The sequence below is a fragment of the Nelumbo nucifera genome, chromosome 1, assembly GCF_055504915.1.
Source record: "Nelumbo nucifera cultivar China Antique chromosome 1, China Antique-T2T, whole genome shotgun sequence".
Lineage (NCBI taxonomy): Eukaryota > Viridiplantae > Streptophyta > Magnoliopsida > Proteales > Nelumbonaceae > Nelumbo > Nelumbo nucifera.
The window spans coordinates 164,506,377-164,645,931 of NC_142649.1; the positions used below are offsets into that span (position 1 = coordinate 164,506,377).

Below are 139,555 nucleotides of genomic sequence, written 5' to 3' on the forward strand. Positions count from 1 at the left end.
AGGCGTTGTCTTGTGGTGTCTGGACCCCTCGGAGGTCGTCGTCAGTGAAGGTAATAGATGTGCCACGCCTCTTCCCGTGACCTCGATCGTCGATCTTGTATAGCCGAGCATATCTTTTCCATCCCAAGCTGCTTTCTCCTCCGGAGGTGGTTCCTCTCGATATCACATGGATGACACTGATTGAAGGGCCTCGGGGCAGAGGCTGTTGAGCTTCATCTGCTCTTCTTTTCTCTTGGGCTGACTTCTCCGTTCTATCTACGAAACCGCTAAGATAACCGCACCTAATTAGATCTTCGATATGGTTGCGCATGTCGAAATAGTTCTCCGTATCGTGGTCATGGTCCTTGTGGAACTCGCAATATTTGTCTCGGTTTCTCTTGTTACTTTGCGTCTTCATCTTCTTGGGCCACCTGACATAGTTGCGGCTGCGGATTTGCATTAGAACTTCAGACTGCGGAACATTAAGTGGCCTGAAATTCCAATAGGTCGGCAGAGGGGTGCGAGGTCTATGGTCGGTTCGGCGATCTTGCCTCTTGTGGTCTTTGTCCGACCTCTCGGGCTTTCGTTTGTCGTTCTCTCTCCTTTTTCTGTCGGGCTTCTCATCTTCATTTCTGAACTGCGCCTTGGCCTCTTTAGCATTGATATGCTTATGCGCGTGGCTCATTAGCGCGGCCAACGTTTGAGGAGGATTCTTGGAGATGGAGAAGTTGAACAGGGAAGGGTGGAGACCGTGTTGTATGGCCATCACCGCGACTGATTGATTTAAGTCCCTGACTTGAAGTGCTTCTTTGTTGAACCTCGTCAGGTCGTCTCTAAGGGACTTTGCCTTTCTCTGTCGAACCTGCATAAGGCTGGCTGAGGTTTTCCAATGCTTCTGGCTAGTTGTGGACTGTGCCAGGAACTGGGTCTCCATTTGGGCCGATGACGCTATAGACCTCGGCGGCAGGGAGGAGTACCATGCCAAGGCTGGGCCTTGCAACATGGTTACAAGGGCTTTGCACATCAGCCCCTCCAACGCACCATGTAGCATCATCTAGGCTTTGAGCGTCGCGACATGGTCGAAAGGGTCAGAGTTCCCATCATACTTGTCGAATTGGGGGGCTCGCCATCCGATAGGAGGTACCTCATCCACTATGTCCTGGATGAAGGGTGGCTCCTTGGTGATATGCGTGGTGACTTGCACAAGTTGGTTTATGGTGGGAATTGCACTCTTATGGGTGGAAGTGCGCTCTAACTCTTCCAGACGTTGCCGGAGCTCTTTAATTTCGGCATCTCTGTTGTCTGGGGCTGCAGTGTGTATGGCATCACTTTTGGGTCGTGTGGGGTGATCCTTGACTGAGCTTGACTCGGCGACTAAGACTACGAAGGGCGGCGTCCTTTTGTCGAGCCTTTCTTTGGCGGGGATGCGCGCTGACTGGTATGTCTGGTTATGGTAGTCCCATCCTCGAGAACGGGCGGTGGCGGCGGGCCTTCGGGTCGTGTCTTGCCTCATATGCTTGGACCGCTCTCCCCTTGCGTCTGACCGGCGCGCTTTGGGTTCCTCGGTCCGAGGATCGTCCTTCGTGCACGTCGGGGCATGAGGGGGGTCAGCCCGGTTGGGTGGCGCGGCAAACCCTAGTGTTTGCATGAATTCGAATATCTTATCAACCTTTTCCTGCATGGCTCGGAATTGCACTGGATCTACTGCGGCCAAAGGTTGCGGGACTTCTTGGTTCTCCTGAGATGGGGAATGGTCAGTTGCTCGTTCAAACTGGTTTTTAGGCATCTTAGTCGCTTCCTTAATTGCGCGGCGGAGAATGAGATTTTCGAGAAAGGCTTTCTGTGTCGTTCCCATAGACGGTTCCAATCTGATGTTACTCAATCCGAGGTGGTGCACGAACTGAGGAGAGCAACCAGATAGTCCTTGTTGGCAAGGCGGGGCCGAGCTACAAGGACGAGGCCGCGCTTCAAGACCTGTGATCAAGGAAACATAAGTTAGAGGCCCGAGGAGTTATCCCCAGGTAAGAACTCCGACGCTCAAGTCAGTGGGAGGTGGTAGGATGGTCGGGCTGAGCTATAAGGATGTCGGTCCGAGCTAAGTAGCGGTCTAGGTCTCAAAAGTTGGATCCCTTACCTCGAGCATGGAGTACCTTTTTATAGCCGATGATTCGCGTCCTGGTCAGATTGGGCTTCCGGGGTTGTCGGGATGAAGTTAACTGCCGAGGTATTCGGAATAGAGTCCCATTACCCTGCGGAGTCGTCTTCCTTATCCCTCTTTATCCGTAGTTGTTCTCATCCATATGATGTGTAGTTGACATGGCTGAAAGGATAAGATGGGGTGCCACAGTAATAGCGTAGCTTGGCCGAGCTAGCCCGTCGTGGCCGAGTTAGGATGACATGAAAGGGCAATAGTTGGGCGGCCATGTGCCTCGCAAGGTCAGCTCAGCCATGACCCAAACATATATATATCAATAAAACAAGGAAGTGAATAATTTCTCTTCTTTTTTGAAATTTTTAATTTTTTAATCCACATTTTTTTTGGTATCTAACCAATCAAACTTCTCACGTCCAAACTCAATAGTGAATCAAACTTTTATATTTCTCTTTGTTGGCTACGTCTGATGGCCTTTCGAGTCATGCTAAACTAGCTATATCGCATTGGATGCCTACATTCTATGAACTCTTCTAAATTTTTCACGTCCAAACCCAATAGCGAATCAAATTTTTATGTTTCTCTTAGTTGGCCACATCTGATGCCTTTCCTAAATTTCTCACGTCCAAACCCAATAGCGAAACCAGGTTGACTTACTTTCTTTTCATTTCCAACTCTTCTTTTTCATTGCTTTGGACCAAAAGTAGAAGCAATTCACTTGTGATGAAAACATAGGTGGAACTGTTTTGTTTTGGACAGAAAAAAGGGACAAACTACTCTATTTTATCGCCCAGAAAGGTAAAATCGCCTTCTTGTCTTCTATCTTTCTCTATTACCAATCCACATTAAATATCTTTGATTTTTGACTAAAAACAGAGGTAGAAACACACAGTTTTGGCTGAAGAGCATCAGGCGTGAATAATCACTCTTTTTCTTGAATCTGGGTATTTTTCTCCATCTTATTGAATTTAATGTACAGTTTGAACACTATATGTGTGTATATGAATAAAACAAAAAAAAAAGGGAAAAATCGCTGTTAAAATTAACTGTCGGGTAAAGAAGATGAATAAAAACGGGTTGGCATCGACCCATTTTCATTTTTTGGCAGGTTATATGTTGGGTTTTGTACCCAGTTCATTATATACATCGTTGTACACATTATATACATCTACAACGTTATTACACGTTATAATTTTGAACAATCACTATTTCTCTTGAATCCAGGTATTTTTCTCTATCTTATTGAATTTAATGTACAGTTCGAACACTATATGTGTGTTTAGGAATAAAACAAAAAAAAAACAAAAGGGAAAATCGTTGTTAAAATTAGCAGTCGAGTAAAGAAGATGAATAAAAACGGGTTGGCATCGACCCATTTTCATTTTTTCTTGGCGGGTTACACACTGGGTTTTGTACCCAGTTCATAATATACACCGTTGTACACATTATATACATATACAAGGTTATTAGACGTTATAATTTTATTATTTTAATAATAATAAACAATGATAATTATTATCGGATCTTTTTCCAATGAAGAATTATTATTGGGTTACACGCCGGGTTTTGTACCTGCTTCAATATATACACCATGTTATACACGTATAATTCTACCAATAAAAATGTTATATGCTATAACATTTTGCAAGGTTATTACACGTGTATTACACTTACAAGGTTATTACATGTGTATAACAGTTTGCAAGGTTATTATTTTATTTCATGTTTAGATTTATAAATTAAATATAAATTTCAATTTTATATTTTAAGTTTATAAATTACATATTTAAAATTATAAATATAAACATTTATATTTCAACTATATTTTAACTTCCTCTAAATGGAATTAAATATAATAAACTTAAAATGCATTTCACGTTTATATTTATATTTTATGTTCGTATAAATAAAATTTATATTATATTTGATACTGTAACTAATATAACCAAATTTTATACTATGATTAATAGTGGCCTATATTTAAATTAAGTTTTCAATTTGAATCATATATTTAAATATAATTTAAGCTATTAATAACAGAAATTTACATTTAAGACAAAATTATCCAAAAAATAAATTACCATTATTTCGAATAAATATGGTAGATTACCGAAATTCAACATAAATAACCATTAATTTTTGAATTATTGTTAAATTATTCTATACTTGTTTTAACAATTAAATTTTATTTAATTGTAATTATATTTAAACTATAATTAGCATTAACTATACTGATAAATATATTTAAATATAATTGAAGTTATAAATAAATTAATGGTTATCAACGATAAGAAGAAAAAGTAACAAAAATTGTCACAATTAGTTGAAAAATTAACAAAAACTAACAAAATGTCACAATTAGTAGAAAAATTAACAAAAACTAACAAAATGTCACAATTGTCACATTTAGCAGTAACATATTAACAAAAATTGTCACAATTAGTATTCAAATTACATTTAATTACCAAAAATATATTACCAATATTTCTGAAAATATGACAATTTTTATAAATTAATGGAAATACCATAAAATTACAAATAATTAACAAATTTGTCACAATTACTGAAAATTATCCAAAAATGTTTCCAAAAACTATGATTAAGAGTAATTATATTTAAATTAGAAAATTACATTTTAAATACCAAAAAATGTCATAAATTATTAAAAATTACCAAAAATATCATAGATTAGTAGAAAATTACATTTAATTACCAAAAGTATATTATCGATATTTTTGAAAATATGACAATTTTTTATAAATTAATGGAAATACCATAAATTGTATGGACAATGTATCATTGAAGCATATTATTTTTGTATAATAATATGTTTACTATTATTTATTTTTATTATTTTGCTTTTCTTAACAAATCCTGTGTATCGCATGGGTCCCTGCTAGTTATACCTTAAGGGTGATCTAATTCAATCTGTTTAAGATACCACTACAGTATAAAAGATGTACTTGATTTATGTGCAACTATAAAACTAAAATCATCCTTATCACATCATATATTTTGATCTCTACATCCCTTTATCTCTACATGCAAGTGTCGAGTCAATAATTCTTTTCAAGACCGCTCAAAAGCTAATGAACAAGGATTAATTGGGGAGGGGGCAAATGCTTATAAACATGGATAGGGGGTTACAATATAAGTAGGATTTACATGGGGATTGTGGGAATTTTAAGGCATAGGGGGCCATGGCTCCTCTTTGCCACCCTTGGCTCCACCCTTGTCTACATGCACAAGTACCTAGCACTTGCCCTTAATTATTATTGTTTGATTAAATATATAAATACCCCTATTTTATCCCATATTTTCCAATTTAATTCCGTTTAATGGCTTGTTCTTTTTTTCCAAGTTAGAGAGGGGGAAGATTAGTCAATGAGATTTTAGTTCTTATTAACAAAGATACCCATGCTTTGTTTTTCATATTTATGTGGGGTCCATGGGAAATTTATTTCCCCTTCCCACCTGGGGGAAGTTGCCAACACTTCGGTGAGACAAAATTACCCCTTTTAATAATAGATTTTTATGGCTAAAATAGTCATTATCATATTTGTTTGGAAAATAAAATAACATGAATAAATGCACTTACCAAAGTAAGCATTCCCTAGGAAACATTTACCCATGTAAGTAACTTGCTACAAACATGGATACCAACAAGACGGGTTTGGCATGAATTTGCTTCTAGTCTTCTACCATAACTTGACCCTCCAATGCTTCTACTTGTATTTGATTAAAAAAAATCCACAACTTCATCCCACCCTATAGCTTGACCTACAAATCACTGATTACTACTTTTTTTTAACATGTGTGTGATTGTTCTTTCTTTTCATTATCAATTACTAATTAGTCTTTAATTACACCTTTTTTTATAATACATTTTGAAAAGGGAAAATTTCTTAAAGTACTCTTATGGTTTAGGAAATTGACTAACTCTACCCTTATTGTTGACATGTCTTAAAGTACCCTTAAGTTTTTTGACAATTGTCTAAAACTTCCCCTATTGTTAAATGTCCATCACACTCTGTTTATATGCGACATCACGTGACTGATATATTTTTTTAATTCCTAAAATACCCTTTATGGGTATAACACAACAACATTAGGTCTCTACAAATCCCGGTGGGAGAAAATTGACAGGTTCCAGCAAGGATTTGGTGGACACCCAAATCCAAATGACATCTAAGCATTCCAAGCCATTTCTCTAATCTTGGTATGGAGGAGGGGATTTGAGAGCGACCTCCATGGTGTATCTATCTTTTCGCTTATAGGGCTTTGAGAGAAATGCTTGAGATGGAATAACTATAATTTTTTTCCAACTTTCTCCTCTAAATTGTTATTCTTTGTGGTCGAATTTAAATTCCCAAGTGTTTATTTCTTTCGGTTTTTGTGTCTTTTTCTTTGGGTGCGAGCATTTTTGGCGATCACATTTGTGTTTGTAATAGTGGTGGATTTGTCTTTCTTGTAGTCTTTTTTTTCCCAAGTGCTAGAGTTTATACAAATGTGAATTTCCTACGTGGTCTTAAAAGCTTTTGTTTTCTCTACTTGGGAGATAAATCCTTTTTTCTATGACTTTTTATTGTTTTAAGGAGACTGAAGTTTAGTTTCCAAAATGGAGCTCAGTTAGCTTTGACTCTTGCATTTGGTCATATTATCTTATACCTTCAAAACGAGTGAAAAATTTGACCTTTAGTTCATAATTCAGATTCTTAAGAGTTTTCTTTTATTTGGTCCCAAGTGGCGTTCTAGGTGCCTTTTAAGAATTAGTTCAGATTCTTAAGAGCTTCCTTTTCATTTGGTCCCAAATGGCATTATAGGTGCCTTCTGGGAATTAATAAATTATTGGGGACATTTGGCAAGTCTTTTTGTGAAGATCTTTTGGTAGCTCTAACAGTTAAAAGACATGTTGAGCTTTTGCATGAAGATCTGAAACAGCCCAAAGCTAGTTTGGATACCACACATCTTTCCGCATGAGAATAAAGTGAGAAAGATACAAAAAGCTCAATTTGGAGCTTCCCGAAATCAGCCCAAAATGGGCTTCTCGTGTCTTTTCGGTGCACCGACTTTTGGCGACTAGATCTGTTGCGAATCAAATGGAAAAGACTGCAACATAGTCTACACGACTTGTAAATAGCCAAAAGACTGTGCGGAAAGATGCTCCAAACGGGGCCTTTATTAATAAATTATGTCTCATTTGTTCTTTGCCTCTTTGGCGGGGCATAACTATAATTCGAGTCTCCGCCATTTTTCCATTAGGGTTTGAATTAAAACTCGACGGAGAGTTCACAACAGTAGAAGTAGATGCCCTCGAAATCCACTCTTGGCGAATAGTATGAGCATGAATTTGCAAAAATTGCAGAACTCTATTGCGGTTACTTGTTATTCTTGTTTCAAGAAATTACAGATTTGAAGAAATCCCAGTACAGATTTTATAGATTTTAAGAAATTACAATATTTATTAATAATAAAAACAAGAATAACCTCATTCCTTTTCATCCTTCCGATGGTCCCATACCATCTTACGATTCTTGAAAATTTTCATTAGTTTGGTTTTACTTTGAAAATTCGAGGAACAATAAAGGGCAAAATTTGGCATTTTATTCTTTTCTATTAGTACTTAACGAAGATTTCAGTTATCATAAAACTTAGGAGTATTTTAAGACAATATGTAAATAATACGGGTATAGTTTATCAATTTCCTAAACCAAAGAAGTACTTTAAGAAATTTGCCTTTTTGAAAACTAATAACAAAAACATCCGATAGTGATTGTCAATGACCAATGTCTATCTAAAGGAAACACTCTACCTAAAAGCTTATAGGTGAGGTCCTTCAATAGGTTTTTATTATCTAATATGCTCCCTCACACAAAAATCCCTTTAAGATTAATTGTGGAAAAATACAAGCACCTATGCCTTATGGTGAAATTTAATTAATTATAATATGGGTGATGAAAATCAAATAATAAACCTATTGATAAGAAGGGCTCTTACACCATTTTATTAAAAGCTCAAACTATTAAATAAGGTCCCTGTTTTTCATTCACCAAGAATTCAATTATGTGTGAAAAAAAGTAATAAAAATGTTAATTTTGGATTATTGAAATTAAATTAAAAAGATTTTTTTGGAGGGTTGGTGAATGAAGTTGGTGTTTGTAATTGTGAGGGCATGATAGCATCATGTTCATGGCCCGGTGGTCGAGATGGTGATTCACGAAACTCGAATTCGTGCCTCATTGAAGCATTGAAACCCTAACCCGATTTCACCCAAACAAACCTACCAAGACTTAAAATTTATAATATAATGTATCTAAAGTTTGAAAAATGTATTTTTAATAAATCATCACAAGTTCAAGTTTCATATAATTTGTATTTTTAATATTTTCTGGGCTTCAAAAAAGTATTTTTTTTTTCACTATTCGGTTGCAGTCCGAATTCGATTCGAATGCAATATAAATCCCGTGGACAAAGATCCGATTCGAATACAACGAATCAAATTTGAACTCGATCCTACTTATTTTGCAAGTTCCAACCCTACCTTTTTTTGTATTTTCTTTCGGACATCTGCGCGCTTTTTTACGTCGGTCTCCAGAGGATTCTAATTACAAATTAGGCTGCGTTTGTTTATGATACAAACACCGAATCTGAATATTTATTGAGTCATTGGAGCATAAGATAGTTAGAGCAGTTAATAATGACTCCACACCTTTGCACCGATTTCAAACCAAATACGATGAATGCAAAAACGGTTTAAAACGTGAACCGTATTTGCATTCGTGAATCGAAAAATGGGTCAATATATAATGTACATATTTGCGTTGCATTGCAAACAAACGCAGCTTACGAACAGAGCGGGGAGAGACAAAGACGAACCGTAGTCTGTAGCGGTGTAGCCTAGCATCTGCGATCGTGTTCGAGTGTTTCTAGGGTTCCATCATTTTTGTTATATTATCTGGGAGTTGAACAATGGCGCCTGATGCTTCTGCAGCTCTCGCAGGTTCAACTTAAACGAAAAGGAAAATAAATTCGGAAGTTTCAGTTCCGTCACTTACTTTCTATATCGCTTCCACACATTGGAACTGATTCGATTTTTTTTGTTTTCTTTTGTTTTGTCTTATTGATCTTAGAGAGGCAGAAGGTTCAGCAGTTCCTTAATGCTGCCCGCACTGGCAACCTCGACCTCTTCAAGAGTAAGTTGCATTTTTTTTTATTGAGCTCGATTTTCACGATATATTTACTTCTATGTATGTGTTTCTTTGTATTGTTTGAAGTTCACTTTTCGTTTTTGATTTTTTCCGCTTTACTTTATCAGAACTGGCGGCGCAGCTTGACAAAGGGCATGGATTAGCGAAAACTGTAGCAAGTGTCAAGGACGCGAATAAACGAGGAGCTATTCACTTTGCTGCGAGAGAGGGGAAGACTGAGATCTGCAAGTACTTGTTGGAAGAATTGAAGCTCGATGTTGATACAAAAGATGAAGATGGTATGCATTCAATTTTTCCTTTTTTCCCTTTGCAGCTACTCCCTTTCTTTCGTGAACTTTTGGTTTTTTATTATCGGAGATGAAATAGTTTATCTTGGTACCGCACACGCAGATACACAGGCATACGCAATAAGAAAAGGGAAGAATTCTTTTTATTTACAACGACTGACATTTGCCTTCACTGAAACATAAAATGCTGGTTTTGGATATACTTGAATTGGGTCATATTCTGCCGAAGGAAGTTTGTTAAACTGAATTTCAACCTTGTTCACTAAATTGCACTTTCGTGATAGAAGAGGCTTTTGTTTGGTATTTGAATTGTTTATATGAAGTTTTATTGCTGAGGTGGTCTTAATTGTCAAAAATCAAAATTTTCCCCAAGAGAATGGTTCGTACGTCAAATGGAGAATAAGTGCTCACTGTGAAGTGTACCTAAAATTTTCAATTGTATGGGAATTAATATTTACTGCATTCAAGCTTAGTTTGATCCTCTATCCCAGAGGTCCCTGTGTTTCCATTTTCCAAAGGAAATTATGTCTTCTGTTGAAGTTTTAATTTGATTCCCTCACTCTTCGATGGAACCCATTGAGCTAGAATTGTAGTTCTCATTGTTGAAGAAGCTACCGCTATTCTCCATTATCTAATAATGTCATCCCTTGAGCTCATTTTTCCAACAGTAGTTGTAGTCCCGTAGTTTTAGGGTAGGAAGCATGAAATAGAAATGTTTTATTTTTCTTATCCTTATATCCCTGTAACTTAGGAACATGGAACACGGAAACTGGACTGCTAGTACTTCTCCAAAAAGTGAAGCGCAGGGGTTCCCTGTCGGGATCCCGAGTGGGATGACATAAGGCTGCTCAACCATGTTGGAAATACCAGGAAAAATACAGGCATTAGTTTTTACTGTAACTGGGAACTCGGGAATGGAATCATGGCTAAGTCCCCGTAGGCCCACTTAGTGACTCATATTGTCTTTCAGCTCTTCCAGCCATCTTCTAGCAGCGACCAAAACCTTCTCTGGGTCTGCCTTAGGCAGTCTGGCCTTTTTTGCTAATTGGCCTGCTTCTTTATTGAGCTTTTGTAGGACTCCTATCTCTAAAGGGGGCCCAATCTATTTCGGTTCCTTTTTGGGAAAAATCATCCACTGAAAATGCATTAAATACACTTAGGATCTTGACCCAGTGTACCACTTTACAGTTACACTTTGTTTTATATTTTTCTTACCCTGACTTTGCTATTTGTTCTTTACCATTTTTAGTTTCCTGTAAAGCATTATCTTGGAGCTGTTTTCCTTTTTATTTTATTTTTTCTTTCTTGGTCACTCTTACTTTTTTCATAATAAGTTATTTGAATGAGTTGTCCCATTAAGGATTTTATAATTAACAATGTAAGGTTCATTATCCCTTTTCAGGTGAGACTCCTCTTCTTCATGCTGCTCGTCAAGGGCATACTGCCATTGCCAAGTATCTTGTTGAGCATGGTGCTGATCCCTCCATTTCAAGTGATCTAGGAGCCACTGCTTTGCATCAGGCTGCTGGAACAGGTTTTTTTTTTTTTTTTTTTCTTTTTCTAATGAGATATGCCAACTGAACGAGTTTGGATTGATTTGTAGCAAATAACAGTCCAAGTATATTTGTGTGTTGCAGTCTTGTAGTACCGATTTCATGGTCAATATCTTTGCTACAACATTGCCATAATTTGTAGTGGAAAAATATTATAACCACTACTGATCTATAAAATATTATATAACTGCATGCAGGACGTAGTATATTGTATGGTTTCTTATTTTTTGTTTGCAGAAATTTGTGCCACTTGAAGAATGACATTAAATGTGTTGAATGTTTCTTGGGTCTTAAAACAAACTTGGGAAGATCAGTTTAGTTGTCATAAATCTTGGAGATGGGGAGATAAAGTCTTTGCCAGTACCTTCATACAAGAGCTTTCAGTGGCAACTGAAGTATTGTCACCACCCCCTTTGAAGTAACACTTGGCCCTTGGAATTTTGGAATTCTTGGTGGGTGTCACTTGAAGAATGACATTAGATATGTTGAATGTTTCTTGGGTCTTAAAACAAACTTGGGAAGATCAGTTTAGCTGTCATAAACCTTGGAGTTGGGGAGATAAAGTCTTTGCCAGTACCTTGGGGTACAAAAGCTTTGAATGGCCACTGAACTACTGTCACCACCCCCTTTGAGGCAACGCTAGGTCCTTGGAATTTTGGAATCCTTGGTAGGGGACGATAAGATGAAATACATGGTCTTTTGAAAATAGATGAGTTGCGCTGATTGTGGGGGGAAGAGTGGGGTGTTGAGATCTGAATAGATGGAAGGGAAAGGATATTGGTATTTTTAGAGAAGGTTTCAGATCTCAAACAAAGACACAGTGTCTTTTTTTTTGCATAGTTAATTAGGGAGAAGAAAATATCAGAGAGCTAGAAAAGAAATAAAACAAGTCTAAAGAATTCCCTAGCAGCATTCACATTTCTCTCCCCATGGATCCATTTATATATAAACCTCATTATCAAAGTTAAACAATCCAATACTTGCTGCTAAATAGACTCTTGTTATGAATTACAAAAGGTCTACAACTCTATATAACCGAAACCAGTGTTACATGGACTTTTCTCAGTGGATGAAGAATCTCATGGTACACGGAGACGAGGTTTTTGAATGACAGATCCACATATCTTTTTCTTTCCCCGTTGTACTCTTGTTTGACATAATTGACATCTAGGTACCATTCAGAAAATGATAATTGACATGTAGGGTATATTCTGATTTCCATGATTCCATCTTTTTGTAAAAAATATCATAGATGGTAAAGATGCAAACTTCTATTTGTCTTTTTCTATAGATTTATGAATTTTGAAATCCATAAAGATCTTCTATTGTTGACAGAATACTTTTTCCCTCCTGAATCCCTGACTCCATGTTCCTTCATAGCTTCAGCTTACTTAAGTCAGATTCCATGTACTTGTTGGATTTCAACTCCTGTCTTTATTTCCATGCAATGCCAACAAAAATCTTTACCAAATATAAGCAGATTTTTACTAGTTATAAAAGTCAAAACATTTAAAAAATTAAAGATGTTTCTTGTCCACAACTAAGTTTGTGAAACTGCATATACATGTTGGCATGATAGACCTTAGCCATTACTTAGTTACAACACAAAATGGATCATATCAAAGAGCTTATATTACATTGATTATTGTAATATAAAATAATGCTCATGGATGCATTACATCTACACCATTGTTTTAATTATATAGATCTTTGTCTTGGTTAATAGCACTAGAAGTTTTCATTGGGGAAACTTGGACTCTAGGGCTCTTCCAAGATTGACCTCTAACCATTGGCCTATAGTGAATGCAAGGAGGAAAGGAGGAATGGTGGACCTGCCCCCTTTAGGTTTGAGAATATGTGGTTGCTCCATCCTGGATTCACTAAAAGAGTAAGGGAGTGGTGGTATGAATGTAACCCAATGGTGGAGTGGGAAGGAATGAGGTTCCATAGGAAGCTACAATTCTTGAAAGCAAAGATCAAGGAGTGGAACCAAGTGGAGTTTGGAAGGATTGAAAAAAGGAAGAGAACTTTGATGGATAAGATCGAGAGCCTCGACTTGAAAGAAGAAAGGGGGGACTTTGGAGAGGTAGACAAGGAACAAAGAGGAGGATTGAGAAGTCAGCTTGAGGACTGCCTACATAAGGAGGAAATCAGCTGGAGGCAAAAATTTAGGTGTAAATGGCTACAAGAGGGAGATAGAAATACCAGATTCTTTCATGCTCTGGCAAATGGGAGGAGAAGGAGAAACTCTATCTCCAAACTGGAGATAGATGGAGTTGAGATAACACAACATGATGAGATTGCAAGAGCCTTTGTGGGACACTTCAAATCAATTCTAAGGAGGCTTGTAAGTAGGCGGGTATGGTTAGAAGGATTGGATTGGCCAGATATAGATGATAACAAGAGAATGTTGGAGAGAAGGTTTGATTTGGAAGAGATTAAGGAGGCTGTTTTCTCTATGGATAGAACAAAAGCTCCAAGACCGGATGGTTTCATAATGGCCTTCTACCAAGACTGTTGGGATACGGTGAAAGATGACCTTTTGTTAGATTTTGAGGAATTTCATAGGAGAGGAGTGGTTAACCCGGGTGTGAATTCCACCTTTCTAGCCTTGATCCCAAAAAAGAAAGACACATTGCACCCAAAGGATTTCAGGCCAATCAATTTGGTGAACAACTTGTATAAGTTCCTTGCAAAGGTGTTGTCTCTAAGGTTGAAGGAAGTGTTGCCAACTATTATCTCACCAAATCAAGGAGTGTTTGTGAGTGGAAGACAAATAATAGATCAAATCCTAATTGCTAATGAGAGTGTGGAGCATTTCAGGAAAATAGGAAGAAAGGAGTGGTTTGTAAGTTGGATTTGGAAAAAGCCTATGACTTGGTCGAATGGGAATTCTTGAGGAAAATTATGACCAAAATTGGATTTGGGGCTAGATGGTGCAAATGGATCATGGGGTGTGTTCATAATTGTCACTACTTGGTACTAGTGAATGGGATAGTGGTTGACTTCTTCCCGACCATTAGGGGTGTAAGACAAGGAGACCCTCTATCTCCCTTCCTGTTCACATTGATTGCTGATGTTCTGGGGAAACTAATTTACAGAGCAGATTCTAGGGGTCTTATTATAGGCTGGAGAGTTGGAAGGGAGGATACCCCCTCGCCCACTTACAGTTTGCAGATGACACGATTCTGTTCTGTGAAGGGGGAAATATGAGGTATATAAGGAGTTTGAAATTGCTGATACAACTCTTTGAACAAATGTCAAATTTGAAGGTGAAATTCGAGAAAAGTTGTGTAGTAGGTGTGAATATAGAGGAAGGTGAAATCAGGGAGACTGCAGAAGTGCGTGGGTGCGAAGTCTCAAAGTGGCCTTTGAAGTATTTGGGGTTACCATTGGGTGATAACCCAAAGAGAGAGCTTCTGGAATTTGGTGGTGGAGAGTTTTGAAAAGAAACTTGACTCTTGGAAAAGGAATTACCTTTCTATGGGTGGGAAGATAACACTGATTTAGGCTACTCTAGCAAATTTACCTATTTATTTCCTTTCAGTGTTCAAGATCCTGGCAAAGGTTGCCAATAGATTGGAAAAGATGATGAGAGACTTTTTTTGGGAGCTGAGAGAGGAGAAAAGGGATCATAGAGTAGCTTGGAAGGTGGTGACTAGGAGTAAAATTTGTGGTGGTTTGGGGCTCGGGAACATTAGAAATAGGAATTTGGCCCTTTTGGGGAAATGGTTGTGGAGATTCCCACTAGAGAAGAAGTTATGGGTCAAGATAGTGGTCAGCATACATGGGCTGGAGCTAAATGGATGGGATGCTGGAATCCGAGTTAGGACTACATGTGTTTCACCTTGGAAAGCCATTCATGAATTGTTACCAGTTTTCTCCCCTCTTATCAGGTATGACTTGAATTCAGGAAATGCTATAAAATGCTGGGAACAAACTTGGGTGGGGGATGCTCCTCTAAAGGACCAGTTTCCCTCTTTGTATGCACTCTCTAACCTTAAAAACGAGCCAGTTTCATCCTTCATATCCCCCTCCTCTTTCACTTCTGGGTTTGGGTGGAATTTGGGCTTGAGAAGGGCTGTGAGAGACTCAGACCTTGATAGCATCTCAAGTCTTCTTCAACTTCTTGACAATGTTTTCTTAGACCCTGCTAAGGTGACTCTAGAATTTGGACTCCTACCACCAATGATTCTTTCTCCTGTGCCTCTTTCTTCAAAGTTTTAAGCCAGGCCACCAGTCATGTAGCCCTCCCTTTTCCTGTTCATGAGGTTTGGTGCAGATCAATCCCTCCTAGGGTTGGTAGTTTTTGCTGGGAAGCCTTTCTGGAAAGATTCAACATTGGTGATCTGCTCCAGAAGAAGAGACCCAATACTTGTTTGTCCCCCCACTGATGTGTTCTTTGTAAAGCTCTGATGGGGAGACATGTTTTCACCTACTGGTGTCTTGCCAATATGCAAAGCCTATTTGGGAGTGGGCTCTTTCCCTATTCGGGTGTAGTTGGAACCCTCCATCAAACATGCAATTTCTGTTTTCTCCTTCTTTTTTTAGGTGGGACATGAAAAGGGGTAGGATTATGTGGAGGGGTCTGAGGGTTGCGGTTTGTTGGTCCTTATGGGAAGAAAGAAATGCTAGGATTTTCTCGGAAGTTGAGAAAAGCGTTGATCCTTATAAGGGTGGTATAGTGGATGAAATCATTAGAGCTATTCACAGATTATACAATGGATGACATGTTGAGGAATTGGGGTGCGATTGCTAGTAGTACCCAGACCAAAACAGTGATGAATGTGTCGTGGACTCCTCCCCCTGTGGGTTTCATAAAACTAAACTTTGATGGGAGCTGCAGAGGAAATCCTGGACAATCAGGGGTTGGGGGTGTCTTCAGGGATGAGAATGGGGTTGTTTCTGCCATGTTCTCAGGCCCAATTGGAGTGGGTGACTCTCTCCGAGCCGAGATCCATGCGGTTATGGAAGGAATCCAGAAAACCAAGGAGATGAATATCAGAAAACTTGTAATTGAAGGGGACTCGGAGGTGGTAGTTGGGTGGTTAAGTAAAGACCATAGCGGCTTATCGAATTACAACAATATGAGGAGGAAATTTAGATGGTTGGCTCGAGGAATGGAGGTTAAAATTAGCTGGATTAAAAGATCAGCTAATTCTTTTGTTGATGGGTTAGCTAAACAAGGGGTGGAGAGGGAGTCAATGTTTTGGGCACAACTGTAATTATTTTTTTTGTTTCTTCTTATCTTTCTTTTTTCCTTCTTTTGGGGCTAAAGGTATAGCTGGAGGATAAGAAAGTTTGTCTTCCTCTTTGTAATTATCATTGAAAAGTTTTAATGAAATTAATGAAGTGTGTTATTGATCAAACAAAAAAAAATTGTCTTGGTTAATAGCACTCTGCTGCACTTTTATATTGATTACTTCTAAGTATGTTGGGTTGTCAGTTTCTTGCATTACTCTTCATGTTGTAGCACATTAGTTGTTTACTTAGAATACGGGCCAATGTCTTAAAAACTATCCTGGGCTTTGACCTGCTCAGCTGACTGGGTCAACTGGTTCAACAGGACAATTCACCTATTCTAACGATCAAAACCATCAAAAACCCAGAACCTGTTCAGCTGCCTGGCTAATTGGTTCAATCATTTGGGTCAATGACATTTTGAAAACATTGGCACAAGCCCCCCTTTGAGTTCAGGAACTCCATGTATTCTAAATTATGCATGTGTTGGCTAAACTATTCTAAGTGCAGTGTATTCCTTGTAGTCATATGAAGAGTTGCTGGTACTCTACTCCAGGAAATTGAAACTCATTTAGTGACATAATGTAATTAGCATTTTCAATTTATTTTCTTCTCATCATTTTCATTATTTTTTAGGAAATATTGAGCTGCTGAGGCTTTTACTCTCTAAGGGGGTTGATATAAATTCACAAAGTGATGCTGGTACCCCATTGATTTGGGCTGCTGGGCATGGTCAACAAGATTCTGTGAAGGTTTTATTAGAACACCATGCTGATGTAAGCTAGAAACCCTCGTTACTTAACACTGTCTCTTTATTCCTGGATACTCTGTAGTGTCTTACAAATTCAATTGGCACAGTAAACTTAAGTCTGACACTGTGGTATACAACATGAAAAAACATTTACTGTTGTACAATTTCTTCTGTTAATTGTGAACCTTGGTTTCTCTTCTTGTAATAATCACCAATGTTTTCTTATTCTGGTTCCTTTCTCCCTTTTGTTTTCTTTTTACTGCCTTGCAGCCTAATGCTGAAACTGATGATGGCATTACCCCATTACTGTCATCTGTAGCAGCTGGGTCACTATCATGCTTGGAACTGTTGATTCAGGTGAGCTCAACTCTTGGTCTTCCAATACTTATGGTTAACTATTCTGGTTAATTTAGGTTAGCATGTAGTAAAGTTGTCTGGTTTCCTGTTACTATTGATCTATGATGCCCTAACTAAATGTATGAAATCCTGTTATTATTGATCTATGATGCCCTAAATGTCTTTTCAGATTCTGATAGATGATTATACGCTTATTTGTTAAATCCTTGGTTTTATTTATTTTATTTATTGCTAGTACAATCTGTCCCTCTTCTTTTTCCTCCTTATCTTGCTACATCTGTCTCTTGGCCTTTTACATTGTTTCCTTTTCATTTTTAACTACCCTTATGGTTTAGCTAATTGACTAACTCTACCCTTACTGTTTACCTATTATCTTAAAGTACCCCTACTATTTCTGACAATTGACATTGTCAGTAAGTGCTAACGAAAAGAAATGAAATGTCGAATTTGCCCTCCACTATTTTTCAAATTTTCAAAATAAAACCCAACCGATAAAAATTTGCCCCCCCCCTCTTCTTGGTGAATGTGTTTACTGATGTACAGTTAGCAATGATGAGGATGCAGAGAACAACTGAAATAGAGATCATGAACAACAATTAGCGACGATCCGGTTAACATTTGCATAAGGGTAAATTTCTTAAATTACCCCTACTGTTTAGCTAATTGACAAACTGTACCCTTATTGTTTAACTATTGTCTTAAACCATCGTTACTGTTCCTGACAATTGACTAGCTCTACCCCTGTCGTTAGCATCCGTTAATGTTCTGTCAAAACCCATACACATGTGAAACCACATGATGTATCATTTTTTTTTAAATCCAATTTTACCCTTCGTTCCTCTCCCTTTCCTTCTCCTCCTCCTCCTTCACTGTTTTCTTTCAGTAGCGGCAAACTGAACTCTTCACACATTGTCAAAGGTTTGACAGGATAAATCTTGCATCTACAATAGGTTTGGCTGTTGGGACGAATACTGGCAATTGGCAAAGGGGATCCTGACTGAGTTGGAGATAGCGAGCCCGAATCCGACCTAAATTTGGACGATTGTATTAAGTGGAATCGAAGCCAGAAAACTGAACACCTGGCACATGGTGTAGATTCAAATGGGTGCCTTTCAACTGGCAAGGGGGAGAACGGAAGCAGGGAGAGAACGAGAGAGGCGTAACATTCGGAGGTCGTGAGCCTTCTCATTACCCTCACCACTCAAGATAGCAGCCTGGACAGTAGCACCATAAGTAGCGGCTCATCAAGGTTGATACTCTTGCAGAGCTCCTTCCCGTTAAAAAAGTCTTGCAAGGCTGCAATAGTTGCTGGACCTTGGGATCTTGGCTTGACGCTAAGAGCCGTTGAAGTAGACGGGGATGAAAATCTGGAGAAGCCCTAGATATGGCAGGAGGATCCATGTGAAATCAAAGGTATTATAAACCGGTATAAGGGTCTCAGTGAAGGAGACAACCAGGGCGGAAAACAGGAATAAAAAATTCCATAGACTATCAGATGGATGGGTTTTCGTTGGAGATAACTGGTGAAGTGGCAACACGGAGCTGTCATTGGGTTTAACTAGGAGTGATGACTGATCCGAGATTGGTAGCGACAAAGATACCCCAACCGTTTCACGGAAAATACAAGAACTCAACGTTGTTGTGTTCTGGTTTGATTGGGAGTGGTCACATGAAGCTCCAATTGTGTATGCAGTCTATACTGAAGGATTTGAATGAAAGGAAATGGAAGAAATGACTTCATCCGAAGGAAACAGAGTTGAAGACTGAATTTATCTCTAAAGCATAGCAACAAAACTGCTTGTTGATCCATTGAAGCTAATCGCAAACTGTAGCCACCAATCGTCTTTGACGTTCTTGCTGATTCAGAGAAAGCAGAGCATATGGTCTCGCTCCTGGTCTCAGTGATAAAAGGGTATTTTAGAAGGATTAGTGAATCTCCTACTGATCAGACGCTTTGCATCGAAAACAGTGTTGGTCGGGTTCATAGCAACATGAACCACTGAATCTCCGATCAACTGCTCGGTGTCTGTAAAGGCAATGTAGGATGGAGTGGTCCTGTTTTCTTGATCATTAGCTATAATCTCAACACGATCGTGTTGCCATTGCCAGACCTTCACCCTTAGCAGCCATTCTTCTCGTAAGAACTGATTAAGGAACGGAAAAACACAAATTATAGACTACACAGAAAGGAAAAACTAAAGATTGCACTAGGGTTGGATGATTCCGTTCAGTGGCAGTGATTCGTTTACATTCAGGGTCGTGATTCCGTTCTTTGCTCGATGAATGTAGCCAGAGGTAGCTGCAGCAATGACTCCGTCGGTTGATGTTGTCTAACCACAGGTTGTTTGAATAGATTGACAATGTTTCATTTTGAAAATTTAAAGGAGAATAATGGGTAAAGTAGCCTTTTTCATCTTTCTGTTAACGGTCGTTAATGACAAGGAGGTTTTAGTCATGTCAGAAAACATAAGGGTACTCTAAGACAATATATAAACAGTAAGGGTAGAGTTAGTCAATTAGTTAAACAGTAAGGGTAGTTTAAGAAATTTATCCTTTGCATAAACTCTAGCACTTGGAAAAAAAAAGACTAAAAGAAAGACAAATCCGCTACTGTTACAAATACAAAGAAAAACATTAAAAGGCTGTTGCTGGCACAATAAAGAAAAACATGTGGTGTAACGTTAAACAAAATAACGGCTGTGGCTGTTACAGCAAATTTTGCCGGATTCGGTGAACCAATGTCTGAGAACTAGTGTGATTTCTCCTCTATAGATGGCAGAATTTTGAAACTCGGTGTCTGAGAAAACTGGAGGTTCCACCGTCGTCGGTGCCGCACCGGTTCTGGGAAATATGGAGGATTAGCCAACATCGGAGAAATGCTAAAATCTGACCAGCCGCCCACAAATTGGTCGGATTCCAAGTTCATATGGGGAAAAGTGATAGTAAAGAAACCATCTCTTGTTGGTATTGGATGTGATATACCGAAGATCACTCCCGAACTATTGCTGTAAATCTCTGCATTGTTGACCTTAATGCTGTTAAAGGAGCGAACTACAATCTCCTTTCCTGGAACCAGAGTCTTGATCTTTGACCCATTCGGTAGACTCTTAAGATTGGACAAATGGAGAAGCTGAGGTACTGCAATGGAAATCGTAACAAAAACCGATAGTGAGGGTGAAAAGACTCTCGTCACTAGGTGCAAAGACGGTGACACCCGTTAGATTCATTAGATCTTACTGTTGCATAGCCATTGACATTGCTACTATGCTGTAATCTCTACTTCTCAAAACCTTAACTGCATCATCAAGAAACGAATCATCATCAACCTTCGAGTACAGAGAGGAGGCAACACCTGTCAAATGAGCATCTAGAAATGTATGACACTTGGACCCAAAGGAGTATAGCATCAACCCCATGAATTGTGAAATTCTCTTGGACGTTGAGATTAGGCTATCGGATTAAAGAAGATGTTAATTCCTTTGGCTTTTCTAGGGAATAGAAGCAAAGGTGGTGCGGTGGCTGGGATGGCGGAGGGTATAAAGGGTGCGCCATCCCTAGTGTTATACAATGGAAAAGTGGGAGGGAGAAGAGTTCTTCTGGAATTTCTATCATTTCCGGGAACAGTGGAAACAGAAATAGTGTGTCATCTCTAGGACGGGCAAACAATGGAAAAGCGGAAATAGTCGGTGAATTTCAACCGTTTCGGGATACGAACTATGATGTCTTCTAGAATTTCCACCCAGTTGGCCATGGAACAGGGAGGGAGAAGGTAGAGCTCTAGGTTAAAGACGATGAATAGGTTACAGGATGGGTGTTTTAGGAATTTTAACCATTTAACATTTTTATTATTTAATTCATTTTATTGAATAATTAATTAGATTAATAATAAAATCCTTATTTATTTATTCATTAATTACTTAGTTAATTAATTATTAAGTACTTATTGTTAATTATTAATTAGTTAATACTGGTTTTTATTATTTAGTATTTTATTTACAATTATATATTAATTATTTAAAATTCATAATTAGTTAATTATTTTAATTAATCAATGTTTTACATGGTTTTCAAAATCGGATCGGAAAAACCGGGAACTGGTCAGGTGACCGGTTCCGTTTTCCCTAAAAACCGGATTCCCCCCCAAAATCGTTGATTTTGGTCAGCGAACCATTGAACCGGGCGGTTAATCGTTCGAACGGTTTTGACCGTTTTTTATTTTCTTTTATTTTTTTTGATTTTTTTGATTTTTCTGTCAGAACGGGCCGAGCGTTTGGTTCGAATGGTCGGACCGTTCGACCCGGTATCTGAACCCCTGACCGGTTCGGTCACCGGGTCGGTTTTAAAACATTAATATTATTAGTTTATAAGTTATTGTTACTACTATATGTTATTAATACCCATGACTTAATTAATAATTTTACTATTCCAATATTCGTTATTCATAAATTATTAAATTATTTCTTTGAATTTATTTTAATGAAATTGTTGATTAGAAAATAATTATTTAATGATTAATTAATTTATTAATTATTAATAAATTAATAATATTTTTATGATTTATTATTTTATTGTGAAATATTAATTAGTTAATTAATTATTAACATTAATTAATATTTTGATTTTATTAGTTTATATTTTATTTTATTAATACTTATGACTTGATTAATAATTTTAATATTTTATTTAAAAATATAATTAATTAATTTATTAATATTCTTATTAATTATTTATTTTATGTAATTGATTGATTTTTAAGTAAATTATTTTATTAATATGTTATTAAGTAATTGATAATTTATTTATGGGTCATGGATATAATATTAACTTTTAGAAATACTACAAGGAAGGTGCTTTTTTAGGTTAAATTAGTTTTCCCCCTACATTCCCTCTTGTTTCCCACCAAAATGGTGGGACTCCACATCCCAAGAATTGGGATCTATAATCCCACCTTTTCCCCATCTGATCCCATGACATCCCATAATCGAAGCATGGGAAGAGAGGAATATTCTAGAATATTCCATATTTTCCCTTCCCGTCCCATAAACCAAATGGAGCCTTAGGGATATACTTTATTAATGAGTTGGGTTATTTTTGACATTTGTTAATAAGTTGGCTATGTGTGAAGATTGAAAAAGAAAAATTTCCTGTACACACAAGAACTCCATTACTAGTTAGTTATGACTACATGTCCAGTCTTTGAGGGTTGATAATAAAAATCTATACATATCAAATGGTCTAGCCTGTCTTTTGCAAATTGCAAGTGACGCATTGATCCTCCTCCTCAAAGGTTCAATTTTTGGTTCCACTGGTTCAATCAGCTGCACCTGGATGTTTAAGTCTTAGTTTCTATTCTGGAGTTGAACCAGGTCATGCCAAATGAAATGTTTCATATTCTATCAGGCTACCATGCATTCTTTTATCAGTAACAAGACCAAGAAGTTTTATTAATGGATATTTAGACATAATTGGTTACAATTCCTAACCCAAAAGAAAAGGGGATGGATGCTCTTAGTAACACGCAAAACTAATCATATGTAAATCATGCAATGCGATAATACAGGTTTCTCCATGATGGTGGTTCCCTAATACAAAATACTCTTCCTTATCCTTTGGTGTAACTATTTCTTTTTGGATTAGTAACAGTGTGCTGGTAGGTTATCAACTAGTATGGGTGTAATGTCTGCTGAATTTTGATCTTTTGTGAACTGATTTATCATGCAAAAATGTTTATATTGTATAAATAAGATCGAAGGGAAGAGAATTGACAGGCTGGAGGAACAAGTTCTATAGGAAACCTAAACAGCAGCCATATATGAAAAAATGATGATTTTATTATAGAGAATTTGGAGAGAAAAGGAGAAGAAAGTGCATAGGGATATGTGGAGAAGTGTTGAGAGAGAGAGAGAGAGATGTGGCAAGATGAAAGAGCACAGACTCATGGACATCCCTAGAATCAGCATTTACTGTTAAAAGTATCTTTATATTGTAAGGTCTATCATAATATACTTGAAGATGAAAGTAATTCTAAAATCTTATCTTTATTACCTTGAAACATTGTATATGAAAGGATGGACTCCATTAATCATTTATGGCAAATAAGAAAACTCCTTAAACCTAGAAACCCATGTGCCCAAAATTGTCCCAATTAGAATAACCTTTCAGCCTCAGAGCAATGTCTCCCACTTTAATCACCCCTTCTATTTTTTTGATAATTAAGGTAAAATTTTATTTACAAATAGAGACAGGCAGGAAGCTCATGTACAAAAAGGCAGAGATGAGATTTTGCACATTTACACAATCTACAACTCTCCACTCTAAAGAATCAATGATGATAGCATCCCACCTGTTTCGAAAATGTGAAAATTGATAGCCATCAAATTCCCCCAAAATGGAAACCCAACTACCCAAGAACAAATGTTTCTTTCAATGATTCCAATCACTCTCTCAGGCTCATGCCTCTTCCCCTAAAACATCATTTAATTCCTTTCTTTCCGTATCCACTAGCTGATTCCTTTTGTGGCATTTGCTGATGTTTCAGCCAACTTCATAGTTGTTTCTATTTTTCTCTTCACATTACAATTTTCTTTACTACTTAATCCCTAGACTCTGTATTAACTTATAAAACCTAAGCCAGCTGATAAAATCCATAGTTCCCAATTACAAAAAGTTCCCAATTGCATTACTAGTAAAAAAGCTCCAAGTTGCATTTTTGAACAGTTTCAACTTTAATACATTCTCCTTGCTAATTGAACCCTAATTTACCCAAATTTCTTAGCTTTTTCTTACTGTTCCACACCAATTTATATTATCTTTTCTTATCTTTGTATTGTCTTCATTATATCTTTGATCATTAATAATATTCTATTCGCTGATTTCTACTGGTTATCAATTATATGAACCTTCATTGTAAGTTTTGATGTGTTCTATATTTTTTTTTTTCTGATTTCTACTAGTTAGCTATAATATTCTCGCCATTCCATTCTTATCTTAGCCTTTTTTATGCTGTTTTCTAATATGATCATATCCAACTCTGGTTGATGTGTTGATATGAAAACGAACATGTTTAATGGTAGAGTTTGTGTAATTTCTTGTTCATTTGTCTTCTGGTATTCATGGACATCACTATATGTGGTTGTAGCACTAACTTTGCATTTTCTTCTATATAGGGAGGGGCTAATGCAAATATTAGTGCAGGTGGGGCAACTCCTATGCACATAGCTGCTGATAATGGGAGCCCATATATTATCAATTGTTTGTTAAAGGCTGGAGCTGATCCTAATGTCACTGATGAGGTGAGATTTGAGACTATGATTTCTTGTGATCTATTTTTGCTATGTATATCCTTTTATTCACACATTATGCAAGTATGTCTTAGCTAAGTGTGCTATTGGTTTTGGTATATGACTTGTTTTCCAGCTTACTCTGGTAAATATGTTCTTCCTTTGCTCTTCTATTTCTTAGACATTTGTTTGGTATCTCAGTTTTATCTGTTCATATAGCATGCATATTCATTATGATCCAAGTAATCATGAGAGCTTAAAATGATTCAGCTACTTGTAAAACAAGTAATTATGAGGCCGATTCTAACTTTATCACAATTGAAGATCTACTAGGATTTAGGAAATGGTTACTTTCATCGAAGATAATTAAAACACAAACACAAAACATAAGAGATTAGAGAAATGGAGTTCGTGCAGGCAGGTCAGTGGAGGAGATCCTTGAAGATAGAAGCAAAAAATTTCCTGTTTGAAGATGTGAGAATCAAGGGGACGGTAAGCCTGAAGGTAAGGGAAGTGAAAAAGGGTACAATATTGCTGGAAGGATTAGAAGTGTGATCGAGTGGCTAAGAGAGTTCATAGCTGGAGCCTGTTCAAAAGGTAAGCAGATAAACTGGCAGGATTTTAGTACATTAGAAGGGAGAAGATATGTAATGTAAGAGGAATAGAAAGGGCTTCTTCATAGCTTTGGCCGAGTTTTTTGGTAAGGGACGAAGGCAACTGGTGTGTCTACCAGCAGGAAAATAGAGCCAAGGATGGGGGGAAGTTGACTGGTTGCTCAAAGAGTTTTTAGCTCAAAGAGTAGCAAATGATAAAAAAGCCTCCATAAGGGAGGAGAAGGCATATCTCAGCAACAGCAGGGTAGAACAAGGGCCAGTGGTCATGGCAAAAACAAAAGGCCAATGCAGAATGGTGGGAGGTCTAGAGAGAGAAGAGTGGGATAGTAAGTTTGTGATACAAGCCAAGGAAAAGGTTAATGATTGGAGGAGGGTAGCTGACTTACTGGCAACCAGGTTGAAGCTGAAGAGTGTCTTCATAGTAACCCCCTTCGATAACTGTAAAGCCCTCCTAGATCCAGTAGAGAATGAATTGGAAATATCAGCTATCAATGTTCAGGCTGATTTCGGATCATTCACAGTCTTTAAATGGAATCCAACATCCAACTCCAAGGATTTATTTGCCGAAGATGGTGTAGTGGTGCGTGTAATAGGCTTGCCATTTCATCTGTGGAAACAAGAAGTAGCAGAGTCTATAGCAGTATTGTGTGGAGGAATCTTGACAGGAGCTTTCTGGGGTGATCTTTATTCAATAGCATTCCTGCCAAGTGGTGTGAAGCCAGAAGACATTCCACGAAAGGTAGAGGTACGAACAGAGGGGAGTTTTGTCTCTGTGTGGCTAGCATCCTCCATTGAAGCAGGGCTGTGGAAGGAGGCTCGTATGGTAGGAGGGGAGGAGGAAGAAGAAGCATTACGTGGACTTGTGAGATTGGTTAATTCAAATGGGAAGGAATGTTTCACTAAAAAGGGCCAACAAATTCTGGGAAGCCAAAAAGCTTTGGGGCAGATGGAAGGTCAAACCTGTAGAAAGCAAGAAAAGGCTATGACAAATGGCAGATCTTTTGCGCAGGTGGTGTCAGGGGAAATAGACAAAAATATACCAGTGTCTAAAGGGAGAGGGCTGAACCAACAACCTCAGACAGGGAGGGTTGCTGGTTCGACCATTAAAACAGGGGGCGTGATTTGTTAAAAGGTCACGTGGGAGGAAAAGACCTAGAAAATGGGCCCAATCGAGTGGATCCCTTTTCTGGTGGGCCAGAGAAGGCAACTCAGGTAAAGGCTTTAAAGCTGGGTTCTTATATTACAAGTTTTGAGCCCAAGGCCCATTACATGACAGATGGGCCAAGGGACCCTTTAAGTAAGCATGTGACTGGGAGGAGGGATGAGCTGATAGACGAGATTAAGCGTCTATCTTCTTCTACCTCGAATCCCTCCTTTAGGTCGAACATTTCAGGCACAAAATCTCAAGACTCTCAGTCTCGAGGCTCTCTACACTGGGTCCCATCCAACCTGGCGAACCGTCTCTCACCAGATAGGCGCAACCCGAGATACCTGAAGCCTAGTGATTTGAACAGAACAGGGTTTGAAGATTGGTTGAGTGAACAAAACAACAGTGACGATTTTGGTAGAGACGAAACTTTAAGTTTGGTAAGTCTGTTTCCAAAAGGCAACAATGATTTACTTGAAATAGAAAGTTTGCATACAAAGGTGTTGTTTTTAGAGGAAGAGATTGAAGAGGCAGGTGGCGGGAAGACTAGAAATGGTGAAGAAAATGGTCCTAAAGCTGTGAAAACTCTTCTTCCCTTCGTCGAGGGAGCTGACCCTGAGTCTAATGAATTACAGGATGTTGGTGGAGAGGGACAAGAATCGGTCGTGAGGATGGATGTGGGTATTCCAGTGTCGGAAACACAGAGAAAGGATTTCCAAGTGGGTAGGTCGTCAGGAAGTGATTCTTTCACTATGTCTACTTCACAACTTTGTCCAAAAAGGGGAAAGGCCTTAAAACCATTTGTCGCCTGTCAACAACTCAATTCCAGTGATTCTAGTCCTACCCTCGTCCTACCAAGTATGAGTGTCAATTCTTTTTTAGGTACTGACTTGTCTGCTATGCCTGTAACAAATATTCTAGCTTCCCATCTAGGAGGTTCTGATGCAAGAGAGAGGGTGATAGTGGAAGGAGGAGAGAGGGTGATGGAAGGAAGTAGTAAGGGGGAGGCGGACAAAATTTGGGAGTTGATCTATACAATGATGGAGGAACTAAAAGAAGGGAAGGATTCTTAGAGAGATACTGTAGCCAAAATAAGTGTGAGCAGGGTAAAATTCTTCCTCAGACATTGGTTGGAAAGGATGGAGAAAAGAAAGAGGATGATTGTTGTATTAGGAAGGGGGGGAAGGAACAAAGAAGAAAAAAGATCTGAAGTGGAAAGGCTAATCTTAGACATTGAGGGAGATTTAGAATTTAGTGGTAGAGGGGATAGGAGGAAGGGCCTAAAATGAGGAGATTATGGCCTTTTCATGGGTTTTTTGCTATTTTGTCTCGATGAAAATTATTAGCTGGAATGTAAGAGGGTTAGGGAGTGCAAGAAAGAGAAGGGTGATCAAAGACCTACTCCGAAGGGAAAAACCTGATATTGTGCTGTTACAAGAATCCAAAATGATGGAATTAGATGGGAGATGGGTGAGGAGTTTTTGGAGGTCTAGAGGTTTAGGTTGGAGCTCATCTCCTTCATGGGGAGCCTCGGGGGGGGGGGGGATCGTAACACTGTGGAGGGAGGATGTGGTGGAAGTATTGGAAGAATTGATAGGCAGATTCTCAGTTTGTGGCCCTAATTTCTATAGAGAGAGGAATGAGATGTGGGAGGAACTATATGCAATCAAGGGGCTATGGGATGGCCCTTGGTGCCTGGGCGGGGATTTTAATGTCATTAGATTCTCTGATGAAACCAGTAATCCCCAACAGGTAATTACAACAAGCATGAGGAAATTTAATGGTTTTATTGAAGAATGTGAATTGAAGGAAATACCTCTGCTCCAAGCCAGTTACACTTGGTCCAACCTTCAGGAAACCCCTTTGTGTTCGAAGTTGGACAGGTTCTTATTTAACCTTGCCTGGGAGAATAGTTTGGAATACTTGGTTGCTAGAGCATTACCCAGGGTCACCTCCGATCACTGTCCTATCTAGATAGGTACTGAGTTTTTTCCTACAGGATCCAAACCTTTTAGATTCGAAAATATGTGGCTTACCCATCTATATTTTGTGAAAAAAGTGAAGGAATGGTGAGGTGAGGAGGAGAGGGGGGTAAGATGGAAGGGGATAAAGTTTCATAAGAAATTAAAAAGGTTGAGAGCCAAAATAAAAGAGTGGAATAGAGATCATTTTGGTAGAATTGAGGAGCAAAAATTGTGCCTAATCTCTCGAATAGGCAACTTGGATGTAAAGGAATCTCAAAATGGGTTGACCGAGGAGGACAGAGTGTTAAGGAGACAATTGAAAAAGGATTTTGAAGAGGTGTTACTAAGGGAAGAAATCAGTTGGAGACAAAAATCTAGACACAAGTGGATTAAGGAAGGCGATGGGAACACTAGATTTTTCCATGATTTGGCAAATGGGAGACGAAGAAAGAATCTTGTGACCAAGCTAGAGATAGGAGAGGAGGTGATTACCAACCAGGATGACATAGCCAGAAAATTTGTGGACCACTTCAAATCGATTATTAGAAGACCTTTGAGGGAGAGAGCAGTCGTGGAAGGGGTGGAATGGCCAAGCATTGATGACGGAGTGGCAAGGGGTTTGGGACTTGGGAGGGTAACTAGAAAAAATCAAGCTCTGTTAGGGGAATGGTTGTGGAGATGGCCATTGGAAAGAGAGAGATTGTGGCATGAGGTGGTGGGAAGCATTCATGGGAGGTCAGAGAATGGATGGGATGCTGGTGTATCAAGGCAAGCTAACCTAGCAGCACCTTGGAAGGCCATTCACAACACCCTTCCTCAATTCCTCAATTTTATCAGGTATGAAGTTTGTTCTAGCAACTCTATCCTTTTTTGGGAGGATATTTGGGTAGGAGACTCACCGTTAAAGGATTTGTTCCCTTCGCTTTTTTCTATTTCTTTGTACAAAAAAGAGGTGGTCTCAAAATTTGTCTCACCTTTGGGAACACCCTTAGATCCTACTTGGGATTTTGGGTTTCGTAGAGGACTTAGGGATGCTGAAATTGAGTCTTTCTTTTTTGCTTGGTTGTCTTAATCAGGTTTGTTTGGATCCCTCCAAGCCAGATAAGAGGGTATGGACTCCTAGACCCAATGGAACCTTCACTTGTGCTTCTTTCTTCAAGTCCATCTCTCAACTTTCTACTCACCAACCTTTTCTGTCAAAAGAAATTTGGTGTAGGCCAGTTCCCCAAAAAATTATGGCATTTTGTTGGGAAGTATTCCGTGGGAAAGTAAACACTCTAGATAACCTACAAAAGAGAAGACCTTTCCTCTGTATTTCTCCTAATTGGTGTATCCTTTGTAGAGCTCACGGTGAGGATTGTTACCACCTATTAATATCTTGTCCCTTTTCTGTAGACCTTTGGGCTTGGCTACTTTCGTTGTTTGGGAGTAGTTGGAGTCTACTAGCGGAAGTTCACATGCTCTTCAACCATTCTACCTTTTATTGGCCTACAAAAATAGGGATAATTATGTGGAGATGTGCTCGTGCTGCCTTGATTTGGATTCTTTGGGAAGAAAGGAATATTAGAATTTTTCAAGAAAAGGAAAGGAGCAGTCAGGAATTGAAAGACTGTGTGTTAAATAGGGCAATACCTTGGCTGAAAACCTTGGAAATCTTTCATCAATTCTCCTTTAATGACCTTTGGAGAAATTGGTCAGCAGTAGCGTGGTGTTCATCCCTAAAGTACAAATCAATTACAAGCTGGTTTCCTCCAGCCGAAGGCTCACTGAAGTTGAACTTTGATGGAAGTAGCATGGGTAATCCAGGATTATCCGGAATGGGGGGTGCTTTGAGAAATGAGAAGGGAGAGATTTTGTTGCTCTACTCAGGTCCCTTGGGAATTAGGGACTCCATCAGGGCAGAACTTTTAGTTGCTGTACAAGGGGTGCAATTTGCAAATCAGCTGGGGGTACAACACCTAACAATCGAGGGGGATTCCAAAGTGGTGGTGGGTTGGTTGAAAAATCCTGAAGAGGCTATGTGGCGTTACAAGAATGAAATGAAGAAATTTAGTTGGTTGACAAGGAATATGTTGGTCACTGTACAGTGGGTGGGGAGATCAGTGAATACTTTGTCAGATGTGTTAGCTAAGCAAGGGGTAAATAGGGAAGAATTGTTTTGGGCTCAGTTGTGATTCTTGCTTTTCTTTCCTAGTTTACTTGTAAGATTCAAGGAGGGACTGCAGCTCGCGCCTCTCCCTGGGATGTTGTATGAACTCATTCTAAATCTGCTTCTGAATTAATAAATTTATTATCATTCATAAAAAGAAAACAATTGTGAGAGCTTACAGATGTAATACAGTTGCTTCAAGCAGGGAGGGAGGCCAGAAGATGAAAAATACAAGCTCATAGCTCTGATGCTGGTTGTAGATTTATGAAATAAAACTTGAAAGCCATGTTATAATAATTTGGATGTCAAGATTTAATAGGTTTTTCATTTTAAATCTAGTGGTTGCAAACCTGTAAATTTGCTACCGTGGTCTGTAATCACTTGAAGCCTTTGTTTAGAAACTTTAACAACCTCCAGTTGATATCAGATCTTCACTAGGGAAGTACTTTATTTTTGTCACCTATTTTGTGGGGTTATGTAGAGACGAATGTAAGCAATGATTTAAGTGGAAAAGTAATCATGACTTCTTGCTAGCTATTCAAGACATTTGAGACATATTGGTAATCCTTTTACTATAGAGTAGCATATTTGATTACAACAAGGAATGAACTTAGAGATTTTCTAATTGATTTTGGTGATCAGTGGGTAGGGATTTCTCTGTAGACTTGGTGATTATAAGGGAGTAATCCATTTGTTAGTCACCAATGGGCAGCCAATTTACAACATTACACCCCCATCAACAGAGAATATCTCAATCCAAATTCTTGAATTGTGTCTCAGAATTTCTTCATTTCCCGCAATGAGACTATTTCTTTTAAAATTTAAGTTTTGCATTTTTAAGTAATATCATTTGCGATTTTTTACTTTATTATTATTATTATTATTATTTAAATTTGTGCCTTGCTTCAGAAAGGCACTCGCCTTAACTTGTGCCTTGGGTGCAAAAAACCCCTCATGCTTTTCTTGCACCTTGCACTTTTAAAACACTGGTTGAAATATATTCTAGTAACACTTCATGTTGGAACCTATGGAAACGGAAATACTCATTGATGAATTAGTGAATATGTTGATATTTTAAATCATGTATTTGAGCCCCCAAAGGTCCCTGGACCAATCTTTGATAAAGGTGCATCTAAAGGGTTGAAAGTGTACGAGTCTAAAAAGACGAAACAGAGGCAATCTCATTACAAGGCCCACACCCAATCCTAACCTCAATTCTGTATCCAGGTTCATACCAGAGCCTAAGCCTGTAATGAAGCCCATGCCAAAATCAGGTTCTCATCCAGGCCAACGCTCAAGCAGACATCCAAATCTATACCCATGTGCAAAACTAGATTCATGGCCCATACCCAAACTTTGATTCATTACCCATTTGCCAACCAATTAACTTTGAAATAATGAATAGAGAAGTGAATGCACCTTATTGTTGGTGTATTGATATTTGCAGCTTAGAGAATATGTATCTTTTGGAATTAAATAGAGAAATGGAAAGTGATAGTATTACTGTGTTAATCCTTGGAGATTGTGTAGTGGGATTTTTCTTATGAATTGCTTTGTAACTAAAAAATGTATGAAAAGTTAGAGTTCTAGTCTTCTAGGTAGATTCTCTAGGAAGTAGTAATTGAGCTTGAATCTTCTTTTTAGTCGAGCTTCAATGCTGGTTCCTTTTCTAGCAAAAGGTATGATTATATTATATATGTTGGCCTATTAGTTTGTTCAGTAAGAGTCAATTGAATGGATTGAACTTGTTTCTTTAGTACTTATGCCTAGACAGTGTAACACCATCAACTATATCAGAATTGAGATGTCTCTGAACTATTGGTGTGACTCCTCTTTTGAAGTAAAGTTCTTAGGCGAGATGCTAAAGACTCTAGTATAAAGCTCTGGCGCAGTCTATTACCCCTTTATTCCCTATATCCTTTTCCATATCCTGCCATTTTTAGATACTGCCCTGAGCTTGTAATTGTGCATATTAGCTGGATTTCATTCATCCTATCAATGATATAATAATCTCTCTTGACGATAAACCCCTCAGACCATATTAGCTGGATTTTGTGAAAGGGACAAAATCTTAGTTTTCATGGAACAACCATTTTTGTGAATTCGTTTGTTCTCTTAGTTGTTCAGTTACCCTAGTATTTGTTGTTGTTTGTGGTTACTTTCAAGAAGTCCTATTAATGGTGCAGTATATTGATAGACATTATATTGTGATTATTGTCTTGACTTAATTATGTTTTCTTATAACAGGATGGCCTGAAGCCAATACAAGTTGCTGCTGCAAGAGGTAATCGGGGAGCTGTTGAGATTCTTTTCCCCTTCACTTCTCCTATCCAAACTATTCCAGATTGGAATGTTGATAGAATAATTGAATATATGCAGTCTGAAGGAAACAAAGAACAGGTAGGCCATTCATGTTTCTTTCTTGTTTATTTGATCAACATTCTTGTCAAGTTGTTTCAATAGTGAATGGTCCAGTAAATCTGGTTTGTATTTTGAAAGATGTGCTCAATATTCCCATAGAAGTGGACCTATATCCCAACTGTTATAGATCATGTGTCAACCAAAGATGATTTGATAAATAATCACATTTTTATGTTGTCTAATTGCCAAAGTTGAAGCTGCTATTCATTAATTTTGAGAAGCAAAATTTGCAGGGAGAAGCAGGAAGTTCAAGGAAAGTTGATGTGCCAAATGATCCCAACTTACAGAAGAAAGTTATACCTGAGGTAGTGCCATTACCTTCTTTTTATAATTTGTAATTGATAATGAAAAGCTAAAAATGAGAGAGAGGTTCCTTGAATGAATTAAAAAGATGAGATATTAGCCTATTACAGCAGCAATGCATCAAGGAAGCATTAGCATGTAGCCCTCCATTAGAATACAAGCATCCAAGCCACTGTTAGCTGTGTTATATACCTTTTTTTCTGTTAATTCAGCCGTCTCTTTGCTCAAAGGGACTTTATAGCCCAGTGTACAGTCCCTTAATGTACTTGGGTGGATGTATTCTTGCATAGCTCAAATAAATACAATACAATATAATTCCTCACTTTTTTTACTCTCTTTGCTCTCAAAGTATTTAGTATGACCCACAGTTTCCAAAAATATTATGCACTTGTATAAAAAAAAAAGAAATATGCTTATCCACTATTGGAATGAATGTCATACCATAAACTAGAATGATCTTTCCTTGATGAGCAAATGTTAAAAGCATATTGTAACTCTACATTCATGATAAAGCCCAAATAAGAAAAGAAATATTAATCCTTTTCGTGGTGTCCTTTGACCTTTCTGTTATAATCCTGTAAACTTTTCTTTGCTTTATTGCACATAAGTGAGGGATATATTAGCAACCTTTGTCGTGGTGTCCTTTGACCTTTCTGTTATAATCCTGTAAACTTTTTCTTTGCTTTATTGCACATAAGTAAGGGATATATTAGCAACCTTTGATAATATCTTGATGGTATTTCAATAATTTCCCGTTCTATAAAAAAAAAGATGGTATTTCAATGAAATGTGTTGCATCTGCTATAGAAGAATACTTGTTAGAGAAGGTAGACGATAGGTAGACATTCAGTTGCTTTAAATTGTAATGTGAATTTATACTAATTGTCAACAACTATAAATGTAGAATTTCTGCAAACCACTATAAAAAGAGGCACTGAAGAAAATGCATTTACTATGTTACTATGGTCTCCCTATACGAGGATAACACATAAGATATACATATACCTTGTCCTGGTGAAAAGGTTCCAGCTGAGGGGCACTCAACTTAACTCAACTCAACTTATCCCAACTATTTGGGGTTGACTACATGAATCCTTTCCAGGGCTGTAAATGGATCAGATCAAATTGTTTATCTCATTTTCAACTGTGGTCCTTTGTAGTATTTGATTCAAATCTTATCTACCAGATTAGAATGGATTTGGAAGGTAGACGATAAGTATTACAAGAAATCAGTCACCCCAGAGATTGAGATGGCAAAATTGGATTGAACTTGGACATCAAATTACATTTAATAAGTTAAACTAAAATCAATTAGAACATTATATACTAATCTTAATTCAAGAAAACGAAATGGAGACTGCGCATAATCTTAATTTAGGAAACCAAAATGGAGAGCATGGATTGTTCTGTAGTTCACAGCATTTGGGGCCAAGACTCCTTCAATTGGTGCTACAAGCCAGCCACAGGCACCACCAGAGGTGTGTTTATGGCCTAGGGCAACCAAAAAATTAGAAGCATTAACTACTGGACTCTCTCTCTCTCTCTCTATATATATATATATCTATTCTGGGATGCAGCTCAAAGGCTACTTCCATTGCCTCATATCATGTTTATATTGGCTCAAATGACATTGTTGGCCAGAAGGTTCATCTGGGGAAAGTTTGGTGACATCAGGGCTAGATACCCTCTCCCTTGGTGTGTTGAAGTCTTCAGCACTATCAGATTTACCTTTGAAAGTTAAGGAGACTCAAGAATCACCGCAATGTTATGATTGGTGTTGCCAACTTTGTGAACAAGCATGAGCTGATTGATCTCCCCTTCTCTGGAGCTGAATTCACCTACAAGCAACCAAGAGGACCCAAATTGTAAAGTTGGATCGCTCCCTCATATTAGCTGATTGGGTGGAGCACTTCCCGATAACCCATCAAAAAGCCCTCCCAAGACCCCTAGCTGACCATGTGTCGCTTCTTGTGGGAGGAAATTTCTTCCAAAACCTGAGACCTTTCTGCTTTGAAAACAACTGGCTCGAAGATGATGGTTTCAAAGACAAAATGAGGGAGTGCTGGAATCTTTTGATGTTGTCGGAATTGGTACTCACATCATTGCAAAGAAGCTTCAGCACCCCAAGTATCAAATTACAAGCCGGAAAAGCAATCCAGCACATTCTCAGTCAAGCCTTTCTTGAATTACTTGAACACCCCACTCTCTGTTGACTTCCATCATTGCCTCATCTGGTCCCACCACATCCCATCAAAAGTTGCCTTTCCTATCCTGGACTGTTGCTCTTGGCAAATGCTAACCCGAGATAAGCTCTCCACCAGAGGCACAAATCTTGCCTCTAGTAGTTGTCTTCTGCAATTGTGATCTTGAAATGGCCTACCACCTTTTTTGTTCATTGCCCTTGACAAAAGAATTTTTATATCCTTCCCCTTTTTTATATCAATGAAAGCAACCTTTTCCTAAAAAAAAAGAATTTTTGTCAATTCAATGACAAACTGCAATTGTAACAAATTCTATATCAAAGATCATTTTCTGGGGGTTGATTCACAAGAGTTTTCAGAATGTTTACTTTTATTTTAGACCGCTGATTCCTTTTTGAATTTTTGATCTTTATGTAAGTATTTCAAGGTAGATGTGGGACAGGGTAATAAAGTACAGTTTTGGGAAGACCTTTGAGTAGGGGAAACCCCACTTAAAGACCAATTTCCTGATCTTTGCTCTTTCAAACCTCAAGGGGAAACTTTATCTAATTAGGGAACACCTTATCCAAATGGTGTGAATTGGAACTTGGGTTTTAGAAGGGGATTAAGGGAAAATGAGTGTGAGTCTTTAATTCGATTGCTAGACCTACTACGACAAGTCCACTTGGACCCATCTTTGGAAGACTCTAGAATTTGGGTAGGCTCTACAGATGGTCTCTTCACTTGCTCTTCTTTCTTTAGAGTACTTGCATCCCCCAACCCCCTAATTGGGGATTTCCTTGTGAAAGATATCCGCTGTAAGCCTATTCCCCCAAAAATTCAAGCTCTCTGTTGGGAAATATTCCTTGGCAAGGTAAATACTTGTGATATGCTGCAGAGAAGAAGGCCTTATGCTTGCCTCTCTCTTCATGTGTGCTCTTTGTAAAGGAAAGTGGTGATACCCTATCTCATTTATTAATATCTTGTTCTTTTGTGCATCGAATTTGGGAATTCTTTTGTATTCTATTTGGCTGCAGGTGGGTCCCCCCTCAAGATGTGATAGGACTTTTTAACCGTGACTTCTTAAGACAACCAAAGAAAAGAGGGATGGTAATGTAGAAAGCTAGGAAGGTAGCAATATGCTGGGTGGTGTGGGAAGAAAGGAATAACAGGATATTCTTAGAGAAAAGCAGAACAGTAGAGGAAGTGATAGACACTATCAAGGTGAAAGTAGCTCATTGGCTAAAATCCTTGGACAGCTTTCAAGTCTTCTCAGTCACGGACATTCTAAGAACCTGGACTGAAGTAGCACAGTCCTCGAGAGTGAGACAAAGTAAGGATGGAGTGGAAACCACAGAAGGCAATAAAATCAAACTGAATTTTGATGGGAGCTCCCTTGGAAATCCGGGAATCTCAGGTATAGGAGTAATCAGAAATTCTGAAAGGAGGATATTGGCTGTCTTCTCAGGAACGATTGGCATGGGGAATTTACTAAAGGCTGAACTTTTAGCATTACTACAAGGTTTGGAGTTAGCTAAACAGCTGGGATACAGGCATATTGAGGTGGAAGGGGACCCAAAAGTGGTCATTTCTTGGGCTGCAAACAACGTCGCCCCTTGGACTTTTAAAAATGTGATTAGGGAAGTGGAAAAGATTGCAAAGGAGGTTGAGGCTGAATTGAAATGGGTCCAAGGAGTGCAAATGGGCTAGCTGATTCTCTAGCCAAACAAGGGGCAATGAGACAACAATTGTTTTGGGCTGCACCGTAATGAGGGACAGAAAAGTGTGCTTAAATGGGATCAACATTCCCACCACCAAGTTGTATAAACTGTTTCCAATCCGGACTTTATATAAAATACATGTTTACTGATTTGACAAAAGGTATCTCAAGGTAGTTTTCTCATTTCTTCTGTACAGAATCTCTGTATAGGGGTGAAATTTCCACCCAAGGTTCAAAGTTTTGATATGATATGCCTGCATATCGTATTGTATCTTTTACTGATTGAAAATGCCTATTTTAAGGTATTTTAAGAAAATCTTTCATTTAATAATTAAATAACATAACATTTGGCCTCCCTCTCAAACTTTTGAAAATAAAAACTAAAAAAATGAAAAGTGCAACGTTCAAAGTATTGATACACCCCTTCTGGCGTGTCAGGGCGTATCAATATTTTGAACCTTGTTTCCACCCTCTTCTTTTGTGTCAGTTGCTTTATTATATACTTTACCTTTTTCTCAAAAAAATCAGAACATTATATACTGTTAATAAAACAAACTAAAATAAACTTTGATAGTGTATATCATGAATAAAATCACTTAAAGATAACTCCTATGAGATTTGAATCCTTGACTCTTTAGCAAATATAGAACATTAAACCAACTTTTCTAATAGGTCCATGCTAATTTTGTGTAGAAAAAGTGTGTATATATATATATATATATATATTATTGGATTGGATTGTAATGGATGAGGTTGCGGTGAACCCATATTTGATCCATTTATAAACAGATAAATTCAAGCCACATTCATGCTGAATTCAGATTCAAATTTGGACAAGAAGAGTCTATTTGTGGCCCTAATCCTATTCCACCATGTTCTCTATCAAGGGCTATTGGGGTTGCTCCTCTATACTCCTGATCTGTTCAATGAACTGGTGAAAGAATTAGCACATCCATGAATGTAGACGAACAAGGAGTTCAATGTTGAACTTGGAAGAACCAATAAAAAATGTTGAACTTAGAAGACATCGGCTTACTTAATCTGATTGCTTAACGTCTAATTGGTGCTCAATATGTCCCACATCCAATGCGTCACGTTATATATCTGCAAAGTTATCTTGTTATTTTCATTTATTCTGTTTCAATTTTGATATGTTTTCAGTAATGTACTCAGGTAAGCCATGAAGCAAAGAAGAAAGCTTTGGAGGCAAAATCAAGAGGGGATGATGCGTTCAAAAGAAAGGATTACCTTATGGCTGTAGATGCTTATACACAGGTATCTTTTCCACCCAATCTGCCCTTAACTTCTGCCTTGAATTGTCTAATAAGTTTTTGGTTCTAATTCCCGCAAACTCTTTTTTGGTGGAGGCTCAGTGGATTATGGAGCAAGGTTATTGTTATTGTTGTTCTTATTTTTATTATTGTGATGGTGATTGTGAAATGTGCAGCATGAGGGAGATGGGACTTCCCCTCTGAGGAGATAATGAAAAAAATCGAATTACCATCAATCCACAAAAGATATAATGCTCAAGTCTTTCTGAATCCTAAAACTCAAGGTCCTTAATTTCCTTAAGCAAACTAGATTGATAAACTAACATATGGTCCAGATCCATCCACGATCTCCTGATCAGTGTTTTAAAAGGTGTACGCTTGGAGGCGTGCCTCCAGGTGGGGCGCCCCCAAAATGCCCTGAGGTGTATGCTAGAGGCGCTGACACCTTTGAGACATACGCCTCATACGCTTTTTTCATGAGGCGTGCTAGAGGCGTATGCCTCATGCGCCTCATGCACACCTCGTGTAAAAAGATAGAAAAGACAAAGAAAAAAGAAAAAAAAAAGGAAAGAAAAGAAAAGGAAGGGAAAGAAAAAGAAAGAAAAGAAAAGGGAAGGGAAAAAAAGATAAGGGGAAAGAAAGTGGGCTGGGGACTAAGTAAGCTTAAAACATTGCTCTTAAGTAGGCTTACGCCTCTTTGTGTTTGGGAGGCTTGCACCTCTTACATTCTGAACTACGCCTCACGCTTCTAGGTTGTGGAACACCTCCCGTCACGCCTCCGCGTTTTAAAACATTGCTCCTGATGAAAGTTTCCAAAGCTTGGAAAGTTCTCTAAGTTTCAACTAGTCATCATCAGAATTAATGTTGTCAAAGTTCCAAACTAGTCATCAATTAGTCAGTTGGATAGTGAGTTGAGGGCTGCACCAACTGCATCACTAATTAGTTGGTTGATACATGTTCAAGTTGACTGGGACAACTATGAGTTGACTGGGTTGACTACAAAAGTTGTAATGCTTAAGTCTTTTTTTTTGTGCTAATTTCTAAGTATTTAAAACATTCTATTACAAATATTTGTGATGGAACAAGGTTGATTGGTGGTATATAGTATATGCACTAGAAACAAGGGATAACCTAAAAGAAGACAATGGAGTTATTTTTTCTTCCAATCATTTGAGTGCTGGTACAGAATTGCTACAAACAAGAAGCTTTACACAGGGGCTATACATTAGCTGCCCTTGCAGCACTATACCCTCATACCCTGCTTTGCAAAAGATCGTCTTGTACTAAAAAGGAGTTGTAGGATGTGTTTTTAAACAATTTGTGTGCCTAACCAAGAAAACATTTTTCCCAAAACCATCTTGAACAATGAATATGCTAAACTGCTCTTATTTTTGAAAGTTCTTGCGTTTCCTTCCTGCCAAATCACCAATAAACTACCGCTGAAGCCACAGTCTAGACCAGTTTCCCTTCATTTCTTAAACCTTCTACCCTCTAGCCCTTCACCAATTGCATCAATGAACCTGCACAGCAGCTCTTCACTTCAAACAAAATCCAAACTTTGTAAGAAAACTTAGTGTAGCAATAGATGCTCAATTGATTCAGAGTTCCCTTCACACAAAATAGTCTGCTGAATCCAACAGGACCAACACCATACCTTTACGCAAATGGTTGTCTCTTGTAAGGATTCTGTTTAGGTATGCAGTTCATTGAGAACATTCTAGCACCCAAAAATGTTGACAGGGACTGATTGTTCATCTGAACTGGTGAAGGTGTCCTAAAATAATTTCAGTGACATTTCCTGCTCTCTCCCACTGCCATATTCTTCTATGTGGGCTTCCAGCCTCCACTTGAGTGCTTATGACAAATGTAGCGTTTCCACCATAGCCTCCACCTCTCATTCATTTAGGTTTCTTTGGAACTGGGGGAACCACACCACATTCTTGTCATTTTACTGCAAATAATCCACTACTCTAGCCTCTTTATCCATTGCCAACTTGAAAACAGCAGGAAAAACTTCAAACAGGGGCCTTTCCTGCACCAAACATCCTTCCAAAACTTCACATGCATCCCATTTACAATCTTATACTTCACTCCCTTTGCAAAATCATTATATGCTCTTTCAATTCTTTTCCAAACTGAGCACCCATAAGACTGATTGGAAACACTTGGATTCCAATCATTATATGTGCAATCTGTATTAACTTGTTAATATTGCTTCAATATCCTAAATTCAGAACATATTTTATTTGGTTTGACTAGTCAAAACCTAGGCACTGACCAGTCATTTCAGTCAGATACCAAAAAGCCCTCTTCTACAAAGCATTTTTACTGCCATTTGGGCTAAGTAAAGAAAAAAATGAGGGGAAAAGTTCCTGATAAAGCAGAAGTGGGCCTTATACATGTTTCTTGCTAGGTTCAGGTTACAAAAGAAACTACCATGAAACCTATGTTGTTACATAGACCCTTCAATTGGAGATCATCTAAACATAAGCTATTTCATTAAAAGCTTCATATGGTATAGAGAACAAGTATGTGGAATAATTTCTCCAAGGAAATTTCTTTTACCATGGCTTTTGCAATTCTCATTATCAACTTACTATCATGGTTGATAATTGGTTGAAAGATAATCAAATAGTTATTTTGTGATGTAAACTGCAGGCAATTGACCTGGATCCTACAGATGCTACTTTACTATCTAATAGGAGTCTTTGTTGGATTCGTTTGGGACAAGCAGACCATGCTTTAGTGGATGCAAAGGCTTGCAGAGGGTTGAGACCAGATTGGCCGAAAGCCTGCTATAGGGAAGGTGCAGCTTTACGTTTGCTGCAGGTAAGGACACCCATTGCCTTTTACCCTTCACCTCAATTCATTATTTTAGGGTGTTTAAGGTAAATTGTTATTTTTTCTGCTTTTGTTGCAGAGGTTTGATGAAGCTGCCAATGCTTTTTATGAGGGTGTAAAGCTTGATCCTGAAAACAAGGAGCTTGTAAATGCTTTCAGGTAATGATAAACAACAATGCCACCCCACTCCCTCTCTATTCTCTAGGGGTGTCAATGGACCGGTTTTGGGTTGGACTTCGTCCAAATCAAAATCAATTTGGACGGATTGGACGGACCAATAAGACATTGAATTTGGACAGACTGGACAGACCAATATGACATATTGGATTGGACCTGGTCCATCCATAATGAATTTATATTGGATTAAACCAATATCTGGTCCATTGATAGAAGAGATTGGACCAAATCCAGTCCAATTGACACCCCTACTATTCTCCCTTCTTGTGTTCTCCTTTTCTTTCTTTATGTACTAGAGAACCAGATAAGTTAAACTTGTAAAGTTTCTTAAAATTTTTAGTCCTACTCCTACCCATGACCTTAGATTATGTTAACTCATCTTACAAGAGAAAATGCCTGGGAAAATTATCATGGTGGATAGCCATAGTTAGCTAATAGTCCTGAAGTGATGTCTTAGTTTGTGGTGAATACTTTGTTTTTGCTCGGTCTTAATAAATTTTCTGGATTGTGCCCCATCCCCCTCCTCGACACGGATGCAAAAAGAAAAAGAGAGAAAAAAGAAAAAAACCTAAAAAACTATCCTGTCATCCTTGCAATAACTTTTTTGTGTTATGAGGGATGCATTTTGATACTTTTATTTTGTCTCAAGGATGGGGCTGGAAACTTGCATACAAAGATCTTCCAATGGACATCTCTCTCCTTTGATTAATGCATCTTTTGTTATTTTCTTTCAAAATATGTTCCTAGCAACCCCAAGTTGCTTGCTTGTACTTAGAATTATTATTTAAATTAAATTGTCATGGTTGAAGGTTCTAGAGGGCTCTCTGTGCTGATAAACTTTGGGGACAATCACCTAATAGTGTGAAGGGGTTCTTTGAATCTCTCTTTAATACTGATAAGCACAATTGGTAGCACGGAAGCTGATTAGTCACAGGTTATGACATTGTATGACATTTATCAGTCAAACCATAAGAATAATCATTTTTGTTTTTTGGAAACCTACTATTTAGGTTATTAAATTTGTGTATGAACAAGTTTGCAAGTTGTTGCTATTATTGTTGTTGCTGTTGTTATCATCATCATCCTCATCTGGTTGAACCCAACTGATCTTTTTTTTGCCTGTTTGTAATTAGAGAAAATCACCCAACTATTGCTCTCACCAAAATAGACTGGCTTGGTTTCACTGCATTCTTAATTATGAGTGGCTGAATCTTGTATTTGCTGCTATCATTTTGGTTTGGAAGTTTGCTTCAATTGTCTGTTGTCATTCTCATGAAAACTGTCTTAAGCTAATGTGTTTAACATCCAACAAATTACTGGAAGTAGGAAGTTGTCAAGCATAATTCCAGAGGATTTACTTAGGGTTTCTTGCAATTGAGAAGTTAACAAGGTTTGTTTATACAAGTAATGCTGCTTTGAGTCAGTTGTTGCATACAATGTGCTCACTGTACATGCAATAAGTTGGTGAATAATGCAAGCACTCCTGGTTATCAAATTTTCAGTTTTCACAAATATATTCTCATGTGTGTGTGTGAAAACGGGTTTAATATCCTGTTTATTCGAAATTCTACTACACATGTCCTTAGGGTGACACCTTAGGTGTTGAAAAATTTTGAAGAACTTGAAGTGCTGAGACTGATGTAGAGGGAAAATTTCCACTGGAAAGAGATCTGGTTGTCCCATTTCCCTACCAAAGTTAGTTTTCTGGTGTGGTCTGCTGTGAATGGGAAACGTCTTGCTAAAGTGGATCATTTGGGATTGCAATCTTTGGTGTGCTCAATGTGTGGGCAGGCAGAAGAGTCAGTGGATCATTTGTTCCTGCATTGTGGAGTTGCAGGTCTGCTTTACAGCCACTTCTGTAAGCTTCTTAATGTTAGTTGGTGTCCTCCAAGGAATATCTTCAACCTGCTGAAGGCTTTGTAGCTGTGGGGGCTGCATAAGAGGGGAACTGAAGGGTATTTGAGTCCTAAGGAGTTCTGAATATCATGTGCTGCGTTGGGCTATAGCAACTTTTCATTCTTCTGTCAGCCTTAATGCAGTTCAGGCCTTCAGGGGTCTCCCACATCATCAATTTTTTGAGCCTAGTATTTTACTTGGTTAATTTGTATTCTCTCTCTGGAGTATACTCCCGAGTTTTGTTTTGTGTTGTTTTGGGGGGCCTGGGTTAGCCGACCCTGGAGATGTATTGTTTCTAGCTGTACTTGTTTCTGACAAGGTTTTATACATGTAATTTTGGCTTTGGATAATGGAAGATCAATTCAGTACTTACCTTCAACGGGGCTGGGATCATATTCCCTGACCTCCCGATTTAGAGATAAATCCCAAAAATTGTCCTCCATCCCCAATCCCCCATGGAGGCGCGTACCCGAACCCCCGAAATTTTTTAATTAACAGAATTTCTTGAAAATGAATTTACTTAAAATAAAAGAAAATTTTAAAATATAAATAATGTTTTAAATATATACTTTGACCCTCCATCTCGATGCGTGTATCTTCTTAGTACCCATGCTTTTGTTGAATTATATTAACAGGGAAGCTGTTGAAGCTGGAAGGAAATATCATGGCACAGACAAGCAAAGCTGAAGGGGAATAGGATGAGATGTGCGAAGTAGAGGAACTGGACCAATCTTGCTTGCCAAACTTCAGGTTGATCAATTTTGTTCTTTATCTGGTGTAGTAGAACTAGTTTTTCTTGTCTTAATGAGATGAATACAAAAATTCGTCAGATGGTTGTAAATAGAAATTAAATTCAAGTTATATACAACGGGTATAACGTTTTTCTGATGTTCAACTGATTATAATTGATGTTAGCTTTTCTGGAGGTGATTTGAAAATTTCAATATTGAATCATTACATACTCATTATTTCTTTATTTTTATTTTGTTCATTAATATTCTGCGCAGCTAAGTGCAATATGGAAATTCTTAATTGTTATGGGAACCTGTGGTTTAGGGTCCCAATTGAGGCTTTAACACAGGATTTGGCTAGGTTGATCTCAACCTTGGCCGACGTGGCCTGGTGGCCATAGTTGTACCGCTAACCATAATCTATCATCTATTCTTATGTCTTTTTTTCTCCAGTCTGCAACAAGTGAATGGCTAGTTCCTGCTCAATTCAAAATTTGTGATTCATACTTGGGAGCAAGGTTCAAAGTATCGTTACGTATCGGCTGATATATATTGTTCCGGGACCCTTCTGATATGCCCTTACAGTGGGTGTATCGGGGTCTGACCGGTTTAGGGGATGGAGGGGTCCTAGACTGACTCTCCTGAATCAGTTTTGAAAAAAAAAAGATAAAAAAAAAGTAAAAAAACAAGTATCAAAACGCCCGATATGCCCCTACCGGCATATTGGGCGTATCCATATTTTGAACCTTGCTTAGGAGGCTGGTTGGTCAATCTAGTTGCCAAAGTTCAGATCAACATTCTTTATGCTTTCAAAACTAACAAATGCCTCAACCAAGTGCTGGCCGTTAGCATAAATTTATTATGTGGAGATCCTAGAAACAGGCAAAGATGCTATTAGGCCCATTTATTGAACCCAAGCTGAAACAACCCCCCCTCCCCCCCCAAAAAATAAACAACAACAACAATTGGGTTAGGTTAGGTTTCAACCTCAGGTTCAGGACTGGTTCAATTCAAGGTCGACCATGACTTCACAAACTCAGGCAGTCAGGCCCAACCCCTTCTTGGGCTTAGATCCATCTTTAATCAGGCTTCGAAGCCCAGGTTAAGAGTAAAATAAGTATTATTTATTTAATGCATATATACTAAGAAAATGATAATTTTATTTATATTATATTACATAGATACTTGCCTTGGTTTTGATGCAGTTTTACCCTTTATTTACACAGTTCATGCTTTCATGGTACATGTCCTTGCACTAGTATAAATAAAATGCACGATATGTGTTTGAATGTATATGCCTTAGTTTTCGTGTAAGTTATAAAGGATCCAAATACCAGGTTAATTCTTATTTGCATACTTACATATCAAAGAATGTGCTCTTATATAGTATAAACATGTAATATTTAACCAACTAATGGTGTTTCAGTTGGAAGGAAAGATGAATCAAGAGATCCTTATTTGCATACATCCTGCTGCCATTGGGGTTGGGGGGTTAAGGGTGGGGATACCCCCATTGTGTAGCCCTATAAATTTACAGAAAAAATGCAATATTTGTATGTGGTATAATATAATGATAATAATGTTATATACAATTAGACTTATTCATGGGTCACATTCCCCTATATGCTTGCATGATCGAATCTTAATTGTATTTGGACAAATTATATAACAAAAATATAAAATAATAATTTTAAATAAATATTTATAATATATATTAATTTATTAAATTACACTATAGGTGGAACTTTTTATGTTCAGAACGGGCTTCAGTTTCAGGTTTGAACTTTTTATGTAATTTATTAAATTACACTAAAGGATGAGTTGGCTGCGATGTCTGATGTGTGAATCAGACTGAACAATTACGAATGAACACGCCAGTGTCTCTTACACGTGAGACCCACATTTACTGCGAACACCAGAAGAAAAAGAATCACAGTTTTTAAGTTGAAAAGACCGGAAAAAGAAGTTGCCAGTTGCCACGCGAAAAATTACTAGGTCGTTTAATTGAATGACCCCGCCTCAATTGCTTGATGATTCTCATAATTTCGAGTTTACGGTTACGGTCTTACGGATGGATAAATGAAGTAAAACCCACTTTGCCGAAATCAATAATTCTGTAAACCTGACTAAAAAAAAAAAAGAAAAGTCTGTAAACCAATTTATAGTTTCTACTTTCCTTCTCCTTGTCCTTGCCATTCGGTTTCGTCCACTGTTCCAGTTTCCAATCAAGAAGACCGGCATCGGCGTTGCGAGGTACATATTCTTCCTCCGGATCGTTTTAGTTCCAATCTTCCTTGCAGTGCCTTTGTAAAGCTTCTGTATACTGTGCTACTCTTCTCCGTGGCGATATTTTTTTCTCAACTTCCTTTTTTCATTGTGTGTTCCCTGTATTTGGCTTGCATTTTGGGTTTGGTTAGTATGTTTTGTAGGGTTCTTCTTCAAGTTTTCTTTTTAGTGTAAAGGGTTTATTATTTTCTCGGTGTTTGAGTGCTTTGCCTAGTTTTTTCTTCTCTGTTTCATTCGCTAATCGCTAGAGGGGTTTATTTGGTTCTGTGCGTGGTCCTTAACTGTTGCATGCATGAGTTTTTGTCCCTCAGTTCACTGGCGGAAAGTGGTCACTTGAAGCTTACATGATTGCAGTGAATAACAAATAACCTATACCGCAAACACCGGAAAAGATACGTATATAGGAGAAAATTGTTAGTCATAACTCATAAGGCTGAGTTTGGAAGGAGTACAAATGCAAATATGTAGAGTGCAAAACCTTATATTTTGTATGTATTTACGCTGTACATATTTGCATTTGTACTCTTTTCAAACTGAGCCAAAGCTACTGTGATATGGGAGAATGGGTTATTGCCTTCTAATAATTGCAAGTTCTCTGTAGAGGCACTTATCAGTTAAAATCGAATGGTTTTTATCTTGGTCGTCTTAGGCCTCGTTCGCGCCTTACCTGGGTAAATGCGATTATCCTGGGCAAGGCAAGTGATTCTTGGGAAACACTTCGGTTAGGACTTAGGAGCATTTACCTGTCTTCTTTCATTCCCCATTTAAGGTGCACAATGACTGATTTATCCAAAACAAAAGTTACATTATTGAAGAATATTGTCCCATCACGTATTATTGATTTTCAGCGCGTGTGGGTAACTAATTTACCCAAGTCTGAGGAGTGTATTACTTTCCAAGGTAAATGAGTCAATCAGGAATTGTTCTTTTCTGTTGGACCCACTAATACCGGAAAATGAATGTGGGTTTATTTCTTTTCCATGGGACCTACCAACTTACCTGCCCTCACTTCCCGGAACAAGGTCTTAGTGGTAAAGCGAAGGAAGGGCCCAAGTCGAGGAGGATACTATTTATAGCATCTTGTGGTGAATGCACATGCTAGTTTGATATAAATGATTTTTCTTTCTGAGTTCTGACTCATATTTTATGCTGTGTTTAGAATGGGCAAGTTTCCTGGTCTTCCTTTGGTTTATTGTTGCAACTATATCTTTTAGAAATTTTCAAATTTCAATTGATTGAGGCTTTCACGTGCAGTTAGATATGTCAATTCCTGTTACAAGCTATCCATCTTTAATTTTGTGTTCCCTTTTATTTTCTAGGATTTTAGGGACTTGAGAATTTTAGTGGTAGTTGTATATTTGGTCAGCAGTTTTTCTCTTGAAATTTCCGAGCAAATGTAGAGATTCAATTTGTAATAGGGACGATTGTGTTGTCATATATAAATAACACTTTGAATGGCACAAAATAGGCCTTGAGGAGGGTAATTAATCTTGATTGTTACAATCACTTGGAGCTGAAGAAACTAGCTTTTGTGTTGGAAACCTAAGACAATCTCCCATGATACCTAGATACTTGTACAATACATGCCTAGCATACCAGTGACACAATTCGTGCCTAGCATGACACTGGATACTGCATGAATATTTCTAGAGTATATTTTATATCATTAACCCTTTGAAACATGTGAGATGGTATTTTTAACAAATTATACTACAAAATATATATTTGCTAGAAGATAAATTAAATTTGGCAAGATATATGTGTTGGGAAATATACTTAGTTTTTCAAAAAATTGATATATAAGCATAATATAGACTGTAATAAGAGGGATACCAATACGTGTATTGTATATTTGTTCAGGGTCTTAGGAAATGGAGAGTCATATCCCCATTTATCCTTTTGATATCTCATCCTTAAGGTACACTGGCTGGCAAGTTTAGTGTTTGGGAAACAGGGATTCCTAGAATAGGGAATTTTCTACTGTTATTTTCGTTTGATAACATAAGGCTTTTGAGAAAATGGTGTGATACAATTTCAGTTACTCTCTCTCTCTCAAAAAAAAAAAAAATAAGATTGCTTTAAAGTGGTGTGATGTGGTTGAGAAAGCAAAATATGAAGTGCAGTGGGATAGTAATGGCATTATTGTTGGGCTTTATTGCGCTACCTTTTCTATTTTCACTATGCTCTTCTTTTTGTCCATGGGAGGTGACCTCAGGGATGTTAATGGTAATATTGCACCTGGTCATTTACTGAATGGCAAGGCCAAGTAAGAATACCTTCTGATTTTTCTTCCTCTTCTCTATCATGCTCTCTTTTTTCATTTCGTTTTTACAATGTATATAAGCAGAAGTAGTTTCTGTGGAAAATGATAGTCCCCCCCCCCCCCCCCCCCCAAGGAAAGTGAGTTTCTTTTTTCTGTTGCTCTGTACTGTCCCTTCTGCCTATTTTGGCAGTTCGGGTCTTGATTTTCAAAATTAATAAAATTCTGTTAATATTTGAAAAATCTAAAGAAATTAGGAAAAACTATTAAAACATGGAATTTGTTACTGAATCTTTATGGATTGTTAGAAGTATAGTAGCACTTTTAAAACTCTAATGACTCAAGCTCGTGTTCTCATGCTGGCCAAAGCCACTTGCCTTTTCCCTTATTATTTGCATTCTCTTTACATACAAGGATCCCAAAACATTTGATTCGCAATCACCTCCTGGTTTGCTAGTTCATCATCCAAGCCATTTGGTGATCTTTGTACCTAAGGCTCAGTTTGGAAAGAGTACAAATACAAATATGTACAGTGCAAATACACATAAAATACAAGGTTTTGCACTCTACATATTTGTGTTTATACTCTTTCCAGACTGAACCTAAGAAATAGTGGTATGAGTTGCTTTCAGAACTTTCTTGTATGTAGCAGCGCATTTTTAATGCTTAAACCCAATACCTTTCATGGGTTGCAAGAATTGTTCTATTTCTGCACCAATAACTTCCCTTCTGTTTGTTATAACAAGCTGGGATTCCCTTGGCGAAATAGATACTACTTGTAGAGGGTGTCTTGCCTACAAACACTGCCAATTTGAATTTCACATAATTCAAAAGTTCTTACTTGGTTTCTCCTTATAAATACTAAAATGTCTAATCTGATACTGCTTCAGTGTCTGCAGTGTAATATAACAATAGTTGTCTCATATATCTTTTATTTTTTGATCAGTGTCTCATATACCTTTTCATTGTCTCATGTTCATGTTCTTAATCCTAGCAATTGGTGTTGAGATGGTATGTTGAAATTGTTGGCTTTGTGCACTCTTTCTCTAGTTTCTACTGTCCAGACAACGTATGCTCCAATGTATGTACAAGTCCAGAAAACTGGGTAATTGTGTTGGGTTGTTGCCACTAGTGGTTAGATGGTTCTGATATTTGATAATACTTCTTGGATGTAGAGATGCTTTTCCTCCAGTTGTCCAGAAGCAAATCATTTTATGTTTAGAAACCAATTGCCTAATTGTTTTTGTTTTTGTAATGATTAACTGGTTTAATGACTTGGCTAATCCTATAAGTTGGGCATAAAGGACTAGTTTTTGGCTATGGATCAGAGGTTGGTGCATTATCTTAACGAGATCAGAGACATCCTCAACTTCTCTCTGATACACTTGCATATTCCTAGTGAGCTATATTTGGTTGCTGATGTTCTATGTGGAAGTGGTACTTCTCCATAGCGACAGCCATATGCCTACCTGGTTTTTGTTTGATGATGGTGCTGCAATTGTATATTTCATTAACATTTCTACATCCTTTTATTTAGATTTTTTTTATTTAAAGCCAATGTGATATGACTGCCTTCTATAAGAAAAAGTATTGGCTAATTTAGACTGTTGGGCGCATGGAATTATCATATTTCAAGGACTTTATGTTGCTTTGGTTCATCTTGAAGGAGTCGTTTTATGGAATGTGTTGGATTAATTCTGTCTGTTTTGGTTTTATGTCACAGATTGTAAGATGTATCTTAAGGCACAGCTTCCGTGGAATGTGATAATACCTCCTGAAAAATTGGATGGAGGTCTGATGCTGCAAAAGTCTATAATGTTATGCTTATTGGAGGAATTTGCAAATAAGAAAGCAACCAAGGATCATGGTTACTTCGTTGCAGTAACTACCCTGGATAGCATAGGTGAAGGGAAGGTTAGATTTGAGTCAGGGAATGTACTTTTCCCTGTTATGTTCAGCTGTGTTACATTCAAGCCATTCAGGGGTGAGGTCTTACAGGGCACTGTAAATAGAATCATGAAGCAAGGGCTCTTCCTGGAATGTGGGCCCATCAGAAACGTATTCCTCTCTGCACATAAACTGCCTGATTATCGTTATGTCCCTGGGGAGAATCCAGTGTTTTTGAGTGATAAGCATTCTAAGATAGAGATGAATTCAGTGGTCCGCTTTATGGTACTTGGAACCAGATGGATCGAGACAGATAAGGAATTCCAAGTGGTGGGTAGCTTGGAGGGTGATTTCCTTGGACCCGTTTGGTAGTCAGATTTTGTTGTGTTTTTCAAGCCCATAGTAACTTCTTAGTCATGGGTGATTGGAATTACATCCTTCAACCTAGCATTTTCTGTATATTCCCTAGTAACTTAGTAACCTTCATTGCAATATATGGTTCTTAACAGAGCGTTTAGTTTCGATCAAATTATGTAAGTTTGGTTAAAACTTGTGCTCCTGCTTCTGATCTTCTGTTGTTAATAATGGTTCTCTAATTTCTTTCTTTGGTATCAGACTGTCAGTTGTTCTACCATAATTGGTCAGAGGACAAACTCAGAGTACCCGTGGGTGGATTATGCAACCATCTGGAATCCTGGGCGAAAATGACTAGTTTGAATGTTTGATCTCTGATTGAATGTAAGTCCATAATGTGTGATCTTAAAATGGAATGACATTGGCGTGAACAGAAGAATGATTCAATTCTTGGGCCCTGTTTGGCAATGTTCCCAGCTGTTCCTGTTCTTTTAGAAATTTCTGTGCTATAACAAAGAATTTTATTTCTTGTTCATTGGGAGTAACAGAGGCGTTTGGCAAAATGTTTTTTGAGAACGCATTTTTGTTCTACAGAAGTAGAAACGGCGTTTGGATAACGAATTCAGATGAAAAGAAACTTCACTCAATTGACATAATAGAAACCCCTCATTTCAAGATATCCAACAAAGTAAAAAAAAATGAACAAACGAATTCAGATGATGAATCTAATCAGAGCAACGACGAGTAAAATAGAGCAATGACGTGTAAACCAGGTACGACAAGGAAGGAATACACCTACCTGTTTACTTGAATCTGGCTGGAAATTTTGTCAGAGCTTTGTACCGTTTGCTCGCCGTCCAGTTGTTGACGCAACAAGAGCCTCCTCCGAGATGTGCAGCAGCAATGAGGTAGTGTCGAATGAATAAAAGGTGGTTGTTTAGGGTTTGTTTCTATCAGTTTGCATGAAATATCAAACATACCCCTTCTCTCACGTGGGAATCGATGGCACGTGTTCGTTAATGTGCATTAATATTGTGAGAATCGCGCATTCTCTGAGAACATGTTCTTTGAGTGTCGATTTATCACTCCCAAAGAACGTATTCTTTGGGTGCTGTTCTCACACGAGAATGGCTTGTTTCTTTCACTTTTTTTTAGTACCAAACACGTTCATGCTCCACAAAAACACCAGGAACAATAGAAACATTCTCACGAAATGTTGCCAAAAAGGGCCTTGCATGCTAGGAAGAATTGAAAGTGGAACTGAAACATTTTGCGTGATGCTCTATGAGAGGCTGGTTCACAATTCAACCCCATATAAACCATGGAGTGGGTATGTAATGATAGTTATCTGCCTGCACTGTGGTGCTCTGTAGAACCAAGTTGAAGGTTTTGACCAGGCCCAGTTTATGAATGAAAAGGAGCTGGTCGGGTCGCAGACAGACCTGGCCCTACCCATTTGCAATTGCAGGCATACAATCCATCACCCATGCATGGAAGCAGCTAAGGCCCAACTGGGTTCCTTGTTTCATCCTCCATTCCCTTACACTCCATCTTTTTTTATTGCTAAATCTTAATCCACACGCCCCACCATGTGAACGCATTATGTCAATCCCAATTCTTTTGCTCTTATATATATATATATATATATTTCAAATCAGAAGAAGAAGAGAAGAGTAGGAAGAACCGAAGAAGAAAGTTTGCAGCTTTGTAGCTATAATGTATTAATAGGTTTACAGAAATAATCAGTCCCATGTGAATTGGAAAAGTGAACATGTGATTACTGATTAGTGAATTCATGTGAGGTCCTCCATTTGAAATCGTCAACACTCGGAAGTCAGAAGCTCAATGGGTTACGGTTTAGCCGGTTAAGAAGACGCTCACCGATTCAACCATCCCCGGCTGAGTGGAATCTAAAACACTGTTTCATGTGACTTGACTGGGTTGCATTGTCGGGTCGGTCTGATCCATGAACAACCAGCCCTGGGGATCATGATTATGTTCAGGTGAATCGGGACAGACTCAATGCAGATTTTTGAATTTTATTACAGATTTATAAACATTTAAAATGTACCCCGTCAATACACAACACATGTGATGCCCAGGCCAATACACAACACAATGTACCCCGTCAGTTCCGTACATGTGATGCCCAAATGTCGGTTGGATCTGGGCTATTTTCCCAGTATCGTCCGGAGCCCAGCCCATGCAGGATAGGGTGTAAAGTTCTTTTTTGATGAAAAGGAGCTGTACAGTACAGTGAAGACTGAAGACGTGCCCCATATTCATTTCAAACGCGCCACGTGTACTTTCTACTACCATAAGTGATAAGTCATCGTCGAGCATTTCATCGTACATTTGTGTAGGGTTTGATTAAGATGGTGGCCCCCCCCCCCCCTTCTTTTAAGTGTCAGAGCCACTGCCCACGTGTATTTTCCAAGTGGCGAACGAGGTTCGCAAAAAGAGGCCACCACCATGCCACGTGAGTTGCATGAGAGATTTCGACCTTTCGTTAATCAAATTAATGCGGAAGATTTGAACCAACTGAACGGCTATGGGCCGGCTCATGGCCCTTTCCCATGTCGGATTTTAATCTGTTTCAATATCTATATACCAGAAGAACCTTGACCAATCAAAATCCTCCCATGAGCCGTGAATTTTGATGAATACCGTCTGATTGGTGATCACATGCTTCACGGGAATGGACCCCACAAATGGGCAGTGGGCCTCCTGAACGGTGTGATTCGGGCATCTGTGGTCTGTGGCATTAATGGAGGTATAGCCCATGGCTACTTCCGTAAATAATGATAACTCTGAGGATGATGTTATTGTAAGAAAATTTTAATTTAATTAACTTAAAAAAGAAAAATAAAACAAGCCTACGAGGAGAAAAGAGCAGATTAACAGAACAAAAGAGGAAATATAACGAGCTTGAAATGTCTCAGCGGCTTTCCCTCGTTTGGTTTGGGCGCCATTGGTAAACAGGGGAAACCAGAAGCTTTCTAAGCTTTGAAGCTCAGGGTTAGGGTAACAGTAGTTCTTTCTCTGGCTTCGGAGGTTGGGTTAGGTTTAAGGCTTTTTTTATTTGGGGCTAGGGTTTCTTCTTATCAACTCTTTGTTCTGTAGTTCTCTTTTGTGGCCGGCACATTCTAGATTCGGAACCAAATAAAGCTACTCGTAAGGTTTCTCTGTAATGTCGAGGACGTTACAAGCTGGTTACGGCACTGTTCCTTCAGCCGCAGCTTCGACTTCGACCACCTCTGGCTCTGGGATCGAGTTTTTTTCTCGCGCAAAGGAGAGAGGAAAATCGATATACGCCACACGACGCCCATGGAGGGAACTCGCAGATCTATCTGCCTTTGGGCGTCCGTACAGCTATGGCGAAGCGATGGTTCGCATCAGACGTAATATCAGCTATTTCCGCGTGAATTACGCTATTATCGTTTTGCTGATACTGTTTCTGAGTCTTTTGTGGCATCCGGTATCTATGATCGTGTTCTTGATCGTATTTGTTGGCTGGTTCTTCCTTTATTTCTTCCGTGATGAGCCTCTGGTGGTCTTTAACCGGACATTTGATGATCGTGTGGTGCTGGCTATACTGAGTGTGATCACTATTGTTGCATTAATTTTCACTCATGTGTGGTTGAATGTTCTGGTTTCGCTTATAATTGGAGCTGTCATTGTTTTTCTACATGCTACCTTTAGGACTACTGAGGATCAGTTCCTCAACGAACAGGAAGCTGCCGAAGGCGGATTGCTTTCAGTTGTCGGTAGCCAGATGACGACGACTTATTAGCCGTGTTTGAAACTTTGAGATGGCAGGCTTTTCCTTCTGAATTCTGATCGTAGACTGGTTTCATCAATAGGATATTGGGTGAGATTTTATTCATTTTGATTTTGATTTCAAGCAAGTGCTTCTGAGTCTTGTTTGCTCAATCTGCGGTTTGGATTCGTTGCCAATTGTGCTGTAAATGTTTTTTGGTACGGAATGGAGGGAATCTTGTCAGTGCATTTTCTTTAGAGCTGGTAAAAAGTAAAATTAAATTGAATTAAACTTGTATTTCCTCCTTTTATCAGTATTTTTTTTTCTTGCCCTTTGAACTTCGTAGTTGTTGTGGTTGTCTCAATCTTCTTGTAAATGTAGTCAGAATGTGGCAAAATGCTTTAGTCTCTGTTGCATGTACTTTTTATACTTTTTTTTTTTATGTGTGAGTATATGTATTGAATTGTATGCTAAAATATACTAGGGGCTTTTTCGGCTGGTGCAGCAGATACAAGTATAGCTTTTCAACTCATTTGCAAAATCTACAATTAAAAACCCACCTGAAAATAAAAGATAATTCTTTCTCAGTCATTACAAAATTTGATAAAGACCTATCAAATTCAGCCATAATATAGATGCCCAATGAAATATTATACCCTCTGTTTCTCCAATAATTAGCAATCCTCCATTTCTTTTTTCAAAATTCCAATGGAAAATCCTTTATTTCCTTTCTCTCCTTGTGCACTAACAGTTGCAATAGATGGTGCTTTGCTTACTATAACCTCTCACTGGCCACGTATCCACCAGGTTAATCAAATTGCCTTCCAAACAAAACATGTCTATAAAGTGATTCCTATCCTCGTTTCAGGAAGCAGCAATGAATTAGGAAGTGGGCCGGGAACTGGATTCCGGGGAAGCTTCACACAACATTCAGGTGTTTCAAATGTCTTGGCCTCTGGAAATCAAATTTCCTAGTGTCAAAAGTCTTATTGTAGTAGCCTGTCCACATAAAGAAACAAATCTTTGTTGGAATAGGTGGGGCTAAATTCAATGCCATGGAAAAAAGGTATAGTATCACCACCAAATAGAGTAGAAAGGCTTAACTAAGAACAAGCCATCGGAATCCAGGTTCTAAACTGTCCTATTTGCCTGATTCATGTCCAACCTATGCTGTTCTAGCCTTGCAGCAATGATATCAATACATCAGCCTCTCTATCATTGACATTACAATGAAACCATAGGCTGCAAATCACCTCATTAGCAATGATTCGATAGCTTTCATGGGTCACAACCTCCTTATTCAAAGTATGTGAAATAGGACTATAGAGGCATCTTTTCATTTTTCTGGTCTGCAAGTACTTGGGCCATCTTCTCTGCCTCCGCTAACATTGCTGATACCTCTCGTGATCCAAAAGGTTGAATTGTCAACGATGTCTTTTCTGTTTTCAATCCTCACAAATTCTCTACTCCACTTCTTTATACCTTCCTTTATTTTTTCCCTTATTTTAGCAAACTTCACATACCTGTCGTCTCATTTGCAAGGCTTCCCACCACCCCATCTTGTCATAAACCCGGGACTGAAATCGTATCAACTCAAATCTGAATGGCAATGGTACCCCCCTAGATGGTTTTGAATTTGCTAGAATATTGCTGTTAAGCTCCTTTTGTTCCTTCCAGTATGGACCTAAATGCACATTGCAAAGCTATGCTAATTCTACATATTGGTTAACCTAATTGCATGGATTACTTAATTTTGGAATTGTTGAACTTGTTACATCTGTTTGGTTCAATTGGGTCATTACTGTGGTCATTATGGGTCTCTGTCCAAGCTTAATGGATTTTTATAATGAATTCTTCCTGATTTTTTCTTTGCTTACGCATGTCAGCAATGTTAGCGGTACAGATGAAAATTGAATCTAAAGGTCTAGCTGTGTGGACACTTGGCACTCAGCATGATGCTTCTTGTAGCATCTGGATGATGCTTCAAGATCGAGTCAGCAATAAAAACATACATTATTTGACACTTGTAATCAAGATGCAACGTGGACACACAGAGTGAGGAGTCCACAATGTCTCCGGTGCCAAGTGCACACACCTTTGGACACTTGGCATTTCTCCCAATTTCTAAACAACCAAACATGGGGAGGCGTTTCTATATTTTCTGCAATTTTCGGATGTATAGAGATTTTCGGTTCTTGGCTTTTGAGTTGGTGCCAATCAGTTATGATCAGTTTGGAAGGAGTACAAATACAAATACGTAGTGTAAATCCTTATATTTTATATGTATTTGTACTGTACATATCTGTATTTGTACTCTTTCCAAACTGAGCCTTAAGGGTGTATTTTAGGGTGTTAGAAAATGTAGATTAGTAGATGAAATGTGTTGTAGATGTAGAGTGCGCAAAGTTTTGTTGGAAATATTGCAGCCAGGAGTAGGAGGATTTCACTTGTGATTTTTTCTTGAAACATTATTATGCAAAAGCACTACTGTTTGTACCCAATTAAAAGTACTTTTTTGGGGTGGTCAAGGATTGGATCATTTGAGGGAGTACGAAGACTAAAATTTTGTATATTCAGTGCCATTTGCTCGTGCAGGGAGGAAGTTTATTCAAATTTTGGCACCGCAAATTTGGAAAACCCGTGTACACTCTGCATCAATTTTAAAAACCGGCTCAGAGGCCAAACCTTTTCGTCGTGGGTCACAGGGTCAACCGCCTGATTGAATGGGTCAGACTGTGCATTATATATATAAGTACTAGCGGGGACCTGTGCAATGCATGGGATTTGTTAAAAGAAAGTTAAATAATAGAAAACACACCAGAGTATACAATTATTTTATATTTTTAAAATTTTTAAATAATTAATAATTATTTATATTTTATATATTATTTTTAATAAATTTTTATAATAAAAAAATAAAAATTAATTTCAGCTAGGATTGTTTATCAAATTGATGAACCCGACCAACTTGACCCGAGTTGATCGGTTTTTTAGTATTTTCGATCAACTTTGGTTCAACAATTTTTCAATTCGACTAGGTTGGATCAGTTTTACTTTAGCTATTTGTAAATTGATCAAAATGGAACGATTCAATCATAGATATATATTAATGTTTATATTTTTAATAATTTTTTAATACATGAAAGAGGGAAAATTACCACATTTCTTAGTTTAAAATATTTTATGTTATAAATTTAATTTTTAATAATGTCATTGTATTTTTTTAAATTTAAATTTATTTTTTTAGTTTAAATCTTTTGAATTGACTGATCAAACCGAAAATCGACCCAAATCAATACAACCTGGGTTGGCCGATTTTCATTAATGGTTAGTTGGTTTCCGGTGACCAACTCCCCAACTTGACTAGGTCAATTTGGTTGGCCAAAATGCCTAAAACCGTACCAAACCAACCTGTGAACATTCTTAATTTCAGTTAAATTAATAGTCTAATCTTTAATAAATAACAATAGTTTAATCTCCAATAATTATAGAAAATTTATAGCGAAAAAACACAATTATTGAAAATATATTGATAATAAAAATATAATAAATAACCAACAAAAAATAAATAACTGCAAAATTACAATAAATACTAAAAAATGTATTAAATTAACCAATAAATAGTGTACTATCAAATAATAGTTTAATCTCTAATAAATATTAGCCAATAAATTATAACAAACATACAATAAGTACAATAAATTAAGTTTTAAAAGTTAAATAACAATAGTTTAATCTCTTATAATTATTAATTTTTTTTAAATAACAAAACAAAAATAAATTTATACATAATTGTTGAAAATGTATTGTTTAGTATATATAAATATATAATAAATATAGGGGGTGATGAGAAAATTTAAGTGGCTAACATTCAATTCAAAAGTTAGAGTTTAGTGGGAAAGGAGATCAGCTAATGGGATGGCAGATCTTCTTGCTAAGCAAGGGTGCATAGGGATCAATTATTCTAGGCTTAGTTGTAATTCTGCTTTGTTTCCTAAGGCAGCATCTCATACCTCTTTGTGGGATCTCTATTATGTAGTTTTTGTTGGCTCATATTAATCATTCTTAAAAATTCACTTTATTACTTATCAAAAAATAATTATATAATAAATATGTATTAAGATTTTGAAATTATTATTAATAAATATTATTTTTAAAGTTATTTTCTAGAATTATTAATTGATATAAGTGAATTAGTTACATATTTGCATTATTAATTTTGTAAAATATTAAATTATTGTTAATTTGAATATTATGTTGCAATTATTTTTCTACTTTTAAGATGTTTTTAAATTTATTTCATAGTTTCGTTACTTTAATTGTTTAAAACCTAGTTATGTTTAATATTTCATTATTTAAAATATTAAGTTATTTATATATAAATAATATATAAAATATTTCAAAATTTTCATGATTTGAATTTTATTTATTTTAAAGTTATTATATAATATTAAATATTTTGTTATATAATTATTTTTCTATTTTATTTATTTTTATTGTTAAATTTTTATTATTTGAATTATATTTAAATTGAACAATCCAAAAATCATGATCTATATTGTTAGTACATAATTTCATGATGAATTTTGTAAAAATATAAAATTATTAATAATATAAATATTATTAAATATATTATAGTTATTTTTCGTGTTTTTAACAAATATTTTAAGTTTATTATATAATTTTGTTAGAATATTTAAATTTTTTAATTCAGACTTTTTAGATAGATATAGATAAAAAGTGGGGGAGAGGATAAATAAGAATAAGAGATAATTTAGAAGAGAACTCTCTACTAAATTAGAGACAATTTAGGAGAAAGTAGGGAATAGTGGGGAGGTAGTTTGGGAGAAATTTTAGGAAATGATATTATTTAGGTTATTGGGAACGTAGGGGGGGGAGGAGATTTTAGGTATTTTTTTATGGGGAAGGAGGACATCTCATTGGTTGTATAAAAAATGACATGGAATAAGAAAATAAAGAATTAAAAAAACTCACCTTGAGTTTTCAACATTTCTCTTAAACTCACCACACCTTTTCAAAATATGTAAAACTCACCATGTCAGTAAGTTTTTATTTTCCAAAACTCACCTTTCGTTAGTGCACTATTAATGCTTCTTAACAGAGGTGTCCATGTCAGCATAAATAACAATTTTCATGACCAAATTACCCTTGAATGGTGAGTTAGAGGAAAAATGGTCTTTTTCAGTTTTCAATCTTCTTGTTTTTTTTTTTTTTGCATTTTAGTGTTTTTTTATAATTTCTGTTTTTTTTTTACATTTTTCTATTTTCTACAATCTATAATTTTTCCTGTATTTTTTGTTATTTATTTGCAATTTCTGTGTTTTTCTATAATTTTTGGTGTTTTTTCTACAATTTTTATTTTCTGATCTTGTTTTTCAATTTCTATAGTTTCTATAATTTAAAAATGATTTTTTATTACGTTTGCAATTTCTATAATTTTTTTATATTTTTTGTAATTTCTATGTTTTTATGTATTTTATATTTGAAAATATTTTTTTTGAACTTTTTCCTTTTTTCATGTCTAAATATTAAAATGGTAATATATTAACACCCATTAATTTATTTTGTATATATTTTATATTTTTCTATGAAGGTTAAAATGGTAATATATTAACACCCGTTAGTCTGTTTAATGTCAAGTTAGTGACATTGTGAGTTTTAGACATTTTGAAAAGTTGTGGTGAGTTTAAGAGAAATACTGAAAACTCATGGTGAGTTTTAGACAATTTCCCTATATATATACACTAAAAGAAAAAAACAAAGTTTTGTTCATCAATCTTGTGGGTATCAACCACTCCCCCTTTGTTATGCGACTCGTCTCCCATTCCATGGTTTTCAATACCGGACTGGACTAGATGGTCGGACCGAAAAAATTAGGAATTGATCAGGTGACTGGTTCCGTTTTACCCCAAAACCATTATTTCGCCAAAAGCTGTTGATTTGATCAGCAAACCATTGACCTAAGTGTTTGAACCATTCAAACCGTCCAATGGTTTTGACCATTTTTTATTTTTATTTTTTTGTCAGAATAAGCTATCCATTCGGTTTGAACGGTCAAACCATTTGACTTGAGAACCTGACCCTGACCGGTTCATTGTCCGGTTCAGTTTAGAAGCCTTTCCCATTCTACATGGTGATACTTCTTGTTTTTTCTCATCAATATATTTCTTCTCACTCAACCCATCAACAACAAAACCCCTTTCATCTACTATCTCAGCAATTGAAGCTGGAAAGCAAGTTAAAATGCGGTTTTTAATAAGAGTTGACTTTACCTCTCTTTGGAGCCAGATCCCTTATATCTTTAGAAAGGCAGGTGGCTCTACAGGAAGGCCCAATAAAAGTCAATGAAAGTTCACCATTTGCAAGCCAAGGTTCAGTGCATCGATTGGCAACCTTTGTTCAAGCTTATATGCAATCAAGAGACTGCTTCACAGCACACAAATTCATCCAAGGTATGTTGCACTATCTGCCTGAAGGATTCCATCATCGTAATTAAGAGAATGGAGAAAGGGAGTCTCCTTTTTTGAGACCCTTCCACCACCAAAATGGCTCTCAGCTGCCTCGTTATTGAGAACAAAGCAAAGTAATTAGATCATTCCACATACTCCGTTAATATGGGATCTTTCACCCATGACCCAAGGTTCAAAGTATCAATACATCCCGATACGGTGGAAGGAGTGTTTGGAAATTTGAACCTTCCGCCTCCTCAGAATTCAATTATTAGTTCCCCAAATGTATTTATCCCCACCCTTATATTGTAAATTTGGAATCTTTTCTTTAATTGATATTGACCCGATCACATTATGAATCGTGAGATGGACTGAACTCAAATTACCCTAATTTAAAAAAGGGGCTAAAATAATATGTATATATTATTGTTTAAATAACCTCGAAAACAGTGTATCAGCTGGTACCAGTTGATACGTTGTGATATTGACCCAGCGTTGCGAAATTTTGATCATTGACCATGACAACAAAATTGTGCCACCAAATTAGTTTTGATATGACAGCCTCTTTTAATTACTCTTCTGTTCATCCATTACATTACAGCAGATGAGTCCCCCACTAGAGGCTAGTCACACACCCTTATCATAATTGCATCAAAATTTTATGTGGATGCGTCTTTTGATCCTCTATATCCAACAAAGCGGCTACTGGCATTATACTTCTAAAATATGACGAATCCATTTTTCATGCTGCAGCTCATCATGTCAGAGCCACAGGAAGTTCATAAGCTATAAACCATCAATCATGTTGCTCTCTCTTCTGACTCTGAAATTACTGAAAACAAATACTAGATGCAGATTATATAGGAGATCGGAAAGAAAAGCCTCTAAAGGAAGGAATCATAGCATTAGACAAACAAACTCTACATAAATTTCGGTTCAATGGTTCGATTCCATGTAGTTAGGGATGTTCACGATTCGGTTAATCAAACCATGGCCATTTTTTTGTAAACTGAACCGGTAATACTGTTTTTTTCATTTTGTTAAACCGAAATCGAATTGGTACCATTAGTTAACCAGTTCGCCGGTTTTGGTTTTGGATCGGTTCGGTTCTTTGGTTTTATGGTTTTTTATATTTATAATATATATTATATAAATATATGTATAATATTATATTATAAATAATAAATGATATATAATATATTATAAATATTTTAAAAATATATAATATATTTGTAAATAGATCATTATAAATATAATATAAGTATATATTTATATATAATAAATATATATTTATATAAAATACATAGAAAATATGTGACATAGATTAAAAATATTTATAAAATATACATATAATAATATATACCGGTCGATTTGGTTAACTGTCTGTTTTTTATAGGTTAACCAAAAACCGAACCGGTCCTTCAGTTTTTCAAAAATTCTGAACCGAAACCGAACCGACTAATATATAATATATTTGTAAATAGATCATTATAAATATAATATAAGTATATATTTATATATAATAAATATATATTTATATATAATACATAGAAAATATGTGACATAGATTAAAAATATTTATAAAATATACATATAAATATATATACCGGTCGATTTGGTTAACTATCTGTTTTTTTATAGGTTAACCAAAAACCGAACCGGTCCTTCAGTTTTTCAAAAATTCTGAATCGAAACCGAACCGACTAATATATAATATATTTGTAAATAGATCATTATAAATATAATATAAGTATATATTTATATATAATGAATATATATTTATATAAAATACATAGAAAATATGTGACATAGATTAAAAATATTTATGAAATATACATATAAATATATATACCGGTCGGTTTGGTTAACTGTTTGTTTTTTTATAGGTAAACCGAAAACTGAACCGGTCCTTCAATTTTTCAAAAATTCTGAACCGAAACCGAACCGACCGGTTTGGTTAACAGTCTGTTTTTTTATAGGTTAACCAAAAATCGAACCGGTCCTTCGGTTTTTCAAAAATTTCGAACCAAAACCGAATCAACCGATTTATTAATTACATTTTATAGTTCGATTTTCTCGGTTCGATTCGATTTTTTAGTTTTTCGATTTTTCATGGACACCCCTACATGTAGTTGTTTTTGCATGAAGGATGTTCAGTGTTCCAAACCCACGGAATTCGCTAATGACAATATGAAAACTTGATAAAAAAGCACAGTAATTCCTCAAACTTTCATCAACATATCATATACAGGAACAATATGCAATGTGACTAAGACAACTCTCACAGGATAATACAACCATTTCAGACAATAGAAGCAATAGATAGAGGACCCAACTCTCTTTCTCTCTCTCATATAAGAGGGCATTATTTAATTTGGTATATATGGGTCATCACAAACAGAAAAGGAACACAAGTGAATTAATTAATTATCGCCCGCTGCCATCAATTGAGAATACAGCATGACTCTTCGAACTATAAAATTCAGTTGTATTACCTTCTCATGGTTTCGGTAATGGTTGGCCTAGCAAGCATTCAGTCTCTTCGAGGTCTTGTTGTTCAAACCTTCTCAGCCCCTCTAGTTCCATTGCCACTTCTTTCATTGTAGGCCTATCTTCCCCATTTACTCAGACATCTCTTTGGCAACTTCAGCAACTTTTTGGAGTTGCTCTCTGCTCCCTTCTTGTCTTACCTTTCCTCTAAAACCTCGAACAGGCAATTATTTTTCATTGATGAAACAAAATGCATGGATAAGTTTCTCTTCTGGGAACTCATCAAAAAAGATTGCTTCCTTTCCAGTTAGTAGCTCCACAAGAACTACTCCAAAACTATAGACATCACTCTTTTCTGTGAACTGACCTGTTTGAAGGTATTATGGATCTAAGTACCCTAAAGTTCCTTGTACTAATGTAATTAGTTTGGTTTAGTTTAGAGGGACTAACCTTGAAGCTCCAATGTCTGATATTTTAGCTGTTAAACTTCAGTCTAAAAGTATGTTGGCAGACTTAATGTCTCTGTGAATGATTGGTGGAGAAGCTTCAGAGTGTAAATGGGCAAGTGCTCCTGCAGTTTCTGCAGCTACCCTCAACCTATTATCCCATGAAATTGAGGACAGATGACCCTTGTCATGGATATGATGGTGGAGAGTTCCATTGTTGATAAATTCATAAATCAATAAAGGGATTTCAGTCTATAAACAACACCCCAAGAGTTTCACAACGTCTGGATGATTGATCTGAGCCAGAACAACAACCTCATTTATGAATTGCTCAACTTGTTTTGGATCATCATTCGCTACTTTGGGTTTCTTCACTGCCACTATTTTGTTGTCTTGTAAAATATCCTTATAAACAGTGCCATACTTTCATTCCTGGGAATTTTTTTGCTGTAATAATAGACCTCCATTTTGTTTAAAGAATTTCTCTTTGAGCTTTAGAAGCCTTATTTTTTTAAGTCCCCAGTACAGCCAGGAACTACCAATGAGTAGAAATAAAAAGCTTAAGCCAATACCTGCATATATGCACTCAAAATATTGGACATAGTACTTGATTAGTAATATAATTTGAAATAAGGTTCCGCATATTCGTTGCATGGAACCACATATAGAATGTGTAAAGAGATATTTTTCTTATTTGCAATCTTTAGGCTCTTCTTTACGTCAAGTAACTAAAAGATGTGTTCAAATCTCCAACCCTACCCACAAGAAACTATAGCTACATATTAGGAACGAGTTCGGATCTCCTGCCCACATTTATCGGAGTTACACATGGAGAACATCTCATCCTCTGCATAGTATTATGCAGGGGGAGATGTTCCTAATTCATGGAGGGTAGTGTATTGTAGGTAGGCATGGGCAGAATTCTTGTGGGTAAGTGATCCGGACACATTAGGAACATCTCCCCAAGAATAACAAGGGAGATGGGGTTGTGAAATGAGTTTGTGGGTAGGAGATCTGAGCTCCTAAAGGATAAATAAAATTCTAGATTGGTAACCAAAGTAACTTGCGCCTATAATCACACTTGAATCTATTATGCATAAGAACACTATCCACACCTACCCACAAGATACTATAGCTGCACATCAGGAATCCTGTATTCGTGAGAAAATATTCAAGATGTAAGGGTGTAGTGTCTTGTGGGTAGGATGGAAAAAACAAAGCTTAGCATTTGACATCTAAAACTTGAATTGGGTTATAAATATATGGAGTGGATAGGAAGCATTTATCACTTAAACCCCATTCGCTTTTCGGTAAGTTACTTACCTGGGTAAATGCAATTACTTGGGTAAATTTTTCCTAGGAAACACTTACCAAGGTAAGTGCATTTATCCATGCTCTTTTATTTCCTAAGTCAATAAGGTAATAATCATTTTATCCATAAAAATCTATTATTAAAAGGGGCACTTTTGTCCTATTCAAGTGTTAGCAATTTTTTCCCTAGGTGGGAAAGTTATTTACCCACCTAGGAGATGGGTAAGTGATACTTAGGAAAACAAACTTTCCTCGGTCCCCACATAAATATGAAAAAAGAACATGGGATTCTTGGTCAATGGGAACCAAAATCCCATTGACCAACTTTCCCCCCTCTAAAAATAAAAAAAAAAGAACACCCCCATAAGCCCGTTAGCCTTTTGGTAAGTTACTTATTCGGGTAAATGCACATACTTGGGTAAGTATTTTATGGGAAACATTTACCCGGGTAAATGCAATTACCCATTTTTTTTATTTCCCAAGTAAATAATGCAATGACCATTTTAGCCACAAAAATCCAGTATTAAATCAGACATTTTTGTCCCATTCAAGTGTTGGCAACTTTCCCCTAGGAAAAGTTATTTACCCACCTAAGTGATACCCAATAAAATAAAGTTTCCCTATTCTCCACATAAAATACCATTGACCAACTTTCCCTCTTCTTAAAATCCAAAAAAAAAGAACTTCCCTTTAGGTCTGTTTGCTTTTCGATAAGTAACTTACCCGGTAAATGCACATATCTAGGTAAATGTTTTATGGAAACATTTACCCGGGTAAGTGCATTTACCCATGTTCTTTTATTTTCCAAGTAAATAATGCAATGACCATTTTAGACACAAAAATCCATTATTAAAAGGGGCATTTTTGTCCAATTCAAGTATTGGCAACTTTCCCCTAGGAAAAGTTATTTACCCTCCTAAGTGATACCTAGTAAAATAAAGTTTCCCTAGTCCCCACATAAATCTGAAAAAAAAAACATGGGTTTCTTGGTCAATGGGAACCAAAATCCCATTGACCAACTTTCCACCCTCTTAAATCTAAAAATAGAAATTCCCTTTAGGCCTGTTTGCTTTTCGAAAGTTACTTACATGGGTAAATGCACATACTTGGGTAAGCGTTCTGTGGAAAACATTTACCCAGGTAAGTGCATTTACCCATGTTCTTTTATTTCCTAAGTAAATAAAGCAATGACCATTTTAGCCACAAAAATCTATTATTAAAAAGGGCATTTTTGTCTCATTCAAATGTTGGCAACTTCCCCCAAGAAAAGTTATTTACGCACCTAAGTGATACCTAGGAAAATAAAGTTTCCCTGGTCTACACATAAATCTGAAAAAAGAACATGGGATTCTTGGTCAATTGGAACCAAAAATCCCATTGACCAGCTTTCCCCCCTCTCAAAATCCAAAGAAAGAACGCACCCATAGGCCCCTTAGCTTTTCAGTAAGTGACTTACCTAGGTAAATGCACATATTTGGGTAAGTGTTTTATGGGAAACATTTACCTAGGTAAGTGCATTTACCTATGTTCTTTTATTTCCCAAGTAAATAATGCAATGACCAATTTAGCCACAAAAATCCATTATTAAAAACGGTATTTTTGTCATTCAAGTGTTGCCAACTTTCCCCACAGGAAAAGTTATTTACCCATCTAAGTGATAACAGGAAAATAAAGTTTCCCTGGTCCCCACATAAATATAGAAAAAGAACATGGGTTTCTTGGTCAATGGGAACCAAAATTCCATTGGCCAACTTTTCCCCCTCTCAAAATCCAAAGAAGGAATGCCCCCTTAGGACCATTTTCTTTTTGATAAGTTACTTACCTAGGTAAATGGACATACTTGTGTAAGTGTTTTATGGTAAACATTTACCAGGGTAAGTGCATTTACCCATGTTCTTTTATTTCCCAAGTAAATTATGCAATGACCATTTTAGCCACAAAAATCTATTATTAAAAATGACATTTTTGTCCTATTTAGGTGTTTGCAACTTTCCCCAAGGAAAAGTTATTTATCCACCTAAGTGATACCCAGGAAAATAAAGTTTTCCTAGTCCCCACATAAATATGAAAAAAGAACATGGGTTTCATGGCCAATGGAACCAAAATCCCATTGACCAACTTTCCCCCTCTCAATATCCAAAAAAAAGGAATGCCTACTTAGACCCGTTTGCTTTTCATGGGGTGTTCTTTTTTTGGATTTTGAGAGGGGGAAGTTGGTCAATGGTAGTTTGGTTCCCATTGACCAAGAATCCCATGTTCATTTTTCAGATTTATGTGGGGAGCAGGGAAAGTTTAATTTCCTGGATATCACTTATTCGGGTAAATGATACCCATCTCCTAAGTGGGTAAATAACATTCCCACCTAGGGGAAAGTTGCTAACACTTGAGTATGACAAAAATATCCCTTTTAATAATGATTTTTTATGGCTAAAATGGTCATTACCTTATTTATGCAGGAAATAAAAGAATACGGGTAAATGCACTTACTTAGGTAAGTGTTTCCAAGGAAAAACATACCCAGGTAATTGTATGCACTCGGGTAAGTAACTTACCGAAAAACAAACAGGGCCTTAGTGAGTTACTTACCCAAGTAAATGCACATACCTAGGTAAGTGTTTTATAGGAAACATTAACCCAAGTAAGTAAATTTATCAATGTTCTTTTATTTCCCAAATAAATAATGCAATGACCATTTTAGCCACAAAAATTAATTATTAAAAAGGACATTTTTGTCCCATTTAGGTGTTGGCAACTTTCCCCCAAGAAAAGTTATTTAACCACCCAAGTGATACCAAGGAAAATAAACTTTCCTTGGTCCCCACATAAATATGAAAAAAGAACATGGGTTTCTTGGTCAATGGAAACCAAAATCCCATTGACCAACTTCCCTCCACTCAAAATCCAAAAAAAGAACGCCCCCATAGGCCCCTTAAATTTGTGGTAAGTTACTTACCCGGGTAATGCACATACCTGGGTAAGAGTTTTATGGGAAACATTTACCCGGGTAAGTGCATTTACCTATTTTCTTTTATTTCCAAAGTAAATAATGCAATGACCATTTTAGCCACAAAAATCCATTATTAAAAAGTGCATTTTTGTTCCATTCAAGTATTAGCAACCTTCCCCCGGGACAAATTATTTACCCACCGAAGTGATAGCGAAGAATATAAAGATTCCCTGGTCCCCACATAAATCTGGAAAAAGAACATGGGTTTCTTGGTCAATGGTAACCGAAATCCCATTGACCAACTTCCTCCCCTCTCAAAATCCAAAAAAAGAACTTCCCCTTAGGCACGTTTTCTTTTCGGTAAGTTACTTACTAGGGTAAATGCACATACCTAGGTAAGTGTTTTATGGGAAACATTTACCGGGGTAAGTGCATTTACCCATGTTCATATATTTCCCAAGTAAATAATTCAATGATCATTTTAGACACAAAAATCCATTATTAAAAAGGGCATTTTTGTTCCATTCAGGTGTTGGAAACTTTCCCCCAGGAAAAATTATTTACCCACCTAAGTGATACCTAGGAAAAAAAACTTTCCTTGGTCCCCACATAAATATGAAAAAAGAACATGGGTTTCATGGTCAATGGGAACCAAAATCCCATTGACCAAATCTCTCCTCACTCAAAAGCTAGAAAAAGAACGCCCCCATTGGACCCTTAAGTTTGTGGTAAGTTACTTATCTGGGTAAATGCACATACCTGAGTAAGTGTTTTATGGGAAACATTTACCCGGATAAGTGCATTTACCCAAATTCTTTTATTTCCCAAGTAAATAATGCAATGACCATTTTAGCCACAAAAATCCATTATTAAAAAGGGCATTTTTGTCTCATTCAAATGTTGGCAACTTTCTCCCACGAAAAGTTATTTACGCACCTAAGTGATACCCAAGAAAATAAAGTTTCCTTGGTCCCCACATATAACTAGTAAAAGAATATGGGTTTCTTGGTCAGTGGAAACCATAATCCCATTGGCCAAATTTCCCCCCTCTCAAAATCCAAAAAAGGAATGTCCCGTTAGGCCTATTTGCTTTTCAATAAGTTACTTACTCGGGTAAATGCACAATCCTGGTTTAGTGTTTAATGGGAAACATTTACGTAGGCAAGTGCATTTACCCATATTCTTTTATTTCCCAAGTAAATAATGCAATGACCATTTTAGCCACAAAAATCCACTTTTAAAAATGACATTTTTGTCCCATTCAAATATTGACAACTTTTCCCCAGGAAAAATTATTTATCCACCTAAGTGATACCTAGGAAAACAAACTTTCCTTGGCCCTACATAGATCTGAAAAAAGAATATGGGACTCTTGTTCAAGGGGAACCAAAATCCCATTGACCAACTTTCCCCCCTCTCAAAATCCAAAGAAAGAACGCACCCATAGGCCCCTTACCTTTTCAGTAAGTTACTTACCTAGGTAAATGCACATACCTGGGTAAGTGTTTTATGGGAAACATTTACCCAGGTAAGTGCATTTACCCATATTCTTTTATTTCCCAAGTAAATAATGCAATGACCATTTTAGTGACAAAAATCCATTATTAAAAAGGGAATTTTTGTCCCATTCAAATGATTGCAAATTTCCCCGAGGAAAAGTTATTTGCGCACCTAAGTGATACCCATGAAAATAAAGTTTCCGTGGTCCCAATATATGTCTAGAAAAAGAACATGGGTTACTTGGTCAAAGGAAACCAAAATCCCATGGGCCAACTTTTCCCCCTCTCAAAATCCAAAAAAGGAATTCCCCCTTATGCCTATTTTCTTTTTGATAAGTTACTTACTCGAGTAAATGCACATACTTACGTAAGTGTTTAATGGGGAACATTTACCCGGGTAAGTGCATTTACCCATGTTCTTTTATTTCCCAAGTAAATAATGAAATCACCATTTTAGCCACAAAAATCCATTATTAAAAAGGACATTTTGTTCCCATTCAGGTGTTGGCAACTTTCCCTAGGAAAAGTTATTTACCCACCTAAGTGATACCTAGGAAAACAAACTTTCATTGTTCCCCACATAAATATGAAAAAAGAACATGGGTTTCTTGGTCAATGGAAACCAAAATCCTATTGACCAATTTTCCTCATCTCAATATCCAAAAAGAAAAATAATGCCCCCTTAGGCCCATTTGTTTTTTAGTAAGTTACTTACCCTATTAAATGCACATACCAGGGAAAGTGTTTTTTTGGAAACATTTACCCGAGTAAGTGCATTTACCCATGTTCTTTTATTTCTCATGTAAATAATGCATTGACCATTTTATCCACAAAATCCATTATTAAAAAAATGCATTTTTGTCCCATTCAGATGTTTGCAACTTCCCCCTGGGAAAAGTTATTTACCCACCTAAGTGGTACCTAGGAAAACAAACTTTCCTTGGTCCCCACATAAATATGAAAAAAGAACATGGGATTCTTGGTCAATGGGAACCAAAATCCCATTGACCAACTTTCCTCCTCTTAAAATCCAAAAAAAGAATACCCCCATAGGCCCCTTAGCTTTTTGTTATGTTACTTACCCAGGTAAATGCACATAAATAGGTTTGTGTTTTATGAGAAACATTTACTCGGATAAGTGCATTTAGCTATGTTCTTTTAATTCCCAAGTAAATAATGCAATGGTCATTTGATCCACAAAAATCCATAATTAGAATGTTCATTTTTGTTCCATTCAAGTGTTGGCAACTTTCCCCAGGAAAAGTTATTTACCCACCTAAGTGATACCCAAGAATATAAAGTTTCCCTGGTCCTCACATAAATCTAGAAAAAGAACATAGGTTTCTTGGTTTATGGGAACCAAAAACCCAATTGGCCAACTTTCCCCCTCTCAAAATCCAAAAAAAAAAAAGAACTTCCCTTTTGATAAGTTAATTACTCGGGTAAATACACATACCTAGGTAATAAGTGCATTTAGCCATGTTTGATGATGTGCGTTTTGGTAGCTCCTGGCTAGCTGGTGACTTAGATGCCTAGCTGAATGGTGACGAGATAGAGAGATGACTCTGATGCCTAGCTGTATGGTGATGAGCTGGAGAGGTGGCTCCAATGCCTAATTGAATGGTGACGAACTGGAGAGGTGGCTCTGATGCCTAGTTGTACGGTGACGAGTTTGAGCGGTGGCTCTGATGCCTGGCTATATGGTGACGAGCTGGAGAGGTGGCTCTGATGCCTAGTTGTATGGTGACGAGTTGGAGAGATGGCTCTGATGCCTAACTGAATGGTGACGAGCTGGAGAGGTGGCTCTAATGCCTGGCTGTATGGTGACGAGCTGGAGAGGTGGCTTTGATGTGGCCTACAAGGAAACAATGTCAGAGTGCCCAGGTTGCTCTACCCGGGGTGGGCACTTCGATTCTTAAGTCAATGAATCAAAGATTTTTAAGGTAGCTAAATGTGAGAGAGTTAGAGAACTGCGAGAACTAAATTGTGCATATACCTGGGTCTCAGAGGGTGATGCCCTTTTATAGTTGGGCTACCGTGGGTCTCGCAAAACGCTCCCGGAATCCTCGGCCTATGACGTAGGGGTCCATTCCGCTTTGGAAGGAGGATAACATGCCAGTTAATAAGGGTTACTGTTTCCCTCCAATTCGAACAGGATGAGGATAAGGCATACGGTTACCCGACGTGATCCCGAAAGGTTCAGAGACAACTGGCAAGCTTCTAGAGATTTGTTGTGTCACTTCGGTAGGTTTGGTCATCCCGAGATTCCCGTGCTTTAGAGCTATTTGAGGTGAACCGACCTGTCGGGGTGGCCGGGGATGTTGAGTTATGTGTCCGCCACTTACTAGGTCGGGCCAAGTTACCAGGTCAGTGGCAGAGGTAGGTCGCTAGGTTGGTGGTAGAAGTAGGTCGCTAGGTCGATAGCAGAGGCAGGTCACCAGCTGGGACCCCATTTTGGCTAAGGCAAGTTGTTGCCTAGGTGATGCTAGGATGTAGTCCAGACGTTCTGATATGCCATGTGTCATGATGTCAGTGGAGGGCCAAATCTGCCCTCATCAATTGACCCCACTCTTGAGCTGAGGTTAGCTCAGTGAAGGGAGTAGCTTTATTGTAGGTCCTTTGGCCGGTTACCAACATATTTCGAGGTTGGCTTAGGGGTCCTTGATGCTGAAAGCGGTTTGTCTTCCCCTTGGCCATAGGGAGTTCAACCTGCGGGGGCAGCTCTACTAACCGCAGGTTGCAACTCGCATGAGAAACCTGAAAAGGCTCAACCTGCAAGGGTAACTACAATCTATTAGTTGCCACTCCCGCGGGAGCCGCAAAGGGCTCGACCTGTAGGGGTGACCTCATGAACAAGGCTAACAAAGCCTATCTAGGCTGATTATGTATGTCACCAGGTTGGCAAAGGCAGTTCTCCAGGTCGGCAGTGGCAGATCTCCAGGTCACCAGGTCGGCGAAAGTAGGTCTCTAGGTCGCCAGGTCTGCGGTATTTTGACAGTCCAGTTTTGCTCTTAGCAGGACTGACCTGCAAGGACGGCTCCACATCCTGCTGGCCATTAATTCCCATGTAGAGCATGGAGGGCTCGACCTGCAGAGTGACCTCACAGTTTGTTGGCTATCAACTCCCACGGTAACCACGGAGGGCTCAACCTGCGGGGTGGCCTCACATTCTGTTGGTCGTCAACTTTTGTAGAGAACACATAGGGCTCGACCTATGGAGGTGGCCTCATAGTTAGGGAGATTCTGTCTAGGCAAGATTGCGAGAACTAGTCTGGGCTAATCATTTTCATTTTTCCCCCCTTGGGGGGTTCTTTCGATTAAGCATTGTTGTTGTTGCTTGAGGATGCTATCACTTGACGCTTAGAGAATCATGTGAGAACTTATATTTTTGTAGCGTTTCCCACAGATGGCGCCAATTGATGATGCATGTTTTGGCAGATCCAGACTGGCTGGTGACTCAAATGCTTAGCTGAATAACCCCTACCTAGAATGTGGCTTAGACGCCTACCTGAATGGTGACGAGCTAGGAGGTGGTTCTGATGCATAGCTGAATGGTGACGAGCTAGAGAGATGGATCTGATGCCTGGTTATATGGTGGTGAGCTAGAGAGGTGGCTCCGATGCCTAACTGAATGGTGACGAGCTGGAGAGGTGGCTCTGATGCCTGGCTGTATGGTGACGAGTTGGAGAGGTGGCTCTGATGCCTGACTATATGGTGACAAGCTGGAGAGGTGGCTCTGCTACCTGGCTGTATGGTGATGAGCTGGAGAGATGACTCTAATGCCTAATTGAATGGTGATGAGATGGAAAGCTGGCTTTGATGCCTAGCTGTATGGTGACAAGCTGGAGAGGTGGCTCTGATGCCTGGCAGTATGGTGACGAGTTGGAGAGGTAGCTCTGATGCGACCTGCAAGGAAATAGTATCAGAGTGCCTGGGTTGCTTTACCCGGGGTGGGCACTTTGATGCTTAAGTCATCGAATCAGTGATTTTTAAGATAGCTAAATGTGAGAGAGCTGGAGAGCTGCGAGAACTAAATTACGCATCTACCTGGGTCTTAGGGGTTGATGCCCTTATATAGCTGGGCTGTCATAGGTCTTGCGAAACGCTCCTGGAATCCTCTGCCTGCGACGTAGGGGTTAGTTCCGCTTTGGAAGGAGGATAACATTCTAGTTAATAAGACTTACTATTTCCCTTCAATTCGGGTGGGATGACGATAAGGCCTACGGTTACGCGGCGTGATCCCAAAAGGTTCGGAGACAGCTGGCAAGCTTCTAGAGATCTGCTATGTATCACTTTGGTAGGTTTGGTCATCCTGAGATTCCTGTGCTTTGGAGCTATCTGAGGTGACCGAGGTACCCAAGGTGACTTGACCTGCCGAGGTGGTCGAGGATGTTGACCCGACCTACCGGGGTGGCCGGGGATGCTGAGTCATGTGTCCGCTGCTTACTAGGTTGGGCCAAATTACCAGGTTGGCGGCAGAGGTAAGTTGCCAGGTTGCCAGGACGCCAGGTCGGCGGCAGAGGCAGGTTGCCAACTGGGACCCCATTTTGGCTAAGGCAAGTTGTTGCCTTGGCGATGCTGGGATGTAGCCCATCTGTTCTAATATGCCATGTGTCATGATGTCAGTGGAGGGCCCGATCTTCCCTCATCAATGTTCTTTTATTTCCCAAGTAAATAATGCAATGACCATTTTAGCCACAAAAATCTATTTTTGAAAAGGGAATTTTTGTCCCATTCAAGTGTTGGCAACTTTCCCCCAAGAAACGTTATTTACCCACCTAAGTGATACCTAGAAAAGAAAGCTTCCCTGGTCCCACATAAATCTAAAAAAGGAACATGGGTTTCTTGGTCAATGGGAACCAAAATCCCATTGACCAATTTTCCCCCCTCTCAAAATCCAGAAAAAGAATGCCCCCTTAGGCACGTTTTCTTTTCAATAAGTTACTTACCTGGGTAAATGCACATACCTAGGTTAGTGTTTTATGGGAATCATTTACCCGAGTAAGTGCATTTCCCATGTTCTTTTATTTCCCAATTAAATAATGCAATGACCATTTTATCCACAAAAATCTATTATTACAATGGGCATGTTTGTCCCATTCAGGTGTTGGCAACTTTCCCCCAAGAAAAATTATTTATCCACCTAAGTGATACCAAGGAAAATAAAGTTTCCTGGTCGCCACATAAATCTAAAAAAAGAACATGGGTTGCATTGACCAACTTTCCCCCCCTCAAAATCCAAAAAATGAACTTCCCCCAGGCCCGTTTGCTTTTCGATAAGTTACTTACCTAGGTAAATGCACATACCTTTGTAAGTGTTTTATAGGAAACATTTACCCTTGTTCTTTTATTTCCTAAGTAAGTAATGCAATGACCATTTTCCCTAGGAAAAGTTAATTACTCACCTATGTGATACCTAGAAGAATAAATTTCCCTAGTCCCAAATAAATCTAAAAATAGAACATAGATTTCTTGGTTAATGGGAACCAAAATCCCATTGACCAACTTTTCCCTTCTCAAAATCCAAAGAAGACACCCCTTAGAGGGAATCAGGGAAATGCTGTTCCAATTGATTTTTAAGATACTAGTTTGTTAGTTCAATGTTTCACAACTAAACTGTTTGCTCGTAAACAATTGATTGAACCGTTTCACTCAGCCAACAATTTGATGAACTAATTGATTGAACCTTTTTACTTGGTCATTGAGGTTACAAGTTAGATTATAGATATGCCAGTTTTTTTATAACTTTTTTTTTGTATTTTTATTTATTTTTATCTATTTTAATTTTTTATAATTTAATTGTCATGTCATAAATTGACCCATTGTATGATGAAAAAAAGCAATCTCATTTTTAAGTCAGTTTTAAAAAAATCATGGAGTATAAACTTATTCATTGGAATTTAATGGTGATAAATAAAAGCGGTTTTTATTGTTCACTCCACCTCAGAATTCAGTCAATATCATGGAGGCAAAGATGTCAAATTCACGGGGGGATGGTGTTTATAGGGGGAGCTAGGCATAAATACTTCGGGAAAAAAATTGACCAAATCTTAGGTGGATTGAACAATAAAAATCCCTATATATAAAAATGCCTTAAATATAAGAGTTAAAGAGGGTGGTATGATGAAAATCGGATTTGGTTCTCACAAGACTGTGCTTACACTATTTGCACAGTCCCTTGCAACCTTGCATTAGGAATATCTCCCTATGAAAAAAGTATACAAGTACAAAGATATTCCCAATGCAAGGTGCAAGGGACTGTGTGAATAGTGTGAGCATTGTTTTGTTAAGACCATGGTTTTCAAAACTAGACTAGACTAGATGGTTGAACCGGAAAAACCAAGAACCGGTCAGGTGACCAGTTCCGTTTGACCCTAGAACCGTAATTTCACCAAAAACTGTTGATTTGGTCAACAAACCGTAGAGGTGTAAATCGGGCCATGCTGCCCACGACCCAACACAACGGTCCATGGGTCGTGCTGGGCCTAGGGTTTTAGGTCCGCGGCCCGGCTCATATATAGTATTTATATATATGTTATATATAATATATTATATATTATATAAATTATAATTATATAATAATACATAGTATATAATATATTAATAAAATAAATAATTGTTTTCAATTTTGTTATACCGATTTATTTAATTATGGTATATATAAGCAATTGTATACATCAAAATTCATATAAAATTAAAATTTTAAGTTTTTTTTCAAATTTTTAAAATAAATAGCTTTGGCCTGAGCCACGCCATGACCTGGCCCAAGGCTTGGGCTGTGGGCCAGGTCGGGCCGACCCCACAAGTTATCCCAGGGGAGGGCGGCACGGCCCGAGACGGCCTACACTTTGCGGGGCCGCCCATGGGTCGTATCGTGCTGGCCTGGCATAACCCGTTTTACACCTCTAGCAAACTCCTGACCCAGGCGGTCGAACTATTTGAACCGTCCAAATGGTTTTGGCCTTTTTTATTTTTAAATTCTTTTTTGTCAGAACGGATCGTCCATTCGGTTTGAATGATCGAACCGTTTGACCTAGGAACCGGACCCTTGACCGGTTCAATTATAAAAACCTTGGTTAAGACTGAATCCCATGTCAGAATGATCTAAAAAGCAATGGTTCACATTCATTTCCTTCCTATGCTCACAATAATTATAAGGAAAAATTACTTAAACTTCGTGACAAATACTTAAACCTCCCCTCAGTCTTTTGGCGTTTAGGGAAAACTATACTTCAACCAAGATCAACCTCTTCTTCTCAATGTAAAATTAATTGGAATCTGGGAAATTGATGATGTAATGTTCTTTACGCTTTAAAATCCCCAATTTGATGCCTATGGACGATGTTGAATTTAAAAATTGTAGAAATGAAAATAAAACAGTTAATATAGTAAAAGTAATACTTTTAATAAAATTTCAAAAATATGATAACTTTTTAAAAATAATATTAATTAAGGGTAAAAATATTGTTCATCTTCTTCTTCTTTCAATTCATTCATCAGCGTCGCTGCCTACCGCCGTTTCTAACAATTCCGACAACTCTTCCACCTACCTCCGCCGTCCGCCCACCTCCAGCAACGCCTTCACCCACCTCTGCCTATGTTTCTACCCAACGCTACTACATCCACCTCCGCCTCCGCCACCACCACCTGTCCAAGCAACCACTGAACATTTTCCGGAAAGTTGGTGTTCGGACTTCACTGGTATGCATTCTCTGACGGCAAGGCGTGGGAGACGGGCAACCCAAACCAGGTTTGTGCAACTGTTGTGAATAACTTGATAAGAAACGAGGGTTTTTGTTGGACCGAGGTTAGCCACTTTTTATCAGTGAGTTTGGTGTGGATCAGAGAGGCACCAACATAAATGACAATAGGTTCTTGAATTGCTTTCTTGATGTTGCAGCCCAATTCGATTGGGATTGGGCGCTGTGGACACTGGTTGGGAGTTACTACCTGAGACCGGGGGTGGTGGGGATGGATGAGACTTATGGGGTTTTGAGTTGGACTGGAATAACACCCGTAATTCAACCTTCATTCAACAGATCTATGCACTCTGATCTCCCTTCCGAGGTATATGTATGTTTGATCTGTTTTGTTTACATTTAACCTTTTAATTTGAATATTGTAAAATTAATGCAGGCCCAGGTCTTTCTTCAGAGGCGAGGCCAGACAAAGTAATATTCCACCCATCAACTGGCTTTTGTGTGCTAAGGAAATCTCTGATTGAGCCATTAAAGCTAGGTTCTTGTACTGAATCTGAAGCCTGGAGCTACACACCCGAGAAAACTTTATCGCTCAAGAACACAGACTTGTGTTTACAAGCTGATGAATTGGGAGAGATAGCCAAGCTTGGGATCATCTGCAGTGACTCAAGTTCGAGATGGGATGTGATATTGGACTCGAAGATGCACATTTCATCTAAGCTTGCAAATGGTAGCACCGTGTGCATCGATATCGACTCTAACACTAGCACCATTTAAGCTGGTTGAACCGGCAACATTGCCTATGAATGAATTGCAAGAGAAAGAAGATGAAGAGTACTTTTGCCCTTAATTGATATTATTTTTAAAAAAGTTAATCTATTTTTGAAATTTTATTAAAAATATTATTTTTATTGATATTAGGGCCCAAAAGTTGTCGTTATCAATTATAATCCCTAGAAAATAACTAAAAAAATAAAATAAAACCAAAAAAACAAAATAGATCGAAGAAAATAAAACTGGATTATAAATTTAACTAAAAAATAAAGGACAAAGGTGTATGCATGCATTCAAAGGAAAGGAAAGGGACTTGAATTGCTAGTTTGGATTAAGGAAATTAAGAAAGGAATGAATGAGTTTGATAACTACCTAGAGTAACCTGTATCACCGTAAAATCGGTTTTGTGGGGAGGAATAGGGATGCAACGACGTCCATCTTGTTCACCGTCGTCGTACGTTCCAGGGCCGCAACTGTAGAAGTAACCACTCGGTCCCCGGCGTGTTATTACAAATTCCCTCACAGTCGTTGGTTTTTTTTTCTGCACACTCATCAATATCTGCGCAGAATATCGTTGGTAATAGCTTTATGCAAATATACATGCATGCATGGTGTACTAATAGATATTCTTCTAGTCATCACTCATCAATCTGTAATCTTATTTTCTTCGATAGAATATATAATCTTACGTACCATGGCATCCGTTAGGGAGATATGGGTTCCCTTGGTAACCCTTATTGCAGAAGCAACGATAGCCAGGGCCGGCAGCGTAGTCAGCTGTTAGTTTGCTGGGTCTTTCAGAGCTTCTTCACACGATTGATTCTCTATAAACCAATTCAGCACTACCGGCACTTCCTTTATCCCACCAAAATCTTGGAGGTCTGTCGCCGAGAAATTGAACCAGTCCTTCTAGTTTAAACTACAAAATACTCGAAAATAACAGCAAGGAGGATATGAAAATAATCGACTTCAGTGTGTGTTTAGATCACTGAAGTTCTAGGTATTTATAGACTTTTCGTTAGAGTTTGATTTACGTAGGGTCTCATACAAGATAAGATAAATAGTAAGAGTCCTCGAGTACAGTTAAGAAGGATCATGTTGATCCTAGTTTACAATTGATAAGATCATTCTTATCCTTATCTATCTTAGAGTCCAAGCTAGATCTGGATCGGATATGGTTATCTCCAATATGCCCCCTCAAGCTGAACGGTAGGATGTGAAGCTTGGACCATAGAAGACCAAATCGTGGTGTGGCTAGAGGCTTTGTGAAGATATCAGCAACTTGATCTTCACAACAAATGTACCAGATAGATAACTTATTAGCCATGCAAAGATCTCGGAGGAAGTGGAAGTCAACTTCAACATGCTTGGTGCGGGCATGGAACACCGGATGTGCAGCAAGATATGTAGCACCGAAGTTGTCGCACCATATTGCTGGCTTCGAGACAAGGAAGCCCAAATTGGCCAAAAGAGATTGAATACATAAGACCTCAGTTACAGTGTTAGCAAGAGACCGGAACTCGGACTCCGTACTGGAGTGAGCAAGAGTTTGTTGCTTTTTGGAGATCCAACTGATGAGATGGTGACCTAAATAAACTGTAAAACCTCCTGTAGACCGGCGGTCATTTGAGCAACTGGCCCAATTAGCATCTGTGAAGGCATTCAGATGTAGAGAAGTAGATGAGGAAAAAAAAATGAAGATTGTGATCAAGAGTGCCTTTAAGATAACACATGATGTGCTTGACAGTAGACCTATGTTCATCGGTTGGTGCTTGAAGGAACTGGAAAACCTTGTTAACGGAGAAGGAGATATCCGATCTAGTGAGAGTGACGTATTGTAGAGGACCAACAAAACTCCGATATTCAGATGGACCGGAGAGAGGTGTACTAGATGTTCTACTTAATTGTGCAAATGCCACCATCGGAGAGCTACAGGGCTTAGCTCTGTCGAGTTTGGTACGATGCAATAGATCACGAATGTACCATTTCTAAGATAAATGGAGACCACCAGAATTTCACTAAGCCTCGATCCCAAGGAAATAATGTAATGGGCCAAGATCCTTGACAGGAAAAATTACAGAGAGCTGCTGAAGTAGAGAGGAAATAGCAAGAGAGTTCTTGGTAATGATGATGTCATCAACATACACGAATATGTACAAGAGAGTGGAGTTACTCTTATAATGAATAATAAGGGATCAGCCACAAAGTTTCGAAAACCCAGATTAAGAAGAGATGAAGGCAGGCAAGAATACTAAGCACGAGGGGCTTGCCGGAGTCCATACAAGGCTTTCTTCAATTTGCAAACATAATCTAGGTAATTAGGATGTTCGAACCCCTTGGGTTGACGAACACAGATGTCTTTTGTGATAAGACCATGGAGAAATGCATTATTGATATCCATTTGTCGAATAGGCCACCGATGAGTAGTTGCAAGAGCTAAAATTGTACAAACTGTAACTGGCTTCACCACCGGACTAAAGGTATCAAAAAAATCTACACCAGTAGCCTGATGAAAACCTTGAGCGACAAGTCTGGCTTTGTATCCCTCTAGAGAACCATCTGACTTTCTTTTAATTTTGTATACCCACTTAGTACCTACAACGTTCATGGATGCATGGTAGGGCACAAGATCCCATGTGCCATTATTTAATAGAGCATTGAACTCCAACTACATGACCGATCTCCATTGAGGAGATTTTGTTGCTTTAGTATAAGATCGGGGCTCCATTTACAAAGAGAGAGAGTTGAGTAAGGCAGCTAGTATCGGATGCCGTGTGGTCAGATGAGAGCGAGCAGGGAGAGTGCTATCCATGGAACGTGTAGTCATGGAGTGCTGCCGGGTGGGTGGAGGTACAACCGGTGTGTTAGACAACAAGTCTTCCATCGTACGAAAATGAGGTTGTCTGCTTATCGGAGAAATAACCAGGGAAGTAGAAGAATGTTCGGCCAAACTTGGAGAGGTGGCCTCCGATGGTGGAACTACAAGAGGAGGCTGAACTGCAGGAGGAGGATCATGAATATGCATAGGAACATGTAAGTAGAATCCGGGATTAACTGTAGAGGAGAGTGGTGGGGACATAGGGATGTTGGGAAACAAGTCTTCATCAAAAACCACATGTTGTGTAATAAACTCAAGTCTTGTTGATGGATGAAAACATCTATACCCTTTATGAGAGTGATTGTAACCAAGAAAAATGCACTGTAATGAGTGGTACTGGAACTTGTGTGCATTGTATGGTCGCAACAAAGGATAACAAGCGCATCTGAAACACCGCAACATAGAATAGTTAAGGGCCCTTTGAAACAGCTTTTGAAATGGAGAAGAACCTTGCAAGGTAGGAGAGGGAAGCCGATTGATTAAGTAAATGCCCATCTCAGTTGCATCAGCCTAGAAGGAGAAGGGGACCTTAGAGGTAGCCAATAGAGCGAGGGTGGATTCAATAATGTGCTGGTGCTTTCTCTCAATTGTACCATTCTACTCATGCGTGTGCGGACATGGCAATCGATGGGAGATACCCTGAGAGTCAAGATAGGAAGAAAGCTTGTGATACTCTCCTCCCCAATCAGATTGAAAGGAACGAATTTTGGTATTGAAAAATAATTCAACATGCCTCTTAAATTAAATATATATATATATACCAAAGACATCTGATTTTCGTTCTAAGGGATATGTTCAGGAAAATTTAGAATAGTCATCAAGAAATAATTCATAATAAGAGTACCCTTTATTAGACTTAACCAGGGAAGGCCCCCATACATCTGAAAAAATTAACTCCAACGGACACTAAGACCTATGTGAAGATGATGGTAAAGACAACATATGACTTTTACCCAATTGACAAGATTCACAAACAAAGGAACTAGAACTTTGACCTGAATACGGTAAACCATACTAAGAAATAATTTTTTGAACAATGCAAAGTGTTGCATGACCAAGACGTTGATGCCAACCCTGAAGAGATGTCCGTTCACCTGCAAGAGCAGATGGTGCAGTTGTCAAACTATGTGACATGGCTGTTGTTGATGGGAACTAGTACAACCCTCCTCTACTGACTCCTTGAAGTAGGATGTTCCCCGTATAATCCTTCACAAAATAACAATCTCGATGAAACTCAAAAAATATATCATTATCTTTTGTGAACTTGCTGATTGACAACAAGTTTTTGCAGATTTCAGGAACATGGCAGATATCAATTAATGTAAAAGCATGCTGATTAAAGAGTAGACAGGAAGAACCAGTATGTTTTATTTGCAATCCTTGCCTATTACCCACTCTAACCTAATCTGAACCCATGTATTCTAACCAATTTTGAATGTTGTCGGCATCATATGTCATGTGGTGGGTTGCTCTAGAGTCTGGATACCACATAGGATCAAACGGAGGATTGTTGTTGTTGAGAGAGGGAGTAGTAAGACCGTTGTTGTAAGCCACTAGTTCATAAGTTTGCTCATTGTCGTTTGAAAATACATACTTTGTTTTTCTACAGGTTAGCGCACCATGTCCTGGTTTGGTGCAAATCTAACAAATTATAGGAGGTGTCTTACCTCGACCACCATTGAAAAACTGAGACTGATTGAAGTTTTGTTGAGGATTGAAATTTTGAAAATTTTGTTGTTGTCCTCTCCTTCAGCCTTTACCAGGGCCGTACATGTTCTGGGGTGATTTATTTGGTTGATTTTGAAACCTTCGCTATCTCAAGGGCACTCTCACTCACAGTCTTCACTTTCGAGGATCCTCTTCTCGGCAATTGACTGCTTACACAGATGCCGATTGGGCCAGCTGTCCTGATGATCGACGATCTACAGGGGGGTATGCAGTTTATCTTGGCTCCAATCTGATTTCCTGGAGTTCCAAAAAGCAACATACCATTGCTTGCTCCAGCACAAAATTCGAGTTCAGATCTCTCACCAACACAGTCATAGAGTTGTTATGGATCCAGTCTCTGTTACGAGACATTGGCTTTCTAGCTCCTCCCCTATTCTCTGGTGTGATAATATGGATGCTACCCACCTGGCCGCCAATCCCATTTTCCATGCCCGTACGAAACATGTGGAGGTGGACTTCCATTTCCTGCATGACCTTGTCACCCAGAAGCAACTTCAAATTTGGTATGTTCCAACAGCGGACCAGATAGCAAACATCTTCACCAAACTTCTCTCAACAACTCGGTTTATTAGTCTTCGGGACAAGCTTCTCGTCGCCCCGTTAAGCTTGTGGGGGGATAATAACATAAACGTCCATGGGCCCAGGCACGCCTACGTAATTCTCCAAGCCCATCAAGGGAACCTAGTCATATGGGTTCTTGTAGGTAACTAGGATAATCCTAATCCTATCTCCAGATAAGAAATGTCTTAGATAAACCTAAACTAACCTAGATAAGCTTTATCTCTTGACTTGTATAGTCCCATTGTAACTCAATCTCTGTAATTATAAATAGGGTTGATTCGACCCTAATGAATACAGGTTAATCAACTCATTTCTCAGTTTTGTCTCTCTATATCTCTGTTATTTTATTTCTGTTTTAACTGACCCAATGCTGGATTCGCACTTGGCCTTGTAACTAAGGATATGCATGTGAATAACCTCCACACTGCCATTGCTTAAGAACAGCTTGGGGGGGGGGGGTACTAAACTCTAAAAGGTGTTGTTGCAAGTAATTTCCAGCTTTTGTCTGTAACGGCTTGGATCTTGTCCGGTGATGCCAAATGGGTAGAGAACGGTGACGTTGCCGCACCCCCCTGAGGCCCTGACCCTGGCATCGTCATCTGTGGCAGCTGTAGTGAATCTGATTCCACGAGTTGCAGTGCTAAGATGAGACAAAGCAACACTCGCCAAAACATCATTTCTCCTCTCCAAGATCTCCTGTCTGATCACTTCAGCTAGCTTAGTTTTGGAAGGAAATTAATATCATGGATGAGAAAGCATAATTGATGGTTGTTGACTTATGTTCTCCGTTTTCGCCAAAACATCATTTCTCTGGTCGACTAGTCGTAGCGTAGCGCAAGACCTGGATGTAGTAGGAATGGATGGGATTGGGATCGCGAGAGCTTTCTCTTGTTTTAAAGGGAGCAGAAGACAGAAGATAGTTAGGGACCATTTAAGGCATTAACCTATTTCATACTCAGACTCGGTCAATGTTTATAATTTCGAAACTTGATCCATAGATGCATTATCGATTTCTGAACTCACTAATACATTATTAATATTTTATTGATTTCAATTATCCTAAATCTATACTATATATGTCATCTTCCTCCCCTTTAAAATTTATTCCAAAATTCTTATTCTAAATTTCTTTTTTTTAATAATCTTAATTTTTTAAATCCACATTATTGGTCACGTTGAACCAATCACGTATCCACATTATGGTCAGAAGTTACTTCAAAACAAGACTCTTGTGCTCTCTATTATCTTTTCTATGTGTAAGTGTGGTGGTGTGGTGGTAAGGCAATATGCGATGGTCTCATTCAAGGATGAAGATGGGATTGGATTTGGGTTAGGTTGCGTAGGTAGGCTTAATCTTTTCGGGAAAAATAGGTTACGGGGATTTCGGCTAGTGAATTCTCGCAAGTCTCACGGTTTGCCTCCTCTCTTTTTTATAGAGGTGATTCCGAGGCCATAAGGAGAAGAAGTAGACTTTTCCTATTGAGGAAGGAGACCTTTGTCCTCACGCCAGTCGTTAGACAGACACCATTAACTTTTGCCACGTGTTCAATGAGATCCTCTACGAATAAAGTTTCTTTTTCTCTTGAGGATTCTTACATGGCACGTGTTGGTTACGTCATTTTATGGGTTTTCTCATGGTCATGTGTCAGGGTAGGATCTTGGTCCAGCTGGCGTGTTTGATCATCTCATGGATCATCATCGAGACGCCTTGTCATAGCTTGTTGTGACTGTTAGAAGTGTAAGTCACATGTAAACAAGTATCATCGGTCTTGGGCTTTAACTATCGTTCGTTACGGTATGAGCTGCTATTCTATGCTCATCGCAGAGTTTTGGTAGTATATTAGGTCCATCACAGACTTGCGGTATCGTTTTATGTCCATTGCAGGTCTCAGGTAGCACTCTTTGCACATCATAGGTGAAGGTACTTCATGTTCATCACAAGTGTGTAGCCTTACATTACTTCGATAAAGTGTCGTGCTATTATAGAAGTGTCTTAGTTACTCTGGTACATTAGACATTGTTCATCGCCTTGTTTAATCTAATCGCTCTATCATTTCAGATTGGGATCTCTCTTAGTCTTTGTTTAAAGTCTTGATTGTAATTCCAATAATGACGAGTTACATGTACTTACACTATGTATTTCCCTCATCCCGTTTAACATGAAAACTTCTTGGGCATAGGAGACATTTAGAGATTCAAAGCGGATAACTTGATCATTCAAGTTTTTATGTGAAAAAAGAGGGGACATTCGAGTTTAACATAAAACAAAGGGGACTCACAATTTTTTTATTGCCATCTATTGTTATTTTCTGATTTTTAATCATTAATTATTGAAAATGATAAGAAATTAGTGCAATTTTTGTTATTTAATGTTGAATTTTTATTGTAATTAACCATTATTTTCTGATTTTTAATCATTAATAATGAAAAATTATCAGAAATTAGTGTAGTTTATTGTCATTTAATATTTATTTTTTATTGTAATTTACTGTTATTTTCTGTTTTTAATAATTAATTATTGAAAATTATCAGAAGTTAGTGTAATTTTTTTTATTTAATAGTGAACTTTTTATTTTGATTTACTGTATATTTCTATTTTTAATCATTAATTATTAAAATTATCAGAAATTAGTGTAAAATTATCAAAAAATTACTGTAATTTATTTTATTTAATATTTAACTTTTCTATTTTAATTTACTGTAATTTTTTTATTTTTAATCATTAATTATTAAAATTTATTACAAATAGTGTAAAATTGTCAAAAATTAGTGTAATGTATTGTTATTTAATATTTAGTTTTTTATTGTACTTTACTGTTATTTTATGATTTTTAATAATTAATTGTTGAATATTATCATAAATTAGTGTAAATTTATAAAAAGTTAACGTAATTTATAAAAAAAAAAAATAGTGTAATTTGATCCCAAGTCTCTACAAGTCAAAGATCCAACCAATTGAGTTGGTAGGAGGAGGGTAAGGCAGTTGCGGCTAGGATCTTTGTATTGAGGGGGCCAAGTTATATAAATAAATAAATAAATATATATATATAATTCTTTTGGTTTATGGTAATGAAGAAATTATGTTAAGTCAATTGCGTTATATATATTTGCAACATAAACAACATAAATATCACTATAGAAAATCAGAAATGCATAAATGATATTAAGGGTGAGAGGACTTCCATATCAGTTGGTTATAAGCTTTATGGCAACTTGCAAATCCAGTACTACTTAATTCTCAATGTAATTGACTTATTTTTCAAAACAAGAAAAAAAGTGGAGGGGCATTAGAGAGTTATAGAACACTTCTTAACATTTTAATGGGTTTTTTGTTTTGGCTCCGCGATGGCGGATGGGGATAGGGCCAATAGGCTACCATGAATATGGATTAGCTGAACACGTAGCTGTTCAACAGGCTATGAGACCAATAATAATGCACCATGCCGGTGATAAAATACGTTGAGAAATTAAATGGTTGTAAGGCCATGCATTTTATTATTGGCATGTTATCATTAAGGGAAAATTCCCGATTAGTACCTTGTACTTTGGGCCTAATGCCACTTTGGTACCCGAACTTTAAAATGCGATAATTCAGTACTCAAACTTTTAAAACGTGACAACGCAGTACTTGTTGTTAATCAGCCAGTAAGTGACATTTGAAAAAGACAGAAATGCGCTTCAAGTGTTATTTAATTTTCTTTATCAACCATCTAAATGTTGACAAAAAATTAACAGTCCCAAATCTTTGCCTTTTCCATTCAAGAAAGTTGGGGTCATGCTTGAGTGGACATTGTAGTGACCCTAACCTTGATAAAGATGCAAGGATTTGAGACTTAATTTTTTGTCAATGTTTGGATGGTTGATAAAGAAAATTAGATGACACTCGAAGGGCATTTGTGTCTTTTTCAAATGCTACTTAATGGCTGGTTAACGACTAATTAACAGAAGGTACTGGATTGTCATATTTTAAAAGTTTGGATACTGAATTGTCACATTTTAAAGTTCAGGGACCAAAGTGACAGTAGGCCCAAAATGCAAGGTACTAATCGAGAATTTCACTATCATTAATTCCCTTAACTGTTATTGCATTCAGCTAATCCTTACTCGTGTAGCCCCTTGAAGCGATATGGAAAAGAAAATCGTTTGGGCAAGACCCAGCCCACTTCTGTCCCCAACTCCAAGAGCCGGGCTGGGTCTTAGCTTTCTCCAGGATGACTCATGAGAGGTTCATGACATGACATGAAAGGCTCTAACATTGCTTCCAATAAGAAAGGAGGCTCTAACATTTATTAACTGTTTGATGGAATTCAAGTATTCAACAGCTATGCTTTAGAGTCATCCAATATTCCAATTCTGAAACTATAGAGTATAGATTTGTTTTTGTTTTTGGGGTATTTGTAGTCCAGGAATATTTTGGTATTAATAATAAATAGTAATTTCTACTTTTCTCACTGGGGATCCTAAGGCTGAAACGTATGGCCTGAAATACAGTTGCAGCTGCTGCTACTATTAGTGTTTTAATTTCTTGGTGACATAGGCTATTTATAGCTTATTTAAAAAAAAGAAAAAGAAAAAATATTGCCATCTATAAGACCGAATAATAGGTGGCAAGCGGTGTATGCGTTTTTAGTCTTTGGTTCCAATCAGGATAGAGATGACAGACGAGTTCATTCGGGGGTACTTCAGTCAGTATAAAACCCCAACTTCAGGCAATCTTGGCATTTAAAAATGTTTGATGTAGTTCCAATGTATGGGTGCTGAAGTCATTCATTTCCCATGGAAGGAAGACCTGCACTCTGTCTCAAGGTCATAATAGTATGTCGTTTACCTCTCCAAAGTTGTATTCAAGTAATGATCGGGTGCAATGGGGGAAACCGAAACCTCCTACTAGAGTTGATAAATGTGGATGATGCAGTGGACAGGTTCTCTTGTCTTGTGGGCTAGGTCTAGTTTCCATGCATCGCAACGGATCCATTTTGTGATGCTCATGCCTTAGGCATTTAGCTTCTTTGAAGGGGTAAAGTTTGCTTAGGAACTTCAGTTGTCTAGCTCTATCCTTGAAGTTTGGCGACTCCAAAGTTACTGCTGATCTTCTGTTGGTGGACTCTGCGTTACATCCATGGCACCAGGCGGCTGAGATCGATTGTAGCCGATTGCAAAGTCTTCGTTTAAGGCTTTAAGCCTTTCCCCTTCTTCAGTCATCAGTGTGCTTCACTTCTAGAAATGTTAATATGGCTACTCATAGGGTACCCAAGACAGCACTCTCATTGTTAACAGATTGTACCTCCAAGCAAGTTTAATGAAATAGTTTGCTTAAGGGCTTTCTTCCAAAACAAGGAAAAAAAAAGAAAGAAAAAATGTGGTGTTTTTAGATTATTAGGCCACAATGATATGTTTCAGATTAGATTGTGCATTTTGAAACTCACCACACCATCACACCCCTGGTTGTGATAATGTTCTATACTGTGATGGTCAGCATCCCTCCCAAAAAGGAGGCAAACTGGCACAGTATCAAACCCACAAAACTGCAGGCTCTCTATGACATGGCCAATGAATGGACCTATCAATTGTCACACTTGCTATCTTGTAGGCTTGGCCCGTTGGCCAGATCCAATATTCTTCTCTGTTTCAAAATGCAACGGAAGTTCGAAACCATTCACTGCCAAAATTAGCAATACTCCCTTGGTTGTATCAAAATCATTGTAGGCTTTGAGTTGGTCAATAGCTTATAAAACCAACAGTTAAAAGAAATTCTGGGAAAACATTGACTATGATAACAGTCATTCTGGAGTTCACATTATCCCTCACGACAGGAAATTGGTAAATCATAAAAAAATCAATCCTCCTCCAAATTGATAGAATCCTTGAACTTTCCATACAAAATCCTCTTTAGCTCAGCCATCTGTGCAAGAACTGAATCCTTCTCTTCTTCCAACTTCTCCAAGTTCTTACTAGTCACCTCTTTCATCTGTTCTATCCTGCTCTCTACTTCTTCCCTTGGCATATGAGCAAAAACCTCCCCTATCTGGAACCTTACCACCTCATCATCTGTTAGGATTAACTCGTTGCTTGCATCTTCTAGATTCTCATTCATTTCCTGCGAAGGAGTACTAGCCAGAAAGTAATTAGACAAGTACCTGAAGAGAATCATGCATAACCAACAGAAATGAACAAACTATTATTGTTTTTTTATATCTAACAAATTATTATTGTTATTATTTGATAAAGTACCAATTTATCAAAATCTTATTGGGAGCATTGGGCAAACACACTAGAGTTGGAAATTGAACAAGCTGAAAGACAAATAATGAAGCAGAAAATTTCCACAAGTTTGAGAAACCATGGATGATGTAAAACAGACTTTTTTTTTCTTCTTTCTTTCTTTGTTTTGTTTTTTTTGATGAATCTTTATTTTGTTTTGGATGATCAAATTTCTCAAAAATAATCGAGTTAGAATAACAAAAAAAAATGTCAACGGTAGAGATAACAACAAAAAGATTGTAGTTAGAGCAGTCAACCTCCCCGAGTCAAATATACTGCCACACCAAACTCAATTAAGACCTTGAATAGTCTTAGTAAAAGAAAGAAATTGTCAAACATCACTTTTTTTTTTGATAAATGAAGAATTTATTAATGGAATAAACCAAGAGGAACTATTACAGAATACACTGGGAGAGGTACGAGCTGCAACCTCTCCAATCCATCAAGAACAAAAAGGATTACAATTGAGCCCAATACAGATGCCCTATTTGCCCCTTGCTTGGCTAAACAATCAGCCATAGCATTGGCAAATCTCTCTACCCATTGTATTGTAACATCCAAAATCCTCGTCAAGTATTTGAATCTTTTAAGTTCATTTTTGAAGCACCAAACTGTAGTCTCTGGTTTTTGTAGCCACTCCACAACCACCTGAGAATCACCTTCTATTAGTAGCTGCTCCACTCCTAACTGTACAGAAAACTGTACCCCTTGTAGTGCAGCTAATAATTCTGCCCTCGTGGAGTCCTCCTCACCTAAAGGACCTGAAAACAGAAAAGTTACAGAACCACTTACATTCCTTATAACCCCTCCCATCCCAGAAAGACCTGGATTGCCCAGACTACTACCATGAAAATTTAACTTCATGAAACCTTCAGGTGGGGGTACCCAGCTCTAAACATCATATTCAAGCAAAGAAAAGAAAACAAGGAAAATCTTCACTATCAGTAACTGTGTAAACTACTAAGAATCATCATCATCACCCAAGCCTTAAACAAGAATCCTGTTTCACCATTATGTTCTGTTTAGTGCCATATCAATTGTTAAAATTATGGCACTTAAATCATTTCTGACTACTTCAACCCATGTCCTTTTTGGTCTACTCCTAGCCCTTTCTAGCCCCTTCATCAGCACCAGCACCAGCACTAGCACCACCATCATCATCCAAGCCTTATCCCAAGTTCCCAACCACATTCGGTTGGCAGCATGAATCCTGTTTCACCATTCTGTTCTGTTTAGTGCCATATCAATTGTTAAAATTATGGGCACTTAAATCATTTCTGACTACTTCAACCCATGTCCTTTTTGGTCTACTCCTAACCCTTTCTAGCCCCTTCATCAGCACCAGCACCACCATCATCATCCAAGCCTTATCCCAAGTTCCCAACCACATTCCGTTGGCAGCATGAATCCTGTTTCACCATTCTGTTCTGACATATCCATTGTTAAATTATGGGCACTTAAATCATTTCTAGCTACTTCAACCCATATCCTTTTTGGTCTACTCCTAGCCCTTTTAGCACCCCCCCCCCAGCATATGTAAACTAACAAAAAGATAGAAATATCCATGGATTATATACAACAAACGTTTCTTAACACCTAAGAAATCAGACTTAGAAATGGATCCATAATCTAAATCCCAAATAGCACCTAAAATCTTAAAAAGATAAATATTTCAATCCAACACAAAATTTTCCCAATTTTCTAAAAAAACATGTAGAAATGGCAGTGCTGCACTGTACAGGACAGTCCTTACTTATGTTGGGAATTGAGAGATGGCAGTGAGACAGTCCCTACTTATGTAGGGGTCGGGATCCCCAGCCAATGGATCTTGATTAGAAGACAAAAGACCATATCCATATCAAGAACATAACATCAAATAGCTAGAGAGAAAATGCCTTGCGAAAACCATCTGTCCTCCTAGGAGAGGTTATGTTTGGTTCCTCAAGACAAATGACCCCACTAATATATGCTTTCTCCAGAATCAAGGTTGGCTTGTTGCAGCTTCAGTGTTTCACAGGGTTACCACCACCATTCCCACCTGACACATTTTATTGCAAAAAAAAAAAAGTTGGTCCACAGCTATATGGGATCTTGAGAGGGATGGACTAGCTACGGTCCTAACCTTTTGCTTTTTTTTGTGCACAAACCAACCCAAACTTTATTACAGAATAAATAGATATAATACAAAGCAGGGAAGATTAAACCTGATTGCTAACCAAAATAAACCAAACATACATGATCTAAAGGAAAACACTACTGTGAGGCCTCTGTGAGCATAAACCTCGTATACCCAGATACCCATACAAGCCTAGCATACCAGTATCAGATGCATACATACCCAATGTTGATGCCAGATGCTGCATTGAGGCTTAGAGATTTCTCAACAGCAGTATGCATTATAAACTTAATTAAATTTAGCAAAATATAAGTCTTGAGACTTGACTTCAAAAACTAGAAAAAATGAGTATGATATAAGCATATTACATGGGATACCCATACCAATATCCATGTCCAGGATTTTAGGAATTGGAGTGTGGTATTCTCGTTTCCTGAATCCATGTTCATGTATCCAAATGCGGGCATCATGGTCTTCATATTACTTGATTTTGAGGTAGTCCACTTGGATCTCCTGCAAGGATCTATTCACTCTATGCTGTAGGAAGCTCATTGTGCAACCAATAGATGATAGCATTTCCTCTGTTACAGGCTAAATTGGCAAGAGAGACTGCTAATTAATTGCCTTCCTTTAAAGTGTGTTTAAACTTGATTTCCATCCATTCCAAGCTTCCATTATCTGAGCTTTTCAGTGCCACAGGTAGGAAAATGCATATTCATATGCTTGGTAGACACGGATATGCACATATGTTTTTGGCAATGCATATATATGTAATATATGACAAAAATTTTCATAGCAAATTTTTAAATTAAAATTGCATTACACCCAAATTAACCATATTTGTCTTGATGTCTTCTTGCTATGTGGCTAAACTTTTAAGCGAGTTTTTAATAATAAAAACATAATATATCCAATAACATATTTTCCCCATACCTAATTTTAGTAATAATGATCAAGACATTGATCAGATAGGAAAATTTCTGAATAGGTCACTCTTTCGTGCCCCATGACATATGGATGACACTTACTGGATTATACGTTGCATGGACATTTCTAAATGATGCCATGTCCCTGTTGGACACTTCTATATTTAGTGTAAGTTCTGTGTTGGACAACATTGCCCAAGCCGTGGCCTGGCTTTGTCCATGTAACAGATTGGACTTCTTTTCCAAGTCACGTAGAATTTTGAAAATTTTAATTTAGAAAAATTGCTAAGAATAACTTTTGTTTGCATAGGGCACCTAGATCATCACTTTGCAATACATGAAACCTTGAAGAATATTCCTAGGGCACCTAGATCACTTTGCTAGGTAAATAGAGTAGCAGAACCAAACTAATGTTTATAGATATAAAATTCCATATCGCCTTGCTAGGCATATATAGAATTTCAATTTTTACTTCAGCACCTAGCATAAGTAATAGAGCCTTTCCAAGTTTGTGGAGTGCATGATCACTTGGGGATATCCCTTGCTTTAAAATAAGACAATATTTTATGTGTTTTTACAGAGATGCACAGATATATAAATACATAAATATACATATCCACTGATAAAGTTAAAATACGAAATCCTTGTTATTAATAATTATGATCTAAATCCTTTCACACCTCCAACATCTTTTCCTAACTTTATTCTTGTTGAAAGCTGAAAAAAAAACAAACCTTATTCTTGTTGAAACATCCCAAACTGTAGTAAATTATATAAGATATTAATAAATTCAAATACTTTGTTATTTCACTGGAAAATAATTCTAACCTTATACAGATCAGAATTTAAACCAACTACCCACTATCCATTAAAAAAGTGGTTAAAGTTGAGTATCTTGCTATGGATTAAAAACATCCTACCCGGTTTTTTTTTTATAAATAAAATCATCTTCCATTAATTCAAAGATTGGTTACATGAAAATCCCCTTAGAGGCATGAAGTGCCGCCTCTCCAAACAGCAAATACATAAACTACAACAGAGATTACATGAATGTTGATGTTAAACAAGAGTTACAATTGCGCCCAGAACAATGTTTCCCTATTTGTCCCTTGTTTTGCCAAGACATCAGCAAATGCATTAGCTGATCTTCCAACCCACTGTACTGTTATAGACATATTTCTTGTCAGCCATTTGAATTTCTTTAACTCATTTTTGTAGCCCCAAGTGACATCCTCCGGATTAACATCCTACCTGGTTTTATACTTAATGTCTCCATTTTTTTCCAAGAGGCTTTTTTTTAACAAAAAAACAAAGAAAAAAAAAAGTGTAACAATAACCCATGTACAGTGAGTGAGCATACAATGGGATTACAATCCCCTGCTTCTATGACTTGAGAACATAATTCAAGCTACAGTGCAGCTGGGGATGATCCCTGCACTTCGTTATAACTGGAAGTCAAAGTGTGGAATTAGCTTCCAAGTGCATTCTGTTTATGAGGCTACTTCTCTGTAGGTCAATGGTTCATTTCTTTTGGCAATGGTGGTTCCTTACTTGAGCCCTATTAGAGTCCTTGAAGGTGAGGCTGGATTGGATCAGTTGGCTCGTGAAGTGGGACATGTCCTCTCCTCTATAGCAGTGTTTTAAAAGCACAAGGCACAAAAAAAAAGCACAAAGGCCTTTTAGCACCCAAGGGGGAAGGCACATGCCATTTCAAAGCAAGGTGCAAATTTTTGAAAAGAAAAATAGAGAATAAAAGAAAGAGTAATAAACTGAAGAAAATGAGAAAAAAGAGCAAAAACTAAATTAAGAAATACTTGAAGCACTAAGTGACCCACAAATAAAGGGTTGGGGCAAAAGAAGTACCACAAAAGGAAAACCAACGGGATTCTACAATATCTGCCTGGTTTGAAATGATATTATTTTTTGGCTTATCATTTCATTTGGACCATAAGTTCATCTGACTCTGAAAAGATCTCAAAGAAGTAGTGTATTTTTTATATACACTACTTCTAAATGATATTTTTTACTTATCAAAAAAACAGTAGTGTATTTTTTGGTAAAAGTAAAGTATTTATTAATTATAAAATTATATACACGATGGGTCATAAATTAACAGAACATGTTCCCATTGCTGTATAATGTGGTATACAAAAAAAAATTACATAGATGAGACAACACACAAAATATCTCAGTTCTCCAAACTCTGGATTTACTGTTGCATTCAGAAAAGAACTAACTTCTTCCCTTTAACTTTTTTCCACAAAAACAAAGTCAAGGATTTAAATCTTGGTTTTGAACTGGGCTTCAATCTGGCTTGAAACCAAAGTTTTCTCTCAAATTTTGGAAGAACTCCAAAGTCAGTGAGAAGCCTCAAGAAGAGAAATCAATAATTTGAATGGAGATCTTACTTTTCCTATATTTTCTGTCATATTTTTTTCTAGATGTTTGGAACTAAACATCGAAATTCCATAAATGCCAATGAAATTTTAAGTCCTTGGGTCAAATGCTAGGGTAAACCAAAATCAAATAATTTCCTAACATCTTAGGATATGGAACTTATGAGACCAAGTATTTGAATGATCCTCAAAACTATGGGGTCACAGAGTCAGAATAACCAAAACTTGGGTCCAACAACCACTAAGTAAACACGTGGAAACATACAGCATGTGCACGATGCCAATTAAAACCATTCGAAAACACCCAATTGTTAGCAACTATCATGCTAACTTTGTAGGTAATGAGATAAAGTTTCAGGGAAGAAAGGACGCAATATGATTCCCAAGTTTGCCTTCTCCAACTTTCGAGGTGCAGAACCTAGTAGCCCATTTACTCTTGACAAACTCTCAGAAGAGAAAATGATGAAATATACAAGACTTCTCCTCTGTAGACACCAAAATCAAGCAGATACAGAAACATTGGCCAAGTCGACCTACCATCTAGAAGCATCTAAAGCACGTCTGAGTTCATATTTTGGTCCCCATTTATATACAAATACAGAAAGAAAAGGATGCTGAGGAAAGCCATCAAATAGAGAGAAATAAAATATGGGTCTCACTGATAATGAAGGCCACATCAGAATATCCAACAAAACCAAGACCCAAGCTTCAATATACACGAAGAACAATACAAAAAATTAAAGGAAACAAAAAAGAAGAGGGGGAAAGCTCCTTGCTGAAAGTACCTTAGCAATCTTGATCTCGTCCTCAAGCTCGTGAAACCTGTTGTTTAATCTTCCAAATTTGTTGATATTTTGTTGATCCTCCCATGTAACTTCCGTATCTGATCCTCCACCCTTCAAAACTCAGATAATGTCAGACTTCAAACCTTCACGAAAATGTTAAAATAAAAAAAAAAAAAAAAGTGAAAAAGAATGCCAGAACGAGGGCTTTAGGGTTTTGCCTGTTGCATCCTTGATTCTAAGAGTGTGAGAGCAAGCTTTAGCAATCACTAGCTTGCCAGCTCTTGGGCTTGAGCTTGACCTGTTAGGCTGTTACAACTTCGAAACTTCGATCCTTCCGGCTCAGGCTAGAATCTCTCTCGGCCTCGGCAGAAAAATAAAGGGCATATTGGTCACTTAAAAAATATAAAGGAAGTCGTTCACGTTTACTCGTTCTCTTCTAGACCCTAACGATGGTCTACTGTGCAGAGACCCAACCTCCCTTCATTTTCTATCAATCATAAAAACCTCCCCTGTGTTTTGATGTTAATAAAAAAGAACCTGCCTTACGGTTTTGAAAAAAAAAAGTACAAAAGCCTCTCTTTCATTACAAAAATGTCCTTACTACCATTAGGGTATTATTATATCTATACAATTTAAAAATTGCAGCATTCCATTTTACCCGAAAGAAAGGGAAAGGTAGGGAAGAAAATCTTGTATGAATTTTCTTACTTTTCCTTCAAATCAAATATAGCCTTAGCTTCTCCAAAGACCATCTTTATATGGTTCTTTTGCCATTATCAACAAAACGATGCAACTAGGGGTACTCACAGTTTAGTTAATTGAACCATAAAACATTTTTTGGAACTGAATTGATACTATCGGTTTTTGGAAAATTGGTTACCGAAACTGAATCGAAGTTAGTCAGTTAATCAGTTCAGTTTGTTGGTTTTTTATTTTTATAATATATATTATAAAAATATATAATAAAAAGTTATAAATATATACAAATTATTATATTTTAAATAATAAATAATATATAATATACATAAATATATATAAAATATAGAAATATATATATATATATATATATATATACCGGTCAGTTTGATTAACCGCTGGTTTTCTATATTGATTAACTGAAACTAAACTGGTAGCTTCGATTTTTTAAAAACACCGAGCTGAAACCAAACCGACTATATTAAAATAAAACAAAAATCACCAGCTGACGAGTGGCTCAATTGTTAGGTTCACTCACCAACTGAGTGGTGGCTCTCGGTTGGTACATAAATTGGGTAGTTCCAGAATAAATGCGGTTTCAAGCCTGGCTATCGGTTCTCATCATCATTTGGAGATAAATTATTAAATAATTGCTGCCAAAAAGTGATGTACTATGCCAGAAAAAACAAAAAAAAAACTGGTTCACTCAGCATAGATGTGAATTCCATTTAAGCAATCACCAACTTTAAACTGGGAATTATTAGTGGTGTGTATCACTAAATACCAAAGAAAAAAAAAACAAAAATCTCTCGAAATTTTTGTTCTTTTTTCTTTTGCTTCACCTGAATAGAGGAAGTATAAGGAATGCGCCATAACCAAAATCCTCTAAAAGACAAAATCCTGAACTTCAATTTAACAAATAAGAAGCCAAAACGGTTTGACTTCAGAAATAAAGTCAAATTCAGAGTAAGAGGCCAAAGAAAACAACTCAAAAAACCTTCAATGTTTTTATTAGCTTATCCAAACCGATATTGATATTGAATTTTCAAAAGCAGCAGATAAAACGCTACCTTGTTTCCTTCAATTTATAAGAAGAGATGAAGGACATTCAATGTTCACATGAGAAACGCTATCTTGATATTAGCTTATCGAAAAACCTTCAATGTTCACATGAGAAAGAAGAGATGAAGGACATGAGGACCAAGATGAGTGAGAAAGAGAATGGTCTATTTAATTAGAAGGTGGGCTATAGGGCTGTTCACGGGTCGGGTTGGGCTGGTTTACTGATTTTTTCCAACCGACTCGACCTGGTCGGGTTACCTGAAATTGAAACTGAAACCGACCCTGTGTTAAGTAAAACCGACCTGATCGGTTTGAGTCGGTTTCGGCTCTACTTAGTGGTGACTTAGTTGCTTTTCAAGTGTTTATTTCTGGCTCTACATTTCCAAAGGAAACCAGCATTTCCTTAATATTTTGTGGCTCATCCATGGATCCAGTTGTGGAGGGAGCAGAGTTTGAGACAACTTAGTTAAGTAGGTTGTAACTAGGATAGAGACAACTTAGTTAAGTAAGAACTAAGTAGGTTGTAACTACTAACTAGGAACTAACTACTAAGTCGGTTGTGTGAATACCGAAACCGAACTAAATCATCGGTTTATGATTTTTTATAACCCGAAACCGACTAGTGCTGAAGAAAGCTCAACCGACTCGGGTTGGGCCAGTCCGGGTTGGTCGGTTTGGTCGGGTTGGGCCTTCTTATGAACAGCCCTAGTGGGCCATCTTGTTTCCTTCTTGATAGACATGAATAGTCAATATGGGGCAGGGATCTACTATCAATAAGAAGCTACCAACTCTATCCCAACAGTCCACTGCAACCTCACATCAAGGACATCTCCCTTGTCATTCATGTGGAGATGTTCCCGATGTACAGCTGCAATGGCCGATTGGGGTGGTCAATATGAAGGTAAATTCTCTTGATAGTTTCTTGTAATTAGTAAAGATGGATCGCACACGCCACCGTGGTTGTTTATCTTCCACCATCAGGGAGATTCCAATAAAATCGACTATTGGGAGGCCAATAGTAGGGGGTGCAAATGGATCGGATCATATGATCTGATACAATCCGAAGTCCAATCCTATTATGTTGGATTTGGATATTCAGATCAAATCAAATAATCGGATTCAATTAGAAATTGGATTGAATTCGGATCACTCCTTATCTTATATATATATATATATATATATATATATATATATATATGTCCTGCCATGTCAGCAGCCCTCTCCTTGCTTCAAATTTGTTTTTTTTTGAATTTTTTATTTTTTTTAATTTCACATAATTACTCATTAAACCAATATGGAAATAATATATGCTTAACTATTTTTAACAATCATAAATGAAGAGGGATTTGCTTTTCTAATGTTTAGCCAAGTGGCACCACTTTCCCCCACTTCCTCCTAAATTGTCTCTAATTCCTATTTATCTCTTAAATTATCTCTCACTCCTATTTATCTCTTAAATTATCTCTAATTTAGTAGAGAGATTCTCTCCTAAATTATCTCTGATTCCTATTTATCCTCTTCCCCACTTTTTCTCTATATCTATCTAAAGAAAGTTTCAATTAAAAAAATTCAGAACTATTTAAATATTATAACCAAATTATATACTAATTTAAAATATTTATTCGAAACATAGAAAAATTAATAGATTTAATAATATTTATATTATTAATAAATCAATATTTTTACAAAATTCATCATGAAATTATGTAGTAACAATATAAATTATAATTTTATGAATTATTCAATTTAAATGTTATTCAAATAATAAACATTTAAAATAAAAAAAAAGAAAACATTATTTAAATATTTCAATAACTAAAAATCTTAAATAAAAAACATTAAAAATAGCTAAATAATATAACAAAATATTTAATATTACATAATAACATTAAAATAAATAAAATTCAAATAATGAAATATTTTAAATATTTTACATATTATTTAAATATTTAAATAACAAAATATTTAACATGACAAAATTTTAAATAGTTAAAATAACAAAATTATGCAATAAATTTAAAAAATATATTAAGTAGAAAAATAATTATAATAGAATTCATAATACTCATATTAATAATAATTTAATATTTTACAAAATTAATAACAAATTATGTAATAATAGAACAATTATTATTTTATGGATTATTAAATTCAATCAATAATTAATATTTTAAGAATTTAAATAACAATATTATTTCAATAACTAAATAATATTGTAAATAACTAATTCACTTATATCATTTAATAATTATAGAAAATAACTATCAACAAAATTATATTTATTAGTAATAATTTTACAATAGTAGTGTATATTCATTATATATTTATATATACTATAATTATTATTTATTTTATTTTCAGTAATTATTTATTGTTTTTATAAATATGCTTTCAATAATTATTTATAAATGTATTATTTTTTGTTATTTAATAGAAAATTATCAATAATTATTGGAGATTAAACAACTATTATTTAACTTTTGAAATTTAATTTATCGTATTTATTGTATTTTTGTTATAGATTTATTTTTAGTAATTATATATTTTTTATAATTTATAGATTAATACTTATTAGAGATTAAACTATTATTTAAGATTACACTATTTATTGACTAACTTAGTATATTTTCAGTATCTATTATATTTTTTTTAATTATTGTATTTTTATTATATATCTATTATATTTTCATTATAAGCTTATTTTCAATGATTGTGTATGTTTGCTATAAATTTTCAATAATTATTGGAGATTAAAATATCGTTATTTATTAGAGATTATACTATAAATTTAATTGAAATTAGGAGTGTTTAATGATTGATTCAATTCAATTGCAGGTTGTTTCGCCAACCAAATTGATCTAGTCAAGTCCGCAATTTGTCACTCGAAATCAATTGACCATTAGCGAAAACTCACCAACTCGGGTTGAATCGATTTGGGTCTATTTTCGGTTTAGTTTGTTTTTTCAAAAGATTTAAAATTTAAATTTCATAAATTACAATGATATTATTAAAAAATAAATTACAAAAATTAAATCTATGATATAAAATATTTTAGACTAACAAATATGAGAATTTTCCTACTTTCCCTATTAAAAAATTAAATTTAAAATATAAAATATTAATATATTTATTAAACCAAAGCCGATCTGAAATACTAGAAAACCGACCAACTCGAGTTGAGTTTGATTGGATTGTTTATTAAAAAGTTAAAATATAAAACAATTATATACTCTTCTGTATTTTTAGTGTTTAACTTTCACTTAATAAAGCATGGGTCCCCGTGACCATGCTTCTCCTTGCTCCATTATCCTCACCCTGCATTCTTTTTGACTTTCTCTCCTCTCCCCTTCCCACCACTCCCATTAAACCATGTCACCCAACTAGGAATAGCAACGAGGTGGGGCAGGGATGGGGAGCCGCTAACGGGGACAAGGTTATCCCCATCCCCACAAGGATCCCCATTCCCCGTAATTTTTTATAATGTTAATAATTTTGTTTTTGTTTTTTATTTTATTTAAATAATTAAAATTTACAATCTACTAAAAACGATTCAAGCATATTCAACCATATTTTTAAAATATTAATATATAGACGTACGTGTACATATATTAGTGGGCATCCCATGGGCGGGGATCGGGCTCCTCGCGAGGCGGGGAGTGCTCTCCCCCTCCCCACTAACGGGGATGAAAATTTCCCCATCCCCATCCCCACGGGGGGAAATCATCCCCATCCCTGCCCCATTCGGGGCGGGTCCCCACGGGGATCGGGGAAATGGGAAAAATTGCCATCCCTACACCCAACTACCTAAAAATATCCTATAATCCCTCTCCTAAGGTATCTCATTTAAACCAATAGGAAAGTATCATATTGCCCCACTCCATAATTAATTCCTAAAATGCATCCCCCCAATCTATATCCAATCTCTCTCATTTCAAACATTCATATTAATTAATAAATAGTTAAATACGGTTAATATTTAATCTCACCCATATCCAATGAGTATTAAATAGTTTGATTACCAAAAGTTAATAAATACGGTTAGTAAATTACCAAAAATTAAATATTCTTATTAGTATGGTTAGTAAATTAGTAAAAATTAATAAATATTGTTATTAATTAACTCATTAACAACATTTTATAGAAATTGAAAACACTTCAACTAATTTCTATAAAATTGAGAATTATATTTAACAATTATCAAAAAGTATAAAATTTTAGTTATTGTTATTATTATAATTAATAACCAAATACAAATGGGGGAACAAACAATAATAATGCTAGAAAATGAAATTATTAACTAATTTATATTGAAAAATAAAAGATAAATTAGTGTAATTTTGTTAGTAAACTACCAAATAAAAATATATATTTAATAACAATTTAAAAAATTTCAATAAATCCCCATAGTTACACAAATGTAATAAATTTTTCAAAATTTTTCATAAAACTTCATTTTTGAAATTAAAAGATATAAATTATTTGAAAGTTTATTAAAAATGCATTAAATAATTATTGAAAATTATTAGAATATTTTGGAAATTTTAGGAAAATTTATTACATTTGATAGATTTTGTAAAACCATTGAAAAATTATGTAATTTTCATTGCAAATTATTGAAAATTATTAAAGATAAATGACTATGGGAAATGGAAAACTATAATTTGAATAAATAATTACATAAATTATTAAGATAAATTAGTATAATATTGTAAAAAGGAAATTATTGGTTAGTTTATATAGAAATTATAAGATAAATTAGTATAATTTTGTAAGTAAACCATTTAAAAAGAAAATAAATTATTTAATAAAAATTTTGAATAAATTTTTAAAATTACACAAATACAATAAATTTTCCAAAATTTTCATAAAATTACATTTTTGAATATTAAAGACAATTTAGTGTACTTTTAGAAATTTACCATGTGGTTGATACTCAATATATCATTTTGATCATTTCTACCATCAAATTGAATATTGGGTTTATGGGGACAGTGTTTTCAAAACTAGATGGTTAGACCGAAAAAATTGAGAATTGGGCACCGTTTCACCTCAAAACCGCTTTTTGTCCAAAAATCGTTTCTTTGGTTAGCGAACCGCTGACCTGGGCGGTTGAACCGTCAACCTGGACAACAATTTTTGGCTATTTTTGTTTTTCTAATTTTTTATTTTTTTTGTCAGAGCGGGGTTATCCGTTCGGACTGAACAGTCGGACCGTTTGACCCCAGAAAGGTTTCCTATCCATTGCAATTTTAAAAACCTTAAACGGGGAGTGGGTGCCTTGCCTTGAGCTTGGCTTGGTGTGCGGCATGGCCTGGCCTGGCCCAAGGCCCGACTCATGGACCAGCCCTACCCACGGCACAGCACAGGCCCGTGCGGACTCGGGCCGTGGGTCGTGCTGAACCGACCCCCCAAATTATTCTAAAGGAGGGAGGCACGGCCTGGGACGCCTTGTGGGCCAGTACAACACAACTCGTACTTTGTGCAAGCCACATGCGGGTCGTGTCTTGCCGACCCAACATGACCCAATTTACACCTCTACTTGAACCCGCCCAATACTGGGGACGGGGCAGGGAAATTCGAGGATTCTCCATCCTTGATGAGGAGTGGGGTGCCTTTCCCCTAAATTCGACTGGCATTGAGGAGTGGTTACCTTGCCCTGAACCCGCGTGACATTGGGGACGGGGCGGGGATGGGGTAGAGTGTCTTGACTATGGGGTAGGGAAAGGGATGGGGTGCCCTGCCCTGAACCCACCCCGTTGTCATTCCTATATAATTTTTAATTATTAGTGGAATTAATAAAAATATTAGCTTTTATAATTATTTTTATTTATTTAAAGAATCAAAATTTCCTTTAAAAATAATAAAAAGAATAAAAATTATTAAAATTATTACAAATTATTAACAAAACTAAATTTATTAAAAAATATTTGTTCATATTCAATTAACAATATTTTTTTTATAAATTAACATTAACTGAAAAATAGAATTATTAAATCTTTCAGATTTTCCCATGTATTGCACGGGTCCCTGCTAGTATATATCTATATTTCAGGTTGTTGTCCCGTAGTCGTAATTGTAGTGAGGCCCTACCATTGAGGGAACCCCTATAATTCTAGCCCCTGGTGATTAAGGAATAGCCCACGCAGTGAGTAGACATGTTCATGGGCCAGACCGGGCCGGGCTTTGACTTTTTATTAACAAAAAACCGTTAGGCTCGAGCCCGAGCCCGACCCTGATAAAAAGCCCGAAGCCCGACCTAATAAAAGAAATTCAAAATTTTCCAACATTTTCTATTTTAATTTAAATGTTTTTTTCCCCTATTTAAATGAACAATGGGTCTACAAGTGAATCAATGACCTCAAATCAAAAAATTTATTCAAATAGACATCACATAGGGTTTTTACTTAGGTTTAACTATAGGTCGGGCCGGGTTTACTTAAGTTTAACTATAGGTCGGGCCGGGCCGGGCTTGGGCCGGGCTATTTTGGCAAAGCCCGAGCCCGGCTTGAATTTTATGCGAACCGGGCTTTTTGGCCCGAGGTTAAGCCCGTGGGCCAAAAATCCTGTTCAAGTCCGTCCGGGGGTCAGGCCGGGCCGGGCCGGCCCGTCGGGCCACTCGGCCCATGAACAGGTCTAGTAGTGAGCGTACTTTTAATAATAGTGGGTCAAAGTCACACATTAGATTTTGTTTTAACTAGAGGAGTGAATATAGTCATAGCCAACCACCCATAGTCCTAAAAAGCAAGTGAATATAGTCATAGCCAATCACTCATGCCCAATTTGTGTTTGTGATGATTGTTTCCCTCCTCATCCTCCTCCTCTTCCCCATTCTTCTTTTAATGACTAAGAATATGTTTGCCTAAGCGGCTAGTACCACCCTTGCTACTATAACTAAAGTCACTCCTACATTTACGACAAATAACTCTTTTTCCCTTACCCTCAACCTCTTCTATGGTTAATATTTCCTAGACCAGGCTAGTCAACTTAGTGCCCTTCTTTTTCTTTCCCCTAGTAGCATTACTAGGGGTGGGAATTCTAACAATATCAATAGCATCCATATTGATGCTAACACTATCATATTGTGACTGAATATCATCAACATTGAACATGTTGGGAAATTGGTTTCAAGAGGAACTGAACATTTTTTAATTCTAAAAAATAAAAATTAATATAATTGCAACTTACCTGGACTGTCGGTTCAAAGTCTCAACTTGATTTCAACGGTTAAAGCTTTTAAGCCTCCCAAATTGCTAACTTGAGATACTTGAACAAGCCTTCTTCTTGTTGAAACTTGAATAAAATTGAGAATTAGATAGCAGAGAGAGTATAAGAGTAGGTATATGAGAGTATGAGAGAGCATGAGAATTGGAAATAATTTAATTGCCCAGAATATCTTAAAAAACTAGTCATTTTTTAGTTGTTGGGAGGGGTATTTTGGTCATTATAAAGCCAATTACCACTTTACCCAAATGCCCTCAAACTAGTTGTTATATAGTTGTTAGGGACATTATTATCATTTTATCTCCCCAAAGCCAAAATACATAAATACCCCCTAACTAGTTGTTTAATACCTGCCCCCCTCCCCCCCCAATAAAAAGCAAAAACTAGCCATTGGGGGTCCCAACGACTAATTTCTATGAACAGGTCATGCTTGGCCTACTATGGACCCATGGACTGTGTCGGGCCGTGCCATGCCAGCCCATGGGCTTGGAAACGTAAGTCCAACATGATTCGCATGCCATCGTGTTGGGTCATGCTAGGCCATGGGCGGCACAACTCGACTTACAACTCTAACAATGGACATCACCATTAAATATTAATGGAAAAAAGGAAATGTTTAATTTGCCCCCCATTATTTCTCAAATCTTCAAAATAAAACCCATTTGATGAAAAATTTTAAAAACCATAAGAGAGTCCATCGTCTTCCTAGAAACATTCATCGTTAAACATGAATGAAAACGCTTACCTACTGATGCATTTTTACTTAATTTTTTTTTTCGATTTTGGTTCAGATGGGCCAGTTTAAGTCCTGGCTATCCTTTGAACTAGGCCCTGACCCGATACAACCCCTGTAGGGCGTATCGGGAAGGACCCGATACGCATCGGTCGATACGGGCCGATATGTAACGATTTTATGAACCTTGCCTGGAGCCACATCCAATGGTAACCTCTCTCTCTCACACACACACACAATTCTCAAGCCCTATTTAATTTCACTTAGAATAAGCACTTGTTTTAACAAGTAATTATTTTAAGTGTTGGGACCATACATTAAGTGGTAAAGAAGTACTTATGTGTATTTGGTAAAAAAGTAATTAAGTACTTTTTTAAAAAGAAATACTTATAAAAAAAGTGACCTAAGAGTTGCTTTTTTTTCAACACTTCTTGGAGAAGTGCTTTTTCAAATTGAATGGGACGATTCAGTCCCTAAACATTTTTTAATGCCAGTTTTACCCCCAGGTGAGGGTTTTTTCCCTCCTCCTGTTTGAACACAACAAACGCATGGGATGGCGAACTCGGTTGCAGGTCCACCGACGATGATCGATGGCACAAAAAAACGGCCGACAAACCTATCATTTTGCAGTCTTGACTCTTTTTGTGCATATTTATTTTCGATTTAAAACACTATGGGAAAATCATCCCCATCCTTACCCCATTTGAGACAGATTCCCACGGAGATCAGGAAAATAAGAAAAACTGTCATCTCTAAGTTTGATAAACAACTCTATCTAAAATTAATTATTATTATTTTTATATTATAAAATATTATTAAAAAATATATAAAATATAAATAATTATTAAATAAAATATTTGTATACTCTTACATATTTCTATTATTTATCTTTAATTTAACAAACTGATTGTAGGAACACGGAAAGGGTTTTGAAAATTAAAGGGTCATAAAGACGAGTTTTTGTCCATTTGCTAATCCATAATCTTTGATTATAAATTTATAATTGCCCTTCCTTCCATAACAGAACAGTTAAACCATCAAAGTCCAATGGGTTGTCAACATGTTACATCATAAATAGGTAATAAATAGATAAAAACGCCGAAAGAAAATTACGGAAATTTGGATGTCAAATCATCTTTTTTGTGGAGCCCAAGTTTGTAAAAGAAAAACAAACGTTGTGGAAAATGCATAATAAGCACCACCAACCATCTGAGGGCTTTTAAAATGGCGGGAGGATCATTCCAAGTCCAACAAGCAACAAGAAAAGCAAGCAGGGGAGAGTATCTGGCTATCCGCCCATTGTGATTCTGCAGAAATCCTTCTTCCTAGCTAAACTTAACGGAGCCCAATAGGATAGGATAATTCGGTTGCACAAAGCATGACCAAAGGATAAAGGAAGACAAAAACTTGGTCAATAAAATATTCAAATGCATGAACAACTCTGTAAATTACCATTTATGTCAACAATAATTCATTTTTTGCTACAGACTCATGGAATAAGGAAAGAACTGGAAAACAGTAATTAAGAACATGAATAGAAGGTTATGACAACATATATATATATATATAACAGATGATGACACGTTGTGCATGGCATGTGGGTAATGAACGCATGAATGAACTGTAAAACCCATTCAAGCCCATGCTAATATGGCTAGGACACGTCCTTGATCAGACCCAACTGGATTCAGGCAACTCACAGTATCCAGAAAGACCATACAGATTATTGAATGTGGGGTTGAAGAATAATGCGGGAGGGAGGGAATGAAGGGAGGCTGTCAACTGTCAAGAGGGCTGCACCCTCCGAGCATAGGCCAACACCATCACGAAATCTTTGGCTGAAGTGCCAACGGTTGCTGTCACTCTTTGTGATGTACCTCCTGTCCGTCGCCACAACTCTACCAACTCATGCAGTTGCAATGTAGGGTCCACTGGCTGACTCCGGCAACTGATCTCAATCTGTAAGAAAACCAACCAAAACAATCACAACTCTCACATGCATATACAAAATGACCAAGATAAACAATCCCTTCTGGTATGCATGAATCCATGGCCAAACTTTTGTAAAGATGAAGGAACACTAGCAGACATCTTTGACAAAAGTCATGAGAAATGGTCTAACATAATACTCTTTAGAACAATTAACCCCTAAACCATGATTGTACTATAAACAGTAATTAGTGGAATTACTATAAATAGTAATCCAGAAAGTTAAATAATAATTTTCTAGAAGAATACCATGTCTACTATAAACTGTCAAATTTAATATAAAATCATATGGGTCAGCAAAAAAAATCCAGGTTTTAAAGGTCCGGTGTGGATTTTGTTTTTTTTTTATTCTTTTTTCATTTTCTCATCCTACCACAGAGAGCTTACTGCCTTGTATTGGGGAGGTTAACATAAAATCCAAGAAATGTAGTTCTCCATTCCACTTGGCAAATAAGTCTCTCAAATTTTCCATTTCAATTACATAAGATAGCTTCCCGCCTCAGGTTGAGGAGGTAACATAAAAACCCAAGAAATATTCTCTAGAAGTGTTAAGTATCATTTAACTATTTTCTTTACAAATCCCAATGTTACATACCAAAAGAACAAAAATCATGTGGCAATGCACAAGAAAAGCAGTGGTTTGCCACTGTTTGGGCAGTGCCTGAGGCAGAGATAAAGAAATTAAACTTCTATAGTTGAATGTTTAGTTTCTCAGTGCCTGCAACTGATGGCATCTCAACCAAAACTAAGTTGGTTGCCCTATTTGCAAGGAGCTGAAGAGTCAAAATTGGAATTTTGAGAAATTTTATATATTTCTGTATATTTGGACACCAGGGGTAATTTTGCCATTTTACAATTTTTTTGTAGGGTCAAATAATAGGGTTTGGTTGTCCATTTATAGTTTGTTTATGTTAAAAATTTCAGTCATTGCATAAGTAGGAGCAGAGTTATTGAGTCTTCTTTGAATTGAAATAGGATATGACAGCTTAGTTTGAGTCCTACTAGGATTATTGAGTCTAAGAGATTGACTCCTAGGATTATTGAGTTTAGAGTCTATAAATATGTATGGACATTTTACACAAAGAGCAATGAAGTTTATGGAGTTTTCTTCAGCTTATGCTAATTATGGTGAGTGGTTCTCATACCCTAGAGTGATTCTAGGCATCCCATGAGTGATTCCGGGTATTTTCTCTCTTCTTTCTGTTCCTATTTTCTTTCTTGTTCCTTCAAGAAGCCATTACAGACATCAGCAGCCATAAATTTCTGATCAAAGATGACCATTCAACTTTCTCGAAGGACTAGAATTGAGCTGGTCCTACATCAGGCAATGTTGTAAAAGAATGACTTTTAAAAACAAACTAAAGGGATGTAACCAGCATGTTGCTGGATGATTTGTCTCCTACATTTCCATTTTGGAGGAAATCAGCAGACAACTAATTGCCTCTTGATGCTTTTTGTAAAGGAACATTGATCTGCTTTCTGTGAAGGAATAATAATGAACTCACCTCATCTTCATTAGTAAGATCAAGTTTCTTCATGAGGTACTTCTGTATAAATGAAACAGGCACATTGCCATCCCTATGACAAAGAAAACAAATCAACACGAAAAACTCAGAAAAAAAGAGAACACAATTCAATGGCAACTTTATTCATTACTTCACCTTTTAGATAGACAAAGTTTCAAGAATTACTATCAGCAACACCAACTGAGATATTTGTACTTAAATATCAATAGAATGATACTTGTTAAATTAGTTCGTTACCATCTCTTACAAAGCAAGACTTAACTCAGACCATTTTGCAGAAAGCAAAAGAAATCAATAAACAATAGGATGCAAAAAAGAAAAAAAAATCACTAAAAAGAACAAAGAAAATGAATGAACTGAAATAGTCCCAACCAATATTTTGACAATTTCTTCCCAAAATAGGCTTTATGCAATTGCATCCAGCTTTTCGGTAACAGGTTCACATGGTTTAGCAGGATGATTTAATGTTAAGACATCATAGCTTTAAGCTTAGTACCTCAGTTTAGCAACAATATACAATGTTAATGGACCTTGTCTCTGGCTAGCAACCCCATAATGTTGATCAGCACCCCCTTCCCCTAATGTTGACATGCAGAAGCCAGAAATAAACAAGCTTACATCTACTAGTTCCTTTTATCAGGTATATGTTACGTAACATACTAATCAGTCTCCCTGGACTATTTACTTGTTTCACACTAAGTGAAGAATGATTCATATGCATGGATGGTGCTCATGTATACCCTTACCCTTTCCTTCAGTTAATCTAAAAATTATGGTCCTTAGGAAACTTGGTTTGGTTTTGCATTGATAAATTTTGTATTCCTACCAAATGTATTCGGTTGTGATGGGTACAGACAAATTTCAAGACCAGAATCTACCTTGTTTACATTGACCAGCTTTGAGTGCAAAAGTTTGCTTCCATTTTTTGGAAGCAAACTTTGCTCTCATTTTGAATGCAAACATGTCAGGGAAAAAATGCAATTTTACTGTCATTTTCAGTACAAGAACATATTCTTACCAAATGCCTGCAAAACTGAACTGGAATGCAAGCTCGTTTGGTTCAGCATTTGAACTCTTACCAAACACAGCCTTATGTTCAGTCAGAGATTTGAAGAAAAAGAACTTATAGGACAAAAAGAAAGAACATCCTTTGGAAACTTCTCTGCATTTTCCATTCTTGTGTTTTAATGAAATGGCTCAGTGATTAAAGATGTTGTAATGGTTATTAGGGAATCCTCACTTCTTTCGCAGTTTCGCACCATAAGCATTATTAAGGAACCTTCCTTTTGTTTTCTACCCACCCTATTTGGTAGTTACATTAAAGCTAAGGCTCAAACTGAACAAGATGAGGACCTCGTGATCTATTTCCAGATTGATATAAATCAAGAAGATGAATAAAAAATAAAATTACTCTTTCTAAAAAAAGAAAGAATAAAAAATAAATAGATGATCCAAATTAAAGAAGTATATGGTGGGAAGTGTTGTCTCCAAAGAAAGCACGGGAAAATTACAAAATGAAAACAATAATGGGAAATCTGTGGCTAGATGGATGCTTGCAAAATAGCTTCTGAGATCTTGCCTCTGCATACCATTTTCCAATAGCAAACCTAAGGAACCTTTTGACATGTGATTATGAAGAGGCAGGAAAGAAATTGGTTAGTATAAAAATTTCATTACATATCGGCCGATAAATATTGTGGGAAGTAACCGACATACTAGGCTTTTGGGGTTTTGACTATTTTCAGGGGGTAGGCAGGCCTAAGACTGACCCCCTGACCAAATCTGAGGAAAAAACTAAAAAAAAAAAGTTTTGTTGCTTTAAACACTGCATGAATGTATATATCAGGTGTATCGATACTTTGAACCATGTTGTCAACTAATGGAGTACTTCTACCTTGTGGTCTAACTCTTTGGAATGTAGGAGTATTTTTTTTATTCTTTGTTTTTACATTTACAAAGTTCCTTCAATTGTTGTAAGAAAGAAAGTGGCTCGTGAAACAGTCCATGTTTACTCGGTTATATGATATATCCACCTAATTTACCTTCTATCACATTAGTATGTTTCATATACTAACAGGTGTGGATGGCAGTGGTGGGGAAACCATGGACGGAAACAAGAAGGTAGATACTCCAATAGGAGAAAAATGGAATCCAAACAAGCAATCTTAAGAGGGAAAATGGGATTACAAGGAAGTTGTTTAGCTGTAGGAGATCTACGAATGGCAGGAAATAGATGGAGTGACTCTAGAAATGGAATAGTATTAGTTAGGTTAGGCCCAAGTGATTTGTAATCATCCAGAGAATTATGAAATTCAATAAATTCCTAGGCTACTTTTTTGCACATCTCATTGTCTTGTTTACCAAGAATGATCAACAATATGGTTGACTCATTCTCCAGAGAAGCGACAGTAAAGTCATATCCATACTGCAGCATTATTCTTGATGGGTAACTGGTTGCTGTGCTATTTCTTTCTTTCTTTGTATTTCTCCTCATCTAAGATAAATATATTAAAGAGGATTTCAATACATTAGTCTGTGCCACATTCTTTCAGATGAAGCAGGTTACAAGTTACAAATCATACCTAAGTCTCCTAAATCAAATAAAAAAATACCTAAATTTACCATGTGGATAGTGGGTTCTAAACAAAACATGTAGGTATGGTTGCCCTGTACTCAGTATGTGGTGGTTATTAACTAGTTTTCTTCTCTAGTGAAGTTATCAGCCATTCATCAAAAAACCAGGAGTAAAAATCAAATTTATTGCATTCGATTGAGGAGAATGTGGACTGAAGAGTTAAGCTCTTGGTCCTTGTGGTATTGGGGTCTAGGGAAGGCAATGGGTTACATTTGGTATGGGCTGGGCTTTAACCAGAACCCAACCTGACATGACTTAATCCAACGCGAATCCACCTGCCCCATGAATCAAGCAGGGCAGGATAAGACTAGGCAAGAATATAAAATATTAACAAAGAAGAAGACAAAAGTAATAGGGAAAAGGTAAAACAATTGATGTCTACATAATAGTTTAAATGGTCAACCATATGTTTCTTTCGGTCCTCCAATAACCTCTTTCCCCAGCCTTACAAAATGGACATCCATAACTTATTTCTGGGCACAGTATGAAAGAGGGATAGACAAACAATATACATTAGAAAATTGACACAAATTTGCAAGAAGGCCAGTCATTTGGTTCTCCTCTCTGAAGATGTCCAAGGCCTTGATTTCATATGACAGTAATTTCCTCCATTTTACAAAATCCAGATCAACCAAGTGAGTTGAAGTGTTTAACTTGGGAATTAGCATACATGGTGGTTTGAACTTTAAGGAAGACCACATAAAGGGTCTAAATAATGATCCTATGCAAGTCCAGATAATATTATAGTGATATGGAATACGAGCAGGTGCAAAAGTTGAGATAAATTTTATACTTTTTCCTGCAATGGACTTCAATGGAGTAGAATGATGAAATAGGATTCATGTAACCATCAAAAAACAGTTGGGACAAGGCTTATGAGTTAATTTCTATATTTTATTTACTTTTTTGCAGTATGGGCATTTTTATAATTTTATATTTATGTGAGCTCCAGCAGCGAGTTCAAGTCAATTGAATATTGCCATATAGTATTTAAGTGTCTTGTGTCAGTTATCATGATTTAAGGCTTTTTTCTGCATTCTATCTGAGTCTTTACTAATAAAATTTAAACTTTCCACTTTATTCAGGCCTGACCACCCAAATTAATGTTATAACTAAAACATGTATATGATTTTAAGAGAGGACATCCATATAGATTTTTTTTTTTTTTTTTTTTTTTGGGCGGGGGGGGGGGGGGGTGTAATTGCTACAAGCTTTTGATTCCAAACCCAAGAGTATGGAGCAGAGGTTTAGGCAGTCAAGAAAAAATATGTCCAGAAAATGAGTGTAGCAGAAATGCAAAAGCTAAGATGGATGAGTGGAAAAACTAGAAAGGATAGGATCATGAATGAAGTCATCTAATAGGAACCTAGGAGTAGCCCCAATAGGTGATAAAATGAGAGAAAGTAGACTAAGATGGTTTGGTCACGTGCATAGAAGACCATCAATAGCATCAGTTAGAATAAGTGATTTGTTACAAGTTGAAAGGGCTAGAAAGGCTAGGAGTAGACCAAAAAGGACATGGGTAGTAGTAAGAAATGATTTAACAGTGGATATGGCTTTAAATAGAATGGCTTGGCAAAACAGGATTCCTGTAGCCAACCCCATATAGTTGGGAAGGATTGATTCACAGAAAGCCTTTTCTATCAGAATATATGAAGTCAAGAATAATATGTTTCAACCTTTGAAGTAAATTCCGCCAGATTTGGAGCAAGCCCAGCCAAATTGATTCATCTCTAAGTTTGATAAAACTACTTGCAAGATTTTGCAACTTCCTTCCAATTTCTCAGAATATCATCCGTAGTTACACAAGAAAAGGATTCAAGAGATCTGAGCCAGTGAACCACCCTGATCATTATTACTTCAATCAAGTAGTCTTCCTTATTTCTTTCCTTGTCCAAAAATAATCTTGAATTCCTTTCTTCCCAAATTGTCCATAGTATCGTCACTCTAATGCATCTCCACATCAGTCTTCCCCTCTTGTATTTGCCCTTACCCTACATTCTGTTCAGGTTCTTTGACCTAATTCCAGCTCTAAACCTATCTACCCAGTTTCTGCATTGTACTGCCTACTCTATATCAAAATGTCAGACTTTCAAACCCTAAACCTAAAATTAAATCCAATTTAATTTAATTTCAGTCAGGAAATCCTGATTTCCAAGACCAACCAGCATTGGAAAAATCAGTAGAAATAAGAAATTAAGAGGGAAGAAATTTCACTATATCCATACTAAATAGTGAAAAGGTAGGTAAAACAGAAAATGTGCATCATAGAATCATGTATTGGACAGTATCTTAACAATCACATAAGACCATATTGAACAAACAACTGAAGTAAAGGCAACTTTTAAGTAATAGCATCTTGCAAAGAACTTTTTAACATGCCAAACAAAATGTAGATAGGGAAAGCTAAAGAGCTATAACTGACGGTGATTGCATTAAACATAGTGGGACAAAAGAAACTCACTTTATCCTCAAGTAAGATGCGGATATCTGTGGCAAGGGAGCATTTCCTTCCCTGAAATCATTTATCATGTCATCAGAAGACAAGCGTAGAAGCAAAAGGTATGATTACCAAAAGAAAAAGGTTCCTTCAAATTCAGAGTTTGAGGTGGTTTCTTACTGGTCTTCAGAAGCCACTAATGAGAACCAAATTGGACCAATTCTTCTATCACGTTTGAAGCTCGCAGCATCAAGCACAGATTGTGCTGACATGCCTAGATCCCTGGAAGCAGATCCCCTTTTTCGGCCAATCCCATGCAACTTTCTAGGCTTCCCAGATCCTGGAGGAGCAGGGGTAGTGCCATTTTTGTTATCCTGGACTTTTGACTTATGGCCCTGTTGTTTAATCTTTGTCTTAGGCACAGCTATGTCACTGCCAGTGACAGAGTCTGGCTCTGATTTGGTAACGGAGCTTTGTGAATTGAACTTGAAGGACTTTGTTCTATTTGCAGCTTCAACAAGGCAATTTAAGGGCTTCCAAAGATCTGCTTTCCCACCCCATGGCTCAGCACCATTCTCTGTATCTTTACCAGTTGAGTTGTGGTTAGATGCTTCGTTGGTGGATGAACTCTACAGAAGTATAGTAGTTAGACACACAAAGTATAGTAGTTAGACACACAAAGTATAGTAGTTAGACACAAAGAAGTTGACGAGTATGAGCATATAAGTACGACTTTCTAATTGGCTTCTTACCTGTCTCTTATTTTGAGCTATCTTGTTTAGAGTCTCAGGTGAGCTTGAGCTCCCTGGACGATCTTCCAGTGAGTCTTCCTCCTTTTTGATGGGCTCATCAATGGAAAAGCTAGATCCTCGTAAAGCAGCAGCCTTTCTTGCAACAGCTTTTGTTCTTCTTCCAGTCAAGCCAGTCTGTGTTGATACTCGAGGGGTGCTAACCACCAAAGATGAAAGCGACCTCTCCTTTCTTCTAACTGGCAATGAAACAGAAGGCACAGCTTCAGGTGCCTTCACCTTTCTTCTTTTGAAAGGGAAAATTTTGGCCCTCACATCCTGCAGATTATGGTCAGGCCTGCAGATTACAAAAATTCAAGAGCATAAATACACGGAAATGTTTATCTTTGCTGCACAGGAATGTCCTAAGGAAAAGATGGAAATCATAGCATAAAATAGATGTTTATTCATACCAAATAAGAAAGGAAAAAATGATAACTTATATGGAGAACTGTCCCTCTAGATTCCCTTGAGTGCAGGAACTGGACACATGTCCAACACAGACACTTCTGTCAATTTTGGAGAGTCCATGAAACACTTCTATTATAGCATATAACCTATATATTTCATTGGTAGAGAAAATGAAAGTATATCCCATGTTAATGACTTAATGTTATATACTAAGATAACAAAATGTTTTTATTCTGACTTTTTCCTTCCATAGTTGCATTTTGTGTTTATGTACACAAATTCACATCTAAACAAGCATAGACCACCACAAAATTTTTAGTCCATTTATTTTTTTATCACCATCTTTCATCACACTCTCTCTTGCACAGCCACTAAACTAGTACACACATATATGTACACATTTATAGACTTAAATGTTCTCTGTATTAAAGCTCATCTTTTCTGTTCCAAACACATAAATCACCAAGATTAAAACATTCTCAGATTGAGAACTTGGTATCAGAGCCAAGTTTAGAGTAGATTTTTTTCTCCCTCATGCAGTATTAGTCCAGCCGACTGCAGTGTTGTTGCTGCTCAAGAATGAAGCTTATAGAGGGTTCCAGAAGTTGGCAATACCAGAGAAAAGGTGAGGTTTTCTGTGAAGCCTGGGAATCAACCCGTGACAGGAAATTGGCTTCTGCCCATCTCAGTTTTGTTTTTCTGATGTTTGGATGGTCCCTGTGAATCTGTTTTGGAGATTAAAGGTGCTTACTGCGTAGGACTATTTCCAGTCCCTCTAAGGAGATTGCAATTATATTTTTCCTTTTTTTTTTCTTTACCCAAAAGGGCTTCAGAATAACTTGTAGGCCTTGCTAACTGCATCAGAAGTTTCTTTTGGGATTTTGTCTATTGGCTATAGTCGAACATTCATATGGTGATTAATGGAGACACAGAGAGAGGATCAGAAGCAGGACGGTGATACCTTTGGAAACCCGGTGGTATCAAGTGACCCCTTTGCATCACAAATCACCATTGTTAGATTGAATGGGTATAATTATCTACAGTGGCCACAGGCTGTGAAGAATCTGAAGATATACATTAGGGGTCATTGAAAGAAAAGGAACCAAATGTTCAGGACCCTAAGCATCCTAAGTGGGTTCAAGAAGACATGATGGTCGTGTCTTGGCTCATTCATCCTATGCAGCCAAATATCAGCCAAAGCTTCGTGTGGATGAAGACATCCAAGGAGATATGGGACAATGCAGCCAAAACATAACAGACCCATGAAGCTCACTTCTCTCTACAACAAGAGAATCAAAAAAACACAGGAAGACTCCTGAGACAAAAAAAAAAAGAGAATAATTGATCATCAACCTCTTTTCCTCTTTTACTCCCTGGTCTATTTTTCTTGTTCATATTCAGTTCCTAATTTTATTTTTCTTCAAGTTTTCCCTTCAGTTTCTAAAGAAACCATTACCTAATGTCACTGCCAGCTATCCAAGGTCTTGGGAAGGGTGGACTGAATTTGGACCCAAACTCCACTTTTAGCACAAAGTGGCCATTCTCAGACTCAAAACATCATTCTTACAATTGTCAGTGCCAAGGTTTTGCCACTCTCAGACACAAACATATCAGTTTCTACCTTTCATTTTTTTTCTTTTTTATTAGTCTTTCTTATTTTTATCATAATTCTAGGTTATTTGTAAATTTGCATATCCAAAAACTATTCATGATGCTTTATTATGTATGTTATCTTTTTCTATACATACTATTAAAATATGACAATTTCCCATATCGTTTTCTCAGAGGACAAAGTAATGAAACATGTGGACTCTTGATATATACCCATCAATGAAACACCAACACATGTTTTATGGTTCCCACAATGTTTCCAAACTTAGCAACATCATTGTGAGTTCAGAAGGCGATTTGCATGGTTTCAAATCTATTAATCATGATAGTCTGATCTATAATATCAATTGAGTTTTCCTGTAATTTTGTTTTTTTTAAATATAATATTGTGAAATAAACAAAATAATAACTATAATTAAAATCTGTTAATTATCTTCTTGCTATTGATGTCTGTACATTGTTCTTTTTGTCAGGGATTTTTTTTTTTTTTTTGATAAATCTTTTTGTCAGGGATATTGATATGACTGCAAACATGGTTTCTTGTAAGAAGATAGTAATAAAGAAAAGTTGAATATTAGAAAGATTGTCATTGAGGGTGACTTGAAGCTTGTGATTGAGTGGCTTCAAGGAGAGTTGGAGGATGGATGGTGGTACTATATCTTTGAAAAGAGAAAAGTATTGAGATTTTTCAGGGGATGGAGGTGAACTTCAAATGGGTGAGAAGGGATGCCAATGTATTTGCTGACACTCTTGCTAAACAAGGGGTGGGAAGGGATAGCTTGTTTTGGGCTATGTTGTAATAGTTTCTTTCTCTGGGAAGGGCTAAGAGAGTTATTTTCTCCCATTTTTTTTCTTGTACCCATTATTCCCCTTCATAATTAATGAAATTGATTCTGTTATTGATAAAAACTGGTAATAAAGAAAATAACAATGAAAAGGGGAGTTTTTTAAATAAGTTCACCAGCAGAAAGTAAGTTTCCAGCCATTTGACACTGGGTACTTGACCATTTCAGGAAGCCATTGCTCTAGTGTATTTACAGGCTGGCAGCAAGGCATATTGGCTGGCATTTTGGAAGTTTTTTTTTATCAAGATCTAACTGAAATCTAGTTGTTTTTGTTTTTCTTTATTGTTCATCAGCGGATAGATGATGGCCATTTTCTGATTGTTTTTCACCGAGTCTGGGTTGCCGAAACATGGCCATTGTTCCAGTGTCTTTATAATACATGGATCCATAGACTTTGAAAACGTGTTGCTTTTTCCAAAAAGAGAAAATGTTTGTGTGTGTGTGTGTGTGTGTGTGAGAGAGAGTCCCAAATATTAGGGAAGCCCAACAAAATCAACAACACAATATTTTACCATATTAGGGAATTTGAGAAAGTCAACCAAAGGAACCTAGGAGTAGCTCCAATAGGTGATAAAATGAGAAGTAGGCTAAGATGGTTTGTTCACATGCATAGAAAACCAACTATGGCACCTATGAGAAGAAGCAATCTGTTGTAAGTTTAAGGGGCTAGAAGGGCTAGGGGCAGACCAAAAAGTACATGAATTGAAGTGGTAAGATCTACCAAAAAAAAACTTGAAGTAGTAAGAAACAATTTAAGAGCTCATGATAAAAGAATGGATATGGCATGGAACTGAACGAAATGGTGAAACAGGATTAATGTGGCCAACCCCATTATAGTTAGGATAAAGCTTAGATGATGATCATTAGGGAATTTGAGAAAACTTAGAATCACACATATTCATAGGAAACTAGTATTTATACACGTTTTCCAACTTTAAATTTAGGCAGAATGACCTCTTCAATGTATTGCATATAAACTCATAATATGCATAGAAGAATTGACTGGCATGTAGATTCCATGAAGAGAGTGAGAAAAGAGAGAAACAAATTATAGGAATAAGTCCAAAGAAGAATCTGACCTGAGTTTCTCCACCGGAACACAACCCAGATCGATGTTGCATATTGGACAGCAATCCACCTCCTCATCTGTAAGCTTCTCATATATGCACTTTCTGCAAACTAGTTTTAAGTATGAAAAACAAAAGAGTTACCAAAAATGTAGATCTTAAATGTTAAGCTTACCCTATGTACAATGTACATCAACACTATAAGAAGTGTAGCACTTAATGTCTTAATGTTTTCTTGTCAGTGACTACACTGCATAATGTGCCTCATTCCTGTACTGAAGGCTGAAAGACCAGAAGGAAAAGGAAACTAGCAACCCAAGATAGGTGAAATATAAACAAACTTGAAACTAATTCTTTAGCACAACAAATCTCATATGATTACTTGGGACATTAATGGAAGTTCAGATGAATTGCATTTCAATGAGTAGTTCACAAACAAAAGCATATGATTTTGTTTTTCATTGATAACAATGCATATGAAATTGAAAAGAACTATCACCTTTTAACAAGCAGAGTTTGGTACCAAATGATGATAAGAACTCTCTTTTCTTTAGAATCAATCCATCATAAAAAGGAAAAACAGAGCTACAACTATAGCAGCCTAACAAGGAACTTGGAAAAACTGCAACCATTATAAGCTTCTAGTGAGAAAGAAAAGAGAAAATTTCACTTAGACCAGTCACCATGTTGTGGAACTCATTCCCTTCATCTTAGGCACACAATACATCCATACGAAAGTAAAAAGACTAGATTATCCACTACTAGCATTACCATCAGATCCAATTCCAAACTTCTCTAGTGAAATAATCCAATCAGAGGAACTCTTTAGTTCTTAAGCCATATTATCTGAGAAAACTAGACTACACCAACTGGAGGGAAGACGACTGAACTTAAAAATGCAGGTAATTTACAAGTGATGATCCCATCCAGAACCTAGGTATGTAGTTGATCTACAATATTGAAAGAAAGGGGGAAAAGGAAAAGAGTGACGAAGAAAAAATAAGAATCCATCAATCTCTTAATGCTCAATTGTCGGTTGGTCAAATGTTATCACAATTGTCTTATCTCCTTGTTACATTATAATTCGCAAATTTAGAAAGACGAGCTAATGAGAACTAAAAACGCATTGTTTTAACCGGGTACATCTGTCACAATCATTAAAGATAGCAATCATAATACTTCTTAATTACTTCACTTAAATTTAACGGTATAATCGTCCTCGGACCGAACAGATAAGATTCCAAAATATGATAACAACAATGTTTCTAATGATATATGCTCATTCTCTAGTTAAGCCTTAAATTTGTGGAAGAGGAAGATGAGATCATAGCAACGCAAGATATGAAACGCCCAGATCACAAAATTGCAGAATATGAAAAACCCATATCATAAAAAAACGAAAAGTATGATGAGCCGAGATCATGAAAATGCAGAATACAAAGAGCCCAGGCCAAAATAAACAGAAAGGAAAAAGATTTAGAAGGTAATGAAACAGAGCTGAAAGACTTACACGTATGAAGGCATTCGGATATGGTCGTAGCTTCCTTCAACAGCTTATTACAGAGGGGGCATGTCATGCACGCCGCGAGCGTCTCCCTCCGAACTTTCACCACCTGGCTCGTCATCCCCAAGCCTCGCAACCCCTCGGCGCAGCTCTATTGACGTACCAACACGGTGCATGGTAGCAATACACAACAAGGCATGAGATTTGCGTTCATGTTCCTCTGCATAACTGCATTAAGCACGACAAACAATGAAAATCACGAAAGAAAGAGGGAGGAAGACACGAAAATAATGCAAAATAAGAACTGATTTCTTGCTCTCATGAGATGTATGAGACCTCTCGATCCGTCGTCAAAGTGAACGAAAAAACGGATTTTCAGCGGTGATTCGCAAATGGGTCTGGATTATTTGTGAAGAACCGACGTGGGTTTTTGTTGGATTTGGACAAAGGGGTGGTGGATGATCTGTTCGAGGCTCGGAATCGACAGATTCGACGAAAGAGCATGGACCAAGGGAGGTTTTTTATGAAAAACAACGAGTTCGAGAACTATTAGGAGAGGCTCATGGATAAAGTACGCCGCGATGCGCCGATTCGTAAAACTACACATTTTCTCACTCTGAATTCCGGTCCCGCCCGATGACAACAAGCCAACAACATGGTCAGTGATGAAGTCCACCTGAAAAGAACCGCTTAGTTGTCCTTCTCTCCATAACACCGTCAGATTAGAATCTTTTAACTAAGAATGGATTTTGGTAAAAAATAATCTAACGATTTCATCAAACCATCAATTATGATAACAACATGTTCTAATCCAACGGTTCTAAGCAAATTATGACAATCTACCTATCTGGATTTCATCGAGGCGAAGTATAAGATTTCAGAGATTCCGGCGCGCACGGTACGTCGACTAGCTATTGGAATCGAACGTGTCCACGGCGCACATTAGCGAGCAAGGAGCGTACTTATTCCGATCACTTCGCATAAGCGCTTATGTTAGAAAATGGAAAGTCAAAACGTAGAGTAAATATGAAAAGCTAGCGTGCACAGTTCGGTTGGGATCGTAGATCTTATCTTTGATCAGGAGGGAATCAGCATCGGTGGAGCCCACAGGGATCAGACACATTGGATTTCTTTGTGTCAACTAAACCCATGCTTCAGAATCGTTAGATTGGCATCAGATACATTGGATTTCTTGTGTCAACAGGGATCTAAAACTTGATGTCCAGGGCTTGCATTAGCATGAAGGCACTGACGATGGCCCGCTTTTTGTGGCTTTGGTTAATCAGTACTGTCCATGAGATGTACCAATCAAGCGTCTGATCCTTTAGATGATTCCAATCACACGGTGAGAGTTACATCAGGGCTAAATGTTAAAATGCCACTGATTTCTCCAAATAAACGATGTTCTTACTTCTTGCAGTTGTGGGTTAGGTTGGATTTATTACAACTAACAACCATGTTGTTTGTATGAGGCCCATTAGATTGTCCTTTTTCCAATTTGATGTATTTGCAATTCTCCCCACCTTCTACTTCATTTTGCAACAAAACCCACATCTGGAGTTTCAAAATTACAAGAAAGTGAAAAGTAAGAAAACAATGTTTTAGAACCTCGCCCAGGTAAAATACTTTTCTTCCGGGTCAATGGATTAGTGGTTTAACCATTCAGATCAATGGATCGGCCTCATAATATCATCGTATACAAATCCAAAATAATTAAAATAATGCAAAAACCTAGCAACCCATTTAATGGATCAAATAAATCAACAGTTCAACTATATGAGAAAATAAATCAACATTCTTTTTTTTTTTGTAATATAATATAGCGGGTTAGAAATAGAGAATGAGCTATATCACTGGCCTGATTGGCTTTAACGGACAAGGGGTAGAGACAGAACTGCACGTGAGGCCCACTGATGCTACCAAGGTTTTTTAAAACTGAACCGGATAATGAATCAGTCAGGGCCTGGTTTCCAGGTTGAATGGTCTAGTCGTTTGAATCAAATGGATGGCTCGTTCTGATAAAAAAAAAAAAGGTAAAAAAAGGCAAAACCATTTGATAGTTCGGATGGTTCAACTTCCTGGGTCAATGGTTTGCTGACTAAATCAACTGTTTTTGATAAAATAACGGTTTTGAGGTAAAATGGAACCAGTTCCCGATTTTTCTGGTCCAATTTTGAAAACCATGGATGCTACCACAAAGAGCATGCAATTATGCAAGTTTAATCTTGGGTATTCATATTTGGAGGGATGCCGAGTGACCATCTTAAGTTCTCAATTTTTTTTGGTATTGAATTGTTGCCTTTTGCCCCTATAGGGACTGTATTTCATTTTTACTTAGCATAGTACATCATTTTTTTCAGCAACAATCTAACAACTCTTCTCAAGGGTATGGTGATAGGAGCCGATAGCGGGGCTCGAAACCGTATCCCTTCTAAGACTACCCAGATTAAGCACCAACCAAGCCACTACTCAGTTGGCTAAGTTCTCAATTGTTGGATCATCAGCTCGAGTTAGAAAAACATTTCAATAAACAAAAATGAAAGGCCAACATAATATACTGCGTTTAGCATATATAATAATATGCAAGGAAGGAGGAGAGATTTGGATTCTTTACTTGTAATGTACTTAAAAGAGATGACTTTATTAGATAACGAGCTATTTTTAATTTAATGAAATGGATAAGGATTCTAGATGTTAGGAACAATTCTTGTGAAAGGTTCCTCAATGGCTTTTATTATAGAAGAGAGTGCACAAGCAAATCATACACACACGCACAACTAATAGCACTGTAGATAATAGCTGAAGTGGCTGAATTAATGGCTTATTGATTTGTATTTTAGTGAGGTAGTTAATCAAGGAATTGATGCATACTTAATTGTTTTATAATTTAACTATTTTATCTACTAAAAGATAAATCAACAAGTCATTCAATTCAGTCACTTCAGCCGGTTATGTAAACTCAAAGAACATTGATATGAGCACACCCCTGACAAACATTTTCTCTTGAGAAGATAAAAGTATCCCTGTATGGTACTTTTTGTTATTAAATATAGATTTGGGTTCTTTCCCAGCATGAAATGGATATCAAAAACACATCAAAAGCTAAAGCAAATTGGGAGATTTCATGTTTAAGTGACTGTATTCCATTGAAGTATTTGTATGATTAAAAGAAGAGTGTGCAAAGGTGCAATAGAAGGAAAAGGAAAGAACAAAGCAAGGGATTTTGTGCAAAGTTCAAACTATCTGAATAAATAATGCATTACGTCTTTTCATGATCTGAGTATACTATAACTCCAAAACCTGTAGTGAGTTATTCTCTAGCATCCATTTGTTTTCAAGTCTGTTTGGCATAGTTGTCAAGTTTGTTGTTTTCCCCATCCAACTCTTTGTCCGGACAGGCTTTTTATTGCCAACAAGTTTTAGGCCCATTTTATTAACAAAGGGCCCAAACAGTTTCTTTAAAATATAGATATCACTAATTAAGAAGAACATTCATCAATTTACACCATTTAACCCTTTCATCAGCTCATCAGTATAAACACCGGAGCCTCAGTTTCAGGTCATCCATTTTAAATAGGGGTGCAATTTGGGTGGGCTCGAGTTGAGCAATTCTTAAAATTTGAAGGGATTCCAGGTCCAATCTGAGGGTAGCAGTGTAATTTTTTCAAATTGGGTACTGGTTTTACACCCCAATTCTAAAAACCCTTAAGCTTATCAAAAAAAAGGAAAAAAAAATTATAAAGAATCTAAAAGTTTCATGCTCAAAATCCCCTATATAAAGTGTTCAAATGCAACACCTTAATAGTGGTATATGTATAGAGAAGCTAACCAAGTTGTGGACTGACTAGCCAATACTGGCCATTTCATGGAAATTAACAATCTGTGTAGTCTCATCTTTAGTTTCTTTCAAAAAGAAGAAGAAGAAACATCTAATTCATCCTCTTTCTCTCTCTCTCTCAGAGACAAAAAAGAATTGAAACCAAAGTCAATTTTTTTTTGCTTTTGTTGGCTTATCTTGGTTTGCAATGAATTGAACTGATGTAAAGACTCTTTATTGAGTCACACTGTCCATGTCAAGTCCCACATCTCTGTCCAAGTGCCCTCATTTTTTTAGAGATCATTAGGGATTATGATATACCCTGTTTCATGAGAGATAATGCATATAACCAATGAAGCTCACCCTCCACATCAAAAGAGGGAAAATTTTCAGATAGTCATAATTAAGCTCACCCTCCATGGACTGATTTAAGTTGGTGAAAGCTTCAATCATCTTTCAATTTGAAAACGCTATAATAAAAAGCTCACTTTGACGACATGGTAGGGTAGTGTTCTGAAAGTTGCCATGAAAAGAGAACAGTCAAATGAGCACGTAAAGACCTTTTGACCTAGGGACCATGTATATGCATGTAGAGAAATAGACATCTAATGAGCTTTAACCTGGCATATGTAAAAGGCCATGACTAAATCCTGGTCCACTGGTCCACCCCCCTCCTAATTGGGTGCTGTGAGAGGTGACCAGATGTGGGCCTAATCTTAGACTTGAAAATGCATTTTCATGCTTATCAACCTAGGCCATGTTTGGTTTATAGCTCTGGGCCTCATTCTCTTAATTCTTGTTCATTCTAGACAAGAATAAATAATATTAGAGTGTTCGGTTACAAAGTTCTTCTTAAGGGCACATTCTTTTTAGAATGAAAATTAGCTCCATAGCACAAAAATTGATTACCCTGCAGCATGAAAAATAATCATGCCCCATCTTGTTCATTTAATTCATTGAGGAAACTCTGCCTGCAAAACTGTTGTCATAAATGTTTACTTTTACGAAAGCACTTTTACGAAAGTACTTTTACAAAATATCTATGTCAATTGGTAAACATTGGTTATTGGAGACCTAGGTTGGCGGTTTGTGAATACCAACACAGTTTTTTTTGAAGAATGAAAATGAGCAACATAGGACACTTGTCGGTCTGAAAAGAAATCACTTTTAAGAAAAAAGTGTTTGGTTCACAGCAATATTTTCTCATTCTATGTATTTTTATCCATTCTTCTCCATTTTAGAATTTCATCTTGGGTAAGAATGAGAAAGAATGAGAAGTGAACCAAACGTGGCCCTAATATCCACCGATAGCCGTGAAATCGAGTTCATCTATTGCACTTTTCTTGTACTTCCATTCAATTTGTGACAGATATCCATTCCATCATATGTGTGGTCTCATGCGATGCAATTAGACTTGTTCATGGGCTGGGTCGGGCTTTTACTCTTCATAAACATGACTTTGTTAGGCCTGAGCCCGAGCCTAGCCCGACCAACGGGCCTACAACATGGGCCCAAGCCCGGCCCTAATAAAAAGCCCGAAGCCCGACCTAACAGAAGAAAGAACTCATTGCCAATGACTGTGTTCACCGGTGCTGAGTTTGCGTCTGTGAGAGAGAAAGAAAGAGAGGATTCACCGTCGGTGCTGAATTTGCGGTGAGATGCGATTTTGACAGTGAAAAGTGGAGTCAGTTCGCATCTGAGAGAGAGAGAAAGAGAAGACTCACCACCGGTCTACCGAAGTTGTTGCGCCGATGAATGTTCGCCGGTTCTACGGCTGCATGAGAGTGTAAGGAGGATGTGAAGAGAAGAGAGGTTCGACACTGGGCAATTCGGCTAACTGGAAAAGTGGAAAGAGATGAATGAGAAGGGTTACTTAAGATATTAGGGCTTTTGGGTTTAGTCTATAGGTCGGGCCGAGCTATTTTGGCAAATCTCAAGCTCGACTCGAATTTATTGCGGGCCGGGCTTTTTGGCCCGAAGTCAAGCCCGCAAGCTCATTTGCGTATTCAAACCCGTTCGGGAGCCGGGCTGACCTCTGCACACACTCTAAAAGCACAGGAATTCAACCACACAACATCTCTCTATGAATTTAATGTGGTTGGATGCTATGAATAGATTTTTTGCTTGTAAGAGATCTAGCCTTATTGAATGAAGGTATGGTTGTTTCGAAAAAAGTAGGAAAAGGAAATAAGGCAGAACCGGACTGTCGGATTTTGCCCCATTTAGGTGGGTGGAACCTTCCCTTCTCTCTACTTGTGGCTTCCTTTCTATTTAATCATAAATAAACGAAAAAGGAAAACAAAAATTAAAAGGGGGGCGTTTTCATTGCTCCATTTGAATAAACAAAAGCAAGAAAAGCTCAAAAATCCATTTTTCCCATATCTCTACATTTTTTTATTTTATTTTTGACCGCGCCAAGATGTTCAGCTAAAATCGGAATAGTTGACAAATCTTTTAGGCTCAGTTTGGAAAGAGTATAAATGCAAATACAGACAATATAGTTCAAAATTCAAGATTTTTCACTGTACATATTTATATTTGTACTCCTTCCAAACTGAGCCTTAAGAGCCACACAGCTCAAATTCAAATCCTTCCGTTTAAAACCATTTCAATTCAATTAGTGAAGTAATATAAAGGTTTGGATCCCAGGTTTGGACAATCTGGCTGTCTGATTCAATTTGGCTTTTGAAAAATTTGAGGCTAAGAAAGGACTTTGATCTTAAGAATGATAATAATGTATTTTTATTATACAGTACCCTCCCGTCATCAAGTCTTGTCCCAATTATATGGGGTTGATTACATGAATCTTATTTTGTCATTCCACTCTATTTGGTGATTAAATTATGTGCAGTTGCCCTTTTTTGGTTTGGGATGCCCTAACATGAGCAAAAAAAGACAAATCAGGATACCATGAGAATGTGGCAAAAATTAATACTAGCTGTCCTACCTAATGCAAATATCCTCCTCTGTTTAACCTTAGGACTCACAATGTAAGACAAGTTCATGTTGGTGGTGTTATCTACTACCCTCCCTTATCATTGAGATTTATAAATAATAAAATTTTGAGTAATTATATTGGTTCCCTCATTTATAATTTATATTTCCTAATATCTATTAACTAATAATTTTCTCAAGAAAATTTCTATATAAACGTTAGAATGTATATTTTATATATTAGTTTATTGAAAAAAATTATAACACTAGAAAGACATGGTATCAGAAGAGTTTTGACCAATCAAAACATCCCCGTAAATTGTGATGAACACCACCTATTTGGATGTAAGCTTCTTTCAGTATCAGAGATGATAGAAAACAAACCTATTCTTATTAAGGTTAATATATACTTGTATGAAACTTGAACCTATGACAATTTAATAAAAACACCACATTCAAATCAATTTCACTCCTAGATACAATATAAATCTTAAATTTTAAGCATCGGATTATATCGACAGGGGTGGATCCATATTTGATTCAATTTAAATGGATCAAATTGGGATCACCCTTAATGTGATCCGATTTGAATTTGAATTCCGACAACTGAATACTATTTGCAGTTTCACCATTTTGTTCTATTAAGTATTGGATGCAATATTCTAATCAATTAAAATACAAAATCAGATCAATAAGATTGAGGGTGGATTAATCTAATTAAATGAAATCAAATATCAATACCATCCATGGAATGTAGATCCGATGTAAAGAAGAAACAATAAAAAAGCATCAAAGGAATAATCAGAAGTAAAATAATTTAAGAAAAGAAAACAACAACTGATCAATTAATCTATAGAAGAACAAGGAATGTCATTCATGCACCTCTCCAGGAAGATCCTTGACATAAATAAATCTTGATAGTCAGTCTTTGGGATTCAATGGTTTGGGTTAGGGATTAGCATATACTCTCAAGGCAATTGCATGCCAGAGGAGACATAGTACATGTAGCTTTTTTTTTTTTTCTTTTCTCAATGCTTCAAAAAAGTACTGCCAACACATTAGTCATTAATATCTCTCTCTTTCTCTTTTTTTTTTTTCTTAAGTGATAAAAGATGAAACCAAGCGGTGAATAGGGAAAAATCATTAAAAGGGGTGTTCGTTTTAATTTCCTATGCCAATTAAGGATAGTTCAAGGAATTATTTCACTAAGTTTTGTTGTTTCTAAAGTTATGTCCATTTAGTCCTAAATCTAGCACAAAACCCATTTGATTTACTTCAATATTTCGTCAATTAAGAACAGAAACCAAAAAACAAAAGAAGATTTTTATATTCTTTTTTCCATGTTATTACAAATGAAACTTAGCTTTGTAGAGTCATGTTCTTCAAAACCCAAATTGATAAATGATTAATAAATTAAAAAAATAAATAAAATATGAAAATAAAAGAAGAATGAAATATATTTTAGTTTTGTAAAAAGTACAAAAACAAAGGAATAATTTGTATTTAGTGAAGTTCTCATAAACAATAATGAAAATAAATGGAAAGGCCAACGGATGTTTAGAGAGCCATTTTAGGGGCATTCTTTTTTGGGATTTGAGAGGGGGGAAAGTTGGTCAATGGGATTTTGGTTCCCATTGACCAAGAATCCCATGTTTTTTTTTTCAGATTTATGTGGGGACCAGTAAAAGTTTATTTTTTTGGGTATCATTTACCCGGGTAAGTGATGTCCATCTCTTAGGTGAGTAAATAATTTTCCCACCTATGGGGAAAGTTGCTAGCACTTTAATGGGACAAAAATGCCCCTTTTAATAATGGATTTTTATGGATAAAATGGCTATTGCCTTATTTACCTGGAAAATAAAAGAACATGGGTAAATGCACTTACCCGGGTAAGTGTTTCTCAGGAAAAACTTATCCAGATAATTGCATTTATTTTGATAAATAACTTATTGAAAAGCGAACGAAGACTTAGAAGTAAATGAGCAGAGATTAATTATAAAGAGGAACATGCATGGAAGGCAAATTTTTGCAAAAAACAAACATTCTTTAATTGTAAGTGAAAATTTAGAAGTGTCCATATCAATAAATCACTTAAATAATTTGAAATTATTAGAAAGCATTTTAAGCTTTAGGAAAGGTATGATATTGCCCCCCTTTTATGTTGCCCTTTAATTCCTACTAAACCAATTATATAATTAAAGTTATCCTCCATCATCATCATCTAAGCCTTATCCCAAGTTCCCAACTATATGGGGTTAGTTACATAAATCTTGTTTTCCCATTCCCTTCTATATTACTCATCATCAAATTAACTGAAATCTTCAAAATTGTTAGAAATTTTGGATCGTCTGTGATTGTAAGAACAACATGGATTCTAGATACAACCACCATTCGGGATTTTGCTACCGAATTCCTATGGCAGGTGCAGTATTTGCAGAGGTTTTTGGACACGATGAATTCAGCATCTAAAATCAAGAAGGAATGCAAGGAGAGAAGTATTATGAAAGGAGAAGAATCCACAGCATTGACGATAAAAGATGACGTGAGAGGATAAGAATATGAGAATTGAGAAGAGGATGAGATGGGAGATGAAAAAGTTGTTTGGATAGTTGGAATTCAAAATCCCAGTTCCAAAATCTAACCTTAAAATCCCATCAGATTTGGATTGTTGGAATTCTAGTTATTTTAACAAAATCCAGTACCCAAAAATGTAAACAGAGAAATAGTTAAACCAACTCTTGCAAAGTGAGTTAGGCTTAAAAACACTTATGTAAATAGTACTCACTCCCCTACGTACTTACTTGCATGCTTTTTGGACGGTTCTAAAAAGGGGACTCAAATGTATCCGTAATGTTTTTTAGTGGATCCTTTTATTGAAAAAAAAAAAAAAAATCAAAATCAAGTCGAGGGGAGCACCTGAGGTCCATTGACCTTACAATAGAGAGTGCAAGTTTGATCCCGTACCTCCTCTTTTCATGGGATGCCCTAAGTGGCTAAGTGACCACTTAAACAATTGGGTCACCAACACAAAAGTTATGGGCCGTAGATACCTACAAGGTTTTTTGTAAGTAGAATTCAATTCCTATGAAAATGGTCTACCTGGTGGTACAGTTGAAAGCAAAAGGGGCAGAAAAAGGTGTTTGGATCTGTCATCCACAAAAAAGCTACCCACACATAAAAAACACTGCAGCTGGAACATCCATTGTATTTGTATGATGTGAGATATTCGTGATGTACGGCTGTTGTGTTTTGTGGGTAACAGAGACCCAGAGTCATACAGAAGTAATCACATATTCCCAGCCTCTTCACTGTAAGTTGTAACCCCATAGTTCACTGTTCGTTTTTTGTTTGTAAGTTACCATACCTTATAACTGAACACTATAAAGATGCGCCAATATATATTAGTTTTACATTTTACCTTCATTTATGGCAAGTTATATGGTTGTAGAAGGTATGGCACTTGAAAACATTAACCAATCAATTTGAATGAGTACCAGTTGATTGATTACCAACAGGATGATATTGGTTGGTTGATTATCAATTTCTTACTTACCATACATTTTTAATACATAGATTTTTCAAAGATGAGAAAATGTCTAAAAATGGTAAGACCTATTCATACTTTGTTGACTTAGATACCTCCTAGGAGAAGGTTTTATCACATTATATAGTAAAGATGTCACGTTTTCTTCTGCTATTGACTGTTTGGTTTGAAGGAAAAGGCCTTCCGCTTCCTTTTCCTTCAAACCAAATTAACACAGCCTAAAGAAATGGAATTTCCGATTATAAATCATTTGTAATTTTGTAAATGAAAAGAAAAAAAAGGTCCTAACCAACTTGATGTGGTGGCATCATCTAACTTTTAATGGGATGAAATACCCCTGACTGATACATGACAAAAAAAAGTTCTATAAATAATATCATTAGATCTTCTCTATTTTTAGAGTCGTGAATGTGTAACATTTTATCTGTTATGTTAAACCGTTTGTTAAATAAATGTTTTTTCAGGTTGTGTGAAATCTATTTATTGGGAAAAAAAATGGAACTAAACAACCCCTTAGCTTTGCTAGACTAGCTTTGTTTTGCTGGCCTCAACTTGGCGTCTCCTCTCCTGAGTCTTGGCATAAACATGCATAAAAGCTTCCTAGCACAGTTCAACTACCCTTCATCTTTATTATTTCCTCAATTGCTAATGCCATATAATGAAAATAAAATTAACCAATGTGCTTCTGCCATGTCAGCAACACCATGTAGTCATTTTACTCTCTCTCTCACACACACATTTTCTTGTTTGGTTGAGCGTTCTTAGGCCATTTCAACTTACAAGCAACACCAAATGCCTCATATTCTGTGAAAGTCACTTTTAGAGAACATAATTTTTTGTTGTTTATTTGCAGTTGGAAACAATACTTTCACCTTTTTGTCTATGCAGCACCTAATGATTTATGATGGCCACCGAATAACAATGTAAAATATGCATTGTATGAGAAAACTACAATTATAAAAAGACTCCTTTAGTCTCTACACAAGTATTGCCTATGTGTCTCTTCTTATTGGAACGATCTAGTATATGTTTGGTTTCGTTTATGTTTATTGAGTAAACGTTCCACATATGTGCCCCATCAGCAAATGTCTCGTTAATTGCATTTGTGTGTATCAAAGTTTGCACTTTGGTTTTTGTGCACCTCTCCCGTTTCAGTAAGTTTCATTTTGGAGCTTCCTAAAGCGGGTAGGCGATTATTGTTATTTTGCTGATGTGGTGCCTAATGGCGTCTATGTGTCATAAACGCTCTCATTAAATTTGTTTCTCAGTTTTGCGGTCACACAAGTACAAAATGTTTATTGAATAAATGTAAACAGAACCAAACACCCTGCTAATTAGTGATTACCATCATCAAGTCTCCTTGAATGTAAATCCTTCTAATACCTCTTTGAATGATAGGCCCACTTCACACCTACAAAGACTGCCCATGCCTCAATGGTTAGGCCTGTTAATGATACTTGAAACTTCGTGGCCTAATTCAACATTTGATTTGATGATCCCGGATTCATATGATGCGCTTATGTAATCGGGTCGAATTCAAATTTTGCAATTAGTATCCAACTAATAGTTGGATCAAATTCTATGGTCTGATCTAACATAAATTCATGATTATCTCATATTCGGATGATATGGTTATGTAACCGGATCAAATTTGGATTTGACAATCTATATTCAATCAATAATCGAATTGGATTTGGATTTTGCAATATGTATTCGATTAATAATTGGATCGGATTCCACGACTCGATCCAACATCCATTTCATTTATCTCAAATTCAAATGATGTATTTACTTCGTTAGATCAAAGTTGGACTTTGCAATTTGTATTCGATTAATAATCGGATTGGATTTGGGATTTGACTCCATCCAATCAAATTAAAATCTGAATCCGATTATGTTATTAGTATGTATTGATTTTAATATTTATATAATTATATTTAAAATTATTATGTTTATATATGAATATATATTGAGTAAGTAAATTAGTATGTTACATTTACATTAATTTATTCTATATAAAAGTTGAAAGTAATTACATTTTTTATTTCTTTTTTGTATTAAAAAAATAAAACGTAAATCCGAATCCGATGAAGGTTATTGAGTCTAAAATCTTAAATTCCAATCAGATTTCGGATGGGATGAAGATGCACATTTTTCAATAATCGGATGAAATTCAAATTTCAATGAATAATGAATATGATCCGTTGACTGAGCACGCTACCACTATCTTTGCCGTTGCACGGATGTCCCAGATTTGATCCCTTCTGTTTTTTGGGTAAAATACAAAATCTTCCTCCAAAATTTCTGACAATTATAAAAACCTTTCTTATAGTTTTGTTTTAACAAAACCTCCCTTAAATTTTTAAAGAATTGCCCTTCCGTCAATAACCCAAACAAAAAACGTTTATACTTACAAACACGTCTGCAGCCTCCTCGGTGTTATTTGGTCCTTCATTTCCTTCCGGTGAGCTTCTCGGTGAAGAAAAACTGATTTTTTTCCCATGAAGCATCCATTATCTAACTATTTGTCGTTATGCTTGTTGAATTTGTAGCTTATAGAGTATTTCTTTTTCGTTAGTGCAAGTGGGACGTATGGATGTTGCAAATAATAAAGGGATCAACCTCTATACTCTCTGACGCCGGTCTAATGGCCATGTTCTGGTTAGGTGAGTTCAGTCAATGGAACTGAATGTGTATGTACTTTTGTATAGACAGTTAGTTATATTACAGTGTTAGAGTCAGCCTAAGCGTTGGCCGGATACGAATGACCGGCGTTAATAACTTATTAACGGTCACGGTCCCCTGTGCTCAAACGTTGGTTTCTCAGCCATTTGAAAATGGCAAAGAGAACATGGCCATCCAATTTGTGGGCCATGGTTAATGATCTTCTCTAGCCACAAGAAGATTGAACAGAGAGCTGACTGAGGCTTGATGGGATTAATCATTTACTGCAAGCGACATTTCTGGTAAATTAAGAGGTGTGTCAATTATCCCAGGTCCATTGACCGATATGTGGGACCAACGATCACGTTTCTTGTGGTCCTCTTGGTCTTGTGTGGTCGGCTCCATGACTGAAAATGCACCGATTCAGTTATCGGAAGAAGGTCTCCGTGACTGAAAGTGCACCGGTTTAGTTATGGTGCTCCAGCATGTGGGAACTTGGTTGCAGCGTTCATCATGGTCATGCATTTTCTAACAGGCCCAACAGTAATGGTTGCGGCTTCCATTGCTATTGGCTTACGAGGCCATCTCCTCCACATCGCAATTTTACATGTCGAGCTCCCTCAAGGGATCGTCCCTTTAACGTTCATCTGGTAATAAAGACAGATTTGATATGTTGTTAATTTACCGTATTCAGAAATTGATGTTGTTCAACGTTTAAATCTTAGGGTGATGTTTAGAATGTTAATAGCGTTGTCAATCACATTGCTTATTACCGTGTTCAGAGATTGATATTTTAACGTTAAGGCGCAAAGGATTTGGGGGTGTGATACAAACAAGCGGCGATTCTCCCCGGATTTGGGTGTGTGATAAGGGCAACAATTTCGTAAATGTGGATGAGTAATTTCTTAAATAGTGATGTTTTCCGTCTGGGTTACTGACGGAAGGGAGATTTTTGTCTAATTATTTAAAAATTTAAGGAAGGTTTTGAATAAAATGAAACTATAAGGAGATTTTTATGATTATTAAAAACTTTACGGAAGGTTTTTGCATTTTACCTTTTTTCTTTTTATTATTATTTACGAGACAATTGGGTGGGTGGGTTCTCGGTAGGTAGGTGGTTAATGGTTGGCATCTTTGTCGTTGAAGAGAATGCTGAGACGGGGAGCCCACCATATTATCAACGGATGAGATAAAAAAAAAAAAAAAAGATTTCTGAGAGGAGGGTCTTCGCCTACCAACCACGTGATTCAAGTCTTTCAGCCACACATCTACCTGACCTGAATGGAACAAACCAACTAATTATTAGGAAGATCCGTTGAAACTTAAAACCTAGGCACATAGGCAGTCAGAATCATCATCAATACACAATCAATTATAAGTATGTGACGCTGAGCTGAGACCTCCCCCAAGTCAACAAGTCCCCAACCCAAAGAAGATTACAAGAATCCAATCCTGGCTCAGCCCCCGCCTTCAGCTTCAGGCGTAAACCCATCTAAAAGAACTGTAACAACTTGAGACTCTGGTCAGTTTTTTTTTTTATTCCTGCGGGCAGTTTGATTGATCAAAAGCTGATTTTGTAATATGATGAGAAGACCCTTCTTATATCACTCTGCAAAATGAAGCTTGCTGCCTTGAATTTGATTACCTTACCTCACAAGTCAATAGCTATGTCCAAGTGTCTAAGAAGTAAGAAAAACAAATTTAGAAAAAAAAAAATGAAAAGGCCTCCTTATGAATAATGCCCAACAAGCTCGCTTTCTAGATTCTTATGAGTGTACTATGGTAATCATATATACATAGCAGCAAATAGGAAAAAAATAAAAAATTAAAAGTGATGTAAATCAATAACCGATGTAAATTTTACATGGTTTGGTTTTGTAGGCGTTTGGAAAATAGCGTATAATTATGGTTGATATGAAATTTTATTCCGGTTCAGTTTTGCATACATTTGGATGGAGTGGAGTTTTACGTCGATTCGATGTAAAACTTCATCGAGCACAAAGTTTTACATCAATAATCGTTGTAAAAGACTACATCAATTTTATTGATCTTCCACCCATCATGTTTTTCAGAAAGCAACAGTCACTTTCATAGTTCAAATCTATGCCCCATGGCCTGGTGCCCCAAAATGCCCCACTCAGTGGAAGCCTACCAAGTGTCCTCCCACATGCACCCCTCAACGCGTGTGGCGGTAAATTGCCCAAAACCAAAATCTCTATTCATTTCTACTTACTCACTCATCTCTAGAACCGACAAATGTTTCGGCAAACACACTGGAAACGGCAAAATGGTTTCTTCTCCAACCAGAAACAGCAATACCGCCTCAACACGTGCGGAGATAAATCACCCAAAACTAAAATCTCTCCCTGGTTCCTGCATACTCTCTCATCTCTGGTGTTGACGACTGTTCCAAAAGATTCATCGGAGGTATGAACTCGTCTCTCTTCCACATCCTTTATCTTTTTAGGGTAAAATACAAAAAACCTCCCCTGAAGTTTCTGACAATCATAAAAACTTCTCTTATGGTTTCATTTTAACAAATACCTCTCCTGAACTTTTGAAAAACTCAACAAAAACCTCCCTTCCATCACTATTCACGAAAAACATTAGATTGATGAGCCAGTCTTTTTTCAAATACTCATTCTACCCTTTTATAAATAATTTTACAAACAAAATTATTGAAATAATCTCATTTTAACTCAACAAAAAAACATATTTCAGTGATTTTGTATGTAAAATTACTAAAATAATCATTAAAAGAGGTTTTTGTTGAGTTAAAATGGGATTATTTTAGTAATTTTGTATGTAAAATAATTTATAAAGGGTATAACGAGTATTTGAAAACAATTGATACGTCAATCTACCATTTTCCGTCGCAACAGAAGGTATTTGTTACAATGAAATTATTGGGGAAACTTCAGGGAGGTTTTTGTAATTTACCCTATTTTTTAACTTTTAGGAACCCATGGACCTAAGGTGATAGATTAATGGGGCAAGCTCCAGATGATTCCGATCTGAACTAGATGCTACAACAGGGGGAGGATTTCGCATCCGAATTCGATGCAGGTTTATAACTGAGAGATTGGCAAGATGACCGACTTTTTGATATGATTCTCGTCGGAATCTAAGAAATATATGGTTTCAGGCGACGATTAATATTGTCGGTCCAGAGAACAATAATTAAGAACAGGGGATTCTGCATGGGATTGAGGGAAAGCCCAAAGATGTTGAAGGTGGGAAGAGAAGTAGTGAGAAAAGAGAGAGAAATTGAAAAAAAAAAAAAACGTTGAGATATCCATCGGAATCGAGTGAGGATGGGGAAAGATGTCACTGGGAGGAGGGAAGAGATGAGAGTGATAGGGTTGAATGAGAGAGGAGAGAAATACTGAAGAGAAGAATGAGAGACAGGGGGTTCGTGGTGATCCCACCGCTGGGTCGAGTTGCAGTAGTGGTGTCGTGAGTTCGAAGAAAAAGAAGAAAGGAGAGAGGGAGAAGGAAAATATCCTAAAGAGGGAGAAAATGGGAGAGAGGAGAGGTCGGAGAGGAGGGAGGTCTGCTACCGTTTGAGAAGATGAACTGTGCGAAAGGTATTACCGTTTCTGGTCAGAGAAGAAACCGTTTGTCGTTTCCAGTGTGTCTGTCGAAACGCTCCGGCGCCGGGGATGAGAGAGTAAGCGGAAATGGGTAGAGATTTTGGTTTTGGACGATTTAGCTCCGCACGCGACGCATGTGGGGCGTTTGGGCGCAGATTTGAGAATTCCTCCGCACACGTTAAGAGGACATTTGGCGGACTTTCATTGTGGAAGCACAGATTTGAACTCGCCAAGGAGATAACACCTACCACCTACCACCTAAAAAATCTGCATATGCGTACAGGAATGAGAGATAAGGGCAGTTTACCGGTACCCCCATTAGAGGCACATCGTAAAATGACCATTCAATGAATACCACCTAGAAAGCGAGTCAGAAACTGCAGCTGAAAATGATTATGTCTATCTATCAAACTTTGTCCAATTTAAAATGATTATGTCTACATGGGACCCAATACCCACTGATTGCCATTGTTTTAGACTTTTACTTTTATGCCATGTTTGGTATTGTTCATTGGGAGCATTTCCTTTGTTTTCTTATTCCAGGGAAGCAGAAAACAGTTGCTATTTTATGTTTCCTGGGAACACAAGAATAGCATAGGAATGCCTCCCAATATCTAAGCCACGTTTAACTTCCCTGAAATTGTAAGAACAAGAACTTTAGGATGGTTACAGCTTTTCAACTTATCAAGAGAATCCTGGTTAAATTAAACATATTTGTGCGGATAAACCATCAGCAACACACATAAAAAATCAAATACATTTGGTCGATGAAGGCGCGCGTATATTTGTCACAAAGGCACCATTCTCGGACCATGATTTATGCAAGATTGTAAAAGCTGTTGGAACGGTGTGAGCACAGGCTTGCCCTCACCGAAACCAATCTCGATTTGTGCCTAAAATTTCAGAATATTTGAAAGCAGTACCGCAGCTTCAAGGGAATAGGAGTCGTCCAACGGAAGGTGGAAAAGAAAGGAAAAGGGAAACCTCATCCTATGGTGAATGGTGATGTCATGGTAGTGCCACAACATCTACCAAGTAAACAATATATTTACGCATTACAGACCATGTGCATGTACCAGAGTGATAGGGAACCAACTCCAACTCCACTCATTGATACGTTTTCGTTTTTTAACCAAAACAAACATAAATCATACATATCTACGTGAACCAGTACATTTAAAAAAAAACAGAGTAAATATTACAGATAAGTACCCAAGATAATCCTATACTTTAGGGAGCCTCACTTCGAGGTCTGAACTTTCGAATGTCACTTGACTTCCAGATATATACATTTAACTCCAACTTTGTTAAATTAATGTTATTGTGAGGGGTAAGATTACATAAGTGTCAAAATGGCGGCAAAGTAAGTGTCCAAAGTGAGACTACCCCCAATGAACAAATCAGGAAGAGCTTAATTTGCTACCACTAATTTGCATTCCAAGTCCAAAAATAAAAGATGAATAGTAAAAAAGAGAATCAAAACATAGGCATTTTTGTAATTTTATCACAATTTGGAAAGCGTACAACTACAAATATGAACAGTGCAAATATATACACAAGGTTTTGCCCTCTACATATTTGTTTTTGTACTCTTAAACTGAGCCTAAATGTATATTCTAGAGGTTCGGGGTACTATAGTGTCACATTTAAAAGTTCAAGACCAAAAGTGAGACTACACACAAAGTACAGGGCTGTTTTTGTTTACAACAGCAATAAACTTTTCATCATCTCTTCTTCACATGCCCTTGTGCTAGGGCTGTTTGGTGTGAAGCACAGATTGGGATCAATCCAGACGCAATGGTGACGCAACCTCTGCAACTCTTAATTAAAGAGTAGCTTGGGTCTTTACAACTTCAAATGACCAAGCAAGAAATCTCTTTTTACTTTGGGAAATTATGTGTGATGGTTTACATAATATGGCAAGCACGCAACAAGAAATACTCTCTCTCCGGTGATAACAATCTATTGGCAAGGGGTATGCAACCACAACGCATTAACATGATTGGAGTAGGGAATTGTGCTACTCTTCACATAGATGGCTCATTTGACCCAAACACAGGTGCTGCAGGACAAGCTTTTGTTCTTCAAAACACCGGTAGAAACCTCACAACAGCTGAAGGCAGAAGTTGTTGGGCCGTAGAAAGTTATGATGCGGAGCTTCGTACCTTAAACTAGTGGTCTAGAAGCAGCCTCAACAGCCAATATGGTTGATATAACAATATATTCTGATTGCCAAAAACTTGTTAATCTCTCTCTTCACAATTCACACCAGACCAAGTTCATGGGTAGAACAGATGCACTGGGTTCATATCCGGAAGCTGCTGCTTATTTTCCAATCCTTCTCGCTTATTCATGTAAATAGACAGTTAAATCCAATGGCCCATCTTTTTGCTTACTTTGCTTGTAAGGGTAAAGTCA

General features: G+C 37.0%; 4 protein-coding genes and 2 pseudogenes across 7 annotated transcripts in view; 3 read left to right on the plus strand and 3 right to left on the minus strand.

Annotated features, from left to right (window-relative positions):
• LOC104612465 (uncharacterized) overlaps positions 1–913 on the minus strand; it is a 1,083-nt gene extending 170 nt beyond the window's left edge. Inside the window, exon 1 of the mRNA XM_010279881.2 lies at positions 1–913. This exon is cut by the window's left edge and continues 170 nt beyond it. Coding sequence (XP_010278183.2) covers positions 1–913 — 913 coding nt within the window.
• An 8,038-nt stretch (positions 914–8,951) lies between these two features.
• On the plus strand, positions 8,952–44,467 carry TPR10 (ankyrin repeat family protein). Its single transcript, XM_010279840.3, has 13 exons — positions 8,952–9,131; positions 9,262–9,324; positions 9,447–9,617; positions 11,029–11,160; positions 17,057–17,196; positions 17,442–17,528; positions 24,695–24,820; positions 32,930–33,082; positions 33,337–33,408; positions 38,480–38,581; positions 41,236–41,406; positions 41,498–41,577; positions 44,127–44,467. Exons 1-13 carry the CDS (start codon positions 9,101–9,103, stop codon positions 44,176–44,178), a joined length of 1,380 nt encoding a protein of 459 aa, XP_010278142.1. The 5' UTR covers positions 8,952–9,100; the 3' UTR covers positions 44,179–44,467.
• A 1,834-nt stretch (positions 44,468–46,301) lies between these two features.
• LOC104612429 (DNA-directed RNA polymerase V subunit 7 pseudogene) lies at positions 46,302–51,544 on the plus strand (annotated as a pseudogene). Of its 2 annotated transcripts, XR_002023513.2 has the most exons (3): positions 46,302–46,475; positions 50,492–51,188; positions 51,271–51,544. The product of XR_002023513.2 is annotated as a DNA-directed RNA polymerase V subunit 7 pseudogene, transcript variant X1 (transcript). The 2 variants fall into 2 exon arrangements; XR_016080552.1 differs by lacking the exon at positions 46,302–46,475 and adding an exon at positions 46,612–46,634 and having other exon boundaries at positions 50,492–51,544.
• Positions 51,545–53,906: 2,362 nt separating this feature from the next.
• Positions 53,907–55,166, plus strand: LOC104612431 (PRA1 family protein F3 pseudogene; annotated as a pseudogene).
• Positions 55,167–89,259: 34,093 nt separating this feature from the next.
• On the minus strand, positions 89,260–96,452 carry LOC104612432 (putative prefoldin subunit 4). Its single transcript, XM_010279844.3, has 3 exons — positions 96,276–96,452; positions 96,058–96,168; positions 89,260–89,670 (listed from the first exon to the last, which is right to left on the minus strand). The coding sequence occupies exons 1-3, from the start codon at positions 96,282–96,284 to the stop codon at positions 89,410–89,412; spliced, it is 381 nt and encodes a 126-aa protein (XP_010278146.1). The 5' UTR covers positions 96,285–96,452; the 3' UTR covers positions 89,260–89,409.
• Positions 96,453–107,197: 10,745 nt separating this feature from the next.
• On the minus strand, positions 107,198–121,168 carry DRIP2 (DREB2A-interacting protein 2). Of its 2 annotated transcripts, XM_010279845.3 has the most exons (8): positions 120,922–121,168; positions 120,592–120,813; positions 119,094–119,193; positions 115,112–115,445; positions 114,540–114,988; positions 114,384–114,434; positions 109,264–109,336; positions 107,198–107,728 (listed from the first exon to the last, which is right to left on the minus strand). In XM_010279845.3, exons 2-8 carry the CDS (start codon positions 120,704–120,706, stop codon positions 107,555–107,557), a joined length of 1,296 nt encoding a protein of 431 aa, XP_010278147.1. In that variant the 5' UTR covers positions 120,707–120,813; positions 120,922–121,168; the 3' UTR covers positions 107,198–107,554. The 2 variants fall into 2 exon arrangements, with proteins under 2 accessions (XP_010278147.1, XP_088751206.1); XM_088895080.1 differs by lacking the exon at positions 109,264–109,336.
• Positions 121,169–139,555: the final 18,387 nt, after the last annotated feature.

Excerpts from the sequence above, each read along its gene's own strand:
- TPR10 (XM_010279840.3), top strand. The coding sequence starts at position 9,101 with ATGGCGCCTGATGCTTCTGCAGCTCTCGCAG. Across the intron at positions 17,529-24,694 it reads GCTTGGAACTGTTGATTCAG|GGAGGGGCTAATGCAAATAT; the intron begins GTGAGCTCAACT and ends TCTTCTATATAG. Across the intron at positions 33,083-33,336 it reads CTGAAGGAAACAAAGAACAG|GGAGAAGCAGGAAGTTCAAG; the intron begins GTAGGCCATTCA and ends CAAAATTTGCAG.
- LOC104612432 (XM_010279844.3), bottom strand. Across the intron at positions 89,671-96,057 it reads ACGAGATCAAGATTGCTAAG|GAAATGAATGAGAATCTAGA; the intron begins GTACTTTCAGCA and ends ACTCCTTCGCAG.
- DRIP2 (XM_010279845.3), bottom strand. The coding sequence starts at position 120,706 with ATGACGAGCCAGGTGGTGAAAGTTCGGAGGGAGACGCTCGCGGCGTGC. Across the intron at positions 119,194-120,591 it reads ATCCGAATGCCTTCATACGT|TTTGCAGAAAGTGCATATAT; the intron begins GTAAGTCTTTCA and ends ACTTAAAACTAG. Across the intron at positions 114,989-115,111 it reads TAGCTCAAAATAAGAGACAG|AGTTCATCCACCAACGAAGC; the intron begins GTAAGAAGCCAA and ends ATACTTCTGTAG.